Here is a 132,500-nt window from a genome sequence, read left to right on the forward strand (position 1 = left end):
TCCCATGCCAGTAAGTGCAGATTAAACGTGAGCATATTCTGCGGAATCTTTCACGTTTTTTCTAATGGTTGGAAATATTTTATGCTTCGCCAAATCTATCAAGGGTATTTTTTTTTATCGTGATGCCATTACTAGATGGCTTGCCTACTACAGCTTAAGAGAAGTCCATCTATCCTCGAGAGAAGGATAGACTGCGCCAATTTCCCAACCTGATATTTTTACCTCGCAGGACATACAGCGCCTCGCCTTCCCAAGTGGTTAGCAATTTGGTATTGGCCAGGCTCAACGTTGCTTAACCGGTGATTTGGCGAGGACCGATGTGTCAACATGACTGTGCTGTATATAAAATTGTAGGATATATATATATATATGTGTGTGTGTGTGTGTGTGTGTGTGTGTGTGTGTGTGTGTGTGTTATACAATATTTTACTTTCTACATACAAATATCAATGTCTACATGAAAAGTAAGACAATCTACATAAAATCTAAAGTAATGTAAATTTTTTTTCTGAGAAAGACAAGTGAATTGGACCAAAGTCTTTTATATCAATCCCGAAGAGAGCTACAGGTGCAGAACCTTCCTTAAAACTCAAAATATATCCTATTTTGATGAAATCTAAAAAATGTGTATACAACTCTCTGAGATGTGGATTGGTTGTTTGTTTTACAGCATATCAACCCTTTTCAGATTGTTTTATTGCCGAATCCAGTGATTTTGAAGAAAAGCTTTTTAATAAAATATATATTTTTTTTAAGTCGGTTTCTATTTAACCCATAGTTGGGACCCTAATAGGCACTACCACTCCGGATCAGAGTGGACCTGGGAGTAATAGCAATTAAAGGGTGGCTCCACACTCCCCAAAGCCCGCAAGCTGGGGCCTTCCCATCGGATATAGTTTAAGGTCATATCCAGGACCCCGAGAAGTTGAAGACAGCAGAAGTGGTCCGAAATATCTATGTGTCACTCAATTTGCTAAACCATCTCTATGTTGCCCTTCTGAGAGAGCTACCTGAAAGTTCCAACGAAGCATATCTTATGTTTTTTTTTTTCAAAATTTTATATCCTTCCGATTATACAAGCTAAAACAGTAAACGCATACATACAGTAACAGTAAACGTATACATACAACAACAGTTAGTATATACATACAACAACATTTAACATACACATACCGAACCAGTCAACATATACATATACAACAACATTTAACGTATACATACAGCAACAGTTAACACACACACACACACATATATATATATATATATATATGTATATATATATATATATACAACGACATTTAATATATACATACAGCAACAGTTAGCATATACATACAACAAATAAATATACATATAGCAACAGTTTGCATATACAGAGAGCAACATTTAGCATATACATACAGCAAGAGTTAACATATGCATGTAGCAACATTTAACATATACATACAGCAACAACAACAACTAACATATACATACAACAACATTTAGCGTTTATATAAAACAACACTATACATCTACATAAAACAACACTATACATATGAATAAAACAACATTTAACATATACGTAAAACAACAGCTAACATCTACATACAGCAACTATTTACGTATACATACAGCAATCGTTAATATATACATACTGCAATTGTTTTAATATAAATTTCAATTCGATTTTCAAATAACAAGAGGATCATGAAGTATGATGACGTCATAAAAGCCATCGGTGGATGCGGGCGCTATCAAATCTTTATCCTCAATTTATTGTATGTTTGCACCATCTTTGACGGATTACAAATCGGAAGTATGGTTTTTATAATTCCGGATATAAAACACAGGTAATCATTTTTTTTCATTTTAAAAAAGTATTTTAGTTTGCTTGAAGCATTGCACCTGGTATATAAAGTGTTTGCTTGTTACATTTCTTGAATTTATTTGCTTTTAATTTCATCCACGTCTCTTTTTAAATTAACTGGAATGTAAACTTGTAGTCCCCCACCCAGATGGTCTTCTGCAAGTCAGTATTGAATTTTAGCCAAAAAAGTGAAGCATGCATGATCCCCCGTGAGTACACAATGAAAGAGGCATGCAAAATAATGACTAAGTTCAGCATTTGCCCCCCCCCCACTCATTTAGACCAAAAGTCCCTAGGGGACGTCAAATTCTAATGAAAATGAACAAACGGTGCAGTTTTAGGCCTTAACATATGTAAAGTTGAGTTCGGCACCATGCAAAAAAAGAAATGACTAAGTCCATCATTTGTCCCCCCACACACACATTTAGCCCCAACAGTCTTCAAGGCCTTAAATATATTAAAATTTGTGTTCAGCACCATCCAAACTGCTAAATATGCACACACACAAAATTTTGGACAAATATGGTAAAATAGTCCCAAAGAGTTATTAGCTCTAAAAGAGGTCCTGGGCAAACCCAAGAGTTATCGCGAAATATAGAAAAGCAAAATTATATATAAATCATTTACAACTTTTCAGAAAGTTTTATAAAAATCCAGGCATCAATTTTTTTTTTAATAAGCATAAAAGTGTCAATTTTAGCCATTTTGACCCGAAAGGTCCCTATTACAAGGGACATCATCGTGATTTCGTAGGAAAAATGTAGAAGAAAACGATTACAGACCACATGCGAGTCAAAAAGGAAAAAATCGTTTTTCTTCTACATTTTTTTCTACGAAATCCTGATGATGTCCCCTGAAATAGGGACGAAACGTTGATTACTATCTTATTAATTCTCGGGTTTCCTTCTTAAATAACATAACGTCAACCATCGCTTGTATTTTTATTTTATTTTTACTCATATATATATATATATATATATATATATATATATATATATATATATATATATATATATATATATATTTCGATCCTGGATAGAGGCAGTTTCCTGTCTAGCCGCACTGATGAGCTGTGAAACAGCGAAACAGTACTGTATGTGGAATATATATATATATATATATATATATATATATATATATATATATATATATATATATATATATATAGTCATCCACATACAGTAGTGTAAATCTAAAAATCTTGCTTCGAGGCGAAGGCATTATTAACCGAATCTATCGTTTGAAAAAAAAAAACAAAAAAACAACAACAACAAATCAAAAGTTATAAGCGATAAAAATAAACAGTAAATTCATCTAGGTTTCGTGGGCGGACTGTGGAAACATAGTCCGAAGTTCGATCCTTAGAAACAGTTGAGCTACGCTGATGAGAGTTAATGAAACTCGAAACACGAGTGTACCTAGATTACTGTTTGAAAAATAAAAAAATAAATAAAAATATTATATATAAAAATATATAGTCGTCCACACACAGTACTGTTTCGCAGCTCATCAGTACGGCTAGACAGGCAATTGCCTCAAGCCAGGATCGAAACCCGACCTCCCAAATGGCAGTCAAGGCTTCTAACAAGTACACAGTACGGCTGATGCCTCTGCTCGATTTGTTTATACAAAGAGCGTCGCTCAATACGCTTATGGCAGTTTGTATATCATTTCCCGATATGCTCAACCCAAGATAGGGAGCATTACACGGAACGGATTTAAACAATTTATTTGATCAGCATGAGTAGTTTCCCCTTAATCCAAATTCAAGTTTTCAAAATTTATACTTTTCTCTTCGAGAGTTCTGGAGATTTTCGAAAAAGTTATTTTGCATCATTCAGTTATTTTTCGTATCGAATTTTTTTTTTTTTTTTTCAGAATGGTCTTGAATCCATAAATATTTATAAGTTTATGTTAATATTAGTATATTACTATTTTGAATACACAGACACACACACACATACACGCACATACATATATATATATATATATATATATATATATATATATATATATATATATATATATATATATATATATATATATAATTATTTTTTTACTATAATAATTAAATACCTACAGACACTAGTGTTTCATCCTTTCGGGATTCTTCAGTGCAGGGTGTCACAATTACTACCAGTCGAACGATTCGAACCCCGCGACATCTCTGGCTCGATTAGCGGAGGCCGTATCCATTCGGCTACCATTAATCGTGTGAAATAGCGTTGAATTTTAAACATTTTAAATTAAATGTTCATTACGTCAGACAGACAGTGATCAAGTTGTTATACGACGATCTACGCATAAGAGCTAAATTGACCGACTTTTATTCAACAGAAAGTGCTCAACGATAAGAAACGTATTTCTTAAAGGGGCTGTCATAATTATTTTTTTACTATAATAATTAAATACCTACAGACACTAGTGTTTCATCCTTTCGGGATTCTTCAGTGCAGGGTGTCACAATTACTACCAGTCGAACGATTCGAACCCCGCGACACGAGACATCTCTGGCTCGATTAGCGGAGGCCGTATCCATTCGGCTACCATTAATCGTGTGAAATAGCGTTGAATTTTAAACATTTTAAATTAAATGTTCATTACGTCAGACAGACAGTGATCAAGTCGTTATACGACGATCTACGCATAAGAGCTAAATTGACCGACTTTTATTCAACAGAAAGTGCTCAACGATAAGAAACGTATTTCTTAAAGGGGCTGTCATAATTATTTTTTTACTATAATAATTAAATACCTACAGACACTACAAAGCTGAATGTGTGTGTGTCACGAATAGGCTTCTATATGGTTGACTGTTTAAAAAAACGTGATTACATATAATGATAGAAGATGTATTGAGACACAGGAATGGTTATGTTTGATCTGACAGAACAGTGGTTCATTAAAATTGTGGGGTCTGCGTTCGCAACTGGTCCACAAAGTATAGAAATAAAAAATAAAAAAATTAAAAATAAACGTTTACAAGTGTTTTTGATATAGATATACATAATAATACTTTGATAAATATGTTTTAACTTAAATGGGGATGGTATAATAAAATTGTGGGGTCTGCGTTCGCGCCTGGTCTCCATAGAATGGAACAAGGCACAAACTTTAATAAAGACTTTTCATATCTATCTGCGTAAGTATACTTTGATAATTATGTTTCAGTTTGAAGAAATATGGTATAATAAAATTATGGGGTGTTCGTTCGCACCTGACCTCCATAGAATGGAAATATGTCACAAAGTTTAACAAGGTTTTTTTAATATAAATCCACAGAATATTGTGATAAGTGTTTCAGTGTGAACAGGTATGGTATAATAAATTATGGGGTTTATCTATTTTATTTTTACTTTCATCATATTTTGCTTTGGTTTTGATGCCTCCAAATTCGAAGCTATCTCATTACAACCCTTCCTTTTTATAACCTATCATACTTTCATAAATCAGAGTCCATTTTCTGTAGGCTGTTTTTGGACCCAGTCAACGACGGATACTTTTGCTAGTATATATATATATATATATATATATATATATATATATATATATATATATATATATATATATATATATATATATATGGAACGTTGTCGCACTAACACACCAACACTACGGCTTTTAAAAAAATATTGAAAAAATTAATTCAGTAATCTCTTTATTTCTTTATTTCATTTAAATTATTTATTTATATAAACACGGATTACATCTTTTCGATTCCCCGGTCTATGCTTACTCTCTTCTTATTTTTTATTTCTCATGTCTATACTTATCTCCCTTTCTACATCTAAAATATCCGATAATCGTAAATCTTAATAGGAAAGAACGAAAGAAAATTAAAAAAATAAATAAAAATAGATTGAGATCCTTAATTTTAAATGAAGAATGAGAATGAACTAAGTATAAACTAATGTTAAACTTTATTTCCTTATTGAATAAGTTTTAAACAAAAACTTTTCTTAAATCACATAAATAGGTTAGATGATATTTTTGTAAATATTAATTACAAAGCAAATTTCAGATACGAAACTAACATATAATCGTAACAATATAACTTAGTTGATTAGTCCGGATTTAAAAAACAATTTAAATAAAGAAACAAAGAAATTTAATTTTGAAATCAATGAATAGTATTATTAAAACATATTAAATTAATATATTACATAGGTAATTAATGGTAACATTGTATGATATTTTGTTTGAATTTTTTTTTTAAATGGAGATACGAAAATAGGTAAATATATAAATCTTTAAAAATACTTTACAAGGATACGATATAGGTAAAATATTTTCGCTTGTTTTTTTTTTCCTTATAAGAGAAACGGTTTCCATAATGTTTTATTGTCAAAGTGTTTTACATTTAATAAGTCTAAAGAAAGGCTATTCTTTTGAAAATTTTAAAACGGCATAATGTTTGAATTTTTCCGAATAGTCTTGAAACAATTGTAACTAACGACGAAATACAATATTTGTTGCTATCAACACATTCTTTGAAGTCTTGGTTTTTGTTAAAACAGTATATATATATATATATATATATATATATATATATATATATATATATATATATATATATATATATATATAGTAGGTTCATTTCACAATCGGATTTCGGCGCGGTTTGCTTGATCTGTGTTGGTTAATAGAAATTCTTGTGTGCAGGGCGTTCGCTCAGTTGGTAGAGTGCTTGCCTTACATGCAAGAGGCTCGGGTTTCGAATCCTGAGTTCGGATTGTCTAACTGATGAGCCCAAATGAGGGTGAAACTCGAGTCTTGGATTTCCGGTTCTTTGACTGTCATGCGACGTTGTTTGGCTGTGGAATTTATTATATACAATCTCTCACATTCTGAAAACCATATATATATATATATATATATATATATATATATATATATATGTGTGTGTGTGTGTGTGTGTGTGTGTGTGTGTGTGTGTGTGTAAACTAACTTTATATACAAAAAGAAATTTATAGAGAGCAATATTACGCAGAGGTGAAACGGATAGATACGAACTGGAGATAATTAAGTTATCTTAAAGTTATGTGACTTAATTTGCTTCTGTTCGTATCTCTCCGTTATATCTCTGCATTGTATTGCCTTCTATAAATTGCTTTAATATTATACGCATTAGAAATGCACCAAGCAGCCTACACAAACCTAATAAATATATTTTCATCCACATGATTCTGGCAGGAGTAAAAATGTCAGACACCTTAGCTCCCAGTAAGTGCTCCAGGAATATATTGCAGAGCATGAGTGAAAAATTGGATAATTGCTATGGGAATATCAAATCAGTGCCTAGCAGGAAGGATCATGACATAACGAAAAGGTTGCGACGAGGCTACAAATTTTTGCAACAGACGTAAGGTTGAACTATTAGGTTGGTGCAAAAACAATGTCGTTTTTTACTTGAAGTTGAACGTCAAAAAGCGACATTATTTTTGACCAATCTAATATATACTGCCACGTCACAAGAAAACCACCTTACGAAAGCGAAAAGCTCCGAAAAAAAAAATATCTCATCAAAGTGACAAGAGAATACGGATTTTGTAAGAGATATGGACGTATACAAGAGGTGCATGGCTTAACTACTTACTGCTAAGGCCCAAGAGAACCATTCTACAAAAGCCAAAACTGCGTAACAAAGTCAAATATCTCATTAAAGCAGCAACGGATTAGTATTCTGCAAGAGAGAAGGGCGTATACAAAAGTCTTAAGACTGGTTTACTTATTGCCAACGCCCAAGAGAAACGCTTCAGGAAATCAAAGAAGCTCCGCAATAAAGTCAACTTTCTAATGTAACCGGAAAGGAATAAGGGCTATTCAAAAGAGCGTCAAAGTAGAAACTATGAAAAAAATCGGTGAACACATATCTTCACTATTCCTCAGACTAGAATCACAAAGAATCAACTTACGAAAACCAAGAAACTTCACAACAAAGTCAAAGATCTAACCAAGCCGAAAATGCTCTTTGTTTTCAGGAAAAATAGTTAGCTCACGGTCTACACGATGGTCACAGCGCCATGAAAACCAAGTCCTTTCAAACAATAGTAGCCTCCGAGAGTATTTCCAGCAAGGGCCTTGCCATTCCTTAGACAATTGTTACAAAGACTCAAATGAATCAACTAACGAAAGCCAAAAGCCTCCCCGACAAAGACAAAGATCTAACCAAGCCGGAAATGTTCTTTGTTTTCTAAAAATTGTTTAGCTCCCGGTCTGCACGAGGATCTCAGCGCCATGAAAACCTAGTTTCTTCATCCAGTAGTAGTCTCTGAGAGTATTTCAAGTAAAGGCCTTGCTATGCCGTTCTACATATTCGAAAAGGAACTCAGACTAAATTCAGATGTTGATACTAAGTTACTGCCTAGGTGCTGTTGGGAGAAAGTGACTGCGGGAAGGTCATATGTGTGTCAGCGGGACTCAGTTCCATGTCACACCTTCGGATAAAAAGACGACGTCACCAGCACCAATATGTGGCCCTCAACTGGCCTGATTACTACTCCATGCACTAATTTGTGTTGGGTACGAAGACATCAACTATACCGATTGCAATACCAACGATGGACAGTTCTGAATTTTTTGGTTGATGAATGTTTGGATTATTACGATTAATCAGACAAATAGTTTTCATCTTGAGTGTTATGTGCACAACGTTTCGGCCGATATAACCTCCGAACTTCATCAGGCGTCAAATTCGCCATGTTTTGGCTGGAAAAAAGGGTAGCTCTGCACTCTAAGGCTTAAGATCACGGCATCAGCAGAGAAATGGTCTCATAAATTCAAGTTTTTGTCCTTATCTGGTCTTCCATCGTCGGGTCCGTAGCGTATGGCATTTTATTTTATTATTAACGTGGTTAAACGATCACAACAATGGAAGGCAATAATTACTGAGGATACATTTAAGATACTCAGCATTCCTCTCCAGTCGCAGTTCACTCCCTGACGAAGGACTGAGCATTAGTTGGCCGAAACGTGGTGAAACAACAAATATGAAGGTGAGGATAACAGTTCGCAAATAAATAAATAAAATATACAAATTACTCATCTCAAAGGATTCTAATAATAATATAAAAAATGTCCTATTAATGTAAATAATACAAGATTAACTTATTCCTATTCACTCGACTCCTCACAAGAGCAAAGTTAGACACAAGGCCAGTTTTTGATATGGGAAAAATCCAACCACCCCAAAATGGGCACTCTAGATTGAAACTAAAATTAAAATTGCCTCAGTCTTGTATTATTTTTTGTTTGTTTTATTTTTACTGATAGAGAACAAAAAAAGATATAAAAAAAAAATAAATGAATAAAGTGTAGTATCAGAACAGATACTACACTTTGTTTCTCAACTTATTCCTATTTACTTGCCTCCCCACGAGGGTAGAATTAGACACAGGGTCGGTTTTTAATGTGGGGAAATCCCGCTCATCCCCAAAGGACACTCCAGATAGGAACCAAAATAAAAAATGGTCTTAGTCATGAGGGATTTCTCCTCCACTGACCGAGGACAGAAAAGATGAAGTGTAGCATCAAAACAGATACTACACTTTGTTCTTCACCTTACTGACAGAATCAAACTTGTGTTCAGGCGTTTCTTGGAGAAAGACGTCACGGCTGCTTGTTCAGGGCGACCTCATCTGTAAATGAACTGTATTCAACTAAGAGGTGCACTTTGAATTTTGAAAGTGTGATATTTTATTCTTTTAGTTTCCCAAAAGTGTCAAATATCCCCTAAACGCTTTGTATTCACTTTTACTAGTTAATGATAAAATCGTTTGTTTGTTTGCTTGTTTGTTTGTTTGTTTGTTTGTTTGTTCAACTAGGTCATGAGAAAAAAATAATACTAAGTTGAATTCGCTGTTTAAAAGTGCCTACGTTTGTTAATTGTAGGTTTAGCAGTTTAATTTTACGGCATATCAAACATTTTGGGTTATTTAATGCCGAATCCAGTAATTTTGAAAAGAAAAAAGTTTGCATGTATCAAGTTTTTTTGTTTTTTTTATTATTATTTATATCTTCAAATAGTTATTAATAGTGTTTTGTTTGGTTTGGTTTGGTTTGGTTGTTTAACAATATATCAACACTTTTTTTCCGGTTATTTAATGCTGAATTCAGCAATTTTATAAAACTAAGGTTTTACGTATCAAGTTTTAATTTATATTTTCAAATATTTATTAATAATGTTTTGTTTTGTTTAGTATTGTTTCCTTATTTAGTTTTACGGCATATCAACACTTTTTCGGATTATTTAATGTCGAATCCATTAATTTTGGAAAAAAAGCTTTTATGCTTCAAGTTGTTTATATCTTCAAATATTTATTCATAAAGTTTGGTTTGCTTGTTTTATTTTACGTCATATTAACTCTTTACAGGTTATTCAACGTCGTATTCATTAATTTTGGAAAAAATCTTTTATGTCTAAAGGTCTTTATATCTTCAAATATTTACTGGAACAATTTTTCAGCGAACTCACTCATATGTAATATATCGATGTTGGCATTCTGTAGATGTTCAGCGTAAATGGCGACGCCTTGATATTATTGTAGCTCTTTTGTTAAAACTGCAAAAGTATTTATCTTAGTTAGCAGGGGACGCCTGGCATAAAATACGCTTAAATATGATATTTTAATACATACAGATTACGTATATATTATTATAGAGTCAATTTAATGTAAAGTTGTGATTTCAAAAATAAAAAAAATATATAATATCCATATGACTTGGGTGCATCAGCTTTAATCGAAACCGAATCCAAAACTTATGAAGAAATATATATATATATGTGTGTGTGTGTGTGTGCGTGTGTGTGTGTGTGTGTGTGTGTGTGTGTGTGTGCACGCGCGTATATATGGTCATCTACATACAGTACTGTTTCGCTATTTAACAGCTCATCAGTGCGGCTAGACAGGCAATTGCCTCAAATCAGGATATATATATATATATATATATATATGCATATAGCAAAAATGGTAATTAGTAAAGACATGAAAAAAGTGTTCAATATTATTGCAGAGAAAATATATATTATTTTATTACCCCGTTATCTGCTTAGTTACACGTGTTTCGGTTGCCGAATCGTATCAACGATCCAGTAATTTCATCAGACTTTACAGAAAAAGATTTTTTCTGTAAAGTCTGATGAAGTTACTGGATCCTTGATATGATTCGGTAACCGAAATATGTGTAACTAAGCAGATAAAACGGCAGTAATATATATATATATATATATATATATATATATATATATATATATATATATTAAAATAAGGGAGTAGTCACCAACAATGTGTATTTTTTAACATTATTTTATTATTCCGTGTCTTGGTTTTTCATTGAGAATTATGTTTGGATCATTGTAATAATGTTTTGTTTTGAAATCGTTTACGCGCGTTTCAGACGGTCTGTGATGCGTCCTCGTCAGAAATTATTTTCAAATATATATATATATATATATATATATATATATATATATATATATATATATATATATATATATATAACTTAAGTTCCTTCGGCTATAATCGAAACCCAAACGAAAACTTATGACATCTTGATAAATTATTTATTACAAGAAATGGAATGTCATAACAATTAAATGACAGTCAATCGGAAGAAAAAAGATGTAAGCATGACACACAAAATAACACACACGCTATCGTATTAATACATGATTCATGACTAACAGGATTTGTAGAAATTCCACAGCGGCATATTTCCGATGTAAATAATTGCTTCTGTGAATGGAGACCCCGCGATATTATTGTAGCCCTTTTGATAAAACTGCAAAAGTATTTATGTAAGTAATCTAGTTCATGTAGTGTTAGAATATATTTGGTTCTTTCGGTTTGTCTATAATATCCTTATAGGAGTCTGTTACATATTTCCATTGTATGGACACCCGGTGCGAACGTAAACCCCACGATATCATTATACCATCTTTAGACAGAACACATACTACTCTTGGATCCTAACAAGAAGACCACTATGATATATTTTAGTTTCATGTACGCCTCAAAAGTAACATTATTTATTTATTTATTTATTTTTGCATTGCGTCTTCAATGATCGGGAGATCCTATTTAATAAAAAAGGATAGAAGGTGATAACATGCTACGAATATTAAATTAGCCCATATATTAATAATTTAATGTTCGCAGCATCCTATTACCTTCTATCTTCTTTTTTTAATAAATAGGATCTCCCGATCGAATAATTTAGAGAGATGCACTGTGAATTTTGCAAGTACATCAGTTATTGGCCACGAGAGAGCGTGCTATTCTATTATTTTCCCAAAAGTGTAAACTGTTTCTTAAACGCTTTGTATTCAGTTTTACTAGTTAATGATAAAACCGTCTGTTTGCTTGCTTGTTTACAATTAATAATTATAATTTATAATCTGGAAACCGTGACACACGTATGTACGTACGTTAAAGGTACTATGGTATTAATACATAAATGTTGGTTTGAATATCTCGTTTTACGGTATGTCAAACCTGGAAAGCCTCATCAGTATGCCCTTTATTAAAGAATTCAGGTGATAACTCGTCTCCCTCTCAGTAACGACCAATAAGTCTCCTGTGTGTCATGAGTAAGTTGCTGGAGTCCGTATTAAATAGAGAAATAGTCAACCACCTCAGCAGAAATAACCTTCTCAGTGACATGCAATATGGTTTCCGTTCTGCAAGATCTACCGCAGATGTGCTAACAGTTATATCTCATAGGATTAGTGAATCTCTTGACAAAGGCTTCCTTTCTAGGGCAATTGCTCTTGACATATCAAAGGCCTTCGATAAGGTATGGCATAAGGGCCTACTTCACAAGATTTCCAGCTACGGTATAACTGGAAATGTTTTCTCAATCATTAAATCATTTCTGTCTGATAAGCTCATAAGAGTAGTGGTTGATGGGTAGAAATCAGAGGCCCTTAGTATTAATGCTGGAGTCCCTCAAGGGTCCATCCTGGGCCCAACTCTCTTCCTGATCTACATCAATGATCTCCCAAAACACATACTTAAATCTTTCGTTGACATCTATGCTGATGACACGACCATCTATGGCAACAAATCAAAGGCCGTAAATGACAAAGCTCTCTCTGATCCTCTCTCCTCGTATCTCGAACGCGTGGTATAGTGGGGGAAGAGGTGGCTGGTTACTTTTAATGCATCTAAAATCAAGCTCTTATCTTTACATCATCAACGCTCTGATCCCCATCTGGCATCAATTGAAATGGATGGCTCTCGTCTAGGGGAAGCTCCATGTTTTGATAAGCTTCTGGGCTTGACCTTTACTCCTGACCGAAAATGGAACACATACATCAAGTCTGTTGCCAAGGTCACTGGAAAAATGGTAGGATTCTTCTACCGCCCCAGAAAATATCTCACTGCTGATTCAATTCTCTATCTATATAAAAGCCAAGAACGTCGAAGGATGGAGTACTGCTGCCACATCAGGAGAGATGTTGCGAGCCTGTCTTTGTTTTATCGTTACTTCCATGGCAAGTGCTTGTGTGAACTCCAATCTCTGGTCCCCCCTCGCCAATATTTCACGAAAAACACCCGTCTAGCTGAAACGACTGCCAAAAATTTCCCCACTCTTTATCTGTGCCAAAACCAAAACGTAGATTCCATGAACAAAGCTTCTTTCTTAGAAGTGCACGCCTGTGGAACTCTGTTCCGTTTGCCTGTTTCTCACCTGACTACAACCTGGATGTCTTCAAGTCCAACATAAACAAATTCTTGATGGCCCGCCCTTAAAGTAAGAAACTTTATCAAATCTCCAATACTAACATACTGTACACGCACTAACTCTTATCTCCGAGTGGCTTCCGGGCCTTGATAAGTGGTGACCACCTTTAAAAAAAAAATTCAGGTTATTTGATGCTGAATCCATTAATTTCGGAATAACATTTTTATGCTTCAAGTTCTTTATATTTTCAAATCATGATGTTTGATTTGTTAAACAAAATAATTTTTGATTGTGACTTTGCAGAACATGATTGAGTTTTGCAAAGGAAAACAAAAAAAAAATGGCATCAATGTTTGGTGCATTTTAGGCCATAAACCAGTATCTTCAGACAGCCTAATCTGGTAGTACCAGGAATGTATTTGTGCGTGTCTTATAGAAAGAAAGATTAGATAATCTTATCTCTGAGGAGGAGATAACTCGTATTGAATGTAATTATCGCTGAAAAATAACAACAAAAGTCGATATAACTTTAAAGGCGATAAAATAGCTTAAATTTTCGAACTAGGCCTTGTAGTGTAGTGGTACGCATGCATGATCATAGACTCTATGGTTGGATGTTCGCACCCTGGCATAATCTGATGAGCTGTAGATACAACAAAACATGTATCCGTGGATAACTATATATATATATATATATATATATATATATATATATATATATATATATATATATATATAGTAAGTTACAAAATGTATATGGCGATAAAGCTACACTGAATCTTCCGCGTTTCATCCACTCTAGGATTCTTCAGGCTTATGCGCATAAGCCTGAAGAATCCTAGAGTGGATGAAACGCGGAATATTCAGTGTAGCTTAATCGACATATACATTTTATAACTTACTAACTAGCTCTACCTACTTATTGAGCACTTTTGAAGTAAATACTTACAGTTTACGCATAAATCTATACTTTTGTATATTAATTTTATGTAAGTAAATTAAGTAGTTATATATATATATATATATATATATATATATATATATATATATATATATATATATATATATACCTATTTACTATGCCTCCCCACGGGACAGAGTTAGACACCAGGGTCGTTTTTTAACGTGGAGAAAAGGTACAAAAATAAAAATTGTCTCAGTCGTGAAGGATTTATCCTCCACCGAAAGAGAACAAAAAATAGAAGTGCAACATCTGAAGAACAGATACTACACTTTGATCTTGACCAAAAGGCCAAGACATTATTAAATATAACGGCGATACTTTGCTTTATGTTTTTTTTTTGGGGGGGGGGTCGATTTTCCGTATAACCTTTTTTTTATCAAAATCTAAAATATTACTGAAAGCTTCATATTTACAAGCGTTGTTTTTGTTTTTGGCTTTGTCTTTGTCTTGGAAAAAAAACCAACACCATCAATGTTTGGTGCATTTTAGGTCAGCAAGCCAGTATCTTTAGACAGCATAATCTTGTAGCACCGTACGTTAATTTCTGGAAAACTTTATAAATAATTTTCGAATATGCATGTTTCTATTATTTATAGGTGCAATATTAAGGGGATCTATTATTTATGATTACAATATTAATTTTAAAAAAATAATTTATTAGAGTTGATATAAAAGTATTCTTTTTCAAGGTGTGCTATTTGAAATTTAATGTTTTGATGTTTTTAAACAATTTTTTTTTTTTTAGCCAACATTTCAAATTTTTCCACTCTTACGGAAAGCATTGTTCACCAGTGTTCTCATTAGTATTCATCAATGTTTGGTGTATTTTATGTCAGGAAACCAGTATCTTCAGACAGAATAATCTTGTAGCACTATACGTTAATTTCTGGAAAACTTTATTAATAATTTTTGAACATATATTTTTCTATTATTTATAAGTGTGGTTGGCATAAAAAGATTCTCTTTTATATGTGTGCTATTTCCAATTTATCAAAAGTATTTGATGTTTTTAAACATACGCTACATTTTGTTTTAATGTAGAACCAACAATTTAAATTCATCGCTCATACGAAAAAATGGTTCACCAGTGTTCTCACTTGCATTCAAATAAACATTTCCTACTTACGCCTGAAAGTATCCTGTATCTCTACAAGGCCACCATTCGGCCATGTATGGAGTACTGCTGTCACATTTGGGCTGGTGCATCTGCTATTAATATCTCGCTCCCGGACAGGGTTCAGAAGAGAGTCGCCAACCTGATAGGTCCTGAACTGTCAGCTAAACTTCAACCTCTGTCTGATTGACGTAATTTTGCATCTTTTGCCTGTTCTACAAGTATTTTAATGGTGAATGCTCCGACGAGCTACAAGCACTTGTACCCCACCCCCGACGTAAATACCCCCGGCAAACCCGACAAGCAGCAAAATCCCACCCCACACAATGGAGATCCTTAGATGTAAGAAAGCCTTCTACTCTAATAGTTTCTTCCCCAGAACTGCTAGACTTTGGAACTCCCTTCCGAGTTCCTGTTTTCCCAATTGTACTGACATGCAGAAGTTCAAATGTAATGTGAGCAGATATCTCGCTGCTCAACTCCCTACATAGTATCCCTGCAACTTATGTCTCCGATAGTAGGCCCCTACATCAAAGTGGCATTGTGCCTTGTTTTTGGTGAAAATGAAATAAAAATAAATAAATAAAAAAAACAACATTTTTCCTTTTTAAAACTTTCCAGTTTGGAATGTCCCATTTTTTCTTATTCTTTCCATTTTATCGATTTATACGTAACTAGCAGGGAAACTCTACGTTGCTCGGGATTAAATGATGATCAACGAATGTTTCCCGCTCCCATATTTTTATTGCCATCGAAATCGGTAAAATCGCACATTATTCAATCAAATCAATTGATTGCCTGCTCTAATTGTGGGCCCATCGTGGTGCACCGGGAAGAAGCTTAACATCCTTCCCCGTAGTGACTTTGTTCACAATACTTTATAGCCTACGCTGTAGTGCACTGTAAAGAACTTACTGTTGATTTTATGTGCTGGGTTTTTCTGCTTGTGTGGTACTAAAACTTCTAAAATGCACTTACGATGTTATAAGGTGTTAGCTTTGGTCAAAATCGCCTTTCCTTCATCGGATTTTTTGATTATCGGTTATCGATTACCGATACTTATTGAAGACATTCCGATACAAAGCCTATCTAAGAACACTGCTAAGTATGAACTTCAAATCTGAAAAAACAGCCAGGGAAAAATGGACCGAAAAAACCTGGATGGGAAATTAGGCTGGAAACCCAAATCAACAAATACAAAAAAGAAGGCAAAACGATAAACAGGAAGAAAGCGACGTGGACAATATGAAAAATTGGAAACGTGACTAGTATGGAGAGGCTAAACAAGAAACATGAAGATCTGATCCAAAAAATAGCAGCAAAAAAAAGGGAGATTGAGACGATATAGATATAAATCTGAACAGAGCAAGCAAAACAGGACATTTGAAAACAATGAAAGCTTATTATATCAAAATGTGAACAGAGGAAAAAAAAACGACGGAAACAAAACTGTACTAGAATGAGATATGGAAATTGGGACGCTGAAAACGTACACAGTAAAAACAATACGTTATAAAATGCTCTTATGGTTGTCAAAGGTTAAAGTAGATTTATTTGTAAGAAAATCGCGTTAAAATAACTTAAACGTAATACGGAAATGAACGATGTAAAAAAAAATGCAGAAAGTATTAACAATTGTTTATTTAGATAATGTAAACGCAAAAAAAGCAATTGGGACGCTAAAAACGTACACAGTAAAACAATACGTTCAAAGTTGATTTATTTGTAAGAAAATTGCGACAGTATAGTTTTAATACAGAATAGTTGCAAAAAATCCTCACCCTTCCCATGTTAAATAATAATTTCTAAATAATAACGTTAATATTTCAGTGCGCAGGTCAAAATCTGCAAAAAAAGCGATTTGTGTTTATTTGTTTTCGTTGTTATGGGTTAATGTTTATGTGTGCATGCCCAATCGGATGTCGTAAACCGGAAAGTGGGTTACATCACTCGTTACAAGGTCATTTGAGTTTTATAATTATATAGCTATAGCAGAAACCTAATAAACGGTATAAACACATGGGTAGTATCACTGGTAAAATACTCTGGATCGTTCATAGGGTGGACTAAAAAAGAACTGAAACAGCTCGATCAGAAAACCAGGAAACTCATGACCATGTACAATGCACTACACCCAAAGGACAGTGTTGACCGACTCTACATAAAAAGTAAAGAAGGCAGGAAAGGGCTGGTTTGTATGGAAGATTGTGTGAATGACACAAAAAAAGAACTAGAAAAATACATGATACAAAACACTGAAAGGATAATCATGGCAGCGAGAGACACTGAAAAAAATCGACAAACAGAAAACAGAAAGACAAAGTCTACCCAGCTTCTTGATTTTGCCCATAATCATGCTATTGATTACCCGTATGGCTGATATCGGTCAAAGGTCTTTTTTTCTTTCTTTTTCTTTTTTAATCTAAACACGACAGAACCACACTCGATAAGAAAGATATTTTACATACCTGAATAAAAAGCTTTTTTATCTATGACACTATCGTTGCCTGGAGAGAATTATATGGTTGCAGAACGTCCTGAGAACACAACCAGCTCCCCGGGTGTTAGACACAATATCCAACGATAGGCACATGGAAACATCAACACAACGGGTCGATATGTCGTCGGCTATGACTAGCTGGCATGGGTCGTTTCTTGTGTCTTCATTGCATCGTTACAGCCATTTACATCGTCGGCATTACTGGCTGGGATCTCATGCTGAAATCGAACGCTTGCACAAAAATAGCGAACAAATGCATTTTTATTTAAAATATCTAATTGATTTAACATTTAACAAGTAGGAAGCATATTTTTATAAAGACCAATTGAAACCAGACGCCATGCAGCTAAAACTGCTATGTCGCGTCCGTCGCCCCCAGAATGCAAGCTTCACCTGTTTTAAAACAAAAGAATTATATTTAATTCTATCTTTCAATGAAGAAAGAAAGAAAACGGAAGTGAAAGAGAGAAACAGAGAGCGTGGTATATCAACCCTTTTTAAACCGTCAACATTGTAACATTGTAACATGATATTAACAGATTCTTATTTGTTTCCAGGTGTGCCATTCCCGGTTTACCAAACGATACTTACGAAGTACGAAGTGCAGCTCACGCCAAACTCATCAAAGAATACATTCCCGAAGAGACGGTGGGCGGGAAAGACGTCTACAGAAAATGCCACCTGTTTGGTAATACGACTCTCCAGGGAAATCAGACCCTCGATACCTGCAACAAATGGGTCTATGACAAATCAATATTTGAAACAACACTCACAACCGAGGTAAGTACATCTGAAATATTATGTTTCGGAATTCTTCAGATGAGGACTTATAACGGATTATTTTATTCTTATCTTGACCGTTATTTCTCACAATGTTTCGGCCGTTGTAACTCCTCTCTTTCTTACTCTCTCTCTCTCTCTCTCTCTCTCTCTCTCTCTCTATATATATATATATATATATATATATATATATATATATATATATGAGTGAACATGTGTGTGTATCTGTGTGTCTGTGTACATTTCCCTACGCAATAACTCTGTCAATTTTTAGTCTACAGACTCGAAATTTGATATACGGGTTACTGAGATTTGGGAAAATCGATGTGATCGGTTTTGGGCCAGAAATTTGTCGATTAAGGGGTCAAAGTTCAACGATTTGATCTTTGAAAACTCTACCAAACTCCTCCGACAATTTTGGGTCTACGCACTTGAAATTTTAGAGATAGGTTCCTTGGACAGGGATCTAACTTAATAACTTGATTTGAGCCCAAAACAATAAATTTTAAGGGGTCATAATAGAGGTCAAAGTTTCAGAAAAATTGACCTCTGCGGTCTCTTCCAAATTACTCAGAAAGTTTCTGGTCTAAATATTGGAAATTTTACATAAAGGGTATTCAGAGATAGGGCAAGCTTTTTCATCAGTTTGGGTCGAAAATTATACCAGTATATAAATGTATGTATGTATGTCTGTTTGCATGTCTGCCTTAAACTTTCAATAGAGGCTACGGATTTTACCACGATCAGTATTGCTTTAAAGTTCGATTTTTCATCGAAAAATTGGCTAAAAACATTAATATATTCTCCTTCAACTAGGCACTTTTCTACAGGGGAGGTCACTTTTTTCGCCGATATTTTTTAAAGTCATCCTCTCCTTTAGATTGTCTAGCCTTAATTTTTTTAAAAAATGTCGCTTATATATATATATATATATATATATATATATATATATATATATATATATATATACTAGCAAAAGTACTCGTCGTTGACTGGGTTCAAAAACAGCTTACAGAAAATGAACTCTGATTTATGAAAGTACGATAGGTTATGAAAAGGAAAGGTTATAATGAGATAGCTTCGAATTTGGGGGTATCAAAACCAAAGCAAAATATGATGAAAGTAAAAATAAAACAGATAAACCCCATAATTTATTATACCATACCTGTTCACACTGAAACACTTATCACAATATTCTGTGGATCTATATTAAAAAAACCTTTTAAACTTTGTGACATATTTCCATTCTATGGAGGTTATTTATTGTTGAGTTAGAAAGGGTGTCAGTCGCTGGATTGAACTTATTTCCCCCCTATTATTTGCATATATTTATGTAGTGAAAATTGTTTGAATAAAATTAATTCATTAGTTAGTTAGTTAGTAGATGGAATTAATAATTTTATAATTTATATAAAAATTAATAATTTTATTATATCATAATTAGGATCATTTAATTCATTAATTAAACAACAACATATGCAAATAATAAATAAAATATTTATCAATATTCAAATTTTATTTTTAGCTGCAATATTTTAAGTCTAAAAAATTCTTATTTTTTACTTTACTAGAATATCTTGTTCTTTACTTTTCCGGGTTGAATTTCTTGTCCTTTACTTTTCCAGGTTTAATAAAATCTTAAGAATATTACTTTTCATGCTCGCATTTTTCCATATAATCCATGATTTTTCCAGGCATTGCTATTGTATTAATATATAAATTTATAATATTTATTAATGATTGTCAAAAAATATTTTACTGCGCCCATTTTTCCATAATATATATATATATATATATACAACCCCTCCCTTCTTTATATGTATGTACAAATATGCCCAGAAACTGAGCAAATATATTGTATTGTGGGGGTGTAGATAAAACAAACAAAAACAATTGCGCACGTATCTGATTTTAAGATTGAAAATGCGAATTTTGAATGCATCTTATTTTTTATCTTTTATGTTTTGAAGTGTGAAATTCGTTAATAAAAAATTATGTATTTTCATTATTTTTGCGAAAACACTGCTTTTATTTTGAAAAATAAATGAACTTTCTTTTAATGAGTCCAATATTGCTAATATGCCATTAAATAAAAAAATGCTTTGAAGAATCGATACCAAAAAAGAAAAAAAATCAATAAAAACTGCGCATTTTACTTATTTGTCTTTTTGCATTTTTTGTTTTTTCATTTTCCTTTTTCTTTTTGTTGTATTATTTTGAAGTTCATTTTTTTTTTTCAATTCTTTTTCATTTAATTGATTACCCACCTCATAATTACTTCCATTATTACTATTCTCATGCCCTGGATTTAACTCAATATCCATTGTCATCGACATTTAAAGTGACGTCTGCTTTTATCCTTTTTTTTTTTAATTTACCTTTAAAAAAATCTCCTTCAGACGATTTTCTTTTGTAAATTAATATATATTTATTATCATTATTATTCCAAGTTCGTTGTTAATATTATATATATAAATACACGCAAAGAAAAATACAGGAATAATCGACAATGTTGTCTGTTTTTCTAAAAAAAATATTTCTCTTTCATTCCCTGAACGAATGAGATAAATGAATAATAAAATAAAAATTCAACAATCTTTAAACTATTTTCAGTATTTCCGAGTAAGTTTAAATAAAGTTGTGTTGTTTTTTCTTTCATTTCTTCTACTAAAATAAAATAAAAACTAAACCTTTTATTTTATCCATTTTTTCTGGCTTCTTCTGATTGTCTCTGCCACTCTCACTAGTATTTTCTTCTTTTTAGTCTTTTAAGTTCACATGTATTATTCGACTTATTTACTTCCGAAACTAGGTAAGCAGGTTTACTGCTGCTGATGATAATATGGACAAGACACGATCTCACAGCAGCAGCAGCAGCAGCTCTAAGAGTAGTAGTTATAATAATAACTTCGAACCGGCGAATTATTAGCATATTAATAGTTCGATTTTCATCGGTTTTTAATTTAAAAAAAAAAACATTACACGGGATTGAACCTAAAATCTGTCCACCAATCCCGGCTCTATACCTGTTACGGTAACATATAACATTTTCAATTTTATTTCGAATCACAGTAGTTGTTATGAAATGACTACATTTTTCATCAAATGTGATAACGAAAAATTTGAGTTCATTCAAAGAATATGTATATCATAAAATTTACTAATATTTTTAATCGATAAATTCACCATTTTTTGCTATAAAATCATAAGGAGAGTTAAAAAAATAGTTATTAAAAAAAGTTCGGTTTTTTAATTATAAAAAAAACGATACACGGGATTGAACCTAAAATCTTTCCACCAACCCCCGGTACTCTAACCGTTACGCTAACATGTCATATTGGCAAAATCGCAGTAAAAATATTTATATACAAAAAAAAGTTATGCAAAATAAAAAAAAGCGTTAGTCACTTATGTATGTACTTACTCTCCTGTTTGTGAACCCACATATTTTGTTGTAACTTTTTTTCTACTGAACCAATTTTCTAAATTTTTTTTTCAAAATGTAGCTAATGAGGTGTTCTATCCAACTATATAACCTGTTTGAAATTTGGTTGCGAATGAAACAAGTGGTGGGGGTTTGAATGTGTCTCGATTCATTCAATTTCGGACTTAAGCATATATTCAACCACTACCGTGATTGAATGATATATATATATATATATATATATATATATATATATATATATATATTGTTCATTAAAATATAATATAATTATCTACTGATACGTTTTTCGCCGTGTACGATTCATCAGCGAGTTTCGAAATCGGGACCAACACGATAATAAGCCTGACCTCTTTATCCGCTGCTCCATCTTGCCGACTGTATGGATGTATCGCGATTTATTATATGTATATATATATATGTATATATATAAGAATAACTAGATATCATATATATATATATATATATATATATATATATATATATATATATATATATATATATATAAGAATACTAGTACAGTAACATTCTAAGATACAGATATTAACTTTTCATGCAAAACAGCTCCTCCAGAATGTTACAATTTTGTTATTGACAGGTCTGTTTCGTTATACAGAAATATTACTTCAATACTGTCTTTTGGTGCGTATGCTTTTCAAAAGATTAGAAAATCTTTACTTAGAAAGGAAAAAGTACATAAGAATATAACGATGCAAGAAGGAAAAGTGCATAGAAGGCTCAACGTCGTGGGTATATTCTGGCAGCTGTCTTTGTTCACACACACACACACATACACACACACATATATATATATATATAATATATATATATATATATATATATATATATATATATATATATACTTATTACTGAGAAAATAATTTTCAACGAAGGACAAATATTTTTAACTAGTTTTAAATGATTTTAAAAAAAAGCTTTCAAGAGTCTATATAAATATGTGTCTGTGTGTGTGTTTGCTTGTGTGTGTATGAAATAGGTTAAGAGATTCAAACGAGAGAAAAATGTATATCTAAGTGGTGTCACAAACAATTATGGTTGTATACTTCTTTTACTATTTTATATTTTCATTTTTCAAATAATTGACAAATTGTTTGAAATGATTTAAACGCGTTTCGAAAATTCTTGTGTCTCTTGGATTGTCCTGTTTAGAATGTTTGTAAAAATAGATGTTTTCGCTAAACCATTCTAATGATAAGAGACTTTCCCAAGGAATGAGAAAATGTGTGCTTCTAATATATATATATATATATATATATATATATATATATATATATATATATATATATATATATATATATATATACTAGCAGAAGTACCCGTCGTTGACTGGGTTCAAAAACAGCCTACAGAAAATGGACTGTGATTGATGAAAGTATGATAGGTTATGAAAAGGAGGGGGTTGTAAAGAGATAGGTTTTGTATATTCAAAAATTTTACCCTAAGCAAAAGATGATGAAAGTAAAGATAATTTTCGCGAAAATATATTTTTCATATCAACTTTGTTTCCATTCGTAGCCAAGAGTGACCAACAAAATGATGTTTCCTTACAAAGAGAAAATGTTATATATATATATATATATATATATATATATATATATATATATATATATATATATATATATATATATACATACATATATACATACAGGGTGTTCCAAAAGTGTTGGGCATATCTTAACATTGAATATCTTGAGAACTGTTAAGGATATAAAAACGCATCTGGTATATTCAGAAAACTTGTAATCTCAAATTTTCCTTATTAATATTCAAACATGTCCAATGTATGTGTCATTGGTCACACGATACACGTCAAGCCGAGAGCCAAATCTTGCCAAGCACGTCCCAGCATTGCATTGTCAATGGTTGAAACAACTTCTGTTATTCGGGCCTTCAGCTCATCCACGTCTCTTGGAATGGGAGGCACATAGACCAGTCCTTTCACAAATACCCACAAAAATAAATCGCAAGGTGTGAGATCTTTTTTTTGTGAAATGCATGTTGAACAAGTGTTTATGATCCAGTTTTTGCAAATTCAAGCACACAAAACGCCCTTTCTGGTTGAGTGAACGCCATTACTGGATCAGAAAAAGAATTTTAAAAATCAATAGTCTCACAAAAAAATTAATGCATTTAGCTTTAAAATGGCACCACTTTCATCTTACTACCATTCATAGTTAAACAAATATAAGGATAAATGTGCCTAAAACTTTTGGAACACCCTGTATAATAATATAAATATCCAAGAAATAAACGTTACTATAATCAATAAACGTTACTTTTATGGTAGAAAAGTTCATTGGTTTGTATTTTTTAGTAGTTTGTAAAATTATTTTTTTTAATTCACAAACCGGTTTAAAAAAATCAAACTGGCAGCGACTTTGAAATGGAGAGTCCCGTTTTCAATTTGAAGGAGGGGCACCTGAGCATTCTGTGTTAACAATTTAAGAGAGTTCCGTCAACGTAAGGAATATTTATAAACATATTTTAATATTTTCCTTATTTTGTGCTTGAGGAATATTCTATTATGGCATGTGCAGTTTATATAAAAATTCATTTAAGTAGTTATCGCCTAAAATATCTTTTTAATTTCGGTTCGCTGAAATTATTTCAAGTAAAGAGCATTAAAACCTATTTCAAAACAAAAAACATGAACTGAACTTTTATTGTCTATGGTAACATTTATTTATTGTATATTTTTTCGGGTTTTCGGGTTATCAAAGTATTCTTATGTACATCTATATCAAAACCCCTTGTAAACATTTATTTTCATTTTTTATTTTCATATTTTGGGGGCCAGGCGCGAATGCAGACCCCACAGTTTTTATGAACCACCGTTCTGCCAAATCAAACATACCCATTCCTAATCCTCGATACATCTTTTATCATTATATGAAATCAGTTTTTTTTAAATAGTCAACCATATAGGAGCCTATTCATGACCAGACACACACACACACACACACACACACAGGCGCTCAGTTTTATATTATAGATATTATAGATATGTAATCAGTTTTTTTTAAATAGTCGACCATATAGGAGCCTATTCGTGACCAGACACAAACACACACACACACACACACAGACGTTCAGCTTTATATTATAGATATATAAGATATATGAACAAAATTACATGGTCGTGACATTGGACATTGGACATGCTAATGTTTCGGACAGATGGTTGGTTAAGACTATAATTCCTCGTCAGGCGACTTTAAAGAAAATTTTGTCTTCCAAAGAAGAAAATCAGTTCTCACACCTGATTAGAGAACAGGTTTGAAAACTGGTTTCCATCTTTTTCTTCTCAGGTCCCTGACGATGACTTGTTGTTTTAACTAACCATCTGTTCGTAACGTTAGCATGCTCAGTGTCCAATGTAAATTAGTTTATATCAATAAAAATATATCCTGCCCTTTTCTTATTGAGCACTCTTTATAACCTCGTCAAACTCATGAGTTTTCTATCTTGAATTCTATAACTTTGTATATATATATATATATATATATATATATATATATATATATATATATATATATATATATATAGACATGCATATGTATATATGTATAGATATTTTTATTTATATATATATGTATATATGTACGTATATTTATATATTTATATATATATATATATATATATATATATATATTTGTAGTCATCGACATACAGTCCTGTTTCGTTGTATCACAATTCATCAGTGCCGCTAGACTAGCATCTCTCCCTAGCCAAGGATTGAACCTAGAACCGTCGTGTTGACAGTCGCCATGGAGGCGATGCCCATAAATAACTCGTCGGAATGTCTATTTAAATGGACACCTGCCACCATTTTTATAGTGCTTAAATCGCCTGTTTGTAAACAAACAACGACCTTTTGAGATAAGTCACAGGTCAAGTGAAATTTCCTGTTAGATATTACTTTGAGCTAATACTTTCAGGGTGATCCTAGCCAAAAAAGTAAAGCTCAATATTTAGAAATAGAGCAATAAATAAGTTTAGTGGTTAAAGTTAAATTCTGAAAATCAAAATATAAACACATATATTCGATACAAGGAATATATAGAGGGGAGTTATGTTAATTTTCTTAATTCATGGATTTTAAATAATAATCATCAGAGGAAATGAAATGCGGTTAGTAAAATGTTCAACTGTGAATAGACACGTATTTTGCTCTTCAGCACATATATTGAACATTTTATTTGAATGATGAATAACAATTATAGGAAAATAATTATAGGAAAAGGAATTTAATACAACCTGGAGAGTCCATTGTCGGAAGGATTACGATATCTTCCGGGGTATGTATATATATATATATATATATATATATATATATATATATATATATATATATATATATATATATATATATATATATATATGCCAGGTCGGCAGAATAGCGGTCCAGGGGAGAAGGCAGTAATCCCATGTAACAAAAATGTATGGTTTGTCCATACCTTTTTCCGAAGGGTATAAGAAGCGGCCGTATACGTTGGTGAGTAAAAGTGTCTGTCTTTCTGTCTGTGTGTCTGTGTGTGTACATTTCTGTACGCAATAACTCTGTCAATTTTCAGTCTACAGGCTCGAAATTTGATATACAGGGTATGGAGATTTGGAAAAATCTTTGCAATCCATTTTCGGCCAGAAATTTGGCTGTTAAGAGGGCAAATTTCAACGATTTGACTTTTGAGAACTCTACCAAACTCCTCCGCCAATTTTGAGTATAAACAATTGAAATTTTAGATATAGGTTCACTTTTATTGATATATATATATATATATATATATATATATATATATAGATAGATAGATAGATAGATAGATAGATAGATAGATAGATAGATCGATAGATAGATAGATAGATAGATAGATAGAGATATTGTCCATATAATTTAATTCCTGATTCATATTGTTTGATTGAACAAGTTTATCTGCCCATTAGAATCCATCTGACAGTTATTTGCTATTATTGGTAAATCATCTATTTTTCAATGTTATTTTTAGTTTAATCTTGTGTGTAATCGTGAATGGCTTTCCAATCAAGTTTACACCGTGTTTTTTGCTGGTTACCTCGTCGCCATGTTGGGCTGTGGTTGGCTTTCCGACCGGTAAGTATGAAATTATTTTCATAACATTTAAATTGACAAAAATTTATATGACTAAATATAAGATAAAATATAGCGAAATTAAATAATAATAGGTTTCGTTTTTTAAGATGTTCCAATGTCTATGTATTTCCTGATGATAAATTATATTAATATATTTCTGTGTAATAAACTATATATATGCATGCTTGTGTTATGTTGATTAATCGGACTATTATTCTCATCCTAGGTGGTCTTAGCACAAAGATTCGGCCGCTGCAACCTGCGACCTTCTTCGAGTCTTGAAAACATGCTTCATTTTCTCTGCTACGGAAAAGTGTTGGCTCTGCATTACAAGAATTCGAACCGTACATTTGAGGGTGGGCCTGTAGATTATAAAGAAAGTTCAATTTTCAGGGGTCGCTACTGTATTTTTTAAAGGCTTACTTATGACTCAATTTTTGGAGACATCTATGCTAATTGTTAATATTATTGAAAAAAAAAACTTTTAAAGAGGATCGATATCCATGCGTATTTTTGTTAAAAAAAAAACAAACAAAAAAGAAACACAAAGCCAAGGGCAACTCTTAGTAAAAAAAAGAGTTTATTTGTTTTTGTGAAGTTACCTCCCTTGGGCTTGGCATATGTCATGTTTTCTTTTTCTGTGATTTTGTGATTAGGGGCGTACAAATGCAATTTAGTTCTATGCTGGAATGACTGATGGTATTAGTTTCTATCATATCTGCTGCCTCTTTAAGTTTTTTGATCCGCCATCTTTCTTTTGAACCTTCTTTATGATCTACGGACCCACCCTCAAACTCGAATTCTTGTACTGCAGAGCCAACCCTCTTTTCCTTAACAGAGAAAAAAAAAGCATGTTTTTCTAACACCCGAAGAAGGTCGCAGGTTGCAGCGACCGAAACGTTGTGCTAATAACACCCAAGATGGTAATAATTGTCTGATTAATCAACATAACACAGGCATTCACATCTCATCTAAAAGGTTCAGAATTATATCTATCCATATTTATATAATATAATCATATCTACGTATGTCTATATAATAAATCATACCTACGTATGCCTATATAATAAACCATATTTACGTATGTCTATATAATTAATTATATCTATATATATCTATATAATAATTTATATCTACCTATTTCTATATACTAAACAATATATGTGTATATTTGTATGATAAGGTTGTATTTTTTTATTATGCTATTGAGTCAAAATTCACTCTAGCATAGGTGTTAATGTGGCTGGGCTTTTTTTTTTTTTCATCCATAGAAAACTATTTTAAAAGATTATAAGGGATTTTCGGTTTCATCATATAAGATTTTATTTTGGCATCTTTAAACGTTTCTTTGTTTTATTGTTTTTGTTAAGTTTAGGGGGAGAGCTCGTGGAAGATAAAAATATGTGCGTCCGATTTCGTCGACAATTATATCAGAGTAAGGTTCGATGTGTGCGCGTGGTTGACGCGGATATTTAATAAAATGAATTGCTTTCAAAATATGTAACGAAGTCTTTCTATTATTCGTTTTGTATCTTTTTTTTTTACTAGTTATTAACGTGACCTTTTTATTTGAACTTGAGTTTGTCTGGTTTCAACGAATTGATGCATTTTCTGTTTGTTTTTTTTTTTTTGTTTTTTTTTTTTTCAGATTGGGACGCAAGACCATTATTATCGGTTGCTTAATATTACAAGGTTCAGCCGGAATGCTTTCATCACAAATAAAAAATTACACGGCGATTCTCGTTTTAAGATTCTTAACAGCCGTTGGAGGAGCTGGTTCATTCGTTCCATCTGTTGTATTTGGTAAGCTAATATTTATTATTATTATTATTATTATTATTATTATTATTATTATTATTATTATTATTATTATTTCACTCACTGGGAGTAGTCACGCAAGCCATCATCAAAGATTTTTCTTCGAGAATAACTTGTGGCGTTCCCTGGAGTCTGAGTGACAGTAAGCTTCTCGAAATTTCCAGTATTCTCCTCCTTCTTCGATAAACTTTGCAGATTAATTTGCATTATCGAAGCCATTTACCATTTATTTCTCATTGGCGGCGACCATTGGTCTTCACTGGAGTTTGGGTGGCAATAAAACTCTTCAAGGTCCCATTCCTCTTTGCAGTCGACCAGTGGAGTCCTGGCTAATGCTTTCTCTCCTCGGTCTTTCTATCTTCCTTGACACTCCCCAATTATTTGGTATGGCGTCAGTTTATTGTGATGCAAAATAAATAAATAAATAAATAAATAAAGGGGAATGCAGAGGCACAGAAAGTTAACTTATAATTACAGGGTAGAACGATAAAATTGCCACCCTAACGAAAACAACATTACATTTTAAAACTTTTATTGGAAAAAGCAATTCAGCTAACTTGATTATGTAGTAGAACTGATACCTATTTAATGTAGCCGCCTTCAGCCTCAATCACCGACTCGATAAGGGTCTAGAACTGAGAGCATGCCATTTTAGACAAACGTCGGCGGGAGTTTGATGAATACGCGGTGGATAGCGGCAATCAGGCTGGCTTTGGTATTGTGGGAGGTCACGTTGGTGATGTTCTCGATGTATGACCAAACGAAGTAGTCCAGCGGGTTCAGGTCGGGGAATGAGGAAGGGGCCAGTGAGAGAAGTCGTAGCAAACTTCTTGAAACCAGGCCTGGGTCTCTTTGGACTTGTAGGCCGCCACTGAGTCCTGCTGCCACATCCAGGGTCTGTCAGCGTTCACCTAATTGCACCATGGTATCATCACACTCTTCAGCACATCCAGGTACACTTTGGTGTTGACTTTCAAGCCGACTCCGAAGATGTGAGGTGGCTCTCACTTGAAAGACTATAAACGTGGCTGGAAACTTTTTCATCACTGTGGCCATGCCCTTAAGTGTTGAACCGTTGGATTTGCATTTTGAGGGTGCTGGCAATGGTCCTGTTGTCATAACTTGGATCGGTAGAGAGCATGAGCTGTACAGCAGCGCATCTCCGATCTCGCTTGTTGAACATTGTGTCACTTTCAGACATCAGAGAAGGCTCCTATCGCTCTTGGCATTTGTACAAAACTGGTAAACTAATAAATGGTTTGTAACAGAAAAATAGATTTTCATCAAACGGAAATGGAATCATATCGTTTTGTCTAGGACGAAAATTATATCGGTCCACCCTGTATGCAGTTTCAGTTTTTATGATTCCCTGTGGTGTTTATTTTTTGTTTTACATCTATAGCAGTTTTTATATGTCCGGCTTGTGCCGGTAGCTCATCTACGTTAGTCTTCGCAATCAAGGGTTTTCCTTAATATTGCAGCCGTTTTTATTACTGTTATATCTTGTGTCTTCGCAGCCATTACTCTGGTTCCAATCCCTCCTATACTTTTTCAAAGTTTTCGGTATTGTTCCTAGTGCTCCCACTATTAGTGGTATCATCTTAACTTTCTTCATCGTCCATGTCTCTTTGAGTTCTTTGGCTAGTTCCGTGTATTTGCTTCGCTTCTCTGTCTCCTTGATCTTCACTCTGTCGTGTGCTGGAACAGCAAAATCTACAAGCTGGCAATTTCTTCTTCTTCTTCTTCTTCTTCTTCTTCTTCTTATTATTATTATTATTATTATTATTATTTTATTTCTGCGAATAAATAATTTATTACATAATGCGTAGTTGTCTGCGCATGTGCGAAAGTTCAAAACTACAAAACAAACACCCACAAAGTTGGTATCGTCTTAATAAGCATTGTCGTAGATGAATAATTTATAAAGTGCAGAAAATAATATTCATTCTTTGACATTAAATTGGCACAGATTTCATCAGAGGCCGTTCTTTCAATAATTTTATGAACGAAGGAGAAGGAATGCTTAATTTTATTATCAAATACGTCCCCTATGCCAGAAGAACACATACAATAATAGTATAGTTCTATAAAAAAAATCAACTTTATTAACCAATATGTAGATTCTTCTTTACGTTTTGTATTCTTTTATTTAGCAGCTTCAGCAACACAGGAGAACAAGAATGTAAGACAAGTTGGTTCGGCGGGCATGTATGTATTATAAAAATATAATTGAGTCAGAATTTGTTGGCCTCGTCTTTATTCTCGCCTCTGATTAACCGTGGAAATGCCATATCTGTCTACGTTGGATATGTGAATTTTAGTCCCTGGATTATACAGATTACATTTCAGATTCTTTTTAATACTTTTTCCAGTTCCCAAAACGAAACGTTATTTGAAAAATGCATGAAGTACACTTTCTCTCCAAAATTGTATTTTTAGTGGTCCCGTATAAATTTTTTCAATGTGTGGTTTGTCTTAGTAGCTACCTCTCAAATACTGATTTGATTTTACGGTCAAACATAACGTCCGCTGGTGATATGCCTGCTGGGGTGTTAGGGTTTGCCGTAATCCTGTACACTTGAAGAAACTGCTATAGAGCTCTTTTCTGTGGGTGATCCATAAGCTTTCCTTAGCCGCATTTTCCAGGGTGTCTACAAAGCGTTCTGCTTTGTCATTACTTCTCGGATGATATTGTGGGTTTGTAAAATGTCTTACCTGATATGTCACACAAAATTTTTGGAACTCCAAAGAAGTTAATTGGGTAACATTATCACTAATATGCAATCAACAACACAACAAAACGAGCGAAAAGCTGATGTAAGAAATTAACGTTTACCGCTGTGGTGAGTTTCCTGCATCTTAGCATCCCTGGCCATTTGGAAAAACTATCCACCACTATCAAGTAATATAATTTATCAAGTGGTCCCGCAAAGTATGTAAATATCTTGGACTACAAATGTTTGGATTTTGGTCAGCCAAAGCACAACCTTCATATGCTTTAACAATATTAGTTATATTTTGGTCTATAGACGTGCCTAGCATGCTGCCCTAACCTGTTGAAAAATGGCAGGCGCGACCTTAACCCCAAATCCTAACCTTTCATATTTGTAAAGACCTCGATGGGTATTTATGCAGCGTAATTTAGCACTTTCATTTTCAACTGGAATCTGTGGATATGCATCGCTTAGGTCGATTTTCGAGAAAATCTGGCCACTATTTAGTCTTGTAAAAACTTCCTCCAGATTGGCAGTAGAGAGTAGGTCCTCCAAGACACATTCAACCCTGTCGAAAAATCTGCTGTAACACGGATTTTACCTGCTTTCTTTTTCACAGAGACCGTGGGCACAGGCCACTGACTATGTAATGTTATGACCCTTTAGGCTGTGATCATAGCGTAGCATCTGTTAACTGTGGTAAGCATGGTCAAAACATTATTATTGTTATTGTATTCTTATTAATTGATTTGAGCGACGGATAGTCGCTGGGTCAGTTATTATGATTAGAAGAATAAACAATGTAATTGGGGAAGAAATGATTGACTTGTGAATCGCAAAAGGAATGTGAAAATAGAAAATAGATGTAAACATTATTTTGGGAGGTTGGATAAACAAATAACTAGTTGTGGACATTAGGTTGGTCTGAGGCACGTAATTAGGTGACGTAAGAGAACACGTGATGTAGTTAGTTTTGGAGAGATTCAGAGAGTTGAGGATTGACCACAAAAGCGGACAAGCGTCTAGACAGGGGTGGACAGACAGCTAGGGAGCGAGCTGTAAGAATAGAAATGTAAACGAACTGCAGATCCTGTGAAAACCATTTGAGACAACTGTAATAAATTTATATTATAAAAATATAAAGAATTGTTTTAATGGTTTCATAAATAAGAAGAGCTGTCTCAATTGGATGGTGCTGATCGTTTCATGGTTCGTCACGGAGCAGCGGGAAGATACAGAACTCTTCAAGAAAAAAGGTGTGAAGCATATATTCTTCTTCTTATATATGAACTGTAAAAATATTCCGTGTGATAAGTCTGATACAACATGATTCAGTTTACACGTCAATATCACGTCCTCTTGGCTAAACAACATACATACGATTTATACGTTTATTATCTGTCTGTTAAAAGAACAATATCTTACATCCACTAGATAACACATGACACGTTTTAATATATCATCTCCTCCAATATAAACCAATATACAATAACTATATTCTATTTCAATACAATGCCCACTAATCTGTCGAGCTCCTGGTCAAGTTATTTTTCCAGCGACGCAAACGGTACGTTGCGTTTTCTTTTGGAAACTGGTTGTACATTCCACTTTAATCTTAATTCCGCGGCCATTTTCGTACTTTCCCAAGCTCGATGCGAATACTTTCATAAATTCATTTTTTTAAATACGCGATTAAAGTCTTCGTTTCTGCTGGCATTAATTCTGCTTTGCTGTAGAATGTAGATATTGGCTGATCCCATGAATTTAATTCATGCATCCAATCTGACCCGAGTAGGTTAGTGGTATTCCTTAATACGTAAGCTTTTAATTTTTTCGTCTTTCCCAACAATGTGACGTTTGCTAAAATTCACCGTCTAAGTTAATTTGCATACCGTTAACGGTATTTGCTGTTTTGCGTCTCCTTAGTATTGTGGGTTTATTTAATTTCTTTCAGGTATTTAAATTTGTTATCGAAAGATCTAAATCCGAATCGAGTTGCATTTTTATTTCTTTTATAATGAATTTTTCGCAATCCTTCTTCATAATTTTCAGTTTCCGCCAAACACATTAAGTTTTGTATTTCATTTTATTTTTGTAATTAGTACTTTATCGTCCTATTTTTATTTTATTTTTATTAATTTTTTTTTACATAGTAGACATTTTCTTGATAAATATGAACAGTCCTTAATCCAATACAAATTACCACATTGATTACATGGAGACGGGATATTTCCTTCGTCAAATGTTTTTTTTTTTAGCTATGTGTCGATATGTGTGTCCTTTTTCCTTACCTTGTGTTTTTTACGTATTTTTAAATTGTCTGTCCATTTTTTATCTGCACGACTCCAGCTTCATCTATCTATCGAACCTTTTCTTAATAATTTCTATCATCTGGCAGTTTTCCGTTAACTTTTGTAGGGTTAGGTTCGGTACATTTTCTAATTTTGTTTGGACACGCCTCTTAATTTCCGTATCTCGAACTGAAGTTAATCCTTACGCAAATATGAAACATTTAAAATTATCTTCACTAAGGTCTCTAAGTTAAAATTCGTTTATTTACTATGGCTGCGTACGTTGTGAAATCATATTCATCATTCTTCTGCAAATTCGGACACGCACGATGCTTATGAAATAAAGAGACTTACGGGTTAAATAGTTATGTAAAAGTTCCACCATCTTAAAGAAAGTTAATTCCGATGTCTTACGTGGTAAAATAAAATCCACAAACTTGTTATGCTCGACCGTCTCTAGTTTTCCTAATAGTAAACGAACCTTTTTCTGGTCCAACGACCGGTTGCAGTCGATACTAAAAAACAATCCTCATACCGATGGAAATAAGCTTCAAATGATTTACCTTCTTCAGGTCCGTAGCAGAAATTATCAATCGCATTCCATATTGAATCTTGTGAATATGCGGTAGTATTATCGGTTGATGCATTATTTTTTATGACTTGTATAAACAGCTCTTCTATGCGCTGTTGATTTTCATATTACTGGGCCTCTAGCTTCATTTGTTGTTTTTGTTGTGGTTGTTGTTGTTGTTGTTGTTGTTGTCATTCTTCTGAGCGCTTGTTGGTGAGATTGTTGTCTTTTCTTTTGCAGTTTTAATAATTGTTCCAATGTACTTTGAAGGGGTTTATTATCGTATGATGTATAAAATACTGAATTTACAGAATTTAACAAACCTATGTTCAGATAAACCAGGTTTTAGTATTTTTAGAACAACTGGAAGAAAAGAGAACAGTATTTTGTTTTCTTTAATAACTCTGCAAACGAACGCTAAACATACGGTCTTAAATTTCTTGGAAGGTATATTTCTTCCCCAAGAGAATCTTTTTCATAGACAAAAAATATATATATATGCCGACAGAAATACTCAATATATTTTCAAAGCAAATTTCTTTTTCAATAGAACAGAAAAAAATGTTGACCGTAATGAAAAAGCGTAAAACCGTATGTACTTTTTTAGTAAGCAAAAAAACAAAAAAACGTTCGCTAACACACTTAATTATGACGCGAGAAAAAAAAACACGAATAAGTCCTATTTCTCTTTCTCTTGTATTTACGGGTGCGCCAAGATGTTGTCACAGTGCCAATCAAAGAGAAGAAAAAATGTGAAAATATTCTTACTTTCCACGAGTCTGCTATTCAAACTTTTATGTCCAAGCACTTATTTGGTTTTCTTGAGTTCCTATTTTTTCTCCTTTTATCAGTGTTTTCTGCGCACTTGCTTGGCCTCGTGAGTTCCTTTGCATGCAGGCGGTATTTTAAATTTAAGTGACCTCTGTGAGTTCGGAAGCTAACGCCGCCACTGTTATAGACCTGTTAAACAGATCCAAAGAATAACAGGCCAAAATAAATAAAATGTATTGCAGAGCATACAATAGGTGGTTTGTTTCTCGTAGCTGGATATCGACTGACATCTTACGACTTAGTCTTCCGATATTTATTGAAGTTTGAATAGTCTATTACTAAGTTAGATAGGTTAGTTAAGTCACAATACTAACGAACCACATAGCAATCACAGTGAACAGTTACTTGAAGATACATTCTATAGAAACGGCTGTATCTATTTTTAACAGATATAGTAGTCGCACGAGAACATAAGATACGTTGGCTGTATTATAGAAATATAATTGAGTTTAGATTTGTTGGTGTGGAATTTTATCTTTCGGCTTGCTTTCCGTTTAAACCATCATGAGGGTAAAGTGAAGGATTTGAAATATTATGAAGTCGGGATATCGGCTAGAAACGTTTATTTTTGCCTGCCAAACTGTCAAAAGTGATTAGAAGTTAGCATCACTCAATGTATTTCTACGAGTGTTTGGATATGTGTGTTTTAGTCAACTGAATGAAGTATTAATTGTTACTTGTGTGATTGCATGTAAATGTGAAAGCGTGCATATAATATAAACAAATGATTTAATATTTTCCTTTAATGTCTCCTATTAAATAGGATCTGAGATTTCTTCACTGAAACACCGGATAAATGCGTCCATTATTGTCCACATGTACTACACCATTGGTCTATTTTTTCTCACCGTTTTGGCTTTCTTCGTGCGACGATGGGAACTGGTCGTCCTAATTTCGTCTCTACCTTCCATGCCATTTGCCATCATCTATATTTGGTAAGAATTGTTTTATTTGCTTATTTTATTTATTCAATTTTACTAAAGAGTCACCACTAATCAAACCACAGGGTAATGGTTAAAGACATTGTCAGTTGGACGATAGTCGGCTTCACAAAAGTATCGGGAGCAATAAGTGGGGTGGGAAGAAGAGTACTTAACAAACTGATTATTAAAGTGGATGGCAATTTGCATAAGTGACTTTGTTTTAATTTGTGTTGATTTTTTTTACACACTCTACTAAAACTCTCAAAAAAGGACTTTCAACAGAAGGAAATCTCAAATAATGGAGCGTCACGACTTATCAAATCAATGCCGAGATATGCGTTGAGCATATAAAGAACATGGCATTTCCAAATAGTCACCCATTTTAGTGGTTGTGACAGGTATGTGTGGAAGCGCTCAAGACTTGTGGGTCAGTGTCTTAATTGGTCCTGCCTACGGCGAAAAATGAGTTCATCCGAGAGCTACAAAGACGACGTCAGAGTTGTTCAGCGAGTAACTGTCAGTCGTATCGAAGGAGATAATCGGAATCGTGTTGGGTCGTATTCACTTTGTTATTTGGTATCATGTCGGGTCGTGTCGACGAAATCATTTGAGACCGTACTAGGTCGTGTGGCCGGAAGTGTTTGGTACCGTGTCAAGTCGCATTGTCGATATTGCTTGTGTTAGGTCCTGTAAACGGGAGCGTTCGGTTTACGCTTGTTGTTAAGTTGATTTGACAATTGTGAATAGCAATATATATATATATATATATATATATATATATATATATATATATATATATATATATATATATATATATAATTAAATTTTAGTCATTCAATGAATTTAAAAATTTATAACTTGAAATGTTTTAGTTTCATATTAAGAGAAAAAGAAAAAGGACACTATGTGGTTGAGATAAGAAAAATTGCGGTTGAAAAAGATGGACGTGTAAATTCGAAAACGAGAAATGACTGGCGACGGCCGGCGTGTAGTGGAGTAAAAAGAGAAACGTACAGGTGAGATAGACATGTGGCAGCGAGAGACTTTTAAGTTGGTTTCGAGACTGGGAGAAAGAAAAACGGTAAATTCTAGCAGTGGTTGAGAGGTTAATTAAGTCTTTTACTGGCTTCTCCCAACTGTGACGTGGTTAGCACAAAAGAGGAAACGTGGTTAGCACAAAAGAGGAGGCGTGATTAGCACGAAAGAGGGATGGGCGTGGTTAGCATGAAAGAGGAGGCGTGGTTAGCAGTGTTTGAGAGGCTAGTAAAGTCTAGCAATGTTTAAAAGGCTAGTAAAATCTAGCGGTGTTCGAGAGGTACTTAATGTCTAGCGATGTTCGAGAGGCTGGTAGTGTCTAGCGGTGTTCGAAGGGCTAATAGTGTCTAGCGGTGTTCGAAGGCCTAGTAGTGTCTAGCGGTGCTCGTAAGGTAAGTAGTGTCTACCGGTATTTAAGAGGCTAGTAGTGTCTAGCGGTGTTCGAGGGGCTAGTTAATGTCTAGCGATGTTTTAAGTTGATGTGAGTGCCAATACGGTCACGAAGTTATGGGATAATCTTAAGGGATCTTGAGGAGATGTAGTTCGATGTGCATTGATTTTCGCCCGCCAAGAAAAGAGTATAAAAGCATAAAAGTTGAGAAGGGGAGTCGAGTTCTTGGAACTGAACAGGTCGAAAGGTAAAAAGTCGTTCGAACGCTGATCGCAATCCTTTTTATTACAATACCAGCAGACCGTTCAACGTTGCCCGGTCATAAAATACGCATAAATAATATATTTTAATTCATACAGAAACTGAGACAAGAGCCTGAGAATATTATGTTTTTTCTAAACAGTTCACTTTTTGTAAGTAAAAAAAAAAAAAAAAACGCGAACTGAGATCGAAACCAAAACCTAAAGACAGTGAGTCAGATACGATAACTATTAAACCAGATTGACACAATCTTTAAGAAGTGTTTTCCAACCTACTTATTCTTAACATAGCTATCATGTTTCACGACCGCGCATGCGCATCTGTGAGCCAGTTGACAAACAGAGAAAAATCTAATAACCCCCCCACACACACACACACGTACCAAATTTTCAATTCTGGACCCTTATCAGCGCCTTTTTCGGAGGAAAATCGATAAAAAAAAAGGTGTTTCACATTTCTGAATAACCTTTATACCAAATTTCAAGTTTGTAGATCAAAATTCGTTGAGTACATAGGTTGAGAAGTGTCCTAACACACACATTCTCACTTTTATGGATAGACTGAGTATCTCTATTTATATGGAGAAAAGTATCTAAATGTCAACTCCCATCATTCACATAACGTAGAAAAATTAACTGTTCAATAAAATGAAATAAGAACGTTTAATAATTCAGCGATTCACGTGTCGTTTAATAATTCAGCGATTCACGTGTCGTTTAATAATTCAGCGATTCACGTGTCGTTTAATAATTCAGCGATTCACGTGTCGTTTAATAATTCAGCGATTCACGTGTCGTTTAATAATTCAGCGATTCACGTGTCGTTTAATAATTCAGCGATTCACGTGTCGTTTAATAATTCAGCGATTCACGTGTCGTTTAATAATTCAGCGATTCACGTGTCGTTTAATAATTCGGCGATTCACGTGTCATTTAACAGCTGAACCATCCGACATCTTTGTTGCGTGAAAAGAAACGATTTTTATGTTAAAATATATTTGAAAAGAAAAATGTTGACCTTGATTTTGGATTCATATTTTGGGAAACTGATTCGAATAATTTTTGGTGATTTTAAACTTGATCGAAACGATATTTGATATAGGGATTATTAATATTGATTTTTAATATTGATTTTTGCTCTTATTTCAGGGCCATACCAGAATCACCTCGATGGCTCCTTGCCACGAATAAGAGAAAGAAAGCAGAAATTGTTTTGAATCGAATAGCCGAGGTCAACAAACGTGATTTCAATTTAACCAACGAAGAAATCGAAATCTCAGGAACCAGTGATCGAACCGTGAGATTATGGAAGATATTCCTCGTTCCAAAACTTCTGAAGATTACACTCATCATGATGTTCAACTGGTAAGATTTTTTATATTTGTGTCTTACGAATTACCTCCGCCTTTCTGTCAAGTAGGGTGGGGTATATCACTTGAACTCAGTTTATGTCTTGTATTAAGAACCAAAACTCAATCTTCGTTGGTTTTGCGCAAACAAGTACGGAAACACGTATTTAACAAATGCCTGGTTGAGTACTGCTTCCGGGATAGCTGGAAAATTGCCTCCGCAATACCAGTAATCATAAATTTGAGTGAAAGAACTGACCCGCCCAATTATCCCCCCCCCCCATCAGTCTCCTGACGGTAAGATGAGCATATGTTTTTCTTGTATTACGCACTAAAACTCTATCCTTGTTTGTATTTGCGCAAGCTAATATGGAGTCACGTGAAAGTGGATTTCAACCTCTGGCCTTTTAAATGTTGACTTGCGTCTTTTTGTAGAACTCCGCCTATTCATGGAAGAATGAATTTCGCAGTTTTTATTTCAATTAACATTTGAGCAATTGTGCAGAATAGTTAACAGGGAAAAGAAGAAAAAACAATTTAAAAAAAAACAAATAGTCAACAAAGTACTGTTACCAAAGGCAATAAAAATATATTTTTACCTATCGGTTAATTTCTTGTATTACGTTTGACTCAAAACAAAAGAAACTTTCGGACAGATGTTCGCTGAACATCTTCGATGAATGATTTCTTTTTTCTTTTGACTAAAAAGAAAAACACATATAGAACAATTACCAGTTCAAAACACAATAATATTTTCTTTTCTACCAAATTTAAAAGAGAAAATGACTAAAAATGTCATTAGACTTTGGAGATGTGTTTCTCGTATTTCGTCTCTACTTTTTCTTCGTTGGTTTGTGTGCAAGTTAATAGGGGAACGGATTTCGACCTCTGACCTATCAAATGGTATTTTGCGTCTTTGGTAGAAGAGCTGTACCACTAATAGAAGATTGAGTTTCGCAGTTTTAATTTCAATAAATTTTCAGACACTTATACAGTATAGTTAACAGAAAAATATGAAAAAAAAACTCAAATAGTAAACACATTACTGTTACGAAAGCCAATAAGAGTTTTTCTATCTAACAATAATTTTGTTGGTTGGTTGGTTGGTTGGTTGGTTGGTTGTTTTGGTTTTACGGCATATCAACCCTTTTCAGGTTATTTAATGCCGAATCCGGTGATTTTGAAGAAAATTTTATATTTGTTTTTTCCAAGTCAGTTTCTATTTAACCCATAGTTGGGACCCTAACAGGTACTACCACTCCGGGTCAGAGTGAACCTGGGAGCAATGGCAATTAAAGGGTGGCTCCACACTCCCCAGAGCCCGCAAGCTGGGGCCTCACCATCGGATATAGTTTAAGTTCATATCCAAGACCCAAGAATTTTGTGTTTTAAAGTTTTTGCACGGTTTTATTTATTTTACAATTAAAAAGTTTGACTGATTAAATTACATTTGATTCAAAATCAAGCAAAATGGCGAACAGACGCTCGCCGAACATCTCTGAATTTGATTACAATTTAGTTTTGTGATAAACGTAAACGAATATACAACTAACAGTTCCAAATGCAAAAAAATAACTTTCCTACAGAATTAGAATAAACAAAAAAACTTGGTTTGTTTGCGTTTTTAGATTTTTTACATAATATATTCAACTGAATTTTTTAATTGAGAAAAAATTGTGAAGCACGGATATTAGAATGCATAAAAAATTAAATAGGTAGAAAAGTAATTTCACTCGGTAACAGATGTGATTAAATGATTTAATTTGTGACACACCTGTTCTTTCGGCAGCCTGTAAGATCTCGTCCAGACAGAAGGAATGAAGAAAGAAAAAAAAACAGGAACGTTCGCTTTTTTTATATGCTTGCTGAATGTTCAAATGATACGCTTTAGGTTATACGAAGTTAAGCAACGTTGAACCTAGTCAGTACTTAATGGGTGACCATTTGAAACTTCCAGGTGCTGTATGTGTTCTCCGCTAATCTCGACTTGTTTCCACTCGTCCTGGACTTCTCTTTGCCACTGGACCCAAACAGTGCCGATTCAGGAGAGGTGTGATTAGAGATTGCGCAACTCTTGTCTCACAATTAACACGTGCAGCTGCCTCTACAGGGGATATCCTTTGTCTTTCGAGACTGAACGGAGGCATCGACGCTTTCGGTTGCATATAAAAGTAGCGCCTTCTTCAGAAAATGTGGATTTTTGATTTGATTATAGAAGTGACGAAATGTGTCAGCTGTGATTCATGCCTTGCAGTTGGGAGGTTTTTGATAGCAGAACGTAGAGTGTTGGAAGTTTGGTATTGTTGCCTCTTGATTATTTTTACCATAATAATTATTTGCAAATGATTTGTTGTTTTTTTCACCCCTCTTTGCTGTTGACTATTCTACACTGTTGCTAATATTTGATTGTAAGATGATTATTTAATGCGTGATTATCAAATTACGTTGATGCGAGAAATATATAGACACACGTTATGTTGTTTCATAATTCTATTAAAATAACGATTAAATTGAAAGAAATGGAAATTACAAACAAAAAGGTTTAACTTTTTTTTATTGTATTTTTATTGATTTGCCTTTTTATTTTTTATTTTTCCTGTCATGCGCTATAATCATACAGGTGTGTTGTGAGTTTTGTCTATTTTGGATTGGTACTGAACACCGAACATCTAAGTGGAGACATCTACCTGAATTTCTTCTTTGGAGCCCTTGTTGAAATCCCTGCCTACATCGTATGCATGCTGCTACTGAATAGGATTGGTAGAAAGAAGCTGTATCTTATCTTCATGGTCTCAGCAAGTATCTCCGGAATCCTAACGATATTCCCATTCATGTACGCTTCCGATGGTAAGGATGAAGTGTTTTTTTTATTAAGTTTGATATCAGACTGAATGTATGCATGGTTGTTCCAAATTATTATATAAACTAACCCGAAACTGAGTTTGAGAGTCTACTAGCGATCGAGTATAATAAATGTCACTTTAAATGAATAAACTTACTAGACAGACACGAACCTGGCTGGAAGAACAAAACAAAATACGGTTGAAACACATCTTTTCGGAATTAATATAATTGTTGACTGATTCCAAACGACCTGCAAAAGTTATTCTTATCTGAAAAAGGTGACCTGCAGTGTAAATTACTTTGTCGTGAAATCAAGATACTAGGGGCTTAACTACATTGACAACGAAGGCAAAATCCCAGTGGACGCATGAGTGTTCCACATTATTGCATAAAATAAACTGAAATTCAGATTAAGAGTCGATTATATGTATCGTATAGATATGTTGTGAGCTTTGCCTATTTTAATTGTTGGCTGATTTAAAATGACCTGCAAAATATACAGATGTAGATTACCTTTTCAAGAAATAAACACTCTGAGTGCCTAGCTACATTGACAGCGAAGACAAAAATTCAGTGGGTGCATGGGTATTCCAAATTATTATATAAATTAACTGACGAATTCAAGAGAACCATTTCGGTAATTCTTCTCAGTGCTCCAGTTTTCTCACTTTTTTCATACACTATCACCAAAAATAAAGCACGGGTATGACTGCATTGGGAGCAGAGGTGAAATACCGTAATGAGAGTTTACAGGTATATGTATAGGCGTTCCAAATTATTATATAAACTAACCTGAAATTCAGATTATCGTTATTTCCATGGCAGGTGTTCGTCTGAGCTCCAATCCCTCGTCTCCCCCCCTCTCGCCAATCTTTCACGAGAAACACCCGTCTGGCTGAAACTACTGTCAATAATTTTCCCCACTCTTTATCTGTGCCTAAATCCAAATGTAGATTCCATGAGCAAAGCTTCTTTCTTAGAAGTGCACGCCAGTGGAACTCTCTGCCGCTTGCCTGTTCCCCACCTGACTACAACTTGGACGTCTTCAAGTTGAACATAAACAAACTCCTGACAAACCGCCCCCTTAAGTAAGACACTCTATCAAAACCCCCAATACTAATGATTACTACAATACTATCTCATTGATTACTGTACACGCAATAACCCTTATCCCTGAGTGACCTTTGGGCCTTGATAAGTGGTGACCCCCCAATGTAAAAAAAAGAGTCGACGAGCGATCGCGTTTGATAAAACCACCTGCAAAGGTTATCCTCGTAAAAAAATGGTTACCTGCGACGTCAATACCTTATCATTAAATAAACACACGAAGGAAATGACTGCATTTCCAGTGGAAGCGAAATCCCAGGGTAGGTGTTTAAAGATGAATACATGGGTGTTCCAAATTATTATATCAACTAACCCGATACTAGTGATCAAGTTTGATAAAACCACTCCGGCAATTTCTGTTCTAGCTTCATCTTTCTCATTAATGCGCACTCGTTCACTGCCACTGGCAATAAAAATATATTATTGTATTTTTATACATCAGTGGTTGTTATGCTTTGAAGCAGAGCAGAAGTATAGCAGTTTTAAAAGTGGATAATTCTTCATTAATGATTCTAATGAATGTGGTTATTTTTGTTTTACGGCATATCAGCCCTTTTCAGGTTATTTAATGCCGAATCCAGTGATTTTGGAGAAATTTTTTATAGAATATATTTCTTGTTTTCAAGTTGGTTTCTATTTAACCCATAGTTGGGACTCTAACAGGTACTACCACTCCGGATCAGAGTGGAACTGGGAGCAATGGCAATTAAAGGGTGGCTTCACACTCCCCCAAAGCCCGCAAGCTGGGGCCTCACCACTGGATATAGTTTAAGGTCATATCCAGGACCATTAACGATTCTAAGGGGATTGGCATGCACAGTCATCGATACAATTGGATTATAGTCAAAGATTTAGGTATAGTTATGTCATTTGGAGAGGGCATTATTAATTAAGTTTAAAAAATTGGTCTTCATGGGATTGACAACACTTTATCCCATGTATTGAATGGTTGACGGAACGAGAACATTCTATCCCCGTGGATTAAAGAAAGAGTTCAGTCTGAAAATTCCATTTAGCTTTCCGAAACCTTGTGAGATTACTATGTAAGATTAGTGGTCCAAATAATCTAAATAATCCAAATAATCCAAATGTTCAATCCTTGTCTACAAAAATTCCGAAACAAAAGTTTGTATTTATTAGCATTTAATCCAGCTACAGTCACAAATTAAAGTGTATAGTAAATATTACTTATTAAATTGTGTTTTACGTCAGTACGTAGTTAAGTAAAATTGTTTTGAACTGTTAAAATAATTTCCGGCGCTATTGCTAATGTTTACGCATTCATTCATTTTTTTTTTATTATTATGTTTGAATTCATATTTTGAAACATGACGTAAATATTAAATCTATAACATCATCATCATTGTCGTAATCATCATCATCATAATCATCAGCAGCAGCAGTAATAGCATCATCACCATCATTATCAACGTCATCATCGTCATCATCATAATCATTTTGCCCAGGTCTTTATTCATCCCTTATTCTATGGAGTTAATGCCCTTCCCCTTTTAAATGAGCTCAATTACCTTGATTTCGCTATATCAACTAACCCATGAATTTTTAACTACTTTTTTCAACGTGGTCATACCATCAAAGTCTCCTTTTCTCCTCACTTTTCCCTATACTCTTCAGATTTAATCTTCTTCTAAAGCCATCATATATGAGCCTATCTGTACGAACTACTGAGGCATGCAACGTATGTCTTCAACCCTCTCTGGTCATGCTTCGCTTATGTTTATCACTGCACTGCATACTCATTTCTGATAGACTCTTCCCTTGACCAAGAGGAGAAAATTACACATACATTAAGAGACACGTTACACACACACACCTACACACACACACACACACACACACACACACATATATATATGTATGTATGTATGTATGTATGTATGTATATATATATATATATATATATAGTCTAATTTGTAGTATTCTGAATTATACTGGGTTTATATAGTTCAGTAATCGTTCATATACCAATAAATTTAAGAGAAAAAAAAGAGATGACTTAAAACATAAGCTACAAAATTATCATGTTTCATAATTAAGCATTCATATACTATTTTAACAAAAACCAAGACGTCAAAGAATAGGTTGATAGAAACAAAAAGTGCATTTCATTGTTAGTTACAATTGTTTCAAGACTATTTGGACAAATTCAAACAATATGTCGTTTGAAAATTTGCACAAGAACAGCTTTTCTTCAGACTTATTAAATAAAAAAACACTTTAGCAATAAAACATTATGGAAAAGAAACATTTCCTTTATGAGGAAAAGAAAACAAGCGACATTACTTTACCTCTATCGCATCTTGGCAATTAAAAAAAATACTTTGCAAACGACATATTGTTTGAATTTGTCCAAATAGTCTTGAAGCAATTGTAATTAATAATGAAATACACTTTGTTGCTATCAACCCATTCTTTGAAGTCTTGGTTTTTGTTAAAACAGTATATATATATATATATATATATATATATATATATATATATATATATATATATACATATATATATGTACATATAAATGTACATATATATATGTACATATATATATACTAGCAGTTCAGCCCGGCTTTGCTCAGGCCTTATGTACTGTTAATAACTTGTCCTATGTGTGAATAACCTTTATGTGAAATGTTTAGACCAAAAATTATCTGAGTAATTTGGTAGAGACTGCACGGGTCATTTTTTTTATCTTTGACCCCAGTTTTGACCTCTTAACATTTATTGTTTTGTTCTCAAATCAAAATAAAAATTTGACCGCTGTCAAAGTTACTTACATCTAAAATTCCAAGTCTTTAGACACAGAATTGGCGGAAAAGTTTGGTAGAATCTACAGAGGTCATCTATTTCAACTTTGACTTTTTGGCAGCAAAATTTTCGCCCCCAAAATGATTAAAACGCTTGCCGCATGTCTGAATACCCGTTATATAAAATTTCAAATTTTTAGACCAAAACTTGGCTGAGAAGTTTGCTGGAGTCCGCAAAGGTCAAATATTTTAAACTTTAACCTCTAGGCGGGTCAAAATTTCGACCCAAACCGATTAAAAAGCTTGCTTTATCTCTGAATACCCTTTATGTAAAATTTCAAATGTTTATCCAGAAATTGGCTGAGTAATTCGATAGACACTACAGAGGTCAATTTTTTGTTAAACTTTGACCCCGATTTTGACCACTTAACATTTATCTTTGGGGGGGGCTCAAATCAAATTAAAAAGTTTGATCCATGTCCAAGTAACCTACATATAAAATTTCAAGTGTTCAGACCCAAAATTGACGGAGGAGTTTGGTAGAGTTTTCAATGGTCAAATCATTAAAGTTTGACCCCTTGACAGGCAAATTTCTAGCAGAAAACCGATTAAAAAGATTATCCCAAATCTCAATGCCCCTTATGTCAAATCTCGAGTCTGTAGACTGAAAATTGACAGAGTTATTTGGCAGGGAAATGTACACACATAGATAATTTCACTTTTATAGATATATAAATGTATATATATATGTATATATGTGTGTGTATATATACATGCATGTATATATGCATGCATGTATATATACATGCATGTATATATATATGAATGTATATATATGCATATAGAGAGATAGAGAGATAGATAGATAGATAGATAGATAGATAGATAGATAGATAGATAGATAGATATAGATATACTAGACAATATAATCCATTAGACGCCACGATCAGCTATGCGACAAATACGTAAGTAATAAAAATAACACGTAAAGTCATCTAGGACTTCGTGGTGGAACGGTTAACGTACTCGACTATAGTACGTATGGTCTTACGTTCAAATCCTTAGAGAGTCCAGCTACATGGAGGATCGATTGCTGTTTTTTTTAAATAGATGTTGTTTCAGCACGTTTCGGCCAACGATTCTTCTGACCTTCTTCAGGTGGTTTACCGTGACGGTATATGCATGCTGAGTCTCTTAACTGTATCCCCAGTAATTACTGCCTCCCATGGTTGTCGTTGTTGTTGTTGTTGTTGTTGTCTTACTAGGTCCCGTCTTGCTTTGGTATAGGATTGAATTCGTTATCTTCAGAAAATGTTCACTTAAAAAATGTAGAGACAACGCCTCTATCCACTGTCCCACGGGCCCATTTTGTGAGTATCGTCTTAAGATAGCGGTTTCAATCCTACCCAAAGCAGGCCAGATGATTAGTTGGCCAAAACGTGGCGAGACAACAACAACTATGGAAGGCGGTAATTACTGGGGATACAGTTAAGAGACTCGGCATTCCTATCCCATCACGGTAAACCACGCGAAGAAAGCCAAAGGAATGGTTGGCCGAAACGTGGTGAAACAACCATAAAGATGAGGATAACAGTTCACAAATAAATAAATATACAATAACTAATCTAAAAAAAAAAAAGAATTATAATATAAAAATTTATATATAATATAAATAAACAGATTTTACTCATTGTTTTCATTATGGCATGCACTAAATGTTTTACATTTTTTCTGTGTTTGCCATTTATGCTTTAACCATTAATGCCACTCATCTATGATTTCATCTCTGGGGATGATTCTGTTCTGCAGATTTACGTCATTATGATATGCACTACATATGACCAAATCAAGCTTTATACTAGTAAATATATTCGCTATTAACTCGGTCCCTAATATCTAACAAGTGGTTTTTAAAGCGTTGTTAATTACAATTGCGTCTTCTGCTCATTAGCGTTTCACAATTGAATTCCTAAGCCCTACTTGAAATCAATGAAACGAAACTCGTTTGACACGTTCATTATAATGTGCGTCTTAAAAACAATTAATGGAGAACACTAGTCCAACGAGTCAAACGAATTCGTTTCATTGATTTCAAGTAGTGATACGAAATGATGGATGTATAATGCATTATACATCCATTATATCATTCTCATATCCCTTCTCTTCATGCAACGCAGGTCCTCAAACCACCCTGGCCTTATTTAACTTACGTGCATCATTATAGTATGTACCCATGTCTGATAGATTTTTCCCTTGACCGAAAATGATGACACATAAACTGACTGATTTTATATATATTTTTTTCTATTTAATTTCATATAGATGTAATGTTCTAAACTAACCTATCTTTGGACAGGTTTTTATTTATCCCTCTTTCTACCGAGATAATTTTTATCACTTTCTCCTGTGTCTTCCTTGTCCTTCCTCTTTGAAATGAAACTTGCTCCTCTGAACTGAACTTGCTACCTTTACTTCGCTACATCTACTAAGCCAGAACTTCCATCCATATTTTTTCAACGTGACCATACCATCAAAGTCTCCTTTGCTCCTTACCTTTTTCTATACTCTCTAGATTTAACATTCCTCTGGGGTCATCAGATATCAGACTCTTCTCATCGTATCCTTCTCATATTGTTTATCTATATGCAACGCATGTCCTCAACCCCCTTTGGTCAAGTTTCACTTCCACACATCATCACACTGTGTATACATAGACTCTTCTCTTGACCGACAATAGTGAAACATAAACTGATTGATTTCACACATTTTTTTCTTTTTATTTTACTTCATACAGATTTACAATGGATAACAACAATGTTGGCCATTCTCAGCAAACTCTCCATCACCGGTACGTTTGGAATCATCTATCTGCATACCTGTGAACTGTACCCGACAGTCGTGAGAAACGGAGCCCTCGGAGCCCACTCTACTTTTGCTAGATTAGGTGGCGTCATATCTCCATTCATTATGCAATTAGTAAGTAAACTTTCACAAATTTAGATACGCATTTTAATGCTTTTAGATGATAAAATGCAAATACGCCAAAATACCACATTTACTCTATGTACTCCTCTACTTAAAATATTCCCAAAGTGTTATATTTTTAATGACAAAATGTTCCTTATACATACTTGGGTCTTTTATCGTCCTTATCTGACGCTGTTGCTTCTCTTTATCGTTCTAGTTTCGTTTGCAAATAAATCTCTTTTTTACGATACGAGATGTTCGTTTAGAGTTTCTTGAATGTTTAGCTTCGGATAAATTTGACAGAGAGAGGGAGAGAGAGAGGGGGAGAGAGAGACTAAGTTTCTGTTGTGGTGGACTACCTGTGTTACTTACGAACGAATTGACCCATACACAATAAATACCGGAAGACAAAGACGTAAGGCAGGTATCGATGTCCAGTGGACCAACCAAGGTTGTTCGTTGACTGGACGAACAACTCTCACTCTTGTATTTTGTTACTTTATTCTCCCCTTTTTTTTTTACTACTGTAAGTTTTAAGGTATCAAGAGGCTCCCTCCTGGAGCTAACACTTGATTCTGTTATGATTTAAATTTATATCCGAAGGTTCTTTTAAGAATAGATGCTGCAGCTTTTTTGGCTGCTATTTGTATTTCGTTACAGCTTGGTCTTCCAGGGATTGCTTCTACGTATTTCTGAAGAGTCTTTTTTATTAAACCAATTGCTCCTATCACAACCGGTATAATGTTTATTTCTTTCAGAGACCATGTCGTTTTTAGATCATTTTTTAGGTCCTGATACTTTGTTATCTTTTCCCGTCCAGCTCTATTAAGGCCAAAATCAATTGGGACTGTGACATCGATAACGAGTGCAGTTCTTTCGAGTTTGTTCCATATTACAATATCTGGTTTGATGACTTTGTCTTTTATGTATCTGCCTGCCTGTATGTCTTTGTCATAGAACATGGTCACTTTTCCATTTGATGTTATCGGTGGTGGTTCATGTTCCCAGATATTCGTTGCTCTGTCAAGTTGCATCTCTCCACAGATCTTCCAATGGGGGTACTTACATATTTTGTTGTGACAGGCAGTGTAAAGGTCATCTGCCAATAAGATTGGGCATGCAGACATTCCTGTGTTGTTTTTTTTGTGATCCATTAAGCAGGCTCATAAAAGGTTCTCTTGGCTAATTATTTAGTGGGGTTATTTAATTGAAATAAGTGGCATGCGAGCAGATGTTAGGTCGGTGTAACATTTCGCACTTACCGAGTTTTTTTTTTTTTTTACACAGCGATCACCACTTATCAAGGCCAGGAAGCCACTCAGGGATAAGGGTTATTGCAAGTACATTAAGTTAGTGAGGAGATTTGCTGAAGTGTTTACTTAAGGGGGCGGTTCATTAGGAATTTGTTAACATTGGACTTGAATACATCCAAGTTGTTGTCCGGAGGGAAGCAGGCAGACGGAACAGAGTTCCACAGGCGCGCAGTTCTAAGAAAGAAGCTCCGCTCATGGAATCCGCGCTTTGATTTAGGCACAGATATAGAGTGGGGGAAATTTTTCACAGTGGATTCAGCTAGACGGGTGTTTTTCGTGAAAGATTGGCGAGGGGGGACCAGAGATTGGAGTTCAGACGAGCATCTGCCATGGAAATAACGATAAAACAAGGACAGGTTCGCAACGTCTCTTCTGTGAGAGAGAGGTTGCAGGGTAGAGAAAAGGGCATCCCCCACTAAGCCACGAAGTCTATTTTTTACTCTGTCAAGGCAGGATAGGCTGTTTTTAGCAGCTCCTGCCCAGATATAGCAACAGTATTCCATCCTTGGACGTACTTGGCTTTTATATAGATAGAGAATTGCATCAGTAGTGAGATATCACAGTTTTCTACATTATTGGCTTATTACCACGCAACATGCAGCAGACTTGCATTATTCGATGTCCCTCGCTCGACTTCCACTGATGGACGCATTTGAAACTGTTTCTCTCAGCCCCCCAAATATGACGAAATTCGTCATCTCGACTATTTTTTTATATTCTTCCTTTCCACTTGTGTTTTCAACTTATGCTTTAACATTACATGTCACCCATCTATGATTTCATCTCTAGGGATGATTATATACTGCAGATTAAGGTCATTATGACATGCACTAAATGTGCCCATGTCAAACTTTATACTAGCTAACATAATCGTTAAGTACTCGGTATCTAATATGAAACAAATGGTTTTGAAGCATATTTAATTACAGGTAACTTGCTTCTTCTGATTGTTTTCGTTTCACAATTGAATTCCTAGTCACTACTTGAAATCAATGAAACAAAATTCGTTCCACTCGTTGGGCAAGTGTTCTCTATTAATTCGCTGTTTTATCTTACTTTTAATTAAACATATTTTACTCATTCATATATACCCCAATTAAAATATCCCCAGTGGTTTACAATTTTAACATATATTTACAATATCATTGTATATTTATAAGGAACTGTTCGACAAATATAAAACATATTAAGAGTTTGAATCGACTTTTGAAAATAAATAATCTTTCATCAGAACGTTTCCAAGTTTGAAGTTTTTCTAAATTGAAGAGACGCACCCTAAAGATATTCGTTATTATCAATTTGCTGTTTTATCTTTTTTTTTTATCCAATCCAATTTTCATTCCAAACAAGGAACTGTGCCACTTTGATGTAGGGAGCTACTATCGGGGACATAAGTTGCAGGGATATTATGAAAGGAGATGAGCAGTAAGATGTCTGTTCACATTACACTTGAACTTCTGCATGTCAATGCAGTTGAGGAAGCAGAAACCCGGAAGGGAGTTCCAAAGTTTAGCAGTTCTGGAGAAGAAACTATTGAAGTAGAAGGTTTTCTTACATTTAGGGATTTCTACTGTGTAGGGGGTGGGATTTAGCTACTTTTCGGGTTTGTCGAGGGTAGTTACGTCGAGGGGGTACAAGGGTTTATAGTTCGTCAAAGCATTCACTATTAAAATACTTGTAGAACAGGCAGAGAGATTCAAAATTTCGCCGATGAGACAGAGGCTGAAGCTAAGATGACAGTTCAGGACCTATCAGGTTGGCGACTCTCTTTTGAACCTGTCCAGGAGCGAGAGACTAGTAACAGATGCACAAGTCCAAATGTGACAGCAATACTCCATACATGATTGAATTGTGACCTTGTAGAGGTGCATGATGCTCTAAGGCGTAAGTAACTTTCTAACACGGTAGATAGAGTCCACATTATTATTATTATTATTATTATTATTATTATTATTATTTATTTATTTATTTATTTATTTATTAAATTTTAGTTTCATCCATCAATTCATCCATCAATTCGTTGTTTTAAACCCTTATTGTAATACGGTAACTCTATAAGGCCAGTCTAATTAAAATTTGATTAATGGTTTACAAATTAAAAAAAAATACAATATCATTGCATGTTATTTAAAAAAAATAAAATAAAAAATGCAAAAAATATTAAGAAGAATTTCAACTGTTCAAATCAATCTCCAAAAACCAATAATATATGTATGTACGCACGTTTCGGGGAATCAGCGTTAATTGCAAAGTTTAAAAGTTTTTCTAAAACTGAATAGATGCATCCTAAAAGTATTCGTTACGAGATAATACCAACCGTTAATCATTAGTGATTGTTATTTTTATTTTCATACTTTTGAGTTTTGCTTATTTTAAATTTAATTGATTTTAATGAAAACCACGCCTTTATCCTTTTTTAGTAATTGGCCAATCATTAATGATAAATGTAAAAGAGATTGTTGGGTTGATTTGAAACAGTGAGTGAAATGAACAGAAGAGCACTTAGGAGAGGCTGATTATTTAAGGGTATAGCTCAACAAGTATTTTTTTACATTAGACAATAAAAATCGACCGTACTGATATCAGCTGGGAAGCAGACTCGTAGTATTTTGTTCCACAGGATGGATGTTCTAAAAAAAAAAAAAATAAACGTTGTTCATGTTTGGTTTTTGGTACAGAGAAAGAGAAGGAGAATTGAAGTTTTTTTGCCGTGGTTGTAGTTAGACGAGTTCGTGTTGTGAATATTTTACTGAGAACCAGAGATTACAGTTCATCCGAGCACCTGTCATGAACATAGCGATAATAGATAGAGGTTAGCAACATCTTTTTTTTTTCTTTTTTATGGATATAGCTCCAGACAAGGTATGAAGCCACTGAATGTAAAAACCAAAAACATTGCGACGGAATATCAAAAACCAGTAAAGGATAAGTGTCAAATGCATAGCTTCCGACCCCAAAACAGCAATTCTTTCTCCTTTGTCGTAAACATCGCTGATGGAATGTAAGAACTAGAGGACAAAATAAGGGGAGCGAGAGTTATGAAGCTGCCGAAAGTAAACCCAAGCTCTACTCTACTAAGAGGCTGTATGAACGAGGAGATCAGTTTCCACTAGATTGTGAAATCGTTATTCTACTGGACAAGACGAGAGAAACTGCTCCAAGACGCACGCTTCCCACATAATTGGGAGCTTTTTATAATAGGTCTAAGTTAAGATGTTTTCGGTGATTGAGTACATTAACGAATAAGAATGTGTAGGGCGTTTTTAACTGCAGTCTTCTGAGAGGCAACCCCACTGCTTCTTCATCTCACACATTACTCATCATCTTGAATAAGGACTGACTACATCCTGATGCAGCTCTCAGATGGCAGTTCCAATATGAACATTACTCTCAGTTTCTCAGCATTCGTTGATATTAGTCTAAATCTATAGCAACAGAAACCCCTGCACATACAAAAATATCTTTACGTTCAGCTTTTCTCGAAAAGTGCCAGAATTGATAGACCATGGGTGAGCCTGAAAGGCTCTGGAAGCCCTTTCTCAAAAAAGGCCCAAATGCTTTCTATAGAAAAATTAAATGACTGCAGACATTTAATAATTTATCTTTTTTTACTGGAAATAGATATGATACATAACTAGTTTCAGGCGGGTCCAGTAAAAAGTAAATAAAAATAAATTTACAACAAATGCAACAATTTTTGATTTATCAAACACCAAAAGAAATGACTGTAAACACGAAAATATAATAAAATCACGAACAAGAACAACTGATAAACAAGTTTAAGTTAAAATTTGAAATTAATGTTTTTCATATTTGTTTTAGAAATTATCTTGTTAGTGCGCCGTGAAAAACCTTTGTCTTGCTCAGAGGCTCCACGGTGTTATGAAGTTTGGGAAACCCTAACCCTAACCCGACAGCCTAACCAGTCAATATAAGCACAAACCCCCTGGGCTCCGGCCTTTTTCCTTTTTTTATTACTCTGGATATCCGTTGACTGCATCTCGACAAACTTCACGGGAGGCAATTGCTGAAAACCAACAAACTCCTTTTACCTTTGATTGGAGAGGTGACGGTGATCAAGTGATTCATGGCACAGAGTGACGACTTGGATGTCGCTAGTTCGAATCCAGTTCGAATAACTTTTACTTAGGCTATTAGCAACTTTCACATAGTCCTTCACATAGTGTGGCCCACTTAAAAGTAGCCCAGAAAATGTAGTAGAGAAAAGGAACATTCTTTTATTGTTTAAATTCACTGCAGTATTATAAAAGATGCTAGAAGTGCTCACCGTTTACATCTATGCATTTCTGGGCACGTTTGACAATGTTTGCTGATACTACCTGTAGATCTCTGGTGATTCTCCTGATAGCGTTGGCAATGTTCTTCTTTTGTTGGTCTAGATTGCGAAGATTATTTGCATAAACTTTTTTTTGTTTTTAAATTCCCCCAAAGATAAAAATCACATGATACCAAGTCCCGGGAACGTGGTGACCATAACCCTTTGCTTATTGTTCTCTCTTCCGTAAACGTATCATGAACTTGTGTCAATGATATGTGAGACGTGTGGCATGTATCGCCATCTTGTTGGAAAAAGAATTGCATTTTGTTGTGTGGTGTCAGTTGGTCGATAAGAGAAAGATTAGAGTGATCGGGTTACTTTTAAGTAGAAAAGAATTCTAACTAGAAAAATATCGGGAAAACCAAATGCCAACAATAAAATCTTGGAATACATATGATATTATAATAACTTTTGACCGAACTGTGAACTATCTTTTCACAAATAAGATATTCTGTTACAAATTAGGCACAAAGCCTCCAAATTATGGGGAATGCTGTGGACTGTCCACCCTATACGTCTATTTAGTTATCTATCACGAGGGTAGAGTTAGACACATGGTCGGTAATTTATGTGGGGAAAACCCAGCTCCCCAAAATGAATACTCTGGATTGCAACAAAAAATAAAATTGTCTCAGTCTAGAAGTATTTCTCGTTTATTGACTGAGTAAAAAATGATAAATGTGGCATCAGAAAGTCCAAACGTTTCCTTTTGATCCATTTGTTCAAGCATTGTTTCTTTCGTAAAGTGCTCATCACTTTCACCACTGCAGTCGCCACAATACCGCATTTACTCTATGAATTGCCCCACTTAAAATATTACCAATAGTTTCAAATCAATTTTATTTACAAATCTTTTATAAGTTCATTGGAAAAAAAGATGAACCGAAAAGAAATATAAAGAAAAAAATATATAATCAGGATTAGGATACTAAGAACCTCCCAACCCTTTCCCAGAACAAACAACACTTTTTCTTTAGTTTTGTTTAGCACTGATAGCAAGCAGTCAACCTCTAAGTAGTAGTGAGACTTAAGTGGAAGCAAAATTAATAGACTTTTATCCTAGCCTGAAGACTAATAAATGCCTGATGTGTCCGTATGAATAATTTAACTAACAATGAAATCTATTTTCCTTCTCATTCTTTGAAATTTGTCATTTCCGAAAAACGAAATTCCCTTAATTATCGACCAATGTTATTCATTTATAAAGGAAATTTATCGGAGGAAATACAATACAGATCTGTACAAGATAGATATAAACTGAAGCGAATAAAGACAGATAACTGTAATAAGCTCTGCATATTAAATTTTATCGTATAATACATATATATTTTTAATATATAATACTTGTATTGTGTTCTTACGCCAGCATGGTCAATTGCAATTTGTCCGTTGTATAATATTTCGAGGGAAAAACTCCTCACCAGATATGTGTAAGACTTTAGTTTAGGCGAGCATAGTGGGGCTATTGTTAGTTTCGCAGAAATTAAAAATTAACTTTATATGTTTTAAAAATTGTATTATTATTTTTTTTATTTAATTAAGTATATAAAGAAATTTTGTTTTAAAGTAACTCGTTGTTAATTTTCTTTCCATCAGCGAAATCTTGCTCCTGGAAAGGTCGGTGATAGTTTACCTTTGCTTTCGATGGGACTGGTCTGCATGTTAGCAGGCTTTTCATATTTATTCCTTCCTGAAACCAACAACAAACCAATGGACGACACGTTCGACGATGTTTTAAAGAAAAAACCAACAAGGTAACAACATATTTGGTTGCTTAAATTAATTACATGTGGAATTATAATTGATTACAGTTTTATTCAGATTGTAGATCAATATTTCAATAAGCAGAAGACAGAATACATTGTTTGAAAATATCAATTCTTGCTTAGATAATAATTTTAATATCGACCCTATTTCAGCCAATCAGAAGCACAGAAAACATATGCCTCTGCAATATTTTAAAAAAAATTATATTGGAATGCCCATTTATCGAGTTATTTTTTTTTTTTTTGTCTTTCCAATTTCTCTCAAATGGTTGAAAATTGTCGTATACGTGACGTCTAAATCAGAAGCAAGTTTCCCACAGTTATGCATGGATTGGCTTCGATTAAGACTTTTAATTGATCGTTGTAAACATCATATGGCTGATTATTATTCTCATCATCTCAAAGACTCTTGTCGCCGCTACGAAATTTCTTAAACAACCAAACAACCTGTGTATTCAGTAGTGGTTCTTGGGTCAAACGCTTCGTTGATATCGCGAGCTGTTTCAGCAACTTTTTGGTCTTGTTTTCACTGACATAAGGAAATTGTGCGGTTTAGTAAACCTTTTTTTCATCGTAATATGCATTAGAGTTTCGTTTTGCTATTATTCTCATTATAAAATAACATACTCAGCTAACTAGAATTTTTTTTAATAACGTAGAATTAAACCGAAGAAAAAATACATCAACCGACTAGCTCCTCGGACCTTATGAAAATTATGTACGAGCCAATTGAAGAAAAAATAGTGCTTTCATATCCAACGAATGTTTATTTTTTGTTTATATTAATGTTCTGTCTTTTTCGATATATAGACCATAAATCCTCGTAAGCTAAAAATAAATACGACATTTAAAATAGCAATATATATTTTTTTAAAAAACATAAAGCACGTGGAAAACATACGAAGATGCGCAATAAACACAGATAAGTTACGGAGGTTGAGGGACTAACGACACAGATTGATAACCTGGCTGTGCCAAGTTCGAATCCAGTTCGTAGCACGGAAACATTGGAAATTTTCATGTGGCCCCTTCCGTAAATACCCGATGAAAGAATTCTAACTGGAATAATATCGGTGAAACAAATGCCATCAAAAAATCATCTGATTCATTTAAATATATGAATGAATGATGCTCAATGATGGCAACGAGGAGGTGACGGTGGCTACGTGGTTAACGACGTGAACAAATGACTTAGATGTGCCACGTTTGAACCCAGTTTGTTCCACATAAACACTATCACTTAAGGACGTTGACAAGAATTCTTAATAGAAAGACATCGGGGAAACAAATGCCAACAATACCATCATCCTCAGGAATAATGCTCATCAAAAGCAAAAACACCAACAGCAAGGATAAACACGTGCCAACTTTATCGGGTGGTAATTTTCCCCAAGTGCTATTTAAACACTGTGTGAACAGACAATGCCAATACCTAGACACTTAGAAACAAGATCCGAAAGACTGTCAAGAAGACCGATCAGAATAAACATTTGATTAAATAAAAGAAAAATCAAAATAAAAGCTAAAAACGGAAATCTAATAATTCGTTTATTTTATGACGAGATTAACATTGACACAGTGTAACATCTTTTTGATCCCTTCGTGACATTTTTTTTCAAAAGGTTTCCACTGCAATGTAAACGCGACTCCAATAAACAGGGTCCGACATCTTGGATCTGGACTTTAATAATTTGCGTTCTTTGAGTCATTACAAAATGTTAGAATATAGTAAGCATTCTTTGCACTACTTGTTAAGGTTTTATCCTCTGATTCTTATGTAAAACTTGATATTTGGTTTAGAACTGAAACTGTTAATGTTTTCTCTTATTTTTTTCCAGGGAAAAAGAACTCGAGGTTCGCGCTGTTTTGAATCCTTCAACATGAACACTTCGCAGAATTATTTGCCATCAAGGATTTTACTATCATTTTATAATTAGTCAAACCATCATATTAACAGTTTATAATTAACGTGATTCTTTTTTTCATTAAATTTTTAAACCAGTAAATCTTTGTATTCCCAAAACACATATTTAAATCATTCGCTGACATCTATGCTGATGACACGACCATCTATGGCAACACAGCAAAGGCCGTAAATGACAAAGTTCTCTCTGATTCTCTCTCCTCTGATTTTGAGCGCGTGGTATAATGGGGGGATACGTGATTGGTTACTTGTAATGCATCTAAAACCAAGCTTTTATCTTTACATCATCAACGCCCTGATCCCCATCTGGCATTAATTGAAATGGATGGCTCTCGTCTTGGGGAGGCTCCAGGTTTTGATAAGCTTCTGTGATTGACCTTTACTCCTGATCTAAAATAGAACACGTATATCAAATATGTTACCAAGGCCGCTGAGAAAATGGTGGGATCATTCTACCGCTCCAGTAGATATCACTGCTGATGCAATTCTCTATCTATATAAAAGCCAAGTACGTCCAAGGATGGAGTACTGCTGCCATATCTGGGCAGGAGCTTCTAAAAACAGCCTATTCTACCTTGACAGAGTACAAAATAGACTTCGTAGCTTAGTGGGGGATTTCTCTACCCTGCAACCTCTTTCCCACAGAAGAGACGTTGCGAGCCTGTCCTTGTTTTATCGTTATTTCCATGGCAGATGCTCGTCTGAACTCCAATCCCTGGTCCCCCTCGCCAATCTTTCACGAAAAACACCCGTCTAGCTGAAACCACTGTCAGTAATTTTCCCCACTCTTTATCTGTGCTTAAATCAAAACGTAGATTCCATGAACAAAGCTTCCTTCTTAGAAGTGCACGACTGTGGAACTCTCTTCCGTTTGCCTCTTTTCCACCTGACTTCAGGTTGGCTGTCTTCAAGTCCAACATAAACAACTACCTGATGAACCGCCCCCTTAAGTAAGACACTTTATCAGATCCCCATTACTAGCGATTACTACGATATTATCCCATTGATTACTGTAAACACAATAACCCTAATTCCCGAGTGGTCTCCGGACCTTGATAAGTGGTGACTTCTTTGTAAAAAAAAAAAAAGAAATCCAAAAAGTTTGTGAGAAACAATCTGTACCCCAGAAACATACGAGGTCAGTAGCATTATGATCGTCAAAATTTCCTCCTTTTTTTTCTTTTTCCTCTCTCTCCCTATCTCTCTCTCTCTCTCTCGATTTCTCTTTGTGTGTGTGTATATATATATATATATGTATATATATATATATATATATATATATATATATATATATATATATATATATATATATATATATACACACACATAAGGCTGGTGCAAAAATAATGCCATTTATATATATACTTGAACGTCAAAAATGACATCATTATTACATCAACCTAATATATATATATATATATATATATATATATAAATAAATATATATATATATATTTATACACACACATATATATATATAAATTCTTATACAATATATATTACAATGACGTCATAGATGACATCATATAATTTCGCATAAATACTATCACGTCATGCATTATGTCATGTGTGACATCATATATGGGGGCAAAAGTGACATATTCCCCGGGCAACGCCGAGCAGGCTGCTAGTATATATATATATATATATATATATATATATATATATATATATATATATATATATATATATATATATCGCCAGAGAGAAAGAGAGAAAGAGAGAGAGAGAGAGAGAGAGGGAGGAGAGAATCAAGAAAGGAATGAGAGGAGAAGAGTCACAAGGCTATCACGATGCAAGAAATGGAAATATTCCGGTGTTGAGAAGGAGAATTAAAACGAAGTGATTTTTTAATTATATTTCTTAATAGTAAATCTTACTTTTTACTCAAAGTTCCTACACCGTTAATGTTGATTTCATGGCAGTACCACAGTAAATAATCCCTCTACAAATAAATAAATAATTTTCATTTAAAATTTTTTATATTTATATTCTTATTTTTGTATCATCCATGTCAAATTGATTTTTAGTCAAATGTATTCTCGTAGACATTCTAATGTAAAAATTCTAAATTCAGTCCAGAAAACTGAATATATATACAGTGCAGCCAAAAAGAAAGCCTGAATATGTCATTTTTTCAAAAACCACAAATTTGAGCTAAATTGAATGTGTTTGTTGGTAGTTAAGATATATATATATATATATATATATATATATATATATATATATATATATATATATATACATACATTATCATAAAAAGTTCCATATAAAATTATAGCCAGGTTGACAAGGTAGTTTATGAGAAAAAATGAAACAAACTCGCAGACAGCCAGAGACATACCAAGAGAAATATTACACACACACACGCGGAGGGAGAGAGAGAGAAAGAGAAAGAAAGAAAGAGAGGGTAAGTTTAGACACATATAACATGTTTTTCGGTTGGTGCCATTATTACGTAAATTCCACTCTACTTGAACTACCTCTCATTCAATCAAAACTGAACAAAACAGAGGCACTAGGAGGCATTTAAGTTATTCCAAACTCCATCTTTCGATTATTTTTTTCTCCACACTTAGATCCCACTCCCATTTAGCGACTGATCTGCTTTATTTTCGGTTCCGAACTCCGAACTCTAATTTTTTTTTCTCGACCACTCCCGACTTGGATCTTCGGGGGACACTCTCCAATCTCCAAACTTTATCCCCGTGCATTTTTCTCCCACTTACATCCCACTCCTATTTAAATACTGGTATGCTTGTTTTCAGTTTGGAACCAACCGGAAAACTGTGGGCGTATTATTATTTAAAATGTGTTGGGAGGGTCTTAACCGTTTTTTTTTCTCTCCCAGTCTCCATGACACTCCAATAAGTTTCTGGATATATATATATATATATATATATATATATATATATATATATATATATATATATATATATATATCAGAGAGGCGGTAGCACTCTCTATATAGAGATGGCCCGTACACGCCTATATACGCCTACAAAACAAAACTATCCAAATCTCAACTAAAATCAACTTATAAGTTTCAAAAAGCACATATTCTTACAGAGAAACGTCTTACGAATCCAGCGAGTGTCAGAACGTCGGTTAAAATGTCAAAAGAGAGCAAAAAAAAAGGGGTACAAAATGGCCAATTGTTCTTCTTTCTTCTTTCTTCTTTCTTCTTTATTCTTCTTCTTTCTTCTTTTTTTGAGACGATGTATCTCGGTGTACGAACGGTCTCTGACAACAGTTCAAGCATCAATCGACTGCTCTTTACACGGAGAAGTGCAGTGACCCATCGCTTTTTAGCTAACTCCATAATTAAATAAGATTACGTGTAATAACAAGTTTTAAACACTATATACCCAATGTAGACAGACCACTTCGAACACGGAACTTCTCTCAAAAGGGGCAGCTCCAAATAATACACCGGATGCTCACAGACGTTCCAGTTTGCCAGTGGCCTATATTTCTTGGACGCTGAATATTTGAGGTGAACGTTTTTTTTTCTTTAAACAGTAACCCACCAGCGTTAATGAAACCACGAATCAAAATTGTTATAAGAGTAACCTATCAGCAAGTACGACGTCAAAAAACAATGTTATAAAAACAAATAATTCTTCAGATTTTGGACTGTAAAATATGTAAAAAATGTCAATGCTGTGATGCCAGGATTCGAACCTAGGTTAGCACGGCCACAACGTGGGGGTCCTAACCTCTAGACGATCACGGCTAACACTGACGTCTGTCGCTCTTGGCAGAAAGACACATGACTACTGTCAAACTATTGAAAAGTAAGGAGGAAACTTGAAATTCTCACGCATGCGCAAAAATACACTATAGCAACCATTGTTAAATGCAGCTGAATCTCTTCGCTCGCTAAGAAAAGTAGATCAGACCAGTTCTTCTAAGAACTCACTAAACGCCAAGAGAAATAAGATAAATTAACCGCAAAAGAAACTGCAAGAAAGTCATCTTCTAAGAACTCACTAGAAGCTGACCAAAAAGAATCAAAATCCAAGCCCTAGCCACAAAAATAACTAGATATTGTGGCTACTATACACAATCTACTAATAAAAACAAGTAAGTTTTCTATAATAAACTACAATAAATTAACCAAGTAACCTCACACTGTCACTGATTAGGACTTCATATAAAGATAACAACTACACTATTGGTGTATATACCGTTCCACACTTTAACTATTGGTGACGGGGCAGTATCTCAATTCTACGAGAGTTGTCTTGCTATAAGATAAGTGATATTATAGTAAGATACACATAAGTGTTATATGTTTACATTTAATAAAAAATGCCAAAGTCAGCACGTAGTAAAAAAGCTCAGAGAAATATAGACTATGAAAAAAACAAAGTCAAGGTATTATCTGAGCAAAAAGAATACTATCAGAAAAATGCTGAAATAATAAAAACTAAGTATCATGCAAATCCTGAGGCAAAGAAGGCTGCCTCACGTGCTGACTCAAAAGCACGGTATAACAGGGATCCCGAGGGGAAAAAACTGCCTCACGTGCTCTTTATAACAAAGAACCAGAAAAAAAAGAAGGCTGCCTCACGTGCTGACTCAAAAGCACGGTATAACAGGGATTCTGAGGAGGAAAAAAGCTGCCTCATGTGCTCTTTATAACAAAGAACCAGAAAAAAGAAGGCTGCCTCACGTGCTCTTTATAACAAAGAACCAGAAAAAAAAGAAGGCTGCCTCACGTGCTGACTCATAAAGCACGGTATAACAGGGATTCGAGGGAATAAAATCTGCCTCACGTGCTCTTTATAACAAAGAACCAGAAAAAAAGAAGGCTGCCGCACGTGCTGACTCAAAAGCACGGTATAACAGGGATCCCAAGGGGAAAAAAGCTGCCTCATGCACAAACTATTATAAATATAAATATCAAAAACTGCCAAATCTTTGCCAAAACGCCAAATAATAAACCAAGAAAAATTTAATAGTGAAGGTATGAACATTTTAAAACTTTATAATACTCTAACTGTTTTATCAGAGAGGCGGTAGCACTCTCTATGTAATATAGAACTGATGGAGGACAAAGAGGCAACTCCTAAGGTCCAAAACCCAAAGACCTAAAACCCAGCAGGAAGCGACCTGCTACTAATGGAGGCGGCAATGAGCCGCCTCCTAAAAAAGACAATACTATCATGAATGTAAGTTTAAAAATAAGACTGTAAGTAAAAATACTAATTAACAAGAATAAAAAAGCATTGGAAATGCAAAAGGATATAGGGATGGTATGCCAAAAAGTATACAAACAAGATAGCGATGAATGGCTAGGCACATGGAAATAGAATTGCATCCAAAGTATAGCCCTATACCTTTTTACAACCGTAATGATGGCACGGAATGAAGATTGGAGAAAAGCTATAGGGCTATACTTTGGATGCAATTCTATTTCTATGTGCCTAGCCATTTATAGCTATCTTGTTTGTATACTTTTTGGCATACCATCCCTATATCCTTTTGCATTTCCAATGCTTTTTTATTCTTGTATATATTTAAATAAGGGGATAGTCACCAACAATGTGTATTTTTAACATTACTTTATTATTCTGTGCCTTGGTTTTTCATTGAGGATTATGTTTAGATCATTGTAATAATGTTTTTAAATCAGTTTATATATATATATATATATATATATATATATATATATATATATATATATATATATGACAATAACTATTTTTAATTATTTGATCTTTTCAACTATAACAAATGTTTAAATTTTTATGGGCCTATATTTTTGGTTGGTTGATTATATATAATCCAGGTATTTATTTCACTTACATTAAGGTTGTAAATCAAATTGAACATAAAATCAATATTATTATGTTAAAATAAGAATAAACACTCTTTCTATAACGTTTGGGTAGTTTTAAAAAAAGTAGATATGGTATAACTTGAATTTAAGGTGTAAAAACTAATTCAAAATAGCGCGGTACTAAAAAAAAATGCATAAACACCATACGTTATTTGTAGATAGTGTTTTCAGGTTAAATTCAATTTCACGCTAATTTGTTTTTATTCAATCGTAAGGTGGAAGAATAGTGACAAAACGCCCTCCCCTTCCCAAGGATAAAATTGCTTGCTCAACGCGTTTAATTATAAATTTAAAAAATTTAAAAAACTCATTGACTCATTTTAAAACTTTATCTTGCATTATATCTGGTTTTATTTGTTAAACAACGTGGTTAATTTAAATTAAATTTTAATCACATTCTCACATATGAAATGATAGCGTGATTAAATTTTACCCAATTAAGGTTTGCGAAACATTTCTATTGTAAACAAACGTAAAAACTTAGCGAATCGGAAACTCGAAAACAAAAGGAAACCAATGTTTTATTTCATGCGTCCCTATTAATATTTTAGTGAAAACGAATTACTATATAGTTATCTAGCTTACGAAAATAAAATATAATTACTCTTGTTTTATGATTCTCTTTCGTTGTAAGTGAAGTAAATAGATGACGAAAAAAAAAAAAAAAGAAAACTCCGATTTCTTCTTGGTCAAATAACATGACAACTAAGTAATAACAGAAGATATTTGCAAACGAAAAAGTTTATCGTATCCAAAAGTGGCAATATCAATATATAATTGTAAAAACATTTATTTAAAAGTCTGCTTAAGAAAATGTTACTTGTGTATAATTTGAACAAGTCGTAACTCGGCGTTAGGTCGGCTTTGCTCGGGACATAACGGCAACCGCCGAGCGTTGCCGAGCGTTGCCGAGCGTTGCCGAGCGTCGCCGATTATGAAAGCGTAACAAACGTTGCCAAGAAAAAAAAAGAAGGAAACATATAAACATAATAATTTTAATGGCAATGGCTCTGTTGGCAATACTTGGATCGGTAGAGAACATGAGTTGTACAGCGGGGCATCTTCGACCTCGATTGTTGAACATCGTGTCAATTTCAGACATGATAAAAAGCCTCTATCGCACTGGGATTTCTCCTTACTAGTAGATGGTCTGCAACAAAAAAGAAACGGGTTTCTTCAAATGGAAACAGAATCATGTTGTCTTTTCTAGGGCGACAATTTTATCGTTCTACCCTGTATATAGGGAAGTATAGGGCCTTATGCCTCTGAGTAAGTCCCGTCTACAATATAAAATCAGTACAACAGAGTTTTTGGTTCAAACAAAATAAAAAATTCACCGATCTTGAATATTCGATGACTCTCGCGGGGAGTCGCGTTCGTCAGTTCAGATCGCCACGAATTCATTCCTTTAATTCCATTCGGATTGAAATATTTTTCCATCTTTCTCTCCCTCCTCCTTTCGTGTTCTCGGTACTCCTAATTGATTGCCTTGTGCCATTCAGTTAAAGGGTCATCCTCTTCACGATAACATAAATGGTTGTTCTGTTTTATTTTCTCTTTTTTTTTTTAAACAGTATCATCAACCGCGTGGAGTTCTCCTTTTTTCAGTTCAGGCGCGAACGACTTTCCACCCATCTTACGGCGTTCGATCAAACCAGGAAGGTCTCTAAGACAAGACGCGTCGTTTTCATGAGTGTCGCCCAACCACACACGTCAATCAAATAAAATAAAGAATCGCTGGTAGTCTATTTGCATGTTTCATTTCCCTTTTGGCTTACGTGCCGCGACTGCCTTGTCTTATGGTGACGCTGTATTTGCTGGTTACCTGACATCGCTCGTCTATCAGGAACGTCACGATGATCATTGTTGTAATGATGTGAGAAAAAAAACACATAAAAATATTGACATGCAATGGTTATTCATTGAAGAGAAATATCAGTGAAATGTTACATTAAAAAAGGAACATTCTTAAAAACAGTGCAAAAAAGAATATTGTCTGTAAACAGGTGGTGAGCTGACGGAGTAAATTAACGATTGTTTCTTCAATGAGATTTTATCATTTATATTGAACTATGTAGATCAATATTACTTTCTGAATATTTATTAATTTATCTCATTATGGTGAATTTTTTATTTAAAATACAATGGACAATATTTTCCTAGAAATGTTAATAAACTCATATTTGCTGTGAGTTATCCTTTTTTTTTCTGTCAAAAAACTCTTTGTTTTGCGACATCCAGAAAAAATATCCGTTTCATCAAAACATATCTATTGATAAAATATATTACTCAATCCGTGCAATTTTCATGGGTCTTGCTAGTCATCTAATAATAGAGAATCAAATTTTTCAAAAACTAATTTTGTTTGCGGCTTACAAAACGTCTAACCATAATTTAAAAAGTGTTTTTAACGCCCACGAAATTTGAAGTAGCTCTAAATGTTCAGGTTCATGTCATCAGGTTCAAATTAAGGAGGAGGAAAAATTTCCTTGATTGTTAACTTTACATCATCAACGTGCTGATCCCCATCTGGCGTCAATTAAAATGAATGGCTCTCGTCTTGGGGAGGCCTCAAGTTTTAACAAGCTTCTGGGCTTGACCTTTACTCCTGATCTTAAATGGAATACGTACATCAAATCTGTTGCCAAGGCCGCTGGAAAAATGGTCGGATCCTTCTATCGATCCAGTAGATATCTCACTGCTGATGCAATTCTCTATCTATATAAGAGCCAGATACGTCCAAGGATGGAATACTGTTGCCACATATGGGCAGGAGCTGCTAGAAAAGACTTGTCCTGCCTTGATAGGGTTCAAAATAGACTTCGTGGCCTGGTGGGAGATGTCCTTTTCTCTTCGCTGCAACCTCTATCTCACAGAAGAGATGTTGCGAGTTTGTTTCTGCTTTATCGTTATTTTCATGGAAAGTGTTCGACTGAGCTTCAATCTATGGTCCCCCCTCGCCAAACTTTCACAAGAAACGATAGACTAGCTGAAAACATTATCAATAATTTTCCCCACTCTTTATCTGTGCCTAAACCTAAACATAGATTCCATGATCTAAGTTTCTTTCTTTGAACTGCACACCTGTGGAATTGTCTTCCGTTTTCCTGCTTTCAAGCTGTCTATAATATGGTTGTCTTCAAGTCCAACGTGACGAGCCGTTCCACTTAAGTTAACAAATTTACCGAACTTCCATTACTATCGATTACTATATTGTCCTTTTGACTACTCTACACTCTTTAACCCTTATTCTTGAGTGGCCTATCGGCCTTGATAAGTGGTGACGCCTATGTATATATATATATATATATATATATATATATATATATATCCGACACAGGTAAATACTGTTAATCAATTGAGAACCACATCCCTCTATATAAAACATATAAGATATTAATTGATATATACTCGAGAGTCAAAATAATGAAAAGAATATTCTCTTATCATAGCCCTAGTTATAATAAGGGTATTCGGGGTTAGATATGGATTTCTTGATCATTTTAGGTCTGTAACTGACCATTCTTTCCTGAAGATTCTGATGGTTCCATATTACTCTTCTATATTACTCTTCTATATTACACTTCTATAAGAATTCTATTATAATCTTCTACAAGAAAGGACACAACTTCCTCAGATTCCTCATCTGTTAGGATACAAGAAAAATAGTTATGATATAACTTAATTGGATATAAATGTTTGAGGCTATGTGTTCCCACCGAACCATAATCTTTCTTTATTCAAGCAGAACGTATATTGCATTCGTTATTATTACAAAGTTCAATAACTCTGAAATTTGAGAAGGTATCTTACTTAAGGGGGCGGTTCATCAGAAATGTTTATGTTTGACTTGAAGACATCCAGGTTGTAGTCAGGTGAGAAACAGGCAAACGGAACAGAGTTCCACAGGCGTGCACTTCTAAGAATGAAGCTTTGTTCATGGAATCTACGTTTTGGTTTTGGCACAGATAAAGAGTGGGGAAAATTTTTGACAGTGGCTTCAGCTAGACGGGTGTTTATCGTGAAAGATTGGCGAGGGAGGGGGCCAGAGATTGGGGTTCAGACGAGCACTTGCCATGGAAGTAACGATAAAACAAAGACAGGCTCGCAACGTCTCTCCTGTGGGAAAGAGAATTGCAGGGAAGAGAAAAGGGCATCTCCCACTAAGCCACGAAGCCTATTTTGTACTCTGTCAAGGCAGGATAGGCTGTTTTTAGCAGCTCCTGCCCAGATGTGGCAGCGGTACTCCATCCTTGGACGTACTTGGCTTTTATGTAGAGAATTGTATCAGCAGTGATATATCTTCTGGAAATATTGAGATTTTATTATTATTATTATTATTATTATTATTATTATTAATATTAGTATCACTATTATTATCATCATCATCATTATTATTATTATTATTATTATTATTATTATTATCAGTAGTAGTAGTATTAGTAATGATACACAACTTTCAAAGCTTAGCCTTAGTAAATTAAGGAAAAAACTATGATGAGAGATGGCAGTAAGGGTGGAGAAGTGTACGGGGATGGGGGACGAATGGGAAGAGGAAAGACATGCCTTAGAATCACCATCAATAAATCATTTATAGTTTCCCCTTTTTATTCATTTTAAAAAAAATTTCCTCTTTCCCGTTCTTTCTTTTTTCTTTCTTTTTTCTTTTCTTCTTTTCTCCCTTGCGTCTTTTCCATCTTCTTCCTTATCTCTTAACCTCTTCAACTGATGTGTGTAAGAATGAGAGTAGTGGGGCGGGAATATACAACAGGCAACGTAAGTCGTACATTTTCCGACGACAAAAAAAGATTCTAGTCAAATTAAAATCATTTTTATAACTGAATAACCCCGATTAATTCAGAAACATTTTTTTAGCATAGTCATATCAAATCCACATTCCTCTACTGTTTGAACCTATACACACTAGTATGTTTAAGATTGAGAGCGGCCTCAAACACGTATATAAATACCTTTCTTTTTAGTCTTCCATCACCTCCACCCCGACCTTTAGCCTCCCCCCCCCACTCCTTCCCTTTTATTCCTATATCAAATCAGCACCCCTATTGGGTCTTTTTTACATACAACCAACTCTTATTTTTTTACAACATCTAACGAAACCTCCTGATATTAACCCCCTCTGACGAAGAAGACTTGATATTTTCATTGCAAACTTTGCTTTCATATAAACTTTATCGCCTAAAGAAGTCCCTAGTTATTGGTAACTAGCTGACCGAAACATGCTCATGAATGTGTAGCAACATATTACTGCTTATGTAAAAACAAATAAACAGTATATATATATATATATATATATATATATATATATATGTATTTTTTTAACAATCAATTTTAATACCTTTTAAATGGTATTTTATTGATAATTGTACCAATATTGACTTCGGTTTAGCTCGATGAGAATTCAGAGCAATATAATTTATATAATCGGAAAAACAACACCTTTTATTTATTAGTACACAATTTTTGTTTTTATTATTTTTTAAGACATGTTATTATATATTTTTTTTCCTTAGTCTGACAGCTGTTTCGAAGGGTAAAAAGACAAACGGTTGTTTTAATTATAGCATATATATATATATATATATATATATATATATATATATATATATATATATATATATATATATATATATATACTTTTTAATATTATACCTTATCGCTAGAAACAGACACTCGTCCAAAAACGGTTACAATTTATTTACTACTAGGGTGTGACCTTGCCCGGGCGTTAAATACGCTAAAATATATTTTAATTCATGCATATTTCGAATTTATTATTACACAGCCAATTCTCTGTGAATAATATATTGTACCTGATATAGAGTACTGATTTCAAAAGATTTTTAAAAATGACTTGGGTCCATCAACTAGGATAGAAACCAAAACATTTAACACTCCAGCCGTGTTCCCTACCGTTTGAGCCATCGTCAGATAGCTAAGAAAGACTTAAAATTAAACCACTTGAAGCTATGAATGAATTTGCGCATGCGCAAAAGTAATAAAAATATGTCGGCAAACTAAAATGAACATTTTTGTATTTCAACTTACCGACATATTTATGTATGCGGTATTCATCCATCCAAGCAAATATTTTACTCATTATAAACCATCCATGGTATATGTTTATTGTTTCCTTTTAATTCCAGTGGTATATGACCATTGTTTTAGGCTCAAATCAAATTAAAAAGTTTATTCCATGCCAAAGTAACCTACATCTAAAATTTCAAGTGTTTAGATCAAAAATTGGAAGAGGAGTTTGGTAGAGTTTTCCAAGGTCAAATCGTTGAACTTTGACCCCTTGACAGCCAAATTTCTGGCCAAAAACCGATTAGAAAGATTTTCCCAAATCTCTGTACAGCTTATGTCAAATCTCGAGTCCGTAGACTGAAAATTGACAGAGTAGTTTGGTAGGGAAATGCACACACAGAGACACACAGACAATTTCACGCACACACACACACACACACACAAACACACATACATATATATATATATATATATATATATATATATATATATATATATATATATATCCAGCGAAGCGGTATAATACCAGTAAGTATTTATAACTTTATTCTTGCACTTTCGAGCTATTTAGATGAACTTTGTGTTATCAATATTTATAATTTAAATACAAAAGTAAAAAAGAGTGCGATATGTGTGTGTTTGTGTTACACGTATACAACTTTAAAAAAAACACACCCATAAAATTCGCTTCAATGTTTAATTTACGTCTTAAAATTACATGAGGCTCGAGCGTATTTAGACTTAGACACGCATATAGTTTACAACTTAACCACGCCTTTAAAATATTTGTTAACGAATTAGACACGCATAAAGCTTACAACTTAAAAATAAACACGCCTTCATAATATTTATTAACGAATTACATAAGCATATTGCCCATAGCTTTTTAAATAAACACATTTTGATAGTATTTACTAACTTATTACCAGGGCTATGACAACGGAATATCTTTCCATTGTTTTAACTCTCGAGTATATATCCGATACAGTTAGACACAGTTAATCAACCGAGAACCACATATCACTCGGTATAAAAACATATATCAGTGGCTACACACTCGAGAGTCAAAACAATGAAAAGAGTATGCCCTAGCCCTAATTATAAAACATATGTTTATATATGAAACTTGCACATGACTCAAACCAACTAAACACGCATATGACTTACAACGTAAAAATAAACTCGCTTGTGAAATATATATTAACCAATTATATACGCATATCGTTTACTAAGTAAAAATAGACACGCCTCTGAAATGTTTATTAATTAAAGAAATCTACATATAACTTAAACAGCGAAATAAACACACCTCCGAAATATTTAATACCCAATTATACACGCATATACTTAACTACTTCGAAATAAACACACCTCCGAAATATTTAATACCCAATTATACACGCATATACTTAACTACTTCGAAATAAACACACCTCCGAGATATTTAATACCCAATTATACACGCATATACTTAACTACTTCGAAATAAACACACCTCCGAAATATTTAATACCCAATTATAAACGCATATACTTAACTACTTCAAAATAAACTGTTTTTTCTTCTATTCTCATTGCTCTATATTTTATCTTTTATTTTGTTATTCTAATTATATTTACATTCTAGTTGATTTTCCATCTTGAATTGGATATACTTTTTCATTATGATGGTTAGTATTTTAAATGAAGATTGGGTAGAAGTTTGTGTCTTAGGGGTTAATTTGTAGCCTATAGTAGAACCTCGGGATTCGGTGGCCCTGGGATACGTTTTTTTTTCAGGTTACGATGTGGAATACAATGTTTTTACGGCCCCGTCTTACGGTGTTATTTATTCATTTATTTATTAATTTTACACAGTGATCACCACTTATCAAGGCCCGGAAGCCACTCAAGGATAAGGGTTATTGCAAGTACATTACGTTAGTGTGGAGATTTTATGAAGTGTTTACTTAAGGGGGTGGTTCATTAGGAATTTGTTAACGTTGGACTTGAAGACATCCGAGTTGTAGTCCGGTGGGAAGCAGGCAGACGGAACAGAGTTCCACAGGCGTGCAGTTCTAAGAAAGAAGCTTTGTTAATGGAATCCGCGTTTTGATTTAGGCCCAGATATAGAGTATTTGATGATACACATCTATACGGTATTGTATTTTGTTAGTAATTTTTAATGCTGTATCCCGAGGTTCTACTGTAGTATATAACTATAAATAAGATTAGATTAGATTGAAATACAATTGCATTTTTTTTAAGTACTTATAATCTATATTTTATCTTTTATTTTGTTGTTCTAATTATTTTTATACTTTCAAGGAGATCCTAGCCAAAAAGGAAAAGCTCAAAATTTAACAATAGAGCAATGGACTACCCAGGTTGTATCAACTTCTCTTTTCGTATAATTTTCTCCATATAATTATACACAACCACTCAAAAAACTATTTTCAATAATTGTGCTGAAAAGCAAAATAGCGTCAATTCGCAGCTGAACATTTTGCTAACTGCATTTCATTTCATCTGATGATATAAGCCATTGTTGAAAGTCCATGGATTAAGGAAATTAAAATAACCCCTTCTATATATTCCTTTTGTCAAGCAATAAATTCTTAAATCGAATATATGTCTCTACATGTTGTTTTTTTTCAGAATTTAAAATTAAACCACGAAACTTATATATATATATATATGTGTGTGTGTGTGTGTGCGCGCGCGCGCGTGTGTGTGTGAAATTATTGTTTTCAATAGGGAGGTTAAGTAACCAATGAAGTGTAGCGGAGTTAATACAAGAGTGCTCAATACCTAAGTAGAGCAGGGTATACTTTTTATTTGTCTTTGCATAAGCAGTAATATGTTGCTACACAATCATGAACATGTTTCAGTCAGCTAAACAGTAAAGAATATGCACCGTTACATAACATAAACTCTAACACTAACTCTGAAATATCTTTAGTTGAATATGCTTCAAAAGCAATAAAAAAACATACCTATGTGCATGTATATGTGTATATATGTATATGTATTTTTTTATTTAAAAGATGGTCACCACTTATCAAGGCCCGGAAGCCACTCAGGGATAAGGGTTATTGCAAGTACACTACGTTAGTGTGGATTTTTTTCACGGTGGTCACCATTTATCAAGGCCCGGAAGCCACTCAAGGATAAGGGTTATTGCAAGTACAGTACGTTAGTGTCGGGATTTGATGAAGTGTTTACTTAAGGGGGCGGTTCATTAGGAATTTGTTAACGTTGGACTTGAAGACATCCAAGTTGTAGTCAGGTGGGAAGCAGGCAGACGGAACAGAGTTCCATAGGCGTGCAGTTCTAAGAAAAAAGCTTAGTTCATGGAATCCACGTTTTGATTTAGGCACAGATAAAGAGTGGGGGAAATTTTTCACAGTGGATTCAGCTAGACGGTTGTTTTTCGTGAAAGATTGGCGAGTGGGGACAAGAGATTGGAGTTCAGACGAGCACCTGCCATGAAAATAACGATAAAACAAGGATAGGCTCGCAACGTCTCTTCTGTGAGGGAGAGATTTCAGGGTAGAGAAAAGGGCATCCCCCACTAAGCCACGAAGTCTATTTTGTACTCTGTCAAGGCAGGATAGGCTGTTTTTAGCAGCTCCTGCCCAGAATATGGCAGCAGTATTCCATCCTTGGACGCACTTGGCTTTTATATAGATAGAGAATTGCATCATTAGTGAGATATCTTCTGGAGCGGTAGAAGGATCCCACCATCTTTCCAGCGACCTTGGCAACAGACTTGATGTACGTGTTCCATTTCAGATCAGGAGTAAAGGTCAAACCCAGAAGGATATTTAAGTGTCTACTTAAGGGGGCGGTTCATCAGGAATTTGTTTACGTTGGACTTGAAGACATCCAAGTTGCAGTCAGGAGAGAAGCAGGCAGACGGAACAGAGTTCCACAGGCGTGCAGTTCTAAGAAAGAAGTTTAGTTCATGAAATCCACGTTTTGATTTAGGCATAGATAAAGAGTGGGGAAAGTTTTTGACAGTGAATTCAGCTAGACGGGTGTTTTTTGTAAAAGATTGGCGAGGGGGGACCAGAGATTGGAGTTCAGACGAGCATCTGCCATGGAAATAACGATAAAACAAAGACAGGCTCGCAACGTCTCTTCTGTGGGAGAGAGGTCGGAAGGAAGAGAAAAGGGCATTCTCCACTAAGCCACGAAGTCTATTTTGTACTCTGTCAAGGCAGGATAGGCTGTTTTTAGCAGCTCTTGCCCAGATATGGCAGCAGTATTCCATCCTTGGACGTACTTGGCTTTTATATAGATAGAGAATTGCATCAGTAGTGAGAATCTTATGGATATATATGTATAGGTATACTTATACATATATATTCATATACATATATATATATATACATATATATATATATATATATATATATATATATATATATATATATATATATATATATATATATATATACAGGCTGTCTATAAAGTCTGTGCAATTTTAAAATAAATTGTTCCAAAATCAAATCCTTTTTACATATTATTTCTATTGCAATCACAAATAAAATTATAAATATTTTAAGGCGCATATGGACTTTATGGACACCCTGTATATATACATACGTTCTTTACATGAATTTTTAATCTTACCTTTCTTCCCACTATTGTTACTAATCAATATTATTATTTAATATTATCATTATTAATTATCATAAATATCAGTCACCAACTTATTTACCTCCATTTCTTTCAATTTTTTTATTATCATTATCACAATTAAGGTAGATGATTATATCTAAGCATGGAGAAAAAATAATTATATACATTTTGAGATTTTATTATTATCATTATTGCTTCCAAAGCCTCGCGTAGTAAATAAGTAAAAAGCTATGATTGCAGATGAGATTGAGGGTGAGGGAGTGGACGGGAATAGGGGACGAGTAGAAGAAAGAAAGACATGCCTTAAAATCACCACCAATCAAATATTTATGGCTTCTCCTCTTCATGCTTCCTATTACCCTTCTTTCTTTCTTTCTTTCTTTCTTATTTCTGTTCTTCCTTTGTCCCTTTCGCCTTTACCCTTTTCTTCCTTATCTCTTAACCTCTTCATTGGTGTGAGTGGGGATGATGTAGTAGGGCGGGAATATACAAGACGGGAACGTAAGTAGAACACATAAAAATTCTAGTCAAATACAAGCATTTTTATAACTGAATTATCCCAATAGAATCTGAAAGCCTTTTTTAGCATTTCTCCATTAATTGAACCTATACACACTTGTATGTTTAAGATTTGGAGCAGCTATCACACATGGATACGAATACCATTCTTTAAACACCCCATCCTTTGCCAAATCTCAATAAAGACTTAAATCCACACTCTCTATTGGGTCATATTTGCATACAACTTAAAGCTTATTTTTCACAGAATCTTACGGAACCTCTTGATTTTAACTCCCTGTGACGAAGAAGACTTCAGATTTTTATTGCCAACTTTGCTGTCGTATAAGCTGTATAACCAAAAGAAGTCTTTATTTACTAATAGCTAGCTGACCGAAACATGCTCATAACTATGTAGCAACATATTACTGCTTATATAAAACAAATAAAGAGTATATATATATATATATATATATATATATATATATATATATACTAGCAGTTCAGTCTGGCTTTGCTTGGACCCTATGTACTGTTCATAACTTGCTCTATGTGTGAATATCCTTTATGTAAAATTTCAAATGTTTACACTAAAAATTGTATGAATAATTTAGTAGAAACCACATAGGTATTTTTTTTTTTAACTTTGACCCCAAGTTTGACCCATGTCCAAGTTACCTACATCTAAATTTTTAAGTGTTTAGACTCAAAATTGGCAAAGGAGTTTGGTAGCATCTGCAAATATCAACTCTTTCAACTTTGACCTTTTAGCAAAACTGATTAAAATGCTTGCCACATGTGTTATATACTGGGTGATATAGCTGTGACGTCTATTTTGTTAGCACCGTCTATATTCTAGCTATCCGAGATTTTTGAATATCTCGATAGATAGATAGTTTGTTTGCATATGTTGTTGTCTCGTCTAGTGAATGGAATCACCGCTGTTCATCTATCTATGAATAACAAGACGCTTTGTTATAAAACAATTTGATTTATTTAATAACAACATATACACATCAATACGGCGGTGAAGGAATGAGAGGGTGGCGGGAAGGGTGTGGTTGCGACTGTGACAGGCAGTTGAGCGTCGTCTGTCCTTTTCTGCTGTCACCTCTCTCTCTGTCCTCTTTGACTTGTTTATGATTGCTTTTTATGAATTTTCCCGTTAATCGATTTACGTAATCGACCCACATTCTGACCCTGTTGATATTTGCATTTGGTCTTATTTGCGGCCGAATTACGTCATCTTATTCCCGGGTTTCATTTTTGTCGGTCAGGGTTTAAGTTCATCCGAACTTTGCTCCATTCAACGTCTGACCTATAAACCGACTTGCGTCATAGGACGAGGTCATCCAATTCCAGTTCATTCGCCCCTCCCCTTCTATTGTACACATGTCTGAATACCCGTTATATAAAATTTAAAGTATTTAGACCAAAAATTGGCTGGGTAGTTTGTTAGAGACCGCAAGGGTCAAATCTTTTGACAGCTAAGATTTTTGACCTAAACCGATTCAAAAGCTTGCCTTATCTCTGAATACCCTTTATGTAAAATTTCAAATGTTTAGACCAGTAATTTGGTAGGGGCCGCAAAAGTCAAATTTTTGTTAGCTTTGATCCCAATTTTTACCCCTTAACATTCATTATTTTGGGCTCAAATCCAATTAACAATTTGACCCACGTCCAAGTAAGCTATATCTAAAAGTTCAAGTTTTTAGACCCAAAAATTGGCGGAGGAGTTTGGTAGAGTTTTCGAAGGTCAATTCCCAAATCCCAATACCTCCTATGTAAAATCTTGAGTCTATAGACCGAAAATTGACAGAGTACTTTGGTAAGGAATTGTACGCACACAGACACACACACAGACAATTTTACTTTTATAGATATAGAGATATGATGGCGTTTGTCGTTAATTATGCATGTATGCTAATTAGTTCCGACGAAATGCATAATATTTATGAATAATGACTAAGATTGTAACAACGTTATGAATTCCTTTGTTGGGTTGTCGTTTTTTATACCAATCCCTTTTTTTTTTTTTTCGTGTATTTCCATAAGTTTATTTTCTACTTTGTTATTTTAATTTGCTTTTTTCTTATTTTCTTTGGGGATTTTACCATTTCTTACAAATGATTAATTTAGCCTGCTTTTTCTTTTCAATCTTTTTAACAGTCTCGTTTTCAATTATTTTTATTACCGAGTTCTTTTGTTTGGTGACGTCACCAATTTCTTTTTTCAATTCTCTTTTTCTTTTTTTTTTTTTTGTCACTTTCGGTCTGTCTTAGAGTTTGTGTTTAATTTAATTTCATCTTTTACTTATTTCTTCACATCACATAAAAGAATTTCATTTCCAATTTAATAACGTCATATATATATATATATATATATATATATATAAGTTTTGTGGTTAAATTTTAAATTCTGAAAAAAAAAACATATACGGACATATATTCGATTTAAGAATATACTGCTTGACAAAGGAATATATAGAAGGGGTTATTTTAATATGCTTAATCCATGGATTTTCAACAATGGCACATATCATCAGAGGAAATAAAATGCAGTTAGCAAAATATTCAGCTGCGAATGGACGCTATTTTGCTTTTCAGCACAATTATTGAAAATAGTTATATAGAAATTATACGAAAAGAGAAGTTGATACAACCTGGGTAGTCCATTATCGAAAGGAGTCCAATGTCATTCGGGGTTATAAATCCGGGTGGGCAGAAAATAGGCCCATGGCTAGGATCTCCTTGAAAGTATTACTTCAACTAATATCTATCAGGATTTTTCATCTGAATTCTATCAGTGCCTAATCTCGCTTATATATATATATATATATATATATATATATATATATATATATATATATATATATATATATATATATTCAAAACAACATAACGTCAACCATCGCTGGTATTTTTATTTTATTTTTATTCATGTATATATATATATATATATATATATATATATATATATATATATATATATATATAGAGAGAGAGAGAGAGAGAGAGAGAGAGAGAGAGAGATGCTAGAAGGCCGCCAGGTGTTGCCCGGTTGTAAAATATTAAAAAATATTTTTGATTAATACAGAAACTTAGACATGTGCATCTGAGTAATATTTTTTTTCTAAACCGTTCATTTCTTGTAAGTAAAAAATAAAACAATACTCGAGCTGAAATCGAAACAAAAACCTTAAGACAGTGAGTAAACTACAATAACCATTAGACCAGCGTGACACTATCTTTATAAGGTGTTTTCAAACTACTTATTCTTAATTTAAGAAATCTGTCATGAGAAGGATTCACGCATGCGCATTCGTGAAACTGTTAGTAAACTCATAAAAATCTGATGACTTCCACATACCAACTTTCAATTTTGACTCCTAAAGGGCCTTTTTTTCGTATGAAAACCGTTAAAAATATTTCCACATGTCTGAATATTCTATATACCAAATTTCAAGTCTGTAGATCGAAAATTCGTTGAGTACATAGGTTGAGAAATATCCTCACACACATTCTCACTTTTATGTATATATTTAGGGCATGTTTTATCCCCGAACATGTCTACCATAAAAAAGTTTTAAACAAACGAGATACAGAAAATGTATTAGTTTTAAATAATACTAGCGGGGTTACCTGGCGTTGCTCAGGATCGTATAACAATGAGAAAATTGAATTTGATTTTGAATATATTTGTTATTCTTAGTAGAAGGGAATTTTTAATGTCTATGTATCATTTGCTATTTCGAGCAAAAGAATATTTTACCTATCTTAGGACGGGTATTACATGTATGAAATAAGCGTATCTTACCTAGGGTAGGTAATTTACAGCATGTATATGAAATAATTTTACCTTTGCAAGGACGGGTAATATACAACACACACTTGAAATAATTTTACCTACACTAAGACGGGTAATTTAAATACATATATGAAACAATTTCACATGCTTTTTTTACCTCAAAACGGACATTACTCTCTCCAACCCAACCCCCAAAAGAAAAAGCAAAAGCACGTTTAAAATTAACATAATCATGCTTCTTTCTACCCATCACTACAACCATCATATCATCCTGGATAATAACATAAAAAAATTTTTAAAAAATATAAATTACCCCCTAAAGAAACTGGCCTAGTAAACTTTCATAGAAAACCAATAATATATATGTATTGATCTAATTTTGAGATCGTAAACTGTTTAAGTCATAAATCGATTTCATAAATGAAATAATTTTGAGATAGAAAATTGTTTAAGCCATTTACGGTACGAACTTTATATTCTGTCACCCTCATTTAATCCAGAGCGACGTTGATTATTCTGCTAATATATATATTTGCCCTTATCTCATTCAATCCCTAGCAACGCCAGGAATTTTGCTAAGATATATTTCCATCAGTTTCCTTAAATTCCGGGTGACGCCGACGATATTGCTAGTAAATTTTCTCACCTATCTCATTCATGCCTGGTATTCTGCTTCTATATATTTCCACCTATATCATTCAATCCAGGGCGATGCAGGGTATTCTGCTAATATATATTTCCACCTATCTCATTCAATTCCAAGCGACGCTGGGAAATTTGCTAGTATATATTCTCACCTACTTCAGTCAATCCCAGGTAATGCTGGGTATTCGGCTAGTATATATCCCAATCAATTTCATTACATCCTGGGCGACACTAGGTATTCTGTTATTATATATTTCGATCAATCTCATTCAATCCAAGGCAACGTCAGGTATTCTGCTAGTATATATTTGCATCTTTCTCATTGGATCCCAGGCGCCCGTGTATTCTGCTTGCATACATTTGCATGTATCTCATTCAATTCCGAGTTATTCCGGGTAATCTTCTAGTATATATTTTGACATATCTTATTGAATCTCATAATTCTTGGATATGTTATTAATTTCGAAAATCATTTTTCATAATTTAACTCACATTATCGCCCCCCTCTTTACTAAAATAATAACTTTGGTACATTGTCTTGGCTGTTTATTTTATTACAAACACACTAATCAAATAACTCACGTTTAATAGTTTTTCATAATTCTTGGATATGTTACTAATTTAGACAATAATTTTTCATCATTTAACACACATGATCGACCCCCCCCCATTACTAAATTAATAATTTGAAATATTGTCTGGGCTGTTTTTCCATTAAAACACACACCAATCAAATAACTCATATTTCATCATTTTTTATAATTCTTGGATATGTTACTAATTTCGAGAATTATTTTTCACGATTCAACCCACATTATCGCCCCCTTATTACTAAAATAATAACCTTGATACATTGTCTTGACTGGTTATTTCATTACAAACACACCAATAAAATAACTCACATTTTATAATTTTTCAAAATACTTGGATGTGTTACTAATTTCGACAATCATTTTAAATGATTAAACCCACATTACCGACCGACTATAAGAATAATAACTTTGATACATTCTGCTAGTATATATTTCCAGCAACGTTTTCAATGCCGGGCGATGGCGGGTACAAAACTAGTATATATTTTCAGCCAGGTTTTTCAATCTCAGGTCATGCCACGTAATATTCTATTATATATTTCCACCTGTTTAATCCCTTCAAGGGCGATTCTGGGTATTCTGCTAGTGTGTATTTAGACCTTTCTCATTCAATCCCGGGCGACGTTGGGTATTCTGTTTGTATATATTTCTGCCTATATCCATCCATATTATCCAATCACAAATGACGCTGGATATTCTCATAGGAAACATTCCACCTATTTCATCCAATCCCGGCCATGCTAGGTATTCTGATAGAACATATATTCACATATGTCATCCAATCCTGGGCGACTCCATGTATTCTCCTAGTACATATATCAACCTATCTCATCCAATCCCAGGTGACGCCAGGTACTCTGCTAGTACATATATCCACCTATATAATCAAATCCCGGGTGATGCGGCGTATTCTGCTAGTACATATTTCCACCTATCTTATCTTATCCAGGGCGACGCCGGGTATTCTGCTAGATCATATTTCCACCTATCTCTTTCAATCCTGGGCAGCAACGGGTATTCTGCTAGTATATATATCAACCTATTTCATCCAATCTTAGGTGACGCTGGGTATTCTGCTAGTATATATACAGGGTGACCCAAAAAATACAAAAGCTAAATGGAGGCCATATATATATATGCTGTAGAACGAAGAAAAAAAAGGCCAAAGACCCTAGTGTTTTGATGTGATGTTTTGACTATAATAAATAGGTTGAAATATGTACTAGCAGAATACCTGGCGTCACCCAAGATTGGATGATATAGATTGATACAGGGTGATCCCCCAAAACGTGCCCCAACTCTAATTAGGCTCCGTTTCTTAGTGTTTTGTCCAAATGAAATGAAACTTTGGTCATAACTAGTTAGTTATGACCAAAGTTTCATTACCAAAGTTTCATTTCATTTAGACAAAACACTAAGAAACGGAGCTTAATTAGAGTTGGGGCCCGTTTTGGGGGATATTTATTTATTAACCCTGCGTTAATCACCTGGGTATTCCAAACATAGTTAGTCCTATCGGGTGTTGATACACCCCCAATACAAAAATGTTTATAGTATTATTTTATAAAATATAGTTTCCCTGTTGGTTCAGCCCCTGTCGAACAGTTTGAACCACTTGTAGCTTGTTGATATCGATATGAAAAATACAATATAACATATTATAAAACTAAGGAAAAATTAAGATACTACATTAGCTAAACTCATAGTTACACGACTGAAAGAATAATAAATTGTAAATAAAATAATAATAATAATAATAATAATCTCATCAAAACTTATGATAAAAGAAAATACACAAACATTAATTTCATATTGAATATTAGAGTTGCCTAATGACACATAATATGCGTTTATATCTACAAATTTTCATTCCCACTGGAAAAACACAAAAAGTATAAATCATATAATAATACGTACGTTAATCAGCTGGGGTGACTGGACATGCCAGAAAGACAAAGCGACGTCTGCATCCAATGAAAATCATATATCCTCACTGGATCAGGAGAATACTAGGGGGGAGGAAAAGAAATAAGTTGCCAACTAGGAACTATGAGCACTAAACCAAAATTGGGGTGATAAAACACCCCATGGGACTAACGCAGGGTTAATCTGCTTGTTTGTTAATCCATTATTTCATTTTCGATTAATCCGCTAATCCTTTAGTCCGTTATTCTATTAGTCTTTTAATCTGTTAGTCCATTAATCCATATCTTTATTAATTCGTTAATCTGAATCCATTAACCTCTTATTTTATTAATTTGTGACGTTATTATTCTGTTAATCCTTTAGTAATTTATCCCGTTATTCTATTAATGCGTTAATCTGTCAGTTCGTTAATCCTTTGATCCCCTTTAGTCTAGTTGTATCCATTAGTTTCCTAGATGTGAGTCCAATGAAACTTACGTGATTATTACAAAGTGCTCAATGCAGGAAAAAGCTGTTATATAGATCCCTTATCATGAAAATATTATTGGTTACATATGTGCATACATGTTTCAATGGAGTCTAAATTAAAGGATAACGCTTCATAAGATCAAAAAAGAATCGACATCGAAACGGGAGTCAAATTTACATTAGTTTTATTAAGTGAAACCGCAATTTATTTTAGTTATAAAATTGCCAAATAAAAAAATGAAAAATTTTTTACATATCCAATATTTTTTAATTTTTTTATTTGGCAATTTATAACTAAAATAAATTGCGGTTTCACTTAATGCCTTAAGTAGCAAATTCAAGCATTGCTACAAATATAATTTGCTGATTTCTTTATGTCCTCTGATGGGAAGAATAATAAGAATAGCATTCTTTGAAACTCCGCGGAATAAGGACTTTGTAAATTGCTTTTTGGCGTACTCAGTCGAACAATAAATTTTGATTGTAAAGTTCAACTTACAGTTGTAATTTTCTTTCTCTTATATATATATATATATATATATATATATATATATATATATATATATATATATATATATATATATATATATATATATATATATGAGCTGTGTTATTTTAAGTCCCCTTTTTTGGGTAGAGCACTGTCGTAAATGTATCTTATTCGCTGCTTCATTGGCATTAGTGCGAGGTTCGCTGTTTGTTTGTAAATAAACAAGAAGCTCGAGCACTGTAAAAACTGTTGCCGAGTGTTTATTTAAGTAGACATTCAAAGAGATCGTTCCATGAGCCAGTGGTTAGAACTTCCGACTATTTATTCGATGGTTGCAGGATCAATCACTAGCTAGGAAAATATGCTGGTCTAGCCAAAATGCTATACATGTTATTTTGCTAATGTGTATTAGATTTAGTCTGTTAATTCGCTAATCTCTTAATCTGTTATTACATTAATCCATTAATTTGTTGTTTTGTTAATTGATTATTACATTAATCTTTAAATTTGTTCATTTGTTTGTCTGTTAATCCCGGAGTCATTTGTTGATCAAACAATTAGACCATTATTCCATTAGTCATTTAATCTGTTAATCCATCTAATCTCTACATCTATTAGTTTGTTAGTCTGTTAATCCGGTATTCCATGAATCCATTTATCTGTGATTCCATTAATCCGTGACGTTATCAGTCAGTTATTTTGTTAGTTATCAGTTTTTCTCTTAAAACGTTAATCTGTTAGTCGGTTAATCCCCTATTCCCTTATTCCGTTAATCCGTAGATTGACTATTCCGTTATTTCATTAATATATTAATGTGTTAATCACAATATATAGTCATGATTTTAAGCTACAAATAAAATGACTCATGCGTCACCACCGAGAATCGAAACCAAAAACGTTTAGCTGACTATTAACTTTTTTCTTTTGACGTTAATGCCTGAATTATGAAGACATGTTTGCTGCAAGGCAAAAAATTAAAACATTAACTAATAGCTATTACGTTACGCATGTATATTCGTAATGCCGTCGTTCGACCTTTACCTGGTAAATTCCATTTTTTTTTTTTAATTTTCACACTTTTGCACCGAGCTAAAATCTGAATATAACGTTTGGTATGGGTTCGATTACTCTGTATATTAAGTTTTATGTCTGCAGACCAAAAATTGATAGAGGTGTTTGGTAGGCAATTTTTTTAACAAATATATATATATATATATATATATATATATATATATATATATATGCATACATAAATATATATAGAAATAGGTTTGTGTTTACTATAACCTTTTTACGTAAACATTACGCAAGAATATTTGCATGATTATAATTACACGTAATAGTTAATTAAAGATAATTATCCCATAAGAAAACCGAAAAAAAAAACCGAAAAAAAAATAAGTGGGAATTAATTAAAATGAATGTTTAAAAGAATATGCAAATTAGCTAGATCTTTTGCAGATGAATGCAATTCCACGGCCAATATATAACAAAGTTATATTTTCTTTTTAAATAAATAGAAAAAAGGGATTTGAATATGAATATCAATACACGAAAAAGCAAACACATTTATAGGAGTATAAATAAGAATCGATAGAAAATTGACTCTATAATAATATATACGAAATCTGCAAGAATTAAAATATTATATTTAAGCGTATTTTACGACCGAGCTACGCCGAGTGTCCCTGCTTTTGCAGTTTTATACAAAAGAGCTATTAATGCAATAATATGACATTTTACGCTGAACATCCACAGAATATCAACATCAATGTATTACATATGAAAGAGTCCGCCGTGGAATTTCCACAGGTCCCGCGAGTGGGTAATTATTCGAATATATTTATAACTTTTAGCATATTATTTTTGTTTTGTTATTTTTTACCGAAATTCGGCATTAAAAAACATGAAAGACGGTTGATATTCTGTAAAACAAAACAAAATTTCAAACTGGTTTTATAATAGATAATGGTTCTAGTCTGTGGAGATTCACCGTGCTAGGAAGAATATCTTTTATTAAAGCGTTTCCATTAATGATTATCGAGCCAAATCTAATTGGTTCACGTTATCAGAGCGTGATGTTTTTTGTTTGTTGAATTTGTTATTGTTGTTGTTGTTGTTGTTTTGACACGCCTCTCTCATAATAAATAGGTAGCTGTTAAAATACGGCACTTATTAAACGAGAAACTGACGAGCAGTTGAGATTTTCTGTCTTATCAACAAACTGCTCACTTCTACTCGGGTCTAAGTAACTCACCAAACTGTTAATTTGATGAGCTGCAGAACGAGGAACATACACACGCTGTCATTTGCACCATGAAGTATGAAGACGTGATAGAAGCTGTGGGTGGATGTGGCCGCTACCAAATCTTCACTCTTAATCTGCTCTACATCTGCACCGCATTTGATGGATTACAAATTGGTTCGATGGTTTTTATTGTGCCAGAAATAAATCACAGGTAAGTCTATAAATTTGCTTTTTAATTTTGAGGTCCCCATTCATCAAGGCTAAGAGCCCCTCGAGTATAAGGGTCAATGAAATGGGAATGAATGCCAATCAAAAGATGAAGAACACTATGGGACTACTAACATTGCTGAATGGTAGGATTGATTTTGATATTTTTGCGTTTGATTACTTATCGTGTGGTCTATGATAGAAATGGAGAACACTATGGGAGTACTATGGTCCATTATAACAACTAAAAACATAACCCATAACAAGAAATTAAGAACACTATGGCATGACAAGATGAAGAACATAATGGGAGTACTATAATCCATGACAGAAATGAGGAACATTATGGGAGTATGATGGTCTATTACAAGAATGAGGAACATTATGGGAGTATAATGGTCTATTACAAGAATGCGGAACATTATGGGAGTACGATGGCCCATTGAAGGCATGAAGAACACTATGGAAGTACTATAATCCATGGCAGGAATGAGGGACATCATCTGCACCATTTTTTTTTATCGCATATCAGAAATAAATCATTGGTAAGTTTATATTCGTTTTCCTATATGTTTTTAATATTGTATTCTCGATCAAAATTTATGTATTTGCAAAGAATGGGCACCTAGACTGTTTCATTTTTATGGATTTAGTAGCAAGTATTGAATGAATGTATCAATTTTCTCCCCTACCGTAAGAAATGTGACACAAGTGTCGGAAAGTCGGATTGAAACGTCAATGTCCACTGGGAGGGGACACTCTGACCCTAATAATGATGCCTGGGCAGACCCATCGGTATTCCCCAGTTAGCAATAAACTAATCATTTCTCAAAGAGAGAAGGCAAAGCCTGGGAGGCTGGAACTCCTAGAACTGTACAGTATAAACATTATATCGCAATCAACAGGGATCATTATAAGAATGGTTGAAATTCTGTGGATTTGCAAATCGAAAGTAAAAATGTTACGACGAAGTGAAAATTTGAGGTTGTTCCGAAACGTTATCTTCTTATTTTTTTGTGCTGTTATTTTATTATGTTTTATTTGCTCGGCAAAAAAAATGTTTAAAAACAAACTAATCTAACCCGCGCAACACACAGGTTCTCGCGAGATCACCGAAGTTAAGCAACGATGAGTCTGGCCAATACCAAATGGGTTACCATTTGGGAAGGCTAAGCGCTGCATGTATCGCGCTGTGTCGTAAATATTTCCAGGTTAGTATCTGGGGACGCGTTTAACTCACGGGGGCGGGATGAGATGCACTCCCTAATCAAGACCGAAAGCAACATCAAACTACCCCCTTGATTTTCCGAGATTACCATTGCTCTACAATTTGGAGAGCCGTGGTCGCCGGTGCTGTTAAAAGATAGGGCCGCTGCATGCATGCAATCTAACTCTACGCATTCTTAGTATCGTCTACCTATTTAGATTTGGGAACTTGCAAATCGTGAGCTGCTTCGGTCATCTGCGGGACTGATTCGGGATTCCTCGTCAATATTGAGAACTCTGACACCATTTGCTAATCCTTACAGCTATAGAATTATGTTGGGTATTTTTAGATTGCAATTGTGTGCACTTTCTTATTGTATTTTTAGATTGCAATTGTGTGCACTTTCTTATTGTATTTTTAGATTGCAATTGTGTGCACTTTCTTATTGTATTTTTAGATTGCAATTGTGTGCACTTTCTTATTGTATTTTTAGATTGCAATTGTGTGCACTTTCTTATTGTATTTTTAGATTGCAATTGTGTGCACTTTCTTATTGTATTTTTAAATTGCAATTGTGTGCACTTTCTTATTGTATTTTTAGATTGCAATTGTGTGCACTTTCTTATTGTATTTTTAGATTGCAATTGTGTGCACTTTCTTATTGTATTTTTAGATTACAATTGTGTGCACTTTCTTATTGTATTTTTAGATTGCAATTGTGTGCACTTTCTTATTGTATTTTTAGATTGCAATTGTGTGCACTTTCTTATTGTATTTTTAGATTGCAATTGTGTGCACTTTCTTATTGTATTTTTAGATTACAATTGTGTGCACTTTCTTATTGTATTTTTAGATTGCAATTGTGTGCACTTTCTTATTGTATTTTTAGATTACAATTGTGTGCACGTTCTTATTGTATTTTTAGATTGCAATTGTGTGCACTTTCTTATTGTATTTTTAGATTGCAATTGTGTGCACTTTCTCATTAGATTTTCTGGATGCTGATTATAGAATTTTGCACAGTTGTCTGTTTTTTTTTTGTTTTTTTTTAGTTTAATTTATTTTTGATTGTCTAAAACTTTAAAAATAAAACAACTAATCTAACGTTGCTGAATTTTTAAGATAATGATTAATTATTCGTATTATTTACATTTTCTTGAACTGCTATTCTTATCTGTAATGTTATTTTTAAAGGCCCGTGGTTTAGTGAATAAAATACTTGGTAAAATTCAGTTGCAAGTTACACCCTTCTGGAAGGTTGAATGTACAATTCTCAGTGCAGACGACACTAAGAATGCAATTGCGAATTATTTAGGACTTATACCCTGTCGTGTCTGACAGAAGGAAAGCATAATAAAGAGTTCCGTTGAAAATTCTGTGCAGATTCCTGAGTTCAACAGAAAAAATTCCGAGTTTGACAAGATACGCCTGAAGAAGACTGGAGGTTACATTGACCGAAACTTTGTGAAAATAACACTGAAAAATAGAACAGTAGTCCAAAGAATCCAAATAATACGAACTAATCAAACATTAAGCATACGTAGCGTCTTACATTTGAGGGGGGGGCTTATAAATCGTAAGTTGTTTCGGTTATTTGCGAGACTGATTCGGGATTCTTCGTCAATGTTAGAAAGTGACTATAAGAACTGAAATCTTCCAGGTGCCTATTCCTGTTTTTCGAGTGCATATACTTGCGCTATTTTTTTATTGGTTGGTTGGTTGGTTGGTCGTTTTTGTTTTACGGCATATCAACCCTTTTCGGGTTATTTAATGCCGAATCCAAAGATTTAGAAGAAAAATTTTTTTTAATAGAATATATTTGTTGTTTTCTATTTAACCCATAGTTGGGACCCTAACAGGTACTACCACTCCGGGTTAGAGTGGACCTGGGAGCAATGGTAATTAAAGGGTGGCTCCTCACTCCCCAAAGCCCACAAACTGGGGCCTCACCACTGTATATAGTTTAAAGTCATATCCAGGACCCCCATTGAGGGACTTTTACCCTCTGCAGGGGGGCAGTCGGCGTATTCTAATGCCCCACCGACAGGGCCTTTTTTTTTTTTTGATTACTGAATGCACAATTCTGCACTCATTGTCTGTTGCAATAAACATGTTACATGCAAAATGATTGCACGCTACATTTGGTGATGTATTTTAGCACAAATGTAGATTCCCAATTTTCGACGACAAATTCCAGATTTGGTGAGTTATGCAGACGTTAAATTCATCAGAAAAGAAAGCGGGATATAAATACATTATAGTTAACATTCGAGCAATCATGCTCTCTAAAATACAGCGGCATATAATTTATATAAAACGCATTCGAATTAAATTCTTTACCGAACATATTTAGTCTTAACGAAAACGATTCAAAAGATTTTTTGAACGGTAAAAGTACAGAATAGTTAACACTCAAGAACTATTTATTAAAAAATGGTGGTTAAATTATAATCTTTCTTGTCAAAAAGACAGATTTTTATTTAAAAAAAGTAGGAAATGAAATATATGAGAAATCGTTTCTACGAAGAATTTCATTCTAGTGTGTTTTATATAAATTGTTTTTATTTTGTTAACGAGTTCTCATTGTTAACTACTTTGTTTTGCCGACATTCCTCTTAATTTTTTTATGTCAATCCATTCAACCTGTAACGTAGTCGCTGACTCCGTCATTTAAATAGTCAAGCTAGGACACATACGCACGCATATTGACGACTCACACGCCGAATTAATGCCACGTCAGTATTTAAACCACGGTGTTAGCGTGACGTCACGGAATAAAATGCATATACATGAATTAAGATCGCAGGAAAAGATAGAGGAGAAAAAAGGAAGGGACGCGTGGGCGATATTATTTGTATGTCCATATTTTCCCTGAGCGAAAGCGAAACAACCAGCAGAAACAGGCGAATTTTGGGTGGTACCTACAGAGGAAAAGAAAAGGACGCGTGGCAAGTTGGAAGGTACGCTTGACAAACACGCGAGTCTCCGCCTTCTACCCCTTTGAAAGCGAGCCGGCCGACATGTGGTTCCTAGAGAGAGTTATTGCGATACATCATACTGCTATCTGACAGAAAATAGAAAGGAATACAGAGAGCATACCTGTAGTGTTGTAAATACCTGTCGGCGACTTGCGTGTAGAACCGAACAAACTAAATAACGTTTTTTCTTTCACCTAAAAAGTTTATGCTAAAGTTTTATTTATTTTTGTGAGTCTCTAAATACAGTGTTTAGTTCATTTTAAAAGTAACTAGCTGGACGTCCGGCGTTGCCTGGTCGCACAATACACTTAAACATGATATTTTACTTTATGCAGATTACATATTTATTATTATAGAATAAATCATCAATTGATTAATATATATTAGGAGGAATAATTTGCCCAGTGGACTAATTCGCAAATAAATAAATAAATAAATAAATAAATAAATAAAATAATGATAATGTCGTCTATCGAATTTCATCTGTGTTTGTTTACAATATCACGTCAGATGATATTTGGGCTTTGCGATGAATGCCCTGGAAAAGTCACTTCTGATTAATGTTTAGTTTTTAAATATGTAAACGAAGAAATGATTTGCGGCAATTTTTAATCATACCTCTTCTTTTTATCGAAAATAGAACTCATTAAAAAGAAAAAAGAAAATAAATGGTAAGTTGCATCCGGGCTTGAACAGGGGGTCATTCGACTTGTAGTCGAGTGGTCTACCACTGAGCTATATCTCCAGATGACAAGAAATCTGTTTTGTTTTTTAAAGAAGAAATGGTTTGATGAGATTTTTTTTATTTCCCTTGGCCGGTGTAACGTCAAATATTCCCATGTAATTTTTTTTTTTTAAGCGAGAAGAGATTATTTTAAGATCGGATTTTTTTTTCGATTTTCGATACTTATTGGATAATTTTCTGTAGAAAAGATATTTAAGAATATTGCCAAACGTATAAATTGTCTGTGTGTTAAATTTGAAACAGATTGGTTCAGCCGTTTCGGAACCTATGAGGAAGGAAGGAACACACACACACACACAGAAATGGCGATGACAACGTTATAAAGCTTCCTTTCGTCATACGAAATATTAAAGCCGTGTTGTGAATAAGAAATATCTTATTGTAGCCCTGGTTAAAAGGTTTTGCACTATTACGAACACGTCCTGGAAAATGTACTTTTAGTGACGATTGATAATATAAGAATAGAACAACGTATTAAATAACTCATCTCATGAATATTAATTTTTTTCCCCCCTTTTTAAAAACTGTTATGCCCATCCATTTGAAAATGTCCTTTTGTGTAGCGAAGCATCAAAGCAATATTGACTTTTTTGATCATATATTTTTTTTTCAGTTAATAGCTTTCTCTGCTATGTTTTTTTTTCAACGCTTTGTAAGACCATTATTGTAAAGACACAGAATAGTTAACACTCCAGAACTAGTATTCAAAAATGATGAAATTATAGTCTACAAAAGGCATTCTAAAACAATGTCTCCTGTTTTATTTATATATATTTATTTATTTATTTAATTCGCTCGAATAGATTAAAGATTGCAACTTGCATTAACCCGAAACTCTCATCGCTCTGGCCGTGAGACTCTAACAAAACAACTCCTTTCATCGGCGTGTGTCAAAAGCAGAAATATTTCATTGAATTCCCACTATGCAGAAAAAAAAGAATCGATCAATATTCACAGGCGCCTGTCAAACGTTTACGAAGTCGATGCAGTTGGTGTCAGCACAGGAAAGAAACAGGTTTGCCAGTCTCAGAGATGTGAGTTAAAAAGCGCGCTCCGGACGCCCATGCATAGCATTCACCCCATCGCTGGCTGAAGTGCATTTTGAATGTTGATGAATATATAGAAAAATTAATTATGGAGCTCAAAGTGTCATTCGTTCTAATTGTACCTCACCTGTCTTCGTAGCTGTTCAACTTTTTTTTTAGAATTAAAAAATAGAATCCACTACTTTTGGAACGACCCTCGTAGATTACTGAGAAGACAGATTGCATATAACAAAAGGTATAAAATAGAAAACTCTTACAAGTCGTTTGCAAATAGAATTTTATTCTAGTGCGTTTTATATCGATTATGTTTTTATGTACATTGTTCACGAGTTCTCGCGTTTTAACTACTTTGTACTTTTGCCGACTTTTCTCATAAAAAATATTGTTTGATGTCAATCCATTGAAAATTTCTTTTCTCATATTAAATATTAAAGCGGTATTGTTTTTGTTTTTGTTTTTTTTTCTTGATCACATCTTCTTTTATTAGCTTTTTTCATCTGATTGTATGCTCTGCCATGCTCTGTAAACGATTTTTTTTGAAATGGTAAAGGTACAGAATAGTTAACACTCGAGAACTAGTAAAATAAGAGACGTTGTGGGCCTGTCTCTGCTTTATCGTTATTTTCATGGCAAGTGCTCGTATAAGCTCCAATCTATAGCCCCCCCACCAAACTTTCACGAGAAACACTCGTCTAGCTGAAAACACTATTATTATTTACTTACTTCACGAGGGTAACATGCTCTTGTTCCGTCAGCCATTACTGGATAAAGGTCCTAAGTAATTTTCAATTGTATTTTTCGATTGCCCACACTGAAGATTGAACCTTCAACCTTCAGGAGAATATCACTTTTTACAATTGACTTTTCCAAGTACTTTAATCACTGCACCACGGGTACCCCGTGCTACTCCAGTGAAATAAATAACGAGTTCCGCTCGAAATTCCGTCCTAATTCCCGAGTTCCACAGAAACATTCCCGAGTTCGACAAGATACACTTGAAGAAGGTCGAAGGTTACATCGACTGAAACGTTGTAAAAATCACACTCAAGATTAAAACAGTAGTCCAATGAATCCAAATAATACAAATAACCAATCCTCATCTCAAAAATTCAGAAACGTCATATCTTGCAAATTGTTGCTACATGTAAAACTAGCTGCGCTCCGCCATTGCATTATAGTTTACTAGTTCTCAAATATTAACCATTTTATAAAAGCTGCTCGTCCAGAATTGCCTCTGTGATACTATTGGCGTACCTCAAACTGTTAAAACACTCGGGCAACGCCGAGCTGAAATGCTAGTATATGAAATAAAACGGTTTCCTTAGTTCTCGCGCACTTGTGTATATTTATTACATTATGGTGTGTGTGTGTGTTCTACCATAACTTTTTTCTCTTTCTCTCTCTCTCTGTCTCTCTCTTGTCCTCTCTCGCGCTTTCTCTTTCTCACTCACTCTTTCTTTTTTCACGCTCTTTTATTCTCTCTCTCTCTCTCTCTATCTCTCTCTATCTCTCTCTCTATCTCTCTCTATATCTCTCTCTATCTATCTATCTCTCGCAGTTATACTTAATATATAGTGTGACATAACGGTGTGTGTGTGTGTGTGTGTGTGTGTGTGTGTGTGTTCTACGAAACCTTTTTCTCTCTCCCTCTGTCTCTCTTCTCTCTCTCTCTCTCTCTCTCTCTTTCACACTCCCTTTCCATTTCTTTCTTTCTCTTCTCTCTCACACTTTCTCTCTTTTTTTTTTTAACTAAGTATTTTTTTTCATTCTATTTGAAAGTCTTCTGTGAAGTCATGTATCGTTTCGTTTTCCTTTTTCAAATTCGTTGTTGGTCTAAACTCGACTTACAATTTTAAAATTGCTTTTTGGCAAACTCCATATATTAATCGTATTACTTCTTCGAACTACTGTTCTCATATTGAGTATCATTTTCACAACGTTTCGGCCGTTGTAACTACCGACGTCCTTCAACTCGGAAGCTTTCTGTTAAACTCAGGAATCTGCAAAGATTTATTTAATCCACGGGGGTGTCATGTTCTCGTTCCGTCAGCCATGACTGTGTATAAGCCTTAAGTATTTCTCAATTGTGTGTTGAGCGTCGCTCGCTCTGACGATTAAAATTCCTTAAGAAGAGTATCACTTACAACTGAATTTAATATTATTTAATAAGCGAATAATTCTAGTTTGAATTTTGAGTCTTAACCCTTTTTTTTTTGTTTGTTTTGGATATACAATCTTACTAGTTATCACTAGATATTTGTCTATTATTAATATATATATATATATATATATATATACTAGCGTTTCAGCCCGGCGTTTCCCGGGTGTTTGGAGGTGTATGTTGAGCAAAAAACAAAAAGCGGTCATTTTTTTAACTTTGACCTCTATTATGAACTCTTAAAATTTATTTTTTGGGGCTCAAATTAAGTTATTAAGTTAGATCCCTGTCCAAGGAATATATATCTACAATTTCAAGTGTTTAGACCCAAAATTGGTGGAGGAGTTTGGTAGAGTTCTCGAAGGTCAAATCATTGAAGTTTCACTCCTTAACAGCCAAATTTTTGGCTGAAAACCAATCACAAAGATTTTCCCAAATCACAATACCCTGTATATCAAATTTGGAGTCTGTAGACTGAAAATTGACAAAGATATTGCGTAGGAAAATGTACACACACACACACGCACACACAGACACACACACAGACACGTTCACTTTTACATATATATATATATATATAAAAGTGAACATGTCTGTGTGTCTGTGTGTGTACATTTCCCTACGCAATAAGTCTGTCAATTTTTAGTCTATAGACACAAAATTTGATATACAGAGTACTTGGGAAAATCTATGCGATCGGGTTTCGGCCAGAAATTTGGATGTTAATGGGTCAAAGTCCAACGATTTCACCTTTGAGAACTCTACCAAACTCCTCCGCCAATTTTGGGTATAAACACTTGACATTTTAAATATAGGTTCCTTGGACACGGGTCTAACTTAATAACTTGCTTTGAGCCCAAAACAATAAATGTTAAGGGGTCATAATAGGGGTCAATTTTTTTAAAAAAATTGACCGTTTTTGTTTGTTTGTTTGTTTTTTTTTCTGTTTTTTTTTTTTTTGTTTTTTTTTGCTCAGCATACACCTCCAAACACCCAAGCAACGCCGGGTACCCATACTAGTGTATATATATATATATATATATATATATATATATATATATATATATATATATATATATATACTAGCAGGGAGACCCGACGTTGCCCATGATTGAATGATGATCAGTGAATATTTCACACTCCTATATTTTATTGTCATCGAAATCCGTGAAATCGACCCAGGAAGGAGCTTCACATGCCTCTATGAAGTAACTTAGTCCAAAATATATTTTACATTGCACTCTAGAGAACCTACTATTTTTTCGGGGTTCGAACCTACAGACCACGTCATGAAAAAAAAAACCCAAAAACACATAAATTTTCTAGTCTTATAAAATTCTTTGCAGTAAATGAAAAACGAATTAAGAAATATACGTGCAGAGTTTGAACCTACAGACCACGTCATGCAAAACATAAATAAATAACACACGCTATCAACTTACCCACAGTAGAATTTACACGGCCCGTTGTTCTATCATTGTTGCTAAGCGACAACATAGAAAAAGTGGGTTTATGAATGATAGATGAATTAAAATAACCGTTTCGATTATCGGTAATTATTGAGGCATTCTGAGACAAAACTTAACAAAACTAAACTAAAATTCTGTAAATTTTAAAGAAAATCTGTTCAGCCGTTTCAGAGAAGGAACGAACTCAGACGTACACAGACAAAGTTGTATTTTTTACTATTGATTACTACCTATTATTACAAATTAATGTATGTACATATGATATCTCTACTATAATATAAAAGTCACTTTATGTGTATGAGCGTGAGAGAGAGAAATGACCGAGCCTATCTTTACAATTTTCACACAAAGCTAATTCATATGTCTGGCAGTGTTCTTAGATATGTTTTGTACAGAAATGCAACCAATAAGTATCGAAAATTGAAAAAATACGACCCTAAAAATAGTCTGTCTTCTCTTATAGATAAAAAACAAAAAAAGAATTTTTGCAGAGGAATATTTTACGTTATACAGTGTAATCTTAGCCGGAGTAACGTAAAATATTCCCCTGTAAAAATTCTTCATTTTAATCCATAATATAAAAGAGAGATTATCTTTAAGATCGTCAAGCCGAAATATCAGCTGACGTGATATTGTAAACAAACACAGACGAAATTTGATAAACGACATTATCATTATTATTATTTAATTTATTTTTTATTCGAACTAGTCCTCATCAAATATAATATTCTGGCCAAATTATTCCTCGTCAGATATAGTATTCAATAGAGGAATTGTTCTGTAGTAATGCATAAGCAATCTGCATAAATTAAAATATCATGTTTAAGCGTATTATACACACAATATATGTATATACATGTATATGTAAATGTATATGTATATACATGTATATATATGTATATATGTATATATATGTATATATATGTATTTCTACGTATATATATATATATGTATATATATATGTATATATATGCATGTATATATGTATATGTACGTATGTATATATGTATGTATAGATATATATATATATATATATATATTTACGAATATATATGCATGCGTGTATATATATATATATATATATATATATAACTACTTCATTTACTCACACAAATTTAATATACGAAAGTATAGATTTATGCGTAAACTTTAAGTATTTACTTTAAAAGTGCTCAATACGTAGGTAGAGCTAGTTAGTAATTTATAAAATATATATGGCGATTAAGCTACACTGAATATTCTGCGTTTCATCCACTGTAGGATTCGTCAGGCTTATGCGCATAAGCCTGACGAATCCTACAGTGGATGAAACGCAGAATATTCAGTGTAGCTTAATCGCCATATATATTTTATAAATTACCATATATATATATATATATATATATATATATATATATATATATATATATATATATATATATATATATATATATATATATACTTATTCAGTTCTACAGAATTTCGGATCAGTTGTTTAAATATATATGTATATATTTAGTTGAAGTTTATTACAAGAGAGATACAATAATTCCCGCTAATACATATCGTTATTTTTTTCAAATTATTATGTATATATGCGGAGAAATAGCAGAAGGCGTCACGTTAGCAAAGCCATGTGCGTTTTATTTTAATATAAGTACACGTAATTTATAAGTAAATGTTTTGACTCTGCCGTTCGCTTTCTTTTTTGCATCGAATTGCGTATTCCGCCATATCCTTTTTCTCAAGTCAAAACTTATAAATGAAATGTTTACAGCCGGTAGTGACAGAAAATAACAGCAATTTAATGCATAACATCAAGATGAAATTATATTGTCAACAAAAATAGAAATATAGGTTAATGTACGGTCGGTGGTTTACAAAAGTTTATTCCATGTAGAAAGTTCGTTTGCATGTGTAATGTATATATATATATATATATATATATATATATATATATATATATATATATATATACACACACACAACCGACACGCTTACTTTATTATACAATCTGAAATCCTACGGCATTTCAGTATTTAATATATATATATATATATATATATATATTGTTTTATGTGTCATCTGTGTGTCAGGTCATGTCATATGCTACTGGTACCATGTAACCCAGTATTTTCTGCCTCATGGTCGGCTCACCGGCGACTAAACTGGTTCTCCCACCAGACTTGTTTGATGAGGAGGGTGGCTAGTCTCCCTGAAGGATTAGAAACAAGACCTTCCAAAGGGCGAATGAACTCTTTTTCTGGGTCAACGGTCAACTAGCATCGTGTGTGTTTGTGTGTATGTATGTGTGTGCTCCAATAAGCCGTGGTGAAGGCAACCTATCTAGGAGAAGCAAATCTCTGATTTAAAAAAAAACATACAGCGGGAGACCAGTACCCGCATTAAGCTGGTCTGCTCTTTAACTTGTTGCTGGCTATCTTGCTCTTGCTTGTTGCTGGATCTCAACATTTTGAACCGAGAGAGAGACTTAGCTGTCGTACAAAGCTAAGAATCTGTAACATCATCTGTGTATAGATACTCCCTCAGGCATTTTTCTATTAAAATGGTCCTGTAGCGATGGAAAAGTTGTGACGTGTGGAGGTTTGAAGTGCTGGAAATATGTAATAATTGATCTCAATGACTGTCTTCAGTGTCATGCCTGCTTGAGCGTGTGAATTCACCAGTAGGACTAAAAAAAAAGTCATTTTTGGGCTCATGGACTTTAAGTGTCTGAGGGAGTGGTACTCGTCTGACAAGACGTTGCAATTATCATATATTATTTTAAATTCTATACTAGGTTTGCTTATATATCGATATATTAACTTAGATTTTACTGCCCCTTTCTGTTTCACATTATGATCAGCTGGAACAAACAATTTTTAGCAGGTTTTTATTTCTTTATTGACTATTATCATACCTGGTCTCATTGCTTGTATAAGTTAGTATGTTTTTATTTTAATGGTCAACCATATTTTATACTGACCAATCAGATGTTCTTCCTTTTGTCATCAAATCTCGACCACGCCCTTAAGTACTTTCACAAGTTCAGTTAGAAATATTACCAGTTCTTAACGTGAAAAAAAATGCAAGTACCCAGAAGTATCCCTCCGGATTCAGAAAAAATAAAATGTCCTCGGTCATAAGTTTTTTTCTGAATGTTTAGGTCGAAGACACGTCGACAATTCCTCAGCAGTTTCTAATCTAAAAGGAATGGGTGTCTTCGATTCTTGCTACATTTCAACCGCCATGTGCTTTCTACTTCTGCTGCTATGTGAACTGATTGTGTGATCTGTTCTAGTTGCTATCCTAAGATCGACTGTATATGTCAAATTTTAAAGCCCCAAATATGCACTTTCAATCCAAATCACGTCAGTTCAGCGAGTGCTTTGCACTGTTCGACCTATCTCTGGTGTTGACACCGTGATCCCTTTCTCAAAACCACCTTCAGCAGTGTTCGCGACAGATTTTGGAACTCGAGATAACTTTAGAAACGAAACAACGAGCCCCGTTATTTAAATTTATCCTTAATGCATTTGCTAAAAACTGTCAGTCTGTCTACATAGAGCTCCATTATACAACAGGTGTTTGTCAGATTACATTGCATGTAAAACAAACTCAGAGGTGCAATATTCTCTCGATGGAACAAGGATTGGAGCCGGTTGATAGTGCAGGACTATTAGATTTTAGACTAAGAGGGAGAGGGTAGTGGTGGATGCACTAGCCCACATGTGACAACGATATTTCATACTTGTGCTAATGCTGGTTTTGTAGAGTTACGGTGTGAGTAGTTTTCTGTGAGAGTGGAGGGAGATCTCGCCTTCTTTACAGGAGCCTTAGCAATATCTTCGATGTATTTGTTCTACTTCCTGTTAGCCGTGAATGTTAAGTCAAAGAATGATAAACTCTCAAGTAGTTACCGATTAATCGTTATTTCATTGTTATCAGTAGAAAGTAGAAAATATAGAATTCAATTCTTAATGGGGTTTTTTTTTCATGTTATTTTGTTAATATAGAAACATTAGAGTTTCTCCATTCTCAGTACACAGCCTGTTCCTCCTAAGTTCATACACATTATCACAGTATTTAAAGTTGAATACTTTTAAGTTGTAATGTAGAAACATTAGACTTTTTCTATTCTCATGACGCAGCCTGTTACTCATAGGTTCATACACATTCCCACCTGTACTAAAGAGCCTCTCACTCTCCAAGATGGTGTGCTTAAATATTTTGAAGCCTGTTTACTCAGCAGTAGTAAGGTCTTCTGTGTCTACTTCTACGACTGAAATGGATCATCACCTTTTGCGAGTAGTTGTAAAGCTATGTAATGGTCAAGTTCTTTAGCGCACTTAACCGATTTTAGTTTAGATTGTGATTCTTGTATTTCTGTTGCAGTTGCAGTTTCCAGGTTTAACTAAGCTTCTACCAGCTCTAAGTTTTGATTTGTTACTGTAGGTTTATTTGAAGCTAATTCATCAAACAAGTTTGAAGGAGATACAGTTTTACTTTCACTTTGATCTTCTTGACCTTCAACAAAGCTTGAAGAAGTGTATCTTGCCGATTCAAGTAGATGTAAAATCCAATTCTTATTATTTTCCATGTCATTCTTTTGAAATCAAAATGTGAATCGTGGATTTAGGAACGTAGACACACAAGTTTTTTATCATTTAGATATGATGAAAAGATTGTTTCCACTGGTTCACTGAATTGTTCAACAATGGTATGGATTCTGCTAAAGTCAGAAATATCAGAATTAGATTGGACAGCTTTTGAAAGAAATAACCTCAAAGCTAAAATTGTAGGTATTATCATTGATATGGTTGAAGTTCTGTGACTTGCTTCTTTGGTGATTTCTTCAAATGGACTCCATAACTACACAATTTTTAAACAAGTTTCATATCGATAAGTTGTTAAGGTAAAAATTTATTATCAACAGCATACATTACAAGAGCTTTTCGTTGTTCTAAATTCCTTTTTAGCATATAATATGTTGTATTCAACCGTATGTCACATTGTGAGTGTATTATGTTTTCCAAACTAAACTGATGCTGTATTTCATTTAAATTTGCTAATTGCTAATGGAGATCGATTGAAATGAGAGATTATTTCTGTCAGTTGTAATGAGTGTCTTAAAATTGTTTGAAAAAAAATGAGTCATTTATGCTATGTATGTATAAAGCGTAATAGTAATTCTAAACCATATTTCCTGACATCAGCGACCATATTTGTTCCTGAATCTCGCAATATTAAGAAAACTTTATCGAAGATTTTATCCTCATCCCAAACATTGTGCTATTCTTCACTATTCTTGCACCTGTGTGTGAGTGACTCTCACCACATTCTGACACCAACAGTCACATTTGCTCCTGAATCCTGCAATCCTAAAAACTTTATTTAGGATTTTATACTCAATTAGAATATTGCGCAATTTATTACATATTCTTGCATGTGTTTGTGCACCAGGAAATGTAACCATTCTAAGCCCAGTTCTGCACTGTTTAAAGTCATTTGAAAGCCAATGTCAAACTCAGAAAGGGAGTATTATTTGGAGCAGCTATTCGAAATGTCTGTAGTCAAGAAAATGCTACTAATTTCATCAAGAAACAATTTGGGTTTTTGTTTTTACTTTTGAAAATATATCTGAAATTATTTTTTCAGTGAAGCACTTTTTTGATGACATTTAGTGGGGTAGTTGTACCCCAGCTAATTATTTATCTTTTAGAATCCTCGATAAAAACGACAAACTCCTTTTAACATTAAAGATTTGCAAGTATTTATTCAACGGGATAATAGTGGTGGAGCTCCAAGTTATTGAGTCAGGTCCAAGTCGGACTGTTGGTGCTGGGTGAGGAGGAGAGGAAGGTGTGTCTTCGCTCGCGGCTCTGTGCTGACTGTTGGATGTCCCCTGCACTCTTTTTGGGGACAGTAGGATCAATGCGCCCTGCCTGTCGATTGGCCAGTCTATGGTCGGAAGAACTTACAGGGAAGCATTGATCCGCCAGAGAGTTTAGTTCATTAGAGGGGGTTGCTACAGACACACCGGTTTCCATTGGATCACCGAAGTTAAGCAAACGTTGAACCTAGTCAGTTCTAAATGGGTTACTATTTGGGACTACCGGGTTCTGTATGTCCTCGCTTATCTCGGCATTGTTTCCAGACGTCCTGGACTCAAACAGTACCGATTCAGGAGAGGTATGGTTGGGGATTGCGCAACCCTTGCCTCACAATTACATGCGCAGCTGCCCCTATCCTTTGTCTTTCGAGACTGAACGACTGTCATTTGAAAATACGGGTATAGAGGGCGCAATGTCTCTTTGGTGAATTCTCACTGGCAAGTAAAAAAGGGAGTTAACTTGTCTTCGTTTTACAACATAATTTAATTAATATTAGTATCATTTATGACCACAAAATTTGCTGATGAATCGGCATTAGAAAATCTGTAAATCGGTAATCGACCGATTATCACATACCGATTAATCGGTAAACGGTGATCGGCTAATTTTCTCATAGGTGCATCCCTTAGTAACAACAACAGCTGATTGGGAAGGGGTGCTGTAACTGTTAAGGGAAAGAAGCTTATTATTCATAGCATTAAATGTTCCTATTTACTTGCCTCCCCACGAGGGCAGAGTTAGACACAAGTTTGGTTCTTAATGTTGGGGAAAATGCAGCTCCTCAAAGAGGGGCACTCTGGATAGGAACAAAGATAAAAATTATCTCAGTGATGAAGGATTTCTCCTCCACTGACCGATGGCAGAAAAGGCAAAGTGTAGCATCGAAGAGATATTTACACTCCCATTCGTCACGGTTTCAGCCGTTGTCTTGAATATGTGTACATTTCTCTTGGGTCTAGCATAGAGCGTTGGATCATCGGCAAATATACCTATCTCAGTAATTTTTTGATTATATAAATGATAAAGATCCAAGGATCAACCCCTCAAGGAACCTGCATTTATATCAAGTTTTTGGACGTGTTCTACGGGTGAAAAGTTCTTTAAAAGAAAGAAAGGCCTGAGAGGATGGACCTCCTAGGTAATACCCAGGCAGCGTACCTCATTCCAATAGATACTAGGCCAGTTCCTGGCCATGCACCTATCGGGATAACTGTAAAGAACAGATTCTTGACTGTTAATTTCTACTGAGATCGTCAGAGAAAATTTGAAGGTTCTACTTCAAATCGTCCGAATTCATTGGACGAACCTGTGTGTGTATATATATATATATATATATATATATATATATATATATATATATATATATATATATATATGACTACTTCATTTAACCACATAAATTAATATACGAAGGTATAGATTTATGCGTAAACTTAAAGTATTTACTTAAGCCTGATGAATCTTAGCGTTGATGAAACATGAAATATTCTGTTTAGCTTAATCGCCATATATATTTTATAACTTACTATATATATATATATATATATATATATATATATATATATATATATATATATACCCACTACCACTAATACAGAAAGGTATTGAATTGGCTGAAAAAATTCCAATAGACCAACTAAGAACCCCAAAAGAACACAACAAAGAACAAATTCTAGCATACGTCTCTACACACAACAAAAACAACCCAGAACTATTCACACAGATAACAAAAAACCTTATCCTCCTCAATCAGAACGACAAACTAAACAACATACTTAAAACAACAAAAATAATAAAAAGCAAACGCCAACCCAAAAACTTAAAACACATCCTAACTTCCTCAAAACTCGTCCCACATACTACAAAAGGAGTTACAAAATGCAACAAACCGCGATGTGGAGTATGTGACATAATAATAGAAGGTAACACATACACATTCAAAAACCCAGCACAAACATTCAAAATAAAAAAGGATCTAAATTGCACCTCCAGAAATGTAGTATATGCACTAAGATGCACAACATGCAATAAATTCTACATAGGCGCCACCAAAAATTTCAGCAATAGAGTAGCCTTACATAAGAGCAACATCAAAATTGCAGATAACAGACACCTCTATGTTTCAAAACACGTACACACATGCAGTGGAAACAGCTTCAAAATAATGCCAATCTTCCAAACAGACAATTATTTTTATTTACTTACACAAGAAAAAAACTTCATCACCAAATTCACTCCTGAACTGAACAGAACCTAATACCATCACACAAAAACATGAAATGCAAGGTACACTCGCATGCACACCCATACACATACACATACACACACCCACACTTAAATCAGAATCGACACATTAAAACACACACACGTGCGCGCATACAACCACAAACAGACATAACACCCCTATCTTTAATACAACACACTGAACAATACCAACCCTACTTAACCTCGAAACCAACTACACTAGGAGACACCTAGAACCACAGTATAATATCTGTTCCAACACCTCGCTCCCTCCTCAGTCAGGGGAGGAGAACCCCCTCATGACTGAAACGACTATCTTCCCTTCTATCATCCCCCCATACCTACACCCCCAATGCCCCCCCCCCTCTGGGGAACAAAATCTTCCCTACACTAGGAACCGATCCTGGGTCTAGCCATACCCACATGGGGAGACAAATAAATAGAAACATTAAAAAAAATCCCCTATTTTAAATACACCCCTCTTTCTAAACAAACATAATATAAGACTAAAAGGAAAAAATCACAATATTAAAATCCAAGAATCCAAAAAATAAATATCAAAATAGAATGAAAGCACCCCCACCCTTACTTCAGAAGAGCCAGTCCCCCCTCCCTACGCATACACATTAGTAACGACCTCGGATCACAGCCGCCTTCCTAAGAAAGCAAATGACCCCAAAATATACACATTCCCAAGCCAATAAAAGCAAACACACACACGCGCGCACACACACACATAAACACACACGCACACACACACACACACACACACACACCCTACCCCACCCTAAAGGAAAAGAAAAAACACATTAGCAGAAAGAAATTGCGACTGACCGACTACAGCCAGGTCAAAATCTCCCTTGACAAAAAAAAAAAAAGCAGCATACCAATGTATAATAAACACTTACAAGCCTCCACCCCTTGGAAAAACTTCAAACTAACGAAAATCGCCATTTTTACACATTTGAAAATAATTTCTGACGAGGACGCATCAGACCGTCTGAAACGTACGTAAACGATTTCAATAACTTAAAAACATTATTACAATGATCCAAACATAATTCTCAATGAAAAACCAAGACACGGAATAATAAAATAATGTTAAAAAATACACATTGTTGGTGACTACTCCCTTATTTCAATATACTTCTTTCTTTCGTTGGAATTTATTAACCCATTTTATATAAATATATATATATATATATATATATATGCGTTTTATTTTTATTGCCGTATCTTTCTGTTAAGTTACATTATTGTTTCAGCTACTCGCCCCTTTTTGGGCCGTCTGTAGCTTCCTCAGACTTTTACAGAAATGTTCGCTATTTTGGGATGAAAGAGTGAAAGAGTGAATGAGGTCAGGGGGTACGAGGAGGGCGGGAGAAAGAGAGGAAGGGAACAAGGGGGAAGTGGGAGGGGGCGCTTGGTATGTCGGTAATGTATTAGTTTTGGGGTTTAAGGAACTTGTGGGGGAGGGTCTGGGAAGTTAATTTCTGGTGTAGCTGAGGGGATAGGGATACATGGAGGGGAAGGGGAATATGTGGGGGTGGGAGGAGGGGGGTACTTTAAAATTCGAGTCTTAATGTTAAAGTTTTTGGCGTCTCGTTGGTGAGATGATTTCTTGGTAAGTATGTCTTGACCTGTTGGGTGTTCGCTTATGTTTGGTGGCGGGGGGGGCTATGATTCGGTTTGTTAAATAATATTTCTTAAAAAATTTGTGATGACCGTTTTGCTACGATTCACTTCGTTTGCAATGGATCTATGGGAGAGTCCACCCCTATTAAGCTCAAAGATACTTCCTCTCACAAACTCTGATAATGGTTTCCCTTTTGCCATTTATAATTTAATAAGATGTTTTATCCACTAACAAGCTGCTTTTAGTAACAAAGAATGCTTTTCGTATTCATTTTTTCAAAACTAGCCGATTTTATTAAAGTGGTCTTCATTTTGACCAGGTGAAAATGTTTGTTTTTTTTTAAAATAATTATTAGATTAGGGTTAAGGTTTCGAATGAAGCAGATTTTTTTCCATCATATTTTCCCTTTTGTCAATGGTTTCAACCATTTGTTTGATTAAAAATTCGACATTATGAGCAAACGCTTACTTTCTTAAGTGGTCTTATAATTTTGACCAGGATTGTATATATATATATATATATATATATATATATATATATATATATATATATATATATATATATACATACAGGGTGACCCCAAAAAAAAAACAAAAGCTAAATGGAGGCCATCTAGAACATATGCTGTAGAACGGAGAAAAAAGGCCAAAGACCCTAGTGTTTTTATGTGATGTTTTGAATATAATAAACTAGTTATGACCAAAGTTTCTTTTCATTAGGACAAAACAATAAGAAACGAGGTCTAATTAGAGTTGGGCCCGTTTTGGGAGTCACCTTGTTTATATATATATATATATATATATATATATATATATATATATATATATATATATATATAAATTGAGTATTTTTTGTTGTTCTGACAATGATATTAAAAGCCTAGCATTTCTTTTTAAAAAGTATAAAAGCATTTCCTAATATACATGTTACAGCGATTAAATGAAGGGGTTTTTTTTTTCATATATATATATATATAAGTTTTTCTTAATTTTTTTTATTTTTATTTTATTGCGGACTATTATCCTCATCTTTTCTTAGTTGTTTCACGACGTTTCAGCCAACTATTCCTCTGGCCTTCATCAGGTGGTAACCGCGACGGATAGGAACTCTGAATCTCCCGACTGCATTCACTGCAATTACTGCCTTCCGTAGTTGTTGTAGTCTCCCCATGTTTTGGACCAAGTAAGCCTCTGACCGGCTTTGGGTAGGATCGAAACCGCTATCTTCAGACAATTCTCACCTGGAACCGTAGAGATTCAACGTCTCTATCAACTGCGCCACGCGCCCGTGGCGCAGTTGATAGAGACGTTGAATCTCTACGGTTCCAGGTGAGAATTGTTTGAAGATAGCAGGAGAACAACTAAGAAAAAGATGAGGATAATATAAATTAATAAATAATACTCATCTCAATGAATTCCAATTAAATAAAATAAGTTTTTCTTGTTCTGAATTTATTTCAGAAACGTAATCGATATAATGAAAATTGGGACGTTTGCCTTTAAAATGCTTATGGAATAAAACAAAATAAAAAAGCAAACAAAATAATAACATACACGCAAAATAATAATAATAATAATAATGATAATAATAATAATAATAATAATAATAATAATAATAATAATAATAATAAATGAACCGCCTGTCACCAGATCCAAAGTTATACCCCAGTTTTTCTCTCTTCAAGAGGATGCTCAGTGGCATCATTATCATTACAAAAAGAAGTGGCGATAACGAATCTCCTTGGAATATTCCACGTTTAATGCCACCCTGCCCCATGTCCTCACTGTTTGCTGTCAGCACCGTTTTCCATTGAGCCATACTTGTCTCCAAAAGCCCTATCACATTCTCAGCAATCTTCATCATCGATAGTGTTTCATGTATCCATGAATGGGGAACCATGTAATAAGCCTTTCTGTAATCGATCCATGCTACGCTCAGATTCCTCTTCTTCTTCTTCTTCTTCTTCTTCTTCTTCTTCTTCTTCTTCTTCTTTGCATCCTGCATTAATACTTTATTAATTAGCAGTTACTCTTTGGTATCTCTCGAGCCTTTCCAACACCCCTTCTGTCCGTCAAAAATAAACACCATTACTCTCAAGATAAATTTTCTCTGCAAAGATTCCAGTCAACAGTTTCCACATCAATGGCAGACATGTAATTGGTCTATAATTATTGGTATCTGTTCCCTTTGCAGGATCTTTCTTAATCAGTGTTGTTTTTCCCTTCACAAGCCAATCAGGGACATCTCCCGACTCTACAACCCTTTGCAGGGCAGCAGCTATAGGTGGATAAAGGCATTGAAACTGTTTAAACCAGAAGCCCATCACTTCATCTGGACCAGGTGCCTTCCAGTTTGTCATCCTTCGTATGTCAGCCTTAACATCATCGATGGTTATCTAACGTTCTTCATCTGCTATCTCTCCCAACCAGCTAGCCTTTTTATTATATCGCCCTTCGACAGACCAAATCCCACTTCAGAACTTCCTGGCATTTTTTTTGCATTTGGAGTGTTGTTATTTCCGCCTGTTTACTACCATTTAATTCTTTATACAGCTGAGACTGATTGTTCCGGAAAAGGTTGTTCTAGCGAAACACAACACTTTTTCCAACAAAGTTCCGAATTTTTATACCACCAGTGTGGACCTTCTCTTTCAACATTGTTAGAACGTTCATCGTTCCCTTTTCCAGCAATCTATACCGTATTTCAAGCTCATCCTTAGCTTTCTGTCCTACTTTAACTCCTTTTCTTATTTCTTCGATTATACCAAAGTCTTTCTGCCACCGTTTAATACTTTCAAGCCGCCTCTGCTAGTATGGCCTTCTATCCTTCATTTCTCTCTTTTTCTTCTGTATTAAGCCAAGCCGATTCGCAATAATGCATGACGCTGCATACAGAAGCCTGTTAAGTTCCGTAATCGATATGTTCTTTCTTATAATGTTGTGAATTACTCCTTGAACTATTTTTACCTCGCTTTTCACCTTCCGCCAATCACTACTCTTCATGCTTGGAATATCTATGATGTCGTTTCTCAGAAGAACCTTTATTAACTCCTGAAGTAGTTCTTTTTCTACAAAAGTCAAAGTTCGAACTTCATCACCACTTCTCCATACATCTGCTCCTTTCACTGGTTCCATTGTCTCAGAGCCAATGATCTCATCTGCATTAGATCCTTCAAACTCCTTCCATTACTCCCCCCTAACCATAAGATTCCATTCCTCCTCGATTGTCCGCCTCCCATCATCGCTTACATTTCCCTTCTGCACTTCCACTTTCTCAGTTCTTTCATCAGAGCTAGTTTCATCGATTTTACTTTCGTTATTCATTTCATTCCTAACCATCCATTCAATCTCTTCTATTGCAATCACTGAAAGTAGATTGTTATTTTTAATTTGTTTTAACTGGGATACCAAACTCGCGACACTTCTAGCTCCTCCCCATCCTGATTCCCATTCTTCCTTCACTTTTCGGATATATCCACCAGATTTGGTACTTCCACTTCTTACAAAACATTCCCACGGTACTCTTCTTTCCCCATCCGTCCATGTTTTTTTTGTTTTTGTTTTTTTTGACATTTCCTGTCCAACTCCCTTCGTGTCTTGAGACCCTCTCTGGCAATTCTCACTCCCCCTATATCCAGCCACATCCTCAGAATTTCGAATAGTTGTATGATAACGACAGGACCCACCCTCTTGACCAGTGGGACACCTACCAGACGTAAGACCTTCGCAAGATGCTCCAGCCTCATTCACGTCATTATTTTCAATATTTTGATTTGACATTCTCCCATAAATGGGGTTAGTGAATTTTAGATTACACCACCACCGATAGTTTTATCGAGACATCATCTTTAGGAGGGTCCCCACCAAGGTTAAAGATCCCCTCCAGACCTTTCTCCTCCATCACCACCACTATTACCATTACCACCACCAACATTAATAGAAATAAAATCTACAATGATAATAGTAACACTAACATTTGTAGTAATGATAACAACAGTAACAACAACAATAGCAATGATAGCAAAAACAACAGCTACAACAACAGCTACAACAACAGCTACAACAATAATACAAACATACCACCACTACTACCACCACTACTACTACTAATAATAATAATACTAGCAACAATAGTAAAAACCAATAATGAGTGGGATTTTTTCCTAATAATGAAATTATATAGCAGAAACCTAATAAAAGGTATAAATACATGGGCAGTATCACTAGTAAGATACTCTGGACCGTTTATAGGGTGGACAAAAGAAGAACTGAGACAACTCGACCAGAAAACCAGGAAACTCATTACCATGAATAATGCACTACATCCAAAGGACGATATTGACAGACTTTACGTGAAAAGGAAAGACGGCAGGAGAGGACTGATCTGTATAAAAGACTGTGTGAAAAACACGAAAAAGGAAATAGGAAAATACATAATGCAAAACACTGAAAGGATAATTATGGCAGCCAAAGACATTGAAAAAAAAAACAACAAAACAGAAAACAGAGAGACAAACGACAAAACGAGAAAAGAGAAATGGGATGGAAACAACTACATGGATAACTGCAGCACAAGATAACTCGATAAGAACCAACCATATCAAAGCAAGAATCGATAAAACACAAGAAAACAGCAAATGCAGACTCTGTGGACAAAGAGACGAAACGATAAACCATATAGTAAGTGAATGCAGCAAACTGGCCCAAAAGGAATACAAAAACAAGCACGACCAAATGGGGAGGGCAGTACACTGGGAATTATGCAAGCAGCTGCATTTTGAGCATACAGACAAATGGTACAAGCATAAACCCGCAACAGCACTCAAAAACGAGAACCACAAAATCCTATGGGACATGGACATACATACGACAAACCCATCCAAGCAAGAAGACCAGATGTCGTAATAATTAACAAGAAAGAAAAATCTTGTCAATTCGTAGACTTTTCTGTCCCAGCTGACCACAGGAGGAGTATGAAAGAAAAGGAGAAATGGAGCAAATACACAGAGCTATCCAAACAGTTAAAAGGGATTTGGATTAAGAAAAAAATCAAAATAGTACCGATTATAGTAGGAGCACTAGGAACAATTCCGAAAAACTTTGAAAAAAGAATGTCAGAAGTTGAAATCAGAGTACAACAACATGCATCCTCCCCATTATTTCATCACCGTTCCTCCCAATAAAAAAGTGATACCAAAGGGCCGAGAAGGGTCAATAAGGACTGAAAGACAAAGGAGCGAGCGCTAACCAGACCTCGGCTGGACATGCACAAAGAGAACTGGGACCTTGGGGAGGCTGAGTGGCACTCAAATTCCAGTATAAACCAATGGCCACTCCCAGCGAGAAATCAATGGTAAGCGGCTGTTGCGATGATGCAAATTCATTTGCAAATGCTATCGAAAGAGGTGGGGAGAGTATGGACGTCTGGGGAGACTTGCTGTCACTCAGCTTCCAGAGAACACTACAGGTTCCCAAGCAGATCGTTTGTTGACTTGTGTAAAAGCTCCATGTGAGTCAATAATAATAAAGTTTTCCCAAATTAAAAATGCGTATAAAAATAGAAAAAAAAAACAATAATAAAGCAAACAAAATAACAACCTACGCACACCTGCATTTTGCAAATTATTGAATATTGTTTTTTATTTTTTATTAAATTTTTTAAATTTATTAATTTTTTGCTTTTTTTTTTTTTTTTTTTTTTGCAATTTTTTTTTTTTTTTTTCTGAAGGTGTGCCATTCCCGGTTTGCCAAATGACACTTATGAGGTGCAAAGTGAAGCTCACGCTGATCTCATCAAAGAGTATATTCCAGAAACTACAAAGAATGGGGAAATCATGTACAGTAAATGCCAACTTTTTACCAACAAAACAGAACTTGGAAACCAATCATTGACAAACTGTTCGTCGTGGGTTTATGACCAATCCATTTTTGATTCAACAATCACAAGTGACGTAAGTATTTCGAATATTAAACGTCTTTAGTGATGAGTATATTCGTATTGTCCTATTTACAATGCCTCCCCACAGCACAGAGTTAAACACCAGGGTCGTTTTTTAATGTGGAGAAAAGGAACAGAAATAAAAATTGTTTCAGTCAAAAAGGATTTCTCCTCCACTGACAGAAAACAAGAAGTCCAAGTGCAGCACTCTGATTCTCTCTCCTTTGATCTCGAGCGCGTGGTTCAGCGGGGGGGGAAGTCGTGACTGGTTACCTTTAATGCATCTAAAACCAAACTCCTATCTTAACATCATCAACGCTCTGATCCCCTTCTGGCATCAATTGAAATGGATGGTTCTCGTCTGGGAGAAGCCCCGTGTTTTGACAAGCTTCTGGGTTTGTCCTTTACTCCTGATCTGAAATGGAACACGTACATCAAGTCTGTTGCCAAGGTCGCTGGAAAGATGGTGGGATCCTTCTACCGCTCCAGAAGATATCTAACTACTGATGCAATTCTCTATCTATATAAAAGCCAAGTACGTCCAAAGATGGAATACTGCTGCCATATCTGGGCAGGAGCTGCTAAAAATAGCCTATCCTGCCTTGACAGAGAACAAAATAGACTTCGTGGCTTCGTGGGGCTGCCCTTTTCTCTACCCTGCCACCTCTCTCCCACAGAAGAGACGTTGCGAGCCTATCCTTGTTTTATCGTTATTTCCATGGCAGGTGCTCGTCTGAACTTCAATCTCTGGTCCCCCTCGCCAATCTTTCACAAAAAACACCCGTCTAGCTGAATCCACTGTGAAAAATTTCCCCCACTCTTTATCTATGCCTAAATCGAAACGTAGATTCCATGAACAAAGCTTCTTTCTTAGAACTGCACGCCTGTGGAACTCTGTTCCGTCTGCCTGCTTCCCACCTGACTACAACTTGGATGTCTTCAAGGCCAACGTTAACAAATTCCTAATGAACCGCCCCCTTAAGTAAACACTTCATCAAATTTCCACACTAACGTACTGTACTTGCAATAACCCTTATCCCTGAGTGGCTTCCGGGCCTTGATAAGTGGTGACCACCGTGTAAAAAAAAAAGCATCTGAAGAACAGAATTCGTATTGTCTTTTTATAATAGAATATTAGTAAGAGTTAACGAATATACATATGTGTATAAGCACTTATATGTATATATATGCGTGTGTGTATACATATGTGTGTATATGTGTATGCATACATACACACGTGTGTGTGTGTGTGTGTGTGTGTGTGTGTGTGTGTGTGTGTGTGTGTGTGTGTGTGTGTGTAAAGAGTGTTTAAAGAGCTGACGAATTAGAAATTTGAATTCAATCAAAAGTACAATTCTACGATAAATATTCGCTCTCAGTTGGAGTAACGACTCAGCTTCTTTTCGGACACCCTATATATATATATATATATATATATATATATATATATATATATATATATATATATATATATATATATATATATATATATATTGACCGGTTTTGGGGGGGTTGCTCAACATACACCTCCAAATACCTGGGCAACGCCCATGCTAATATATATATATATATATATATATATATATATATATATATATATCAAGTTAAAAAGAAAGTTCTTGCGGTTTTTAACTCTTAAATTCACATGAGAAAAATGTATTGATTGAAATAAGTGCCACCAGAATGAACACATTTTTGCTAACGTAATACTTTTGCGTTCTGGTGGCGATAAAGTCGCTGAAAGCGTTTTTGATATCGTTTAGATTTTTAGTGAATTTCTCACACAGAAAGTTGTCGACATGGTTGAATAGTGGTAGTCAGTAGGTGAGAGGTCTGGAGAGTATGGCGGATGAGGCAGAGTTTCGTAGCCAAATTCGTGCAACTTCTGTAGGGACGGTTTAGCAACGTGCGATCGGGCATTGTCGTGGAGGAATATTGGGCCTTTTCAGTTTACAAATGCTGGGTGTTATTGTCAAAGTTTCTGATGCATTTCATCCATTTGTTGACAGTACTTCGCCGTCGTAATGATTTCGCATTCATTTAAAAACACTGTAATGGATGAGACCAGGCACAGATCACCAAATAGTCAGCATGGGCTTCTTTTGGTGCAACTCGGACTTCGGAAGTGTTGTGGAGGTTTGTCGGCGTCTAAACACTAAGCTGGGCGTTGCCGGTTGTCATAAAGAACCTACTTTTCATCGCAGGTCACATCCCGGTCGAGAAACGGGTCGTTCTTGTTGCGTGAAATAAGGGAAGAGGACACTTCATAACGGCGGTTCTTTTAATTATCATTCAATTCGTGAGGAAACCATTTATCAATTTTTATCTTTTCAATCTCTCTCAAGGGTTGGAAATCATCGTATACTTTACGTCTCATTCAGAAACAAGTTCTCGAACACTTACGCGTGAATTGGCTTCGACTAAGGCTCTTAATTTATCGTTGTCAACATCCGATGGCCGACCACTACGCCCATCATCTTCAAGACTCTCGTCACTGCTATGAAATTTCTTAAACCACAATTGTAGTGGTTCCTGTGCCAAACACTACCCTGATGTCGCGAGCTGTTTCAGCAGCTTTTTGGCCTAGCTTGAATTGAAATAAGAAAATTGTGCGAATTTGCTTTTTTTCCATTTTGTATTCAACTCACTAAATAGAAGACATAATTGCCTTAAAACGATTGTAATTTAAATGATTAGATAGGGCAAAGAACACTCTTTAAAATGATATATAAAGTAAAGGTATTATAACGAAACTTTATTTGGAAATACCTCATTTGAAATATAAATTAAAAATTCCGCAAAAGCTTTCTTCTCATCTTAATATTTGTTATCATCGTTCTTTTCATGGATACGTTTTCAACATTCAGTTTTTCTTGTTAAAATAAGTTTTTTGTTTGTTGTTTGTTTGAATATTCTGTTTTTTGTTTTCTAGTTTAATTTAGTTTGTCACAGGGAATGGCTTTCCCATCAAATATTTACGGTCTTTTTCGCTGGTTATTTGTTTGCTATGCTGTCTTGTGGTTGGCTTTCTGATCGGTAAGTATACGTTTAGAACATGTTTCCTACATCGAGTTGCCAATCTATTCACTTACCGTCTAACGATTTATTTTTTAACGCAAACACAAATGAAGTACGTGAGTAAAAATAGCAAAATGGTCCGACGATAAAATCCTACTGAATTTTAATAGCTGAGATCATCTTTAACCCCCACAATGCATCCACTTCGCCGGCAAAATCATTTGGTTACACTTCTGTAGTCGCAGATATGAGGTGGCAGCCGAACTTCCTATCTTCTCTTCTCTTTATCGTTGAAGATGATCCCACATAAAACGCTTAATCCATTCGTTCCTCTCCCTTTCTCTATCATTCTCTCTCACTTCGCCGGTTCTGTTGAAAGAGAAAGGCTTTTCCTGCCTGTTCGCCACGAATGATTAGCGGCTTCCTGTTCCTGTAACGTCACTACTGGGACACGCAATTTTTCCTCGGATTCTCATTCAAAAGAAACTGCTGATTTTTCCTTTCGTCATATACGTAGGAAGAATATTCACTGTTATTGCCTCCTCGAAGAAAAATACAGTTGATATCCTGTTGAGTGCATGTTATGTTCAATCACGCAATTCATATTTATTGCAACATAGTTGGGAATTCTTTAATCACCACGTTGCATCCAATATCTGATGAGATAGCAGCTGAAGTTCTCATCTTCACTTCTTTTTACTGTTGTAGATATTTACACATAAAACACCACCCCTTCCCCCTTCGTCTCTCTTTCTTTTTTCTCCCTCTCTCTATCTCTCATTACCAATTTCGGCGAAAGAGAAATACTATTAACCACCTTAGATAAGCTACTTTCTGTTCCTGTAACGTCACTGTCGGAACAGGTTACCCCCACTCAATTTTTTTTATTAAAAAAAATCAATTTAATTTTTAATGGAACCTGGAAATCTTCACACACCTGCATCTGAATGTAATTACACAGTGTCAATAGCATTCCTTAATACATCCTTGTATGAAAGTAAGACGCATCCTAAGATAAGCTACTGGTGCTAAATCCAAGGTGGTTGTGGTTAGAGCATGCTTTCTTTTGTTCAAAAAATACAACGGTGACTTCGCTCTCTAGTGGGGGATGCGTTTTCTTCTTTCTACGGTTTTCCTTTCACAGAAGAGATGTTGCCAGTATTTCTCTACGATATCTACAATAATTTCTCGATTGAGCTACTATATATTGTCCCCCTCCCGTATGATATACACAGCACATCTTCACTTTTTAACACACGTTATATTTAAGGGTAAAAATGAGTCGCTGCCCTTTACTAATGCATCCTCAGTCACGAATTGTTTTTACTCACTTCTTATTTTGTAAAACTCAACGTTTCATTAATTGTCTAGACATCCTCTGTTTTGTAACTTTTTTCGTCCTATTCTAGAATATGCTTCCAAGTTGCTAAAGAGAACACCTTAGAAAGAAAATGCACACCTGGAGCATGTTCAACTGTTGATAACTAGATAAACGGTGTTCTTCACGTTTACCTGCAAAGAAACGATTTCAAAGAATGCATTTCTACTTACTAGAGTAGTTGTAATGCAAGGAGACCTGATTCGTTCGTAAAACACCATCAACGGATTTTAAGACGACAATAACAACGAGGCTTTTCTAGCATCGAAAGAAGACCTCCCAGCAGGTCTTGAACTCTTCCAGAAGGAGTGAGTAATACTTAACCGGGCTGGAGCAAAGATTGCCAATACGCGAGACAACGTGCCCAATTGGAACAGTGTCCATGCGGCGCCGAAGCGCAGTTATCGCAAATATCCTCACAAATTGTCCCCTAAGAGAGGCATGCTGATGTAGACCTGACGGATGCTTCGGACACTGCCTGACAAGAGATCTAGAAATGGAGTGAAACGCTATGATGATGATCAAATTTAATTTAAATTTACCTACAAAGGACGATTTCAAAGACAGCATCTGTACTCACATGATTTTTCGTCTCAACAGGAAAAAATAGCATCCTCGGTCTGTGTTATGATTAAGAGGGGTTTTTTTTACAAAGGAGTCACCACTTATCAAGGCCCGGAGGCAACTCGATAACAAGGAATTATGAGTGCATGGTAGTCAATAGGACAATATTATAGTAATGTAAATTTGATAAATTGGATTACTTAACGGGAACGGCTCATCAAGAATTTGTTTACATTGGACTTGAAGACGGCTATATTGTAGTCAGCTGGAAAGCAGGTAAACGCAAAAAAGTTCCACGGACGTGTAGTTCTAAGAAAGAAACTTTGTTCATGGAATCTACGTTCAGGTTTAGGCACAAATAAAGAGTGAAGGCTATTATTGGTAGTGGTTTCAGCTAGACTAATGTTTTAAATAAAAGTTTGGCAAGGGATGACCATAGATTGGAGCCCAGACGAGCAATAGCCATGAGAATAACGAAGTTCATCTTAGGATTTACTTGACTTTATACAGACAGAGAATTGCATCGATAGTGAGCGGTAGAATGATCTAACCATTTTCCCAACGACCTTGGCTAAGGATTTGACGTGCGTGATCCATTACGTAACGATTCATTTCATATCTAAATTTAGGGGCGCCTTGGGCAAATACTCAAACGGTTTACCGATGTAGTATCCCCGACCACAGTCCCCTGTTTTTATAAACTGGACTTCTCGTCCATTAAACTCTATCCGTGTGTCTAACTTCCCCCCCCCCTTATCGAAAAGTTAATAAATAGGGATTATATTACATTTTACTCTTTTTAAACTGCTTAAATATAAAAAACAGAAATAAAAAAAATAAAGCAAGCAACAGTTTGACCTAAATAAAATATTACAGTCGCATGTATATCCCTGTCCAGGGAAATTACGACATTAGGTTTTTGAAACACTTTCAGGCAGGTGTCCACGTTGGTCTGGTAATTGCACTCAAAGATCAAACAACCCTGAGTCATCACTCGTTGACATCGGAAACGAAATTATGTTTTCGCTGTGACTCTCACGGTGACATAAAGTTGTCGTTTTAATAAAATAATGGAATTTATAAATCAAATCTTTCTTTCGACAAGGCTGGTTGCTGTCGCCCGGGCACATAACGATACTTAATGAATAAAACAATCATATCTGCCCGACATTATCTAATGTTTCGCGAATCTCAGCATCCTCCCTCAAAGGGGAGTCCAATCGCTCCCTGGTACGGTCATGTCACAGACATATTTCTAATGACAGCGCCTATTATTCCCAAATGACTGTCCATCGACTGTCCATCTGGTACTGACTAGAAGATCAACGTTGCTTTACTTCAGTGATCTAACTAGACCCGATGTGTCTAGACGATTATGGCGTGAAAAAATTATACAAATCAGAAATATCTAAATATTTTCATTTAATTATTTGGTTTATTCGAACTACTGATATCACCCTCTAATTATATAGATTCCCGAGTTCAACAAAAGATTCCCGAGTTCAACAAAAGATTCCCGATTTCGAAAAGTAAACACATGAAGAAGATTACAGGTTATAATAGCTGAAACATTTTGAGAATAATATCCAAGATAGAAACAGTAGTACTTAATACAAATGATATACTATCATAAAAAATCCAAACGTTATATATTCAGTATTTACTAGTGGGACTTGTGAAAATTCTACAGGGGACTCATATATATGTAATATATTGAGATTGGCATTTTGTAGATGTTCAACGTAAATGGAGACACTATAATATTATTGTAGTTCTTTGTTAAAATTGCAAAAGTATTTATCTAAGCTGGCAGGGACGCCCGACGTCGCCTGGTCGGAAAGTACGCTTAAATATGATATTTTAATCTTTGCAGATTTCGTATGTATTTTATTGCAGAGTTAATGTTCTATCGATTTTTATATATTATAAAGTTGCGATTTCAAAAATAAAAAATATATCCATATAACTTGGGTGCATCCGCTTGAATCGAAACCGATATATATATATATATATATATATAAATATATATATATATATATATATATATATATGTATAAGTGAATTTAGTTTACAAACAAATGGCTACACATTATACAAAATTCACTTATTTTGGCTCTGTCTAAACATTGAGCACTCTCATTGAGCACTCTTTTGGGTGACATACTTATATATTTTGTTTTAAACAAACAAATAATTACTACCAATACAATATATATATATATATATATATATATATATATATATATATATATATATATATATATAATTTTAATTATTCAATGAATTTAAATGTTGGAGTTTCAGATCAAAGATTTTTATTATTCTATGTAAGACAAAGAATACATTAGAAATATTTTAACTCCTTATCCTATAGGATTTCGATGTCTACCATCTCTTCAGAGGAGAAAATATTAGCAAATAGTTATAATAGTTTACACTTTATTTGCTAAAGTCAGTGAGACATGGAAAATCACAATTAAAAATTGATTGAGTAATTAAAAGTCATAGAGTAAGGGGAAGTGAAATTGCATGATAAAATCCGAAGTGAATGTCCTTGCAAGAAGTGTGGTAAAATGATCCAAACTGTATTTTGGGTAATCCACATCACAATGTAATGGTCAGAATTGATTGTTGGATAATTTTATTCTGAAGTATATATATATATATATATATATATATATATATATATATATATATATATATATATATATATATATATATATTCATTGTTCTTCCAACTGAAACCAAAATTCCCCTCTTCCCTCATTCGTTTTCTTAGTTTTTAATTTATCATTCTGACGTTTCCTCTTAGAGGGTCAGACGATAAGGCCTTAAGGAAATTTTAATTTCACCTGCCCATTTCTTGTTTTTTGGTATTTAAATTAAATTATGTTTCCTCTGAAATATATATATATATATATATATATATATATATAATTATACAGAAATTCAGAAAAACATTGGTACCGTCGGTTTCAAGCCCAACATAAAGAGGACCAGTTAAAGATAAATCGTAAATAATGTTAGGCTCTCGTCAGCCATGTTGTTTCATGGCTGACGAGAGCCTAACATTATTTACGAAAAAGTTTTTCTTTGTAATCGAGCACTTTGTTGGAATTTTTTCCCCAAAAAACAGTAAAGAAATATATATATATATATATATATATATATATATATATATATATATATATATATATATATATATATATATATAGACCTTGAGTTCATTCAGCTATAATCAAAACTTTTGAAGAATTCTTGATAAAATATTTTTAAAAATAAAGAGAAAAAGAATAGCTTACTAGAGCGCCATCAGCTATAAACAAAACAGGAACCAAATCTTACAAAGAATTCTTGGTAAAATTATTTATAAAAAAAATATTTATATTTAATATTTGAGTGCCATCAACTATAATCGAAACCGAAACTTTTGAAGACATCGTGGTGAAATTTTTTATCGCAAGAAAGTCGATAACAATTAAACGGCAGTCATTCACAAATACATAACACACACGAAATCCTATTAATATATAGATTTTTGCACGAAAAATAACGGAAAAGTTCATGATCTTTTTTTTATTATTCAAGTCGTACTGACCGCAAGGGGACGTAAGTCATAGTTTATGCGGTACATTTTCCGTACATGCAGAAAAATAACGTAGGTTCCGTTTTTTTTTTTTTTTTTTTTTTCAAGAAGATTGTAACGATTTTTGAATAACAGATTTTTTCCCATTTCTGACTTAAATAACTTAATGCTTTTCTCGCTAAATTTGCAGACTTGGACGCAAGACAGTCATCATCAGTGCCCTTATCATGCAAGGCACAGCAGGAATCATGTCTTCATTAATTATGGATTACCACGTGATCCTAGTTCTCCGATTTCTGACAGCCATTGGAGGTGCTGGGTCTTATATACCATCAGTTGTATTTGGTAAGATATTAAGTTTTTAATTTGAATGTCCTTTTTCTAATTAGCAATCAATTATCAGGGCTAAAAGCCACTGAAGTATAAGGATTAATGAGATAGATAAATTGATATTCGAATTATGAAGAATATCATGGAAGCATTGAAACAGATAGTTGAAAAGAAGCAGTCCCGAGGCAATTAAATTAAAGGCTTTTAAATTTGAATACGGCGTTAATTTGATTTTTTACTAAGGAATCACTTCATATCAAGACCAAAAGCTGGTCAAGGATAAAGGTTAATGGGATGGATTTATTGTCAATCCAATGATGAAGAATATTAAAATAGAATTGAAACTTATGAATGGAATTATTACAATTGCGTTTTATGTAAATTGTTCCAGACAAGGCATGAAGAAATTTTTAAAACTACTTCAAGATCAAAATAATTTTTTTTTAATTACTTCAAGATCAAAAAGTAACCAAACGATAACTGTTCAATGGCTAAATTCTAACCAGAAAACAGCCATTCTTCCTCCCTTGTCAGAAATATCGCTCATGGAATGTTCGTAATACCATATTACTATAAGGACAGATTTGATAAGTATTTGTCGACATTGAATTCGGGATCGACCATGTTGTTGTTCAAAGCGAAGCCGACAAGTGGAAATGTGTTCCACAATTAGGAAGCTTTTTTAAATAAACTCTGCTCATAGATATTATTTAACTGACATCTGGATATTGTGAAAAATTATCTCATTCTTTCAATTTAGCGTGTCAAAGTTGTAAATTATTTTAAAAAATGTTGAAATCGCCATTTTGTTTTTAGCATGAAGCAAGCAGAGTCCGTCACAGTTTACGCATATAGTTTTCGGAGCGAGAATCAACTCCACTGAACACCCTCTAAAATTGAGATCTTAGGATTTTATCTCGGACCGAACAGCGATTATTTTATCATCTGTAACATATTACGAGGGCTGTTCAATAAGTAATGTTATATTATCGTGTATATTTCTAACGAGTGTATATACGTGCGTTTATGCACATCTTGTCTAAATAAATATATTATGTATAAAACCGATGCTCGTGTGTCGTCTAGTATTTATAAATGTGCGTTATGGGTGTGTGTTCAACAAACATAAAACGTAAGCATACAATGGTCGTTTGATAACGGACTATTAACCTTAGGTTGTGTCTCACTTCGTCTCTTGGACACTGTAACAACAGGACTTATTCTTATTTTTCTTCGATTATTTTCATTTTCACAGTTAGGTGTTTCCATTGGGGATATTTTCTCCCTTTTAGTCCTTACAGTCAAGTGCTTCAACGACTGATAACGTCAATCTGGCTACCTCGTTCTGCTCTCTAACTTGTATCTCTAATCTATATATATCAATACCTACTCTTTCTTTGTTACCAGGTCAATTGTATTGTTTACTGTTTATAAACTTGAATTCCTAAATCTATTTTATTGCATAAATATCTCTGTAATATTTTATTGTTTATAAATCCAAGTTGAAATTTCTCTGTTAGCTAATTTTTTCTTTCTTTCAAAACATTCTCTCTGCATATATTTTTCTACATGACAGTTAACAAATCCATAATAATAATCGTTCGGGCCTTTAGCATTGCCCGTCCATAGAACTTTATATCGTGGGGCTGCTTTTCTGTTTACTGTTTACAACTTTGTCTTTTTTCAAGTCTAATCTAAACAAATTCTCGTTGAGCTGTCCTCTTAAATAACTAAATTCTACACAATTGCCATCACTACCAATCATTACGGAGTTGCCTTACTTACCATCTGGCACCTATTAATCCGTATCCTCGAGTCGCTTTCGGGCCTTGATAAGCGGTGACTCTCTTGAAAAATAATGAAAACATCCAAAGCTAGATGTGAGATTGCGACTTCAGTGTGGCACACACACACACACACACACCTGTTTATACCAACTCTTTGAAATTTACTCTCTTCCTGTGTCTCTTTATATTTGAAAAATAGTTTACTTTGTTTAAGTTATAATTGACCAAATATAAGATCAGACTAATAGGATAAAATTTCCGCGACTTTTCTTTATAAAGACAGAGGAAAAAATAGAGATCCGGACCAAATAGTAAAATTGATTAGAGGGATGGAAAATGGGCTGTTTTATTTTCATGGTGCATTAACTCATGGCGAAAATGAATCATGATACAGATTTTTTTATACAGCTTTTGAGAATTTAGCTATGCCGATCAATGGAATCGGGGAACATTTTCATATTGCTTTGTATAACTAATAGTGTATTAATTGTTTTATGTATACTGTTATTGTACTGCTATTGTACTGATTTTGTATTGATTTTGTTTCTATACTAGCAGGCTGCCCAGCGTTGCCCGGTCATAAGATACACTTAAATATGATCGTCTAATTCATGCAGATTACGTATTTACACAAATGTCTATCGATTATTATATTGAACCTAATATATGGTAGTGAGATCAAAACTATATATATATATATATATGCATATATATATATATATATATATATATATATTCAGTAAAACTGGTAATTAGTAAAAACGTGAAGAGAGTGCTCAGTACTATTGCAGAGCAAATATGTGTTTTATTTTTTTATTACCATATTATCTGTTTGGTTAAATATGTTTCGGATGTTGGACCATGTTTACGATCCAACAGCCCTTACAATACACTTAATCATGACATCTTAATTTTATGCAAGTTCCGTATGTATTATAATAGAATCAATCCTCTACTGAATATTAAGAAGAAGAATTTGCGCAACAAAAACATTTTTTAAATAATAATGATAATGTCGTTCATCAAATTCCGTCTGTGTTTGTTTACAATATCTCGTCAGCTGATATTTTGGCTTGATGATATGAAAAAAATAGTCTTTCTTTTCTTATAGATGAAATGATTTTTACAGGGGAATATTTTACGTTACTCCGGCCAGTAAAATATTCCCCTGTAAGAATTCTGTCTATCTATAAGAGAAGAAAGACCATTTTTAAGGTCAGGTTTTTTCGATTTTCGATACTTATCGGATGAATTTATGTAGAAAATATATCTAAGAACATCGCCAAACATATAAATTCTATTTGTGTGAAATATGAAAAGGATAGGCTAAGCTGTTTCGGTATCTACGAGGAAAAAAATATCTTCCTCACACATACCAAGTGATTTTTATATAATAGTAGAGATAGAGATAGAGATTATATAATTCAATGCAACATTTACCCTTATCCCTGAGTGGCTTCCGGGCCTTGATAAGTGGTGATCACTGTGTAAAAAAAAAAAAACATATCGCAAATAGTAGTATTATTTCCAATGCTCACTTTGAAAGTGGTTGTTTATAATAATAAACGTAGCATTTGGATATATACAGAGATATGTGTATATATAATCCAATATCAAGCGTGGAAACACACTATCTTAAGATTTGTTTGGTAACTTTCTCTCTCTCTCTCTCTCTCTCTCTCTCCCTCCCTCCCTCTCTCTCTCTCTCTCTCTCTCTCTCTCTCTCTCTCTGCATAGAAGTGGCCATTTTGAATTTTGAATCTTTGAAAATAGGTCACTTCTAACTGTTCATTGAACTTGATTTTGTTCAGTTGTTCTTTTTGTGTTTTTTTTTTTTATTTGTATAACAGGGGCTGAAATTTCTTCGATGAAAAATCGGACAAATGCTTCGATCGCTCTTCAAATGTACTTCACGATTGGATACCTGATAATCGATTTGCTGGCGTTTTTCCTCCGTTCATGGAAATTGATCGTCCTCCTGGCGTCGCTTCCATCAATACCGTTTGCAATTCTTTATATCTGGTAAGATTTTTAAAACACCTTTCTGTATTGATTATTTGGTTTATTCGAACTACTCTTCTCATCTTAAGTGCCCCAGCAATAACCCGTGGCGAAGTGGATAGCGTATTTGGTAAAATTAAGCTGCAAGTTTCACTCTTTTGGAGATTAAAAGACATTCGAAATACAATTGGAAATTGTCTAGGACTCCCAGTCATAGCTGACGAAACAAGAGCCTGCGGAGTAAATAAATGCCATTCGAAATTCCGTGCGGATTCCCGATTTTGACAGAAAGATTTCTGAGTTCGACAAAAAGATTCCCAAGTTCAACAAGATACCTCTGAAGAAGGTTAAGAGTGACATCGACCGAAACGTTGTGAAAGTAACACTGAAGATGAGAACAGTAGTCCGAAGACTCCAAATAATACCTATTTTAATTATCTCAAAAAGTCAGAAACATAATCTAATATATAAAAGGCTATATATCTGTCTGTCTTCATATTTTCAAACTCTATCTCCTCCGAAACTAAAAGTCGCAGAGCAGCGCTAGGGGTCTCAAATGATTGGATTTTTACAGATCTTTCTTTTATGAGTCTTTAGCCGGTTAGAATATTTTTAAGGGGTCAAAAATGGGTCAGAACGGAAAAAAAATCATTATATATTTTGTACATTCACCTTAGTTTATTTTTAATTTTTAAATTTTAATCAGTTCATGTTCGTGTCACGTTTTTTTTTTTTTTTTACAGTTGTGTACAAATACCAAGAGCGATAGAAACCTTCTATCATGTCTGAAAGTGACACACTGTTCAACGAGCGAGATTGAAGATGCGTCGCTGTATAACTCATGCTCTCTACTATCCAAGTTATGACAACAGGACCATTGCCAACACCTTTAAAATGCAAATCCAGACGGTTCAACGCTTGAAGACACAGCTCAACGCATCGGACGATGCACGGTTATGGTATTTGGTGTGGTTTCAAGTTATGGTCACATTATGCCACCTCACATCTTCGAAGTCGGCTTGAAAGTCAACACCAAAGTGTACTTAGATGTGCTGAAGAGCGTCGTAATCCCCTGGTGTAATCAGGTGGCCGCTAGCGGACACTGGGTGTGGCAGCAGGATTCGGCGCCGGCCCACAAGTCCAAAGAGATCACAAGCTTGGCTTTAGTAGTGCTACGACTTTGTGCCTTTTTCTCACTGGCTCCCTCCTCTCTCGATCTGAACCCGTTGGACTATTTCGTTTGGTTATATGTCGAGAACATCATCAACATGACCTCCCACAACACTAAAGTCAGACTGATCGCCGTCATCCGCCGAGTATTCGCCGAGCTCCCGTCGGCGCTTATGGTAATGGCATGGTCCCAGTTCTGGACCTGTATCGAGACGATGATTGAGACTGAAGGCGGTTACATTAAATAAGTGTCAACTTTACTACATAATCAAGTTACCTGAATTGATTTGTCAAATAAAAGTTTTAAAATAAAACCGTAGTATTGTTTTCTTTAGGGCGACATTTTTATCGTTCTACTCTGTATTGTAACTGCACCGAATACTTTTGTGACGCTACTTTTATTTTTCAGGACTATCCCGGAGTCACCTCGTTGGTTGCTGACCATGAACAAGCAAGAAAAAGCAAAAATCGTTTTGAATAAAATCGCCGAAACTAACAAGTGCGATTTTAGCTGCAAGTCTGAAAATATTGAAATATCAGTTGCTGAAGGTCGCGCTGTGAAGCTATGGAAAATTTTCACGATATCTAAACTTCGGAAAATCACACTCATCATGATGTTTAACTGGTAAGTGAAATCGTTATACCCCGGTAAGGGCACTCGGCGTTGTTCGTCTTTTTATTTTGTAGATCATTGAATTATCTTTCTTCAATAAACGATTTTTACAACAATTTTTTTTTTTTTGTATTATCTGGATTCTTGGACTATTGTTCTCATCTTAAGTGTGATTTTAAAAATGTTTTGATTGATGTAACCTCCGACCTTCTTCAGGTGTATCTTGTCGAACTCGGAAATGTTTCTGTTGAACTCTGGAATTTGGACGGAACGCCTTATTTATTTCACTAGGGTAGCACACTCTTGTTTCCTCAGCCATGACTGGGTAGAGGTACTGAGTAATTTGCAATTGTATTTTTCGGTCGCCCATGCTGAGAATTGAACGTTCAACCTTCATAACAAATTCCCGACTTCAACAGATACATTCCCAAGTTCGACGAGATACACCTGAAAAAGGTCGAAGGCTACATCGACTGAAACGTTGTGAAAATCACACTCAAAATGAGAACAGTAGTCCAATGAATCCAAATAACACAAATAACAAATCCTTATCTAAAAGATTCTAAGTTTTTTTAACAACACTTGTTTTCTCTGATGAACTGCAATCACTTGTGCCCCCACGACGTGAGCACCCTCGACAGACCCGACAGGCTGCAAAATCCCACCCCCAAGAAATCCCTAGATGTAAAAGATCTTTCTACTCCAGTAGTTTCTTCCTCAGAACAGCTAGACTTTGGAATTCCATTCCAGCTCACTGCTTCCCCAACTGTACTGACGTGCAGAAGTTCAAGTGCAACGTGAACCAACATCTTGCTGCCCAAATTCCTACATAGTACCCCAGTAGGTAGTTGTTACCCCTGATAGTAGCTCCCTACACCAAAGTGGCAATGTGCCTTGTTTGGGGTGAAAATGTAATAAAAAAAATCTTCTGAAATAGGTTGAATAATGTATTATTTATGGAATTTGCTAAACATTTAACAAAACTAAACTGGAGCAAATGAAGAGTTTATATCATGTCATCATAACTGAACCTATTTTTATTTCTTGCTCATTTTCTATTTTCAGTTGTAATATAAAACGATACAATCAAAGTAATTTTTCGACATTTTTATTGTTCGCACCGATTTCAAAACCGATCTTACTTTATCTGTAGACATAGCTCAGTGGTAGAGCATTCGACGACAGATCGATTGATCCCCTGTTCAAGTCCGGGTATACCTCAGCATTTTATTTTTTTATTTTTAATGAGTTCAATTTACGATAAAAAAAGAGGTACCATTTAAAATCGCCGCAAATCATTCCTTCGTTTATATCGATAGAGAATTGATTCTATAATACATACGCAATATGTATAAATTAAAATATCATGTTTTAGCGTAGTGTAAGCAACTTCAAGCTAAAAATATATATGTACGCATGATCAGAAGTTTGTTGATTTACCACTGCCGAGGTCAATGGTTTTATTTCAATTTTTACCCCTTTGTAGCTATTTTTATAGGCTAAAAACCAAATTAAATTTTTGCTGAGGTCCAAATACATTATATATCAAGTTTCAAGGCTGTAGACAAAATATTCAGAGGCCAGTTGAGGATGAAGGAATTAATGTTTTTGGCCAATTTCTCAATATTTGTCGCCCAAAGGGTCGAGCTTCAAAACGATACCGATCTCGTGAAAATCTGCCGCCTCTGTCGAAAGTTTTAGCCATACATACATACATACATACATACATACATTCATACATACATACATACATACATACACACACACACATACATACATACATACATACATTCATACATACATACATACATACATACATTCATACATACATACATACATACATTCATACATACATACATACATACATTCATACATACATACATACATACATTCATACATACATACATACATACATTCATACATACATGCATACATGCATACATACATACATACATTCATACATACATACATACATTCATACATACATACATACATGCATACATACATACATACATTCATACATACATACATACATACATACATACATTCATACATACATACATTCATACATACATGCATACATGCATGCATACATACATACATACATTCATACATACATACATACATACATTCATACATACATACATACATACATACATTCATACATACATACATACATACATTCATACATACATACATACATACATTCATACATACATACATTCATACATACATACATACATACATACATACATTCATACATACATACATACATACATTCATACATACATACATACATACATTCATACATACATACATTCATACATACATACATACATACATTCATACATACATACATACATTCATACATACATGCATACATGCATACATACATACATACATTCATACATACATACATACATACATACATACATACATACATACATAGTTACAGTTTTATTCATGCTAAGACTTTTCGACTTCAACCTTATTAAGTGACAATCCTGTCCCAATTTATTTTTGTTATCATTTTTAAAGACTATTTTTATTGCTCTAAACTAATTGTAGCTCAATGGTTCAGCACTATCTCTCCTGATCACGAGCCTATTTTTATAACATGGAAATTTGAGAAAGATTTTATCAGCTTATTAACTACATGCTTTTACTGTGTTTTAGTTTTCTATACAATATACTAACATGCAATATAAAATCTAGTTTAACTTCTAATGGAAAATTCTATGATTTATTCTACTTCTCATGAACAAGACAGCATTTAAATAACTTGGATTAATGCAAAAGAAAAGCGTTTGGAAATGTATTTGTACATCGATATATTTTTAATTTATTTTCAGCAAGGAATAGATATTACTATAATCCGGCGTCGTTTCAGTGTGGAAAAATAATTGTAAACATTTGTTTCTAGTGTGTTTTTTTTCTTTAGAATTATTCACTTTTAGTACAGTTTTCGGCATTTATTTAACATTTAACAGAAAAATTAGTTTTAAAATAGTTTAACTTTTTTAATCTATTATATATATATATATATATATATATATATATATATATATATATATAGAGAGAGAGAGAGAGAGAGAGAGAGAGAGAGATTTTGTTATTGTTGTTTTTTCAAGCGATACATACGGTTAATATTGGCTCCGCCTCGAAGCTCATTTTTATTTACTTAGAAAGTCGCCCTTTTAATTTGTTTGGACGTATATAACATTTTTATTTATTTATTATTTTTAAAACAGTAATCTACGTATATATATATATATATATATATATATATATATATATATATATATATATCAGTCGTCTGTGTGTTAGTGTGTGTGTGTGTGCGTTTGTATGTCTGCTTAAACTTTTGTCATCCGAATTGAAGCGGCACGACCGAAAGAGTGATCTTTCGGAGACATAATATCGAAAAATTAGAAAAAAAATCGTCAATTATTTCATGTAGAAATGTTGTTTTCTTTGAAAGGGGTTCCGGTAAAACCTTAGTTTCGGCGCTCTTTGTTAGTTGTGCATGCGCGGACGATCGATTCGTTGTTTCATTTTAAAAGGCTAAATTTTAATAAATGTGTTCTCGTGGTTCGATTAATAAAGTGCTCGCTTACGAACTTAAGTTACACGAGTTCGCACCAAGCACGTGGCTTTATTTTATTTTTTTTTATTTTTGTTAACAAAATTTTTCTTTCGGTTTCGCTTCTGGATGATGGCACCTAAGTCCCATTTTATTATTATTATTATTATTATTATTATTATTATTATTATTATTATTATTATTATTAAATTGACTCTATAATCATATTTAACCTCATTTTACGATCGGGCAACGCCGGGTGCCTCTCCCAGCTAGTATATTGTTAAAAACGGCACTGTATCACTACTTCGTAAAACGACACGAGAACATGAATGAAATTGAAGAAAATACTGCAGAAATATTCATTCTTAGATGTATATTATTACTAGCAGCTCGCCCGGCGTTGCCCTGTCGTAAAATACGCATAAATACCATATTTTAATTAATGCATATTTCTTATTTATTAAAAAACAGAAATACTGTAGGTATTAAAATAACGTTAAATTCCTTTTAAAAAAGGTAAAAAAAACGGACAGAAACTGAAACATGTGCATACGAGTATTATGTTTTTCTAAACAGTTCACTTATTATAAGTAAAAAAAAAATATTCTCGAGCTGAAAGGTTGAAAGCAAAGCCCAAAAACAGTGAGTCAAGACCAATAAAAAGTGTTATCAAGCCTATTTATTTTTAACATAAATAATCTGTCACGAAAACGGGTCAATCTTGCGTATTCGTAAAACAGTTGACAAACAAATAAAAATCGATGACCACGTACCAATTCATAAATTTTGATCTTTTGGCAGCCTTCTTCCGGATGAAAAGCTATTAAGTTTTTCACATGCCGTAATACCCTATATACGCAATTTCAAGTTTGTAGATCAAAATTTCGTTGAGTATATAGGTTGAGAAGCGCCCTCACACACACACACACATTTCTCACTTAATAAATATATAGATTATATTTCAGAATACTCTGCTCTAAAGGTTCTGAAGTAGATATGCTGAGACGTAGTATGCTGGGATTAAATCAAGGAGGTGAAATAAGAAAACACGTTTTGTCATCATATTAGTCGTGGATTCATCCCTGACAATCAGTTCAACGGAGACTGGGCCAATATAGCGTCAGCTGGCTCTACTCCATCGGGATGAGATATGGTGATGATCGTTCCAAAGAGGTAAGCCCTGGTAGGCTTAACTTTCTTTTTTTTTTGGGGGGGGGGGTAGCGATAATATCCTGAAATGCTCCTACTGGGGTATGCTGAGGAGGGTTACTTTGTCTTTTATATCCCACACTTTCCATTTTTTTTTCGCCACTTTTCGGCGATAACAATGGAGGTTTTTTTATCAGCGCTCTGGAGGCTTCATAAGTTTTATTTTGTGTACCCTTACAGTGTTGTCGGAAAAATATACAGATTCGTTTTTAACTATGACATATAAAAGCCTTAATTAAACATGTATATTTATTTGCAGCCTTGTGCCAGATTACGAGCGTTTAGTAAATGTTTAGCATGCTTTTCTGTTTTCTTTAAACGTCATGATATATTTTTAATTTTTTCCAGCATATGACAATTTTTCTTGTGTTTAATAAAATTCTTGGATTTGAATGCTATTTTGAGATGCGTTCAGTTTTACTCTACAATCTTTTTCACTTGTCTCTCTTCGCCACAGGAGATTGTTTCGCCAGTTATTTTTCGCAAGTATCGGGTCGTGTTCTTAAAAAATAAAAATGCATATGTATTGTATAGATTATGTAAACACAACAGTATATTAAGTAACAGTTGAGCAACCAGAAAAAATTATTCTTATTCTATTATGGGACGATTCCAATATCCAAGGAACCTATATCTAAAAGTTCAAGTTTTTAGACCCAACATTGTCGAAAGAGTTCGGTAGAGTTCTCAAAGGTCAAACTTTGACCCCTTAACAGCCAAATTTCTGGCCAAATGCGGATTACAAAGATTTTCCCTAATCTCAGTACCCTGTATATCAAATTTCGAGTCTGTAAAATGAAAATTGACAGAGTTATTGCGTAGGAAAATGTACACACACAGACACACAGACACGTTCACTTCTATAGATGCAACAAAAATATATACGTATACATAAATATATATGGAAACAATTTTATGTTCACTGTAACTTTTTACGCGAATATTATGTAAGTATAAATCAAGTAGAATATCTGCATGTATATAATTATACTTTATAGTTAACTAAAGATGATCATCCCTTAAGAAAACCGAAAAAGCTGATAGGGAATTAATTAGCATGAATGTTTAAAAGAATATGCAAATTAGCTTGATCTTTTGGCGATGAATGCAAAATTGTATTTTCTTTTTAAATAAATAGAAACGAGGGGGGTTAGGGTTAGGGTTAGATTTTAATATGAATATCAATACACACAAAAGAAAACCGAATTTATAGGAGTACGGATAGATAAATAGATGGACAATATTTATTTATATGAACATAGATGTAATAATATCAGGGTTTTTTTATACTAACAATACTGCACTAAATACTAACCGAAAAAAACAATTAAAAAAAACATTTAATAAAGCAGGTTTGTATTAATATTTGTGTTTCATGTCTTGTAAGTTTATGTTTGTTTCTAATTTAATATTTTGCTTACAGTTTTTTTAATCAGCATATTAATAACTACTAGAGCAACCACTCTTTAAAAGACGTTTTGCAATGAGTTTCGTATTCCACTGTTCTTTTTTATCCTGTGGTCTTCTATTATACGCTTGGTGAAACCCTTTCAATCATGCAAACTGTTTACCCCTCTTATTTCTTGTTTAATAATATGGTGACTGAATTGTTTCTTCAACCAGGTATTTCCTTTCTGTCCCTATAACAAGGAGGCACTAAAGAATTAAGCCTTTTTAAAATGCCTATCGCAAATCTATCCTATTAGCGACATGTGATAGAAGTGACGAATGAAAACCCCACTAAAATGTAAGTATTATTGATAAATAACTACGAATAAATGAAGATATGGATTGTTGTAGACGAGAACAGTTTAGTTGTTTTTTTGGTTGGTTGTTTTTGTTTTACGGCATATCAACCCTTTTCCGGTTGAATCCAGTAATTTTGAAGAAAACATTTT

At 34.3% G+C, this 132,500-nt stretch overlaps 2 protein-coding genes and 1 pseudogene across 3 annotated transcripts in view; 2 read left to right on the top strand and 1 right to left on the bottom strand.

The window, feature by feature from the left end:
• The first annotated feature begins 1,339 nt into the window (after positions 1-1,339).
• Positions 1,340-59,894, top strand: LOC145247516 (organic cation transporter protein-like). Its single transcript, XM_080109331.1, has 10 exons — positions 1,340-1,832; positions 18,670-18,892; positions 27,359-27,462; positions 29,111-29,265; positions 36,451-36,622; positions 39,446-39,661; positions 42,266-42,492; positions 49,153-49,334; positions 56,574-56,731; positions 58,582-59,894. Exons 1-10 carry the CDS (start codon positions 1,690-1,692, stop codon positions 58,625-58,627), a joined length of 1,626 nt encoding a protein of 541 aa, XP_079965457.1. The 5' UTR covers positions 1,340-1,689; the 3' UTR covers positions 58,628-59,894.
• LOC145247658 (U2 spliceosomal RNA) lies at positions 14,645-14,798 on the bottom strand (annotated as a pseudogene).
• A 25,755-nt stretch (positions 59,895-85,649) lies between the features above and the next one.
• Positions 85,650-132,500, top strand: part of LOC145247517 (organic cation transporter protein-like) — an 83,444-nt gene continuing 36,593 nt past the window's right edge. Inside the window, exons 1-6 of one of the 2 annotated variants that reach the window (XM_080109333.1) lie at positions 85,650-86,071; positions 111,151-111,373; positions 114,293-114,396; positions 120,097-120,251; positions 123,874-124,045; positions 125,604-125,819. In XM_080109333.1, the coding sequence (XP_079965459.1) occupies positions 85,929-86,071; positions 111,151-111,373; positions 114,293-114,396; positions 120,097-120,251; positions 123,874-124,045; positions 125,604-125,819 (1,013 nt within the window). In that variant the 5' untranslated portion in view covers positions 85,650-85,928. The remainder of the gene's footprint in view (positions 86,072-111,150; positions 111,374-114,292; positions 114,397-120,096; positions 120,252-123,873; positions 124,046-125,603; positions 125,820-132,500) is intronic. The other variant, XM_080109332.1, reaches the window with a different exon arrangement.

Source organism: Euprymna scolopes, chromosome 25 (genome assembly GCF_053919585.1).
Source record: "Euprymna scolopes isolate OS-2025 chromosome 25, ASM5391958v1, whole genome shotgun sequence".
Lineage (NCBI taxonomy): Eukaryota > Metazoa > Mollusca > Cephalopoda > Sepiida > Sepiolidae > Euprymna > Euprymna scolopes.

What these genes read in the sequence shown, in the direction of transcription:
- LOC145247516 (XM_080109331.1), top strand. Translation starts at nt 1,690, where the DNA reads ATGAAGTATGATGACGTCATAAAAGCCATCGGTGGATGCGGGCGCTAT. An exon ending in AAACAACACTCACAACCGAG is followed by an intron (nt 18,893 to 27,358) that starts GTAAGTACATCT and finishes TGTTATTTTTAG; the next exon opens with TTTAATCTTGTGTGTAATCG. An exon ending in ATTCATGTACGCTTCCGATG is followed by an intron (nt 42,493 to 49,152) that starts GTAAGGATGAAG and finishes TACTTCATACAG; the next exon opens with ATTTACAATGGATAACAACA.